This window comes from Trachinotus anak, unplaced genomic scaffold (genome assembly GCF_046630095.1).
Source record: "Trachinotus anak isolate AG129_WGS33_773 ecotype Australia unplaced genomic scaffold, CSIRO_AGI_Tana_v1 ptg000001l, whole genome shotgun sequence".
NCBI lineage: Eukaryota > Metazoa > Chordata > Actinopteri > Carangiformes > Carangidae > Trachinotus > Trachinotus anak.
In genome coordinates this window covers 4,230,517-4,347,663 of record NW_027273852.1, presented here as the reverse complement: position 1 = coordinate 4,347,663, position 117,147 = coordinate 4,230,517, and the positions used below count along the sequence as shown (strand labels likewise).

The window sequence follows — 117,147 nt, the reverse complement described above, 5'->3', positions numbered from 1 at the left end:
CAACTGGAGGTCATGGTAATAATCAGTCTGAACTGGTCTCTGTCGCTGCAGCAGACATCTGTGCTGTCGGTTGGTGAACATGTACGGTGGCCCAGAGAGCTCAGAGCACTGCAAAAATCATCTTTATCGATTTGACAACACGTGTGCTGCAAAAACTCACAACACAAGCAAATACAGAAAACTGAGCTGCAAGTAGCACAGACGACAACGTGAATGTTTTTAGGGGACAGAAAAAAGTGATGAACCCAGTTGGGATGGGATGCGCTTATTCAGTGCTTTTAACTTCAAACATCACAAAGCATTGAGCAACAAGTGCAGCCCAGCCAGGTTCATCACTTTTTTGTGTCCCCTGGAAACACGTCATCTGTGCTACTTGCAGCGTGTTTGTGTGTTTAAACTATTTAGACATGGTCAGATGACACTTTGAAGTAGTGACTCTAAAGAAGACAGCCAACAAAAGGTGACCTTCTACTTTAGAGAATTTCAACAATATCCCAGTTGTGTATAAACTTAAACACCTCAAGCTCAGAAGACTAAAATTGGTAAATAATGTATGTGGGCTAAATATTATGCTTTACAGTATACATCACTGTACAGTATAACTGAATCAGTGCAATAAAAAGATATTTTTCTTTCTCTTTTTGTGTAAAAACGTTGTTCTTTTCAAATCAAACTGTTTTGATGTTTAAATGTTGAGCAACAGTGTAGTGGAGATGAGCTGAGCCTTCGTCAGCAGCCACATCTGTAACAGTGGCACCTATGAGGTAATGTTTAGCTTCATTGCTTGTGTGTGTGTGTCAGTGTGTAGTTCGTGGTTAAATCAAACATTCCTCATCTGGATGTGAAAGAGGACCTCCGTGAATGGCACAGGCTTGGTGATGTGGGTTTTGTGATGTTTGAGGGGGTGGCACAGTTCAGGAATGTAAACCCCATCTCTTCTTACAGTGTTCGATTTCTGTGGATGTCGTGAGAAACAGTTTCCCATCAGGCCTCTGCACATCACAAAGAACAATGTAATTTATTAATGAGGGTTGGCCTGATGATTTACGTCTCCCTGGAAATGCTCGGCTCACGCTTTTCGTGGAAATGAAATTCACTGGCTGGATCCAAGATGGTGCTCCAAAAAAAGAGAGAAAGTGTTTTTCTAATATCTTTTATAAAGGCTATATTTCATCTTGACAGTATTATCTACCTCTACAGAACTACTACTCTACAGTGGATGTGTAGCACATCTTAGATCACCAACATTAAGACACACAAGCGTTCAAAGATCAGGGCTTCTTTTAATTAGTGATCGACAGTCAATGTATTTGTATTCTTGTTTTTTTATGGGTTTGACTTGGTTTTAGCAGGAATACTGCCTGTGGCTAGTGATCGCTGCCAAGTTTCCCTGTTGTCTCTAAGTTTTATTATTTAATGGGTTGAAAAAACGACACATTGGAAAGCATTGCATTTATCTTACATTAATTTTAATTTGCAATACTTTATTAGCACTTGCTAGCGCGCTCTTTCCACTTATTCAAAATGTCCTGCCAAGCATTAGCAGGTTAAAAGCAATGTGAGCCTCCATTTCTCAGAAAAAGTGACTAATCACCCACGGTGCTTACAGCGTGAACACCATGACACCTGTCATTACTGCAGTCACTGTAAATATGAAAAAATTTTCAGCCATGGCCTCCTTGCATTTCCTGGTATTTTCCATTGGCATCGTCCCAAAAGGTTTTAGCTGTTGGCTGGTTAAAGTGTCAGTCTTTAAAGGTACTAGAGATGTGAGGCAGAGAGGCAGAGACCAGATGTCTAATGGTGCATTCGAATGGAACGGGTAAGTTTACAGTTACAACACAACAGGTTGTCAGTTTGACTCTGTTATATTTTCACCTCCTGCAAACACATGAAACTTTTTACAGATACAGTAGGAAATCTGAGTTTGGAAATCTTTCTTTATTTTTCCTTTCCTGAATATGAGCTGTGGAACAGTGGAGTCAGATGTGATCCTGTCACCTTATGATGAACAAGCAACTTCATTTGTTGGTCGTCAGTCACTGTCCCTCTGAAAGAGCCTGTGACAAATGTCCGCAGGCTTTCACACCACTAATGCTGCAACTTCTGCAGCTTAGTTCTGACCCATGTTTCAACTAAAAACGAAACAAAAATTTCCTTCAGAAATATTTGCTCCTGTCGACAATTTTTTTCACACTTTATGTTGATCTGTTACGTACTCTCTGTAAAAAAGTTTTCACTTTTAATAATGTTTTTTTGTTTTGTTGTTTTGGTTAAGCTGAAACATGCTCCAGTTAGTCATTCTCTGTAATGTTTGTAATCTGATTTTACTGCACAGTTAAGATAAATTACACTGTGGGCCGCCTGAAGGGTGAGAAATTATTATTAAGATGTGTAGTGTGCTTTGGCAAATGCTCGGCAGGTAAGGGGGTGTCACCTTTGTAGTGACAAGATTTGTTCGAGAACAACAACATACGCCGGCCTACCTGCACATACACACACAGAGAAGCTGCGTGGGACACCTCAGGCTAAACTTATCTTCTGTGGGATGTTTAGCTGCTTTGGTTTCACTCGCACAGACAAAAACCTATTGTGGCCGCAGACTGAAGACGCTGCTCACAAAATGGCTCTTATCCAGTAGCTCATGAGGTGTGTGTGTGTATGCGTGTGTGAGCTTGTGTCCTTTGGGAGTGACACACAACACCGCAAGTGATCACTGAGAGATGCAGTAATGAGCACATGGCGTGGGAACAGCTAATTAACGCACAGCCACCAGCTGATGAAAGCTCCTCTCTCTCTCGCTCCTTTATTTTTGTTTACAAACGAGAAACAGGAAGAAAAGCGGCGCAAACACTGACACACTGCAATAAAAATAATTGACCTAACTAAACTGATAATCAGCAAAATAATTAGACACAGTATTACCCTTTAAAACCAAAACTCGCTCACTCGACACTCACACACGAACAGTTGTTTCAAATTTAATTATCTTGTGTAATTTATATTATTGAGCTCACATGGAAACATTCTGTATGTAAGCAATATGTCTCCAAATATTATGCAAGATAGACTTTATTTCATTTGGTTATAATTTTCCTCCCTCAGACTAACGGTGCATATGTCACACAGGTTGTCGTTATAAAAATGAGCCACATAAAATGATGCCTAATCTAAACCTGATTTGTGTTCACTGGCAGCATCCAGCAGGACGTAACAAGTACTTGTGCTGAGGTGAAGAGTCAAAGTGAGGACACTGAGTTAGACTGTCTGACGTCTGACGTACAGAGTGGATGACTTGATGACCTGATGCCTCAAATCAGGATCTACTTTGTTTCAATACATACCAAAGACTGTGATCCTGCCCTGACCATAACCAAATGTTTTGGTTGCATAAACGAAGATATTAAATATTTGTCAAGCTGTAACTGCCCAGAGTTGATTCTGCAGGGAAAACTCATTGCACTGTGTTGCATTTTACAAAACAATATCACTAAATTTCCTCTAAAACATTTTTATGCTGTTCTTTTTTGCTGTTGATGATGTATATTATTACATATTGTGACACAGGCCTGAGCCCACTGGTAAAATGATATAAAGATGAGTTTGGGCTTGTGCTGTATCTGACCTTTTCATTGTTACACAGCCCTGATTTCTTCTGCCTATAAAAACACTGATGTGTAAACAATAGCGAGACACAGTGTCCCTGTGTTGCCAGGTCACAGTGACACTGAGTGCAACTTTTTCACTTCATTATTGACTGTTATTCAGCACACAAATCTTACTGAAACACTGTTTGTTGTGTACTTATTAGACTTGAATTTGTAGTTTTAAAGTGAGAGCTCCTTGGTGAAGGAATTTCATAGCAACGTTTCATGATGGTTCCTTTACAGATGACACAATAGACTGGGTTGGGGTCTGACAGCGTGGGCCCCACCCCTGAGAAAATTGACGCAACTATGCCTCAACAATAAGATGATAACTTTTAATCTGACAAATTTCTAGGTCTGTTTGGAAAGTCACTTATATAGAAGTTACCAATATCTGATTTTCAGTAAAAGCTAAAAGTCTAAAAGCTAAGAGCCCACTGAGATTGAATTTTGAGAACGATGGTGCTGACACTTTGTATTTTGGCCGTTTGTATGTATGTATTGATGTGATACACATGTCATTTTGATGTTTGTATCGTTTTTAATGTGGAGCATCTGAAATGAACTGAATTAAACTGGCATCGAACACAAAATCACATCCAACACAGGCCAGACCAAACAAAACAGTTCAAATAAACACACAAACAGACACACAAACAGACTGTTTAGGATCTGTGTGCCTACACATTCCTCTAAACCTCTCACCAGCACCGACCCACATTCCTTAAGACCACTTTCAAATATACTGGCACATGTATAATGCACAGGATGTGTGTACACAGAAACACAAGATACACAAGCAGATTAATGGTGATGTTTCCGTAAGGATCGGGCTAAGGGAAGGAAAAAGCGAAGGCTTTCTGTGCACAGTGATGATTTCCCGACAGGATTATTGTGTGAAATTTGAGACAACATGAATTGAAAATCTTGTGTGAAGGTTGAGAGCTCAACTTTGCTGTGAGGATATGTCAGTTTTCATTTCAAACTTTGCCTGGAAGCACAGACAACAGACTGTTTCCACCCAGATGGAAAATGTTACAAGAGGTGTCCTCACAGCAGACATCCTCTCATCTGTGTGACCAAAACAAACTGAATGTATTTGTACATACAGGCCGGTTTAGGGCAAATTAAAGGAAAAAACAACATGAAGCGTCTTGGTAAAGTGTTGGGCGACCACATGCCGTCAGAACAGCTTCAATGCTCCGTGTTATTGATTCTACAAGTCCCTGAACTCTCTGAACACCATTCTTCCAAATGATCCTTCGGTGTTTTGGGGATGGTGGTGTAGAGCGCTGCAGAGGTGTTGGGATCTGGTGACTGTGAAGGTCACAGCATCATTTTCATACTCATCAAACTATTCAGTGACCCCACGTGCCCTGCGGATGGGGGCAGTGTCATCCTGTCATCATTTATTCAGGTTTTTCCACGAATTTGTCACCTGTCTGTTTATCAGTGTGACAACAGTAAATAACCAACTTATTAACCACAGAGGAGGCCGGAGGAACAACAGCAACCAATAACATATGGGCATATGGGCATTGAAATGGCTTGAATAATGTGACCCTATCCTTAAACTCCCACAAACTTTTTTTTTTAATGATATTCCTACTTTTCCACCTTAGTGGTGGAAAAGAGTTAAAAAAAACAAACTTTTTGCAATATTTGGGCTCATTTCTTACTTTTACATTTTTATATGCAAATTGAAAAACTGCAAAAAGGATCAAATATCTAGTGGAACATGGCTTCTGGTGAAATTTTACAATGTGTTTGGCCTCATTGATCTTTCACCGACAGCACTTCGCAAAGAGTAGTGAGGAGAGGAGGGTCTGGATGCTTGAAACAAACTACTGACTATGATTAGGTTTTGCGTCTGAGGCCAGAAGTTTATATCTCGGCCTCTCTTTTAAAAAATCCATGTGTTCAAAGAGCATGAAAAATGATGAAGTAGTTCTGCGAACAACAAAAGAGAATTTGACAGAGAAGGTCAAACCTGGGCTTATGTTTTAGATGTTTGCTCATCTGGTCGGTCACTGTGTAAGGTTGGAGTGATTTTCAGATTACCGGTTTGTTACAATAATAGTCTGCTGCATGGTCAACAGAAAACCAATATACAGTATATCTAAATATGATGGATGTCAAAATATCTTATGCAAAAGTTAGTTTATAATAAAATCATTATTCTCCCCAAACAGAGAGGACGTATTTCTGGTTTCTTCTCTCCTCCAATGCTTCATTGATGATGAAGATCATATGGTTTTCCTGAAGGATATCCTTGTATATTACAAATGCCTGTTTTATTAACCACTTACCCAAAATATTAATCCAGTTTGAACAGGGATACTGTATAAGCTTATTTGATCAGTTTCTGTTGTGACCCTCTCTGAAATTCATTTGTGATTAATTAGGTCCACTTCAGACCTTTAAAATAAACATTTATTTCTATTCCCGCTTAATGGCAAAATTGTTTTTAATGTTTTAAGCCCAGATGCACATATATGGACTTATTTAGCCTCACTGGCAGCTTCACTCCAAAACACACGCTGAGTAACCTCAAAGAAAATATTCTCACACGTGAGTTCAGTGGAAGGAAAATGTTCTTTTTGTTTTCTTTGCCTTGTAATTTATGCCCCTGGCACGTCATTCATCTGCACTTATTTCAGTAAGATGGAAAGTGTTTATGGGTGAATGAATGGCGATGGCAGAATTACTGTATGTGCTGGAGGCCGGATGGCTCGGCCAGCCCTGCGTGCCAGCCAGTTTAGTCACGGCAGGTAACTGGGTCATCAACCCACAGTCCCCTCCATTCCTTCCCTGTCACTGGATCTGTGGGACGGGGAAGGTACAGAGAAAAGCACAGAAACAGAGAGAGGGAGAGGATTCCTTTTCTGTGTTTAAGGTGAAGCTCAGCGCTTCAATTACAGACGTCTCTGTCTCTCTTTTTATGTCTAGTTTCCTTCCTAACTTGTTTGCTTTTCCCTGTACTGCTTAGCTTCATAAAAAATAAACCTTTCTCTCCTTCATTAAATGGTTTACTGGCTCATGATTATGTGTTCAAATGAACATTTTCCAGCATGTTAATAGCTAATGTGTGAATGTCTATGTTAGACTCAATACTTTTTCTTTTTTAACTTCTAGCTGAGTTGCCATCAATTGCTTTCTGTCTGATTCCAAGGATTAGCTACTGCTCCATCACAGTTACACTTTAGTTTTTAATACTGTTCCCCTCTTAGTGCTGGCAGTATTTTGCTAACAGGAAGATTTTCAGCTGCTCTGTATTCGCCCTGTCCTCTCACTGTCTGTCTCTCTTCCGCCGTACTTTCTCTCATCCTCTCTGCAGACAAACACAGCTGAGATATGGGCACACAACCAAAATGTGTGTGTGTGTGTGTGTTAGAAGCTCTGCCAACCTGAACCTGCTGACCTGCAGCTCCGTCAGACCCTCAGCTCACTCTCTCTGCAGATGAGCTGGACATCAACACTCACTGTACCATACAGACAGAAACACAAATAATTGTTCTCTTATTTAATTTATACCTAAAAACTTAAGATCCAGTCATTTCAGACTAGTGTAGTTTTACCTTTGGACTCTATGGATCTGTTTGTCCTGTTTGATGATTTAAGGGGTGTTCTAGGAGGAAAACTATTTTTGAGAGATTTGTCTTACTGAAACTGAACGACAGCTCAAATTAAATTGAAAAAGATATAACTCAATATCACAGTTACAGCATTCAGTTACATTTTGAAAACCAACCTTTTGATTTGAACAGTAGCAGTTAGCTAATATTTCATCTCAGTGCCAATTCAACTAAAAAAAACAAATCAGACTTAAAGCACATCCAGTGTGTTCAGTTTCCTTTTTTTCTTCCCGACTCTGCTTCACTTCAAGACATCCTGGAAAATACACCAATTTCATTGTAGAGTAACTTGTGTTAGCTCTGTGACTTTGTTAGGCTAAAAAAGCACAAACACACAGTAGCGGCAACAGCTGACCTACATTCAAAGGTGCTTTCCTGCAACTCCAAGACTCTTTTCATTTTACATCAATCTCTGGAATTTAACCTGAACATCATCTCCCAAATGCCCATGTGTCCTTGATATTGTGAGCAGATGATGGAGTAAAAACATGAAAGTACAATCAAGCCTATAACATCAGTAAATACTAACTCTGTTCTTTTAAGGGTGTTTTCTGGGGCATTTTTGTGCCTTTATTTGACAGTGAAAGTACGGTGACAGAGAGTGACATGCAGAAGAGACTCCAGCTGCCTGGACCCTGCTGTTCAGGGCTTTTTGAACCCATGTAGTAAGAGCCCTAACCACGGGGTCTCCATCGGGTCTCCCTTAAGGCTAAGTTTCTAATCTGCTTTCAGAGGCCATTCATTTTCCTCTAAGCCTGACTTTAAAGATGCTACCAACGTCATTTGTACCCTTTGTCCACTGGTGCAGATGAAATGTCTAAATCTGCAGCAGTCAGGGGCATGTTTCCACATCCACTAACAACAGCTTCAAGGTCTCCTCTGAGCAACAACCTCTGGCTTTGACATCAGGTTACAAGCCACTAATATGAAGAAATAATATTTGTTATATCACCATTCATCAAGTGTACTTCATTTTCCACCTGTCACAGACATAGACTGTTGCGTCTTTAGCCGCAGGTGTGTTTTTATAGAGCCCATGGTGTTAACTGAATGAAATTTCTCCTGATATCTTATATATATATGTATACCAAATACAAAACTGTACCTGCAGATGTTGTTATTTGTCTTTTCGCTACCAAAAAACAGTTGTTAGTGTGTGTTGGTGTCACAGGAACACCACGGGATTTTAATCATAAAATACATACATCTTAACCTACATCTAATACTCACTGTTGAGACACAGATTCACTCAGGGTCAGCTGCCTAAATCAAATTCAACTCTTATAATAATATAATGCCACTGTTTGCAGAGAGCGTTGAGTTGTGATTTTAGAGGGGAATAGAGCAGCAGTACCTAACTCAATGTTCCCTCATCAGTCCATTTTAATTAAATCAAACCACTAGCAAAGACCCAGAGACTCCTGACCTACAATGTAGAATATTAGATTAAGCTGATTTCATATTCTGCTCGGATCAATGCTAACCTGACATAAATACACTTCTAGTCTTGGATGTCGGAGGCTCAGCCCTGGAATAATGGTAACCCCCCATTATCTCTGTCACACACATGCAGGTGATGTCTTGAAGAGAGTAACACCAATATGAATTAATAATGAATACCTGCTCTTGTTACAACACAGGTGCTAATCTATGACCACACTCAGGCAGGTGTGTGTTTAGGCTGTTATGGTAACACACTGAAGGTTTTGGTGGCACCAACATCTGCGGTACGTGGAATAGACCTGAACCAGCATTCGATCACAGCTGCTGAAAGACTGACGCAAACGGCCGAATGTACTTTTAAACAAGGGCATAATCATGGCATGGACTCATGGCTACTGTTTGATTATGTGTTTATGTGTACTACAGTGAGCTACTTACAGTGGTGGCATTACTGTAACATAGTAGTTTTCCACTGTCCTGTGGGGAAAGACTAAGACAAATACTTCAGTCAAGGCCTCATGTCTTTCAGCTTGTTTCAGATCTTCTGCCCTAGTGACCAAAAGCCAATCAAAGCAGATGACAGGATTGTGATGATTGATTTATTCGTCTGTTTGTCTTATTGACAGGTTAGGTCGAGATTAAGATATCTCAGCAATTACTGAGAAATCGCTCTGGATGTTCATAGTCCAGCGGATATTTCAGTCATTCCTACTGACCCACTAAACTTATCAGGGGTCTCCAACCTCCAACCCTTCTCACCTGCCATGGACATTCTCCATCAATCCTGGTGTTGGTTACTTCATCTTCACCTTTGACACCCAGGCCACTGCTGTCCCACCATGTTCTCGTACCACCAGTGATGCCACACTAAGGAAAGCAAACAGCTCCCTCTTGTGTCTATTTTGTGCCATTACTCAACTCATAGCAACTATCCTGAGTTATGGTGTAGATGTGTCACTCAATGTCAAAATTACCTGTATGAGGATAAAGGCTCAGCCTTCACCACCTGCTCTCTTTACAAAGAGTTGGGTTGTTCACCTTTTTATGCCTGAATGATGGTGTGAAGCTGAAACATATCAGCTGTGGGATCTGCATGCTGTTAACAAAAAATAAACATCCATGAATGTTCATTATGTGAAAGACACAACATCAGCGGATCAATAATGAGCCCGTCAGAGGAAGTATTTGGTGTGGATGTAGCTTATTGATAGAGTTTGTGCACTGAATGTACAATGTTTTGGGTTCAATCCCCCCAAATCTCCATCATTACTGATGGTCTCCTTTCATTAATAAGCACAGAAAACTGAATACATAACTGTCAGACCGTTTTATTTAGTGCTTTCACACAGAGGAAAAAACTAGCACATAGTTGTGTTATAATTGTATATTGATATCCTGCAATTTTCTTTAACCAGTTACCTTTATGCCTCACTTTTTTGCATGAAGATTATAAACAATTCAATTGGCAAAGTTGTGGAGTCAAGTTTTTGGAGGCAGACAGACCAAAGCAGATAATGCACAGTTGTATGAGTTAAGACAAATGGTTATTTCTCTTCTCAGTTAGCACATTAGCAGTCAATACTGACTAAACTGTGGATAATGTGAAATTGCAAAATGCATTTAACAATCATATCTTTCAAGTTTTCTGCAGCATATCTCAGTGTTAGCTATGTAAATTTTGTTAAACCTGCAAGAGTTTTGAAAAAAAAAACAAACTCAGCATTAAGATATGCACGTGAAAAACTGATTTAATGATTTGGCCCTCATGTAAAAAGCTCTGGAACATGCCAGAGATCATACATCAGCTTTTCAGGAGGGCCAAAAATCTGCAAGAACCCTTTTGAAGGGAACTGTTCCCCATTCATACACTGGTCAATGCCACTTTGCTCTGTACTGATATATAAATTGTAAGTCTCAACCTACAACCTGCCTGCTTGAGTGTAGAGAAATAAAGGCTTCCTCAACATACACACAAAAAAATACAGCAAAACAGAGTGGTGGTTCTAGATTTTATTTTGAAACTCCAAGTTTTCCATTGTAGATGGAATCTTTCTTGCAGCCATAAACACAGAGGTATGAGGAGGACAACCTGTATGGGTCATTGCTAAAACAGTATGCAGACAGAAGAAAAATCATCTTCTTTCAGTTAGAATCAGAGCTTTGCTCACTGTCCTGCCTTTGACTTTAAATCACAAAAGGTGGGACAATCCTGAGACAAAACTCAGACACTGCAAAAGCCAAAAAGAAATACTTAAAAACTGTATTCAGTGACCTGTCATGTCTTCTTCCATCCAGTTTGGGGGGAGTTGTACTGTGGGCCATAATGTGAATATATAAGAAATTGTACAAGAATGTTTCTGTTCAGGCATGATGCAAAATAGTGCTCTTCAGTCTGCTAATGGGGTCATCTGGAAGGCAGCAGCCAGTTGAAAAAGTAGATGTAGTTCCAGGTAGTTACTGCAAGAAAGAAGAAAACATAAATAATAAATATACTCATCTATCAAGTAACTTTTCAGTCACTTACTATGCAGTCCAAAAATAACCACTATTTCATTGTTAGTACTGCTTAATACCTGAACACAGCTATAATGTAGAGTTTTCTACAGGATCACGGCTCCAAACAAACACCACAAATCATCTGAGCAACTAATAATGGCTACAAAATAATATTCAAGTGACCTGAGAATTGAGACATAACTCATAGTTTCATTTCAATTATTCTAAACAAGAAAAATGGTTATGAAACTACAATGCTTAAGAAATAAGGTGATCAAGTACATGCTTTGTTCACCAGGGGTTTAACTGTCACTGACAAATATTTTATTTTGTCAAATTTAAAAAAAAAAAAAAAAAAAAAAAAAAAACCCCTGCTCACCTGTATCTAGAAAACAGACCATTATGCTGAAGCTCATATTTAGTGATATAGCAATGTAGCTGTGAATATTAAAATACTTAATTATTATAATCATCACTTTCAAAAGTGGAATATTTAGTAGGAATACTGTGTGCCACTACCTTAATGCCAATTATGAACAAACTGCTGATTAGTTGACATCTGATAATTAAACCTGAAGCTATCAAATCATAAAACTGATTCTGTTGAAGCTCATTCTCCTCTTTAGCTGCTGATTTAATGTTATAAAATTGCACAGACTGGAGTGAGCAACAGCTTGTTCTGTCAGAGATCCAGATTAAAGTGATTAATCATCAAGACATCATGATATTCTTACATTATAACAGATGAATTGGGACCATTATTTTCTATCTGCTAGAATGAGTTGTTGATTTATATAGTTTGCCGACAACAGACTATATATCTATATATATATATATACAGTCTGTGGTCAGTATGCAACTGCCTTCAACTACAAGGCACTGAACTCGATTATGATGTGTAACTAAACTAAACTAAGTTTATATATTGTATTTCTGTTGGTTGTTTAACACCAAGTAGGTGCAGTTCTTCACAATGTTTAACAAGACTCATTCAAAATCTAGTATATGGCTGGACCATGTATGTTCAACCAAATTGAGGACATAGTTGAGAGTTGCTGAACCGCTATAAACTAATTTAAATGGAAGGTAGCTCAAGTCTGTTTGAAAATCTGCTACATGCCATTTCCAAGATGATGCGCTGTACTGCTAAAATCCAGATTTTATAACTGACATTGTCTGATTTAAAAAAAAAAAAAAAAAAGTAACAAATCGCTTCTCCGCCTCTCTGAACAGTAGAGGTATGCCTCTTGCTGTGCAATACTAGCGACTCTTCTATAGAAAGTAGCTCAAGTTTGTCCAAAAAGCCCCTGGATTTGTCGCTGGTGCTTTAAAAAAATAAATAAATAAAAATTCTGAAGGGGTCTGTCATGGAGCAGCTGTAAACAGTTTCTGGTGATGCAATAGAAAAGGTTGGTGCCAAATCATTTTGAAAGAGCAACAGACAGTTGGAAAAACCAATGATGTCACTTCATCACAAACTCAACTCTGGCCCAATCCCTATGTCCACACTCAGGGACTTCAAGCACATTCCTGCTAAGTTTACGGGGGCTTGGGGCTGTCAGATCATCAAGCGCGTGAGGGCTCTCTTATGGACACTGTCCACATTTCTGCAGGCCATGGAGCATGGCTGGTGCAACCAAAAAATATTAGCAGTACAGAGTGGGGCTCGCTCTCTGCCTTTTACCAGCTAAGGAGGGTCTGATGACGACTAGTAAGTTCTCCAGCTTGATTCATGAGATGCGTGTGTCTCTAGAGACTCTGCTGAGAACTTACACATTTCTCAATCTCCAGGCCATCTTTGAAGAAAATCATGTACGGTGTGACGCCATCCTCACGGAAATCCAGCAGTCCCACAATGCCGTCTGTGTTCATAGACTCTCCTGTGAAAAACTTCAAGGAGACAAAGACAATGCGTCAGAAACTACTGGGTACAATTATGAAGATAATGACAAGGGCTGTAATTGTGATAACACTCGGTATACAAGTGGACAAAAACACCTTGTACGATCTTGAACCCACCAATTGTCTGTGAAATTGTGTTTTCAGGCTGTCCATCTGTCCTGTCCTCGTGAACGATCTCAGCAAGGCGTTTTTGGCCATAACTCAACTCAGTTCATACACTAATTAGGACTAATTATGACCATATTTCCTGCAACTTGGCTGGTTAGTGGATGCATATAACTGAGGTGATCATTCTAGTTTTATTTGTTTAGCACCGTGGTATCTCATACCACTGAACGTCCTAAAAGGCATTAAAGTTTCTAAAAATTCTCAAAAGTCAATGAATGCAACTTAAACTTTACTACAGTAAAGAGCCAGCCTAACATTAGTTAGACATGCTGATACCTCGATGAGTTTCTCCCAACTCAGCAAACAGTTATTTTTAGCCTTAACAGCTTTTGTGAACATGGTGTGTGACTTGACTTTGAGCTACCTGGTAGTTCTTGATGTTTCCCAAAATCTTCTTCGTTTCTGTTGTGATGCCAGTCTTGAAGGCCTCAACTCTATCAGGATTGGTCTCTTCCAGCTTGGCCTTCAGTCTGGACATTAAAAAGAAGGATATTCTTTAGTATTTCTGGGTAGAATTCATCGTACCTCACAGTTACAGATGGGGAAGCACCGATTTGACTTTTTCTCCCGACACCTAAACTCGGGAGGAACCTGTTGATAACAAGTATTGATCGAATACCTGTGATTCATTCATTCAAAGCACTGAAACTTACGCCTTCGCGTACTCCTTAACGTATGCCGTGTACGACTTCTTGTCGAAGCTCGTCTCCTGTAGTTTGTGGTTGAGGACGATGTCCACACCACTAACGGCAGATGCATCAGTGCCCTCGCACACCTCTTCAGCAGAAGCGTTGCCCCCAATTAAAGAGTCATCAATGTCATCCGATGTCCTGGTGACGAGCTACACACGTTAAGCAGGGGAGAAGAGAGTTCAGGCATGAGGGGGGAGAATATCAATTTTATTGATAACAGGACAGATAATGAGGTCAATTCATTGTTGCCACTTTTGGGTTAAAGGTGTGGGGACCAGCTTCACTTAATTTGTTAAAGAAAGTAAAGTGTTCTGGTAATTATATCAAATTAACAGTGACATTTAATCTGTAATCTAAATGTGAACACCACAGTCGGAGGGAGCGGGAGGGGCAGGACAGAGGGAATACATTTTCACTTGTGTTCTAATTAAAAGCAAAAATATACTCTTATATATGCCGAGAAAGTCTGAGTGTGAAAGCATTTTGGGAAAAAAAAAAACCTTTCTGCATATACATGTTTCTCCTTTTAAGACTGGGTGCGAAGTCTATGCGCTTCGCCCTTTTAGACCCTTTAAGAGACGCACACGCATAGTGTCTTTGTTTAAGATGTGATTGATAAAATGCGCTGTGATTTGCTGAAATTCCTGGCAGGAAGGTGAAATACATCATGGAAAATGCATTTTGGGTTTTTTTCCCCCAGTGGTTTTAGCTGCAAAAACATTTTCGTTTCGTTGGCTAAAGGTAAGATTCACCTGATGCAAAGCTGTCAAAACCTTTATTTCTCAGCGTCTAAAGCAGATTAAAAACATGAAGTAAAAACCATTTGATGCCTTAAATCTTTAGCTTTTATCTAAAAGCATTGCCTTTACCCAAATGTTCATCTGAGAATGTTGACAAATGTACTTATTTTCCAGACATACAAATTTTCAAAAAGTCAAGGATTTAAGCTCTCAAATGTTTTTTTTTCTGCTTCACAAGCTGAGTAACAAAGGTTTTAGTGAATGCCAGGAAACTCAGGTTGTAGGAGTTTGTTTTCAAACAGTGCCTAGGGTTTTAGAAGGTTTTTTTTTCAGGTCTTAATGGGTTAACAGCAAAAATGCACAGTCCACATGTAATTGTGGACCAATGTCACAGAGCGATGCCTCTTAACCTAGTCGGAGTAGAGGCAGAGGACATTTACCAGAGCTTGGCAGAGCATCGTGTTAGACTAGAATCTGTCATCTGTGACAAATATTGTGTCAATAGCTGAAAACTACAGTTGGAGTCGATTAACAACGAGACGCCAATCAACAATACATGCATTTGTATCTTTACACTTTGTTACAATCTCTAAATTTTATTTGTTACTGTGTCTAAATTTTCTGTAAAACATTTAAAACAGGTAATTGCATAAACAAGCAAATGGCTTTCCACATGGGCATCCTAGCTGTATTAATGCATTCCCTTTCTCCCTTTGAATGGCTGGAATCACAATATTAGACTTTTTATCTCCATTTTGGCTTGAAAAACTACTGAAACAATTGACCAGTTATCAAAACTTATTATATTTTCCATTTGCTTGCTTCAAGAATCAGTTGACGATTAGTTTCATCTCTGCTGTGTACCGGTGACTCACCTTTCCTTCAACTTCGTAGATGTAGTCGTTTTCCTTTATTTTATAGATGTCTGAGAACATCTCATCACCTTGGGGAAGAAAAACACCTTTTTCAACACTTCACACATCTCCAGGTTATCCACTGGATGCGAAACAAACTACAAAGTACACGTACACTGGAAAATAGAAATTAAATTCACCCCCTGGGGCTCGTTTTCATGATTACACCCCCGAGAGGACGCCACGACACAATAACTATGCTAATGCTAGTTCTCGAAAGATCTGCTAGTCGGACATCTTTCCATAAATAAAACTACAGCTGGTGGCTACGTGATGCCGAAAGGCCACATACACCGCGTTTCTCTAACATGACTGACGGTACATTTATATCCTGAACCACCGTCCCGTATCACATCACCTCGCCCTGGTACGACTCGATACACGGCGGCCACACTTTCCCACTTTTAGCTAACTTACCGGTAGCTGAACCACGGCTAAAAACTACGACTCTGTTGGGCCTCAGCGCCGGCGGCTAGCCGACAGAGTGGCTAACACTTAGCAAACTCATTGGTTAACAATGTAAAGTTTTCCGTTTTGTTTTTTTAAAGAGGGTGGCTCTGTTAGCATACGGCTAGCGCTAGCTGCGGCATTACACGAGTTAGCTAGCCAGCTAACTAGCTAGCTAGCTAACTCTCCCTCTCTCTCTCTCACAAGGAAAATAATAACACAGCGAACATAACGGCCGCGATGAAGACGATACCCGACCGACACGAAACTGTAGCGAAAACATGATAACTCACCGGTGATTTTGCACTTGTAGATGATCATTTTTCCTGTTTCAGTGGTGAATCTTTCAGACGCTGGGCCCAGGCCGACCTCCCTACCAGCACGGAAGAGGTAAAAGACCGACGAGGCCTCGAGGCTGCGCTTTTACATCCTGCCTACGTCACCGAGGCTCTGCGCGTCAGAGCCGGAAGTGGAGCTGCATGAAGGCACTCTGTATTTATGTGTGTAGTGGTCGGTTTGCTGTATAGTAGTTATGAATATAAGAAGTTCAGACCTGAGACAGAGAGTTTGTGTGAACATGCTGGAGCACACACAGGTTAATAATATACTAATTCACACACACTTGTTTTGTGTTAGTTTTGAAGACACTCACTGGCATATTGCATTCCCTAGTCCCTTACCCTAAGCTTAACCATCACAAATAAATGTCTATCCTCTGATCCCAAACAAAGTATTAGCTCTAAACCAGCCCTTTGGTTGTGAGGACCGGTCAAAATGTCCCCACAATGATTTCAAACCAAAATTTGTCCACACAACCACAGAAAGACATGTACATGTACACACACAAACACACACACACACACTTGTACTTCCAACTTTATGAGCACACTCATTGACATAATGCTTTCCTTAACCCTGACCCTAACCTTAACCTTAACCTAATTCTAACCATAACTCTAAAACCAAGTCTTCATCCTCAAAATGTGATTTGAAGGTGTCTCAAAAAGTGAGGACCGGCCAAAATGTCCTCACTCTGTTAGTAAAATACTTTTTTTGGTCCTTACTGTGTAGCAAGTACAAGTACACACACAAACACACATACACACACACGCTCCAAAGCATGCAGGAACATACTTTTACAACAGAAATGAAAAACGTCCCTTTCCATTACCTACAGCTTTCTGACCTAGAGATTTTGATTTGTCTTCTGAAGAATTAATATCAAACCACAACTGAGACGTTAAGTGCATTTTTCTCCGTTTTCACTCAGAGAATATAACTCAGCCACTCTTAATTACACATTAATTTTAAAGTTAATTTTGAAGCCAAACCTCTCATCCAGTCTGCTCTTCAGCTGCTGATGAACCAAAGGTGTGACCTCTGCTCAGGAGGCCAGTTTCACTCAGCTACATTAAACTCCATCTGTGTCTCACGTAGACACTGTGAGACCAGCATGAAGGCACTATTTATTTATTTATGTTTTTTTTTTTTTTTATTTAATAGATTTTCAAGATTTTTTTTTTTTTTTTTTTACCAGAAAATAAAGTTGAAAACCCTAGCGCAATACTGTATTTGATTCAAGTATCTGCTGTGAGCCATTCTTAAATCTCACCTGCAATTCTGTGGGTCTGTCCTTTCATGGGCAACACAACTGGGGAGTTTTTCCTCCCCTTTGTCGCCTAGTGCTTGCTCTTTGTGGGAACTGTTGGATTTTTCTCTGTAATAAAGTAAGGTCTCGACCTTATCCTGTAAAGTGCCTTGAGATAATGTATATTATGATTTGGCGCTATACAAATAAAATTCAATTGAATTGAACTTAATCTCATCTTTAAATTATATTTTAAAACAATATTCTGAACTTGTCTTTCATTAGCACATAACAGCTCACCTGAGAACCTGCAGCTCACCTGTCTGCGTGTTTTGTGATCCACAGGCTGCTGCTGCTGACAGGATTTTTAGAAATAATCAAATAATATTCATTTTCATTGTCATTGATAATTGATCAAACATAGCCTATCTGACAGCAGCAGTTGGCGCCACGGGATGCGAATCTCTTCTAAGTAGCCAAGGTTTGCAAATTACAATGAAACATCCCTTTAATTTATTAGAAAAAAGGAATTTTAATTTCAGTTCTGAGATGAGCCAGTAATCCAATTTGAGTTTTCCTGATTACAACTGAATGCACCTTTAGTCGAGCTTCATATTGGTCATTGCAGACATGACAGAAAATTAATGTATGCAATGTACTGAGCACAGGTGTTTCCTTTCTCACAGAAGACATTTTGACATGTCACAGAGGCAAAACCACATCTATAAATTTAAAATAAAATTGAGTTTCACTATTGGATAGAACTGAGCCACTGTCCTACCATGAGAAGTCAAGATGTCTGCTGGGAGAAAGACCCCGGTAGTGGTCTGAGTAGTTTACATGGACATTTAGGTACTTTTTTTTCTCTTGTGAATACTGGTCACTGTTACAGCCTAGTCATGAATCCAAACATTGAGAAATAAAAGAAATATTTTTCATCAGGAGACATTTTTCTGAATGAAACCAAATTTATTGCCTTTTTTGAGTTAACACATTTATTCAGTTATTATCTTAATGAATTTATCCATCAAAACTAATTGACATTCTGCACCCAGTTCCCCTGATCATCACGTCACACAAATGTATGAAGTTACAAAAATAGATTAAGTTAGAAAAATTATACACTCAAGTCATGAATTCACTCAGCCTTAGTTTGAAATCTCCAAGAATTTTGTGAGTGACAATAAATACAGTGCACACACACACACACATTTCAGTAGGAGAGAAAAGATTTAGAATTCAACAGCTGTTTTTTTTGTCATTTTGGCAAATTGTTTGTTGCATCCTGCAGTTCAGCCTGAGTGTTTTACAGTCTGTTTTATTCCATTATTATTATTATTATTATTATTAATATTATTCCATTTATTACATTAACACAACAAGCTCAGTTCATCAACAGTCAGTAACATGACGGCAGTGCTGTGAATGCAACTATTCCAAAAGCTAATGTTGTTTTATGACACTGGGTCTGTATCTTAACAATATGCAATATGGCAGCGACTCCATGGGGGGAGACTTGTTTCTTTGATATGTTTCTAATAAATTTAAATTATAATCTTATGCAAAATAAATGAAATAACATAATTAATCAAATCTGATTTGATGGTCCTCCATGCCCTTAAAAAAATCAAACAAACAGGATGTACTCAAAACACACAACTTGGTTGTGTAAACTGGAATTTAAAAATGCACCTTCATTGCAAGTGAATTAAAAATACGAAATTATTCTGATGTCCATATAGACCTTTACGACACATATAGATTCAGAGGATCAATGCATCTGATATTTCAATTTTTGTAGGCTAGCTACAGAAAAAAAACAAAACAAAACAAAAAGATCTGCATTAAAACACACACAGTGGCATACACGTGGCACCTTCCACCACATTTAACTGAAATCTGTCGACACGTTTTCAAGTCTCATGTAAAAAACAAACAACACAGAACAAAGCATAACCTCCCAGATGGAAATAATCTGTATATACTCTATCTGACCAACATATTCCTTTTATACAGAAACTAACACTTTCCTGGTTCATTTACACTGGAAAATGCAAGTGCAACATTAAAAATGTTTTTTGTCAAATTTGTTAATAATATACTAATTCACACACACTTGTCTTGTGTTAGTTTTGAAGACACTCATTGGCATATTGCATTCCCTATGCAATTCCCTTAACCATCACAAATAAATGTCTATCTTCTGATCCTAAACAATGTATTAGCTCTAAAACAGCCCTTTGGTTGTGAGGACCGGTCAAAATGTCCCCACAACAATGATTGATGATCTGTGTTCCATCATAGTAGTCAAGTACAAATCATTTCCCACTGTAGTGACATGTTACTGTCCTAATGGTCAGTTTGCTGTATATTAGTTATGAATATAAGAAGTTCAGACCTGAGACAGAAAGTTTGTGTGAACATGCTGGAGCACACACACCGGTTGGATGTGTAGTACAGGAGTGTAGAAATCTTAAAAACAAATAAATAAATAAAAAATCATTTAAACAGTGTCAGAAAAATGGAGGTCTGTTTAGTGTGATGTTTTGAACTACTTCTCTTGCATTTAAAAGATATAACATCCTACAAGTGAGATGGGGATGTCACAGAAAAAGGAGGATTTTTTTTTATTTCTATGCACGCAAATTAAGTTATTTGTATATAATGAAAGTAACATACTTTTACAACAGAAATGAAAAATGTCCCTTCCCATTACCTACAGCTTTCTGACCTAGAGATTTTGATTTGTCTTCTGAGGAAGAAATATCAAACCACAACTGAGACGTTAAGTTTTCACTCAGAGAATATAACCTCTGCTCAGGAGGCCAGTTTGACTCACGTAGACACTGTGAGACCAGTGAAAAGTAATGAAAATGCAGCGACCTCCTTCTGTAAAATGCTGAGAGTGCTGAAAACATATTGAAATGCAAGAACATATTTTTGATTCTCAAAAGCCAAATTCCCACCAACAGTTTATGTTGACAACCAGAAATCTCAACTGTTCATTTTTAACCAAACAGTAGTTACCACATTCAGTGGATTACTGTACTCTGCTTTAACAGGTACCTATGGGTAGTTTTAATTAAATTTGGATATTTTCCACTGTGTATTTACTGTAGTAACGCACTGTAATCTACAACTCATGAGCCATTAGAAATGTATTTATATTATTATTTCAGTTATTAGCTGTTAATTTTCCCTTTAAAATGTGGTCATGTTTCAGACTTTAGAGGTCAATGTCCTTTGCCTGGAGTGTTTGAAAGTTCTCATAGAAAGCAGAAGAAACAGGAAAAATATACAGTACAACACCCAGCAGGGGCCTTACTGTGTATTCTCATGAATTACCCTTTGGGAAATATTATAAAATAAAATTATTATAAAGTAAACTGCAGGGCTGTTACAGCTTTCCCTTTACAAAATCTTTCATGAAATATTTTTGATGAATATTGCTCAACTCAGAAATGCAAACTGGGCTGAAAGTATTACTGAAAATCTACAGTAACAACATTGCAGCTGTCTAACACGTCCACAAGAGGGTGGTGTGTTACTTTCCTCTGAACACTGTTGTTAACAGGAGAGAATGAACTCTGAAGTGCTGTGACATACCGAAAGGATCAACACTGAACGGAGTGTCAGACATTATTTCCTGTGGGCTGACAGAAGGTGAAGGTGTTACACTCTCTGCTCCCTCTTCTCACTGTCTGTGCAACCTCAGTGCAGCTTCCCAGTGGCCCCCACTAGAATATCCGTGGTTTGACTGGTTTGTTCTGGCGGCTCCTCTATGTGCGGCACTGTCTCACCACCGCAGCTCCCACATCCTGCAGACTGTGGGGCATCATCCTGTCAACTCTTACGAAGTCGACTCGTGCTGGATCTGGATATAGCAGGCCTGCAGCAGAGACACATGGACATGTTTAAAGACTTGCATATAATCCAGAGTCCAGAATGTAGGTATTCTCTACATTTGTGTGGTACAAATATGGAAGCAGATTCATATTCACATTTTCTAAAATATACATTTGAATATATGTGTGTATACACAGACACATAGAGGTTCATGGGGACCAAATGTCTGGACCCCACAAGTTTAAAGGGCTGTTTGAGGGTTAAGACTTGGTGTCAGGGTTAGAGTTAGAATTCGGTTTAGGTAAGGGCAAGGGGCTAAGGAATGCATTATGTCAATGAAGGGTCCCCACAAAGATAGCTGTACAAATGTAGGAGTGTGTGTGGTTGTGGGGGGAGGGGGTTCCCACCTTCAGTGTTGTGAACATTAGTCCCATCTCTCCAAACTGAACGTTTGGGTCCATGAGATCTTCTATCAGACTGACCTCAGCTCCTAGGTTCCTGATCCTGAGGAGCAGAGCAGTTAAAACACAACATGTTCAGGCAGCAGCCTTTGCTCACCACTCTGTGTTAGCTGCACTGAGTTATACCTGAATGTCATTAAACAATAATTGGACAAAATAATATGTCCCTCTTCGAATTGGCCACTAATTTATAACTAAATAGTCATGAAACAGTAGGAGCAGGAACAAAAATGTGATAATACAACTGACAGCAGTTAGACATCAACTTCTACATCTACTAACAAAGTAAGAGTGTGTGTGTGTGTGTGTGTGTGTGTGTGTGTGTGTGTGTGTCTGTGTGTGTTTGAGGGTGAGGTAACACACCTAGCTCTGAGAACCACATATATGAAGAGGGGAAGCAGGTCATCCATGCACCACAGGAAATCATCATCCAGCAGAGGTTTTATTTCCTGGGTCAACTCCTCAAATGTTTTCTGGATGACCAGGAGTTTGTCTGATGGGGTGAAGGTGGTGCTGTATGTGCAGGAGGACAAATATTTTAATATTTAACTCATTAATTTACATAATAATGTATGAATTAATGTAAATGCTCTGAGTTGTGCTGTGTGATACGTGTTTGAATAATCTGCCACATAATATCCCATCAAATCAGGAGTTGGTTGGATTTTTCAAGTACTGATGGTAAAGTTTAAGATGAGACCTACGGCTAAATAGTGTCTCAACAGTCTTCAGCCCACCATGAATTTAATTTTGTGATTACAAGGATGAGTGCAAATTTAATCCCAATCCCAATGTGTGCATTATTTGCAAGTTTATCCAACACCAAAAGTCTGCTGTATTAAGTTGGGTATATTCTGAAACACGGAATATTAACGCAAGTTCCATGGATCGTGTGTGTGTTAATTTGGTGCGGTCATGCCGGCTGTACATTATGTGAGTTCAAATTGCAGCTACCTGATTTGTTGAAGAGTCTCAACAGCAGAAACAAAGCAGGCATCTTTACTGCTGGACACAATCTGACATAGAAGCAGAGAAACAGCGTGAAACATTACAGCAGATGTGACTGTAAACACATACAGCACATCTTAACCTTTTGTTGGAATTAGCAGTAATCTATAATATGTGATGTCAGTGTGTGACAGATGGAGTGAAAGTTACAAAATGACTGGACATGAGTACAGAAAAGGAGAAAAAGTTTATGAGGAGAAAGCAGTCTGTATCCGACCTGTTTTTTCTCTCCTAGAATTGACATCCACAACGGCCAGAACTTCCTACAAGAGGAAAAAAACATTATGACAGCAACACAAACAATAATAAAAAAAAAATTTTGCAATAAGGTAGTCTGACAAACTCGATAAAATGTTATGTTTCAATGTTATGAAAGGAAACTTCTTGTGTATCTGAGATAAAAGTTACCAAAACCTCAACAGTAAATTAGACACTACCTAGAAACAGCTGCTCTGTGGTGTGATGTTTGTTTGTGTATGTGTGTGTGTGTGTGTGTGTGTGTGTGTGTGTGTGTGTGTGTGTGTGTGTGTGTGTGTGTGAGACAGTGTTTCATGAACAAACTCACTCCTGCACTCCCAGGAAGCTGAGCAGTGACTGGTCGGGCTGTTTGTTGAGTCGGAGGATGCGGTCCCAGTACTGGGCCTCCTCCTGCTCCTCCTGCAGGCAGTACAGGGTAAAGAGAGGAGGGTAGAGTCGAGGGAGCAGCAGAGGGAGGAGCAGAGAGGAGCAGCACACCACTACAACACTGGAGAACAAAGGTGGAGGAAGCGGAGGGGAAGAGAGACAAAGGTTTAATGTAGAGCTTTTCTGTTTCAGTATCCACAGAGATGGATGAGCTGACCAGGAAATGCCATCTGGCTGGGTCTTGTTTGGATGATGTCATCTTGTAAGATAACCACCACTAACAAAAATGTGATAATACAACTGACAGTGGTTAGACATCAACTTCTACTAACATCTACTAACAAAGTAAGTGTGTGTGTGTGTGTGTGTGTGTGTGGACCCTCACCCTTCCTCTGCTGTGTCAGAGTTGCGCCTGCTTGTGGTTGGGGAGGCCGGGGGGTCTGGGATGATGCCTCCATCATCTGGTAACCCTGGAAACAGAAACCTGCAGGCAAAAATTAATGTTACTTAGCAATATGTATTTTTACACTGGCTTATACATATCAAGATAAATTGTGTGAAACATTTCTTATTTAATTTATTTTGAATTTCCTCCTCCCTGCCCCCTCCAGGGTCATTGTGAAGAGATGGCAACTACTGTACTCGCGCCTCTGAGAACCTCCTCTCTCCTCACACCTCATCTCTTCTGAGGAACATTGAAGGTAACATTGGAACACACTTGAGGATGGTGGGCCTCCGTCAGTTTCTGTGACACGGAGGAGTGAGGATGGGAAGAAGACTAAATTAGAAGAATGGTCTCATTTCTCCTCCTTTTTCTGCAAGAAGCCAACCTACATCACTGATTTTTAACCTAACCTTGATTTAAATTTAATACTTTAATAAATAATTTTTACTTTTGATTCAAACCACATGTGTGTTCTCTCACTCCTTTTTGTTTGAACCTTGGGCCAGTTCATGACAGGTACATTGAATCACTCTCGACTTCCCAACTCCTCTCTGTAAACATGACATAGCACGAAAAGAAGAAAAGAAGCTGGTGAGGAGACCACATCCCTCTGTTCACACCTGAGCCAGGTGAGTTTCTCCTTTATATTAGTGTCTCTGGCTTTACATCTGGATATCCTGCTGGAAACAAAGGGTCCAAATTAAGACAGAGGAGCAGTCAACAGAGAAAGCTCTGAAGATGAATCTACCTGACAATGCTGTAGTAATGTATGAGGTAAGCCTGGACCTCCTGGACAGCCTGCCTGAGGAGCCTGCGGTTGGATCCCACGCCGACGTAAGTCATCCTGTAGACTGTTACCAACGTCTCCACCAGCCAGCCCAGAGGGTGGAGGGGGGTCTCACATGCCTGACACACAACCACACAGAGACAAATACTTAAAAGTAGTATGTCAATATTAAGTATTATATGTCAAGTATTATACCAGTGACAAAAGCACTGATAAAATAACGCAGCTGTGTTTTTGCTGAGTCTAACCTCTAACAAACCTACGACAAACTGTTTCCAGTGACTGTCCTGCAGCTGTTTGACAGAAAAAGCCATAATCAGCTCTCCTCACTCACTGGAAGGTTTTCAGTGTACAGTAGCTGCAGCTCTTCAGCATTGCTGTGTCCCAGTAAGATATTGTACACACAAGAAAAACACTAGAGTATTTAAGATTTAGGATTTATTTGTGTATTCTTCACTCTGGAATCATTACTACACTGATAAAACACCAAACAGAATAATTTTCGATAGCTTCAACTTAAATAGAGTCGTTCTGAAGGTCCTCATAAAATCACTCCTCGGGAAACATCAGGAAACAACATATGTTTGCACAAAACAGAGACACTGAAAGTTCACTTGTACCTTGATGAGATATCTTCGTATGTTGTCATAGTTTGCAGTGGTGACAGGCTCTTCATGCTGGGGAATAAACTCCAAACACTCCAGTACTTTACTCTGAGACCTGCTGAGGTTTGGGCTACACACACAAAAACACACATTCACCTATCTTAATATGCAACAGCGTATTTTAGAAACATACAGCATAGTAACTTTGACAATTTTAATCAGTTTGCGCGTGTGTTTGATGTATCTACCTCTGTCGCCGTGAAGTTGTTATGGTAACAGCAATGTTCTCCCAGGCTGTAGTCCTCTCTCCTCTCCCAGGTGCATCACAGCCCAGTCGACTCCAACATTCATTAAACACACAGCCCCACCTCTCACCTGCAGGCACCACATACTGACCCAACCTGCTGCACATGCACACATTTTTTAAAATATTTTTAAAATACAAAAAAGAACAGTATTAAGTTCTAGATGACACAAACTCTGTCTCATACTTTAATATCTTGTCAGTTTCATTTTGATCCTCACGTTCACAGATAAACAAACAATATTCTACAAACTTAAAACAGGGTGTTCAACAGAAGTATGTTCTGCTGAAATCAATTCAGTTCATTCCTGGTTTAAAATGGTGTAAGGTAAAACTCACAACAGGCTGTTTCTCTCTTTGTTTTCAGGTTCTTCGATGGCTGGTTTGGTGTATGTTCCAACCACCTTCAGCCCTGTGCTCCACTCTCCACTGAACTGGCCGTCTAGACAATCACCGTTAGCCAGGGACAAAACACCCTGAAGAAGAAGGGAGGAGGAGTAGTCAGTGTGTATGAAATTATTTGCAGTATCTTGCAGTTGAGTTTTGACCATAGGGTTTTGACTTTCATGCTAGTGATGTAATTATTTAGTGATAAAGTCATTAACAACTGTCATTTTTTTTTGTTGGAATTAAGTACAGTCGTAGCCCGAAACATGGCTGTGAATACTTTTATATTTTTGTTTTTTATTTTTAATAAAATTTGCAAAAGTTTCAAGCAAACTTTTTTCACTTTGTCATTATGGGGGATTGTGTGTAGAATTCTGAGGTAAAAAATGAATTTAATCCATTTTGGAATAAGGCTGTAACATAAGAAAATGTGGAAAAAGTGAAGCACTGTGAATACTTTCCGGATGCACTGTAAAAGGAGACAGACATTCCTTCTACCTTGCCGTTGATAGTCCAGTCATCAGAAAAATCCCCATGGAAAGCTGTGTCGTCATCTGACACCAGCAGCCCTGCACCCTGAGAGAAGATCCACGCTGCATCAAACTTTATACAGTCATATTACAAATGTACAATGACAAGGGTTCTGTCCATAGGTTATATCTTTTTAGTTTTTTTTTACATTTTGTAATCTAATCTTCTTGTACTTGTTCATATTTGTTTGGAAGAAGTTGGATCTATGTACATGCATTCATGTATATGTGAGTACTACTTGAGGACATACTTAAGGGTGAACTTACGCTCATCTTGTTCTCTTTGAAGGTCCCTTCATAGTACACTCCGTACTGGGTGACAACCACAGCGCTACCGTGCCTCTGGTCATCCAGCCACAGCCCCATGTACTTCTCACCTCTGGGAAAAACGCATCAGATTAGGGACTAATGGCAGAAGCGTGACTTTCCTGATGAAATCTTTATTCGTTCACTGCACATTTTCAGTACAGTCAGAATAACAAATTACTATTTGGGAAATTTGCAGAAGTGATTTCAAGTGAGATTCCACTGAAATACTTTGGACTGACAACTAAAACTACAGCTGACCATTAAAACAAAGTCCACTAATTATTTATCTGTCAACAAATACATTTTTCAAGGGCAGTTGTTTTTAAATTGTCAAGACATTCTCAAGACCAATTGATAGAACCATAGACAATTGGCCTGTTTCTTCTTACTATTATTAAAGGAAAACAAGGAGACAATTCAGTCTCCAGGGTTTTCAGGCTCTTCATAAAGGATTGTGGACCACACATAGTAAATATGGATTTCCAACTTTAAATGCTAAATTAGAAGTTTTCTGGGGCTTGAAGCAGAGGAATTAATCAGACCTGGTGATGTCATCGTAGACTCCATATCCTGTCTTCCTATCCTGGACCCACTGGCCAATGAAAACGCTGGAGGAAGTCCTCACCTGTTTACCGGAGCTCATCATACCGTAACCGTGCCGCTGCCCATCACAGAAACAGCCCTCGTACACCTCACCACTGGCATACCTAGGTAGAACACACAGAGGCATGAACATAACCTCATAGAGAGTCGTCGTCCATGTGCTCAAGTCAAACACAGGCCACTGATTCAAAACAAAATGCCATGAATAGATGACACAGTAGATTATGATGATGTAGATGATGTACTCCAGCCCCAGTTTTGGTGACTTGGGACCAAAGTCATTGCTGAGACAGATTGATGATTGAAGACAGGATAAGACTGAATATCATCCTTGACATTTGTGATCTGGTGTCAAGTGCTGCTACTTAACACTTAACTTAGAAATGACTTGAAGACACGACCCCTGTGACTTGAGTAGATACAATTAACATACAATTCAGCTGTCATATACTACTCTCTACCGTACTAAAAGGTCAAAAGAAAACAGTGTACTGACTTGTACTTTCCAAAACCATGGATCTTGCCATCTCTCCAGTGTCCTTGGTAGCTGTCTGGTTTATTCAGCACTTTGTTAGGTATTATACACTCCCCATAGCTGGAAACAAAAATAACAATTTGTTGCAACAGTTTAATCTTTGCCATTTGACCACACAGTTGTTAACAGAAAAATAACACAATAATCACTAATTATTAATAACATAACAGGAATGTAAAATTTAGGCTGGCTACAAACATTATTTTCTGTTTCTGCAAGTTTATCACAAATCTCCTCGGGGCTTGAGATAAGAGATATGAAATGAATAACATTTGAACCAGCTCTTTAGTACTACACCGGGTTAATGCACTCACCCATCCTCCTGTCCATTCTTAAAGTTCCCAGTGTACGTCCGCCCATCTGGCCACTTCATGGTTCCTCTGTAAAAGCAATTATATTTTACAGTTTGTATATACAATTTGCACACAGCCAATTTTACACTCTGGCTCCATTTAATTAGCTACTATCAGGTCGAGTCAACTTAAGCCTTCATTCTGACAAAGTCTAGACTGAACAAGGTTGGAAATGGTCTGTTTAGATCTCAGTCCACTCTGAACTCATCCCCTACGGATACATTAACTTCTCACTCATTCACATTCATTATCTCCCCGCCCCAGAAGTCTCTACTGATGTGAGGCTTGAGGGCTGGACTAGAGTCCCTGAATCCGTCCTGGAACTCTTACCACCAGTGGTTCTGCGTGTTTTAATTGATTAACATTGATGTTATTGTTGCTGTTACACTGTAGATGTGTTGCAAACATTTTCAATACTCCCTTAATGGTGCATTTGAAGATACTTTTGGACATGAATAGGCGCGCGCACACACACACACACACACACAAAGAGACAAACAAACATGCTCTCTAACCTGCCATGAACTCGTCCTGCCAGCCAGGCCCCATTGTAGTGAGCGTCTTTAAACCGTCCCTCTCCAGTGAATGTGTAGGAAGCTGTACGAGACATTGCCGCCACTCCTGGTGATGACCCCTGACCTCCACCACCCAGCACCTGATCCACCGCTTGGTTAAGAGAACGTACCCACTTGTTCTACATCAAGAAAGAAAATTTGAAACCTTGGATGAAAACCCAACTACCATATGTGTGAGTATAATAAGTGCATAGACCATGAACATACCTTCTCCTGTGGTGTTGAGGCCACCAGAGTGAAACTCTCCTCTGGACAAGTAATTTTGATGGCATAGCTGAAGACACACAAGACAAGGATGATAATTACTTCTGTGGATAAGTGTTCATCATATATGCTAAACCAAGTGTTTAACACGATGAGAAAAAAAGAAATTCAGTGTAAAAACAACTACATAACTTAAATCAGGGTTGATCGCTCACACAACAAAAGGATGGAAGATGTTTTTATAATTTGGACAAGTGCTTTAGGGAATATTTGAAAAAATCTGGCATAATCTGAGGACAATTTAGTTTCAAGCAGGTTATTATGGTTGCTCCTTTAACGCTATATGTCATGGAGTAGTAGTCTGCAAATGGGCAAGCAACCACTGAGGCTGCATGTTCACCAGTGCTGATGTACCTGAAGTGCATTTAATCTGTTTGCCACTACATGCTGGCTCAGAAAAAAGTGAGTCAATAAAAAGTCAATGAAGAGAAGCATTTGGGCTTTTAAGAGCTAATTCTACTTCCTCTCAAACGTGTCTCTGGAAAAAATGGTTCCATTGTTTATTTATTAAGGTTTAAAGAGTGGTATGTTTCATGCCAAGTTCACTTAAAATGACAGGTTTCTCAGCCTATCACACTCAGCTGTGGTATTTGCTGCTTATTTGACCAGCTTCAGTTTCAGTAAACTCAAAATCCAGGATTCAGAAAGATCCATTCAGGCCTACAGGTGGTTGTGGTATCAGCAAACAAAGCTGGTATTGTAGCATTACATGACTTTGCATGGGGGGTGAGTGACATGTCTTATGTTCATTATTTGACTTTTTATTTGCATTAGCCATGTTAGGTTTGACAGTCACAGTTTGGATTTTTAAAAACAACAAACTCACTGTCCACTGCTGTCTTCAGTAACTGGTTTCACCCACAGGCAGGTCAGAGGATAGATGTGATGTGTGGAGAACTGGAGAGAGGGACAGACAGAGGGGGAGCACTGGTTAATACATTTTATTACCATCTGTCTACATATGTGGGTCTTGATAATTCTGAGATGACAAAACTATGTCTTTAGAAATTATATGCAAGTTGTACAAACCACTACAATTGTACTCTCAGTTTTTACTGTATGTGCATATGATGAGCTGCCACTGTGCACCACGTCCTGATTCTGTTTCCTCCATGGAATTTTCACCTTCATGATACGTTATTTATGTTTCAACACCACTTTTGTTTTACCACTAAAACTAAATTAAACTAAACTAGAACAGACTAGACAAAACTAAAACAAACAAAACTGATTCTTATTATTTTCCACAGCATACATTCAGTTTTTCAACTGACTGACTTCAAGTCTGTTCAAGTTGATTTTCACTACAATATAACTTGAAATTAACTAAAAACAAGGCTGTTATGAAGTAAGGACCCCTAAAAGTTACAGTTTGTGAAAGAATAGAATAAAAAACACAGGACATGAACCCAAAACCACAAAAGGGAGAGGTTTCACCACTGTCTATTGTCTATTAACACACCATGCCACACCAAACAGAAAGGCAGGAAAACTATTAGATCTCAGTTAGGGTTCAGCAGGAAACGGTTTCATATTGAAATGAGCACAAAGTAGAGAGGAAGAGACACCCAGGCAGCAGTGAATATGTTATCCCCCAATAATAAAGAAGTTGTCATCTGGGCTAATCAGTGACCGTAATGTCTTCTTGTTTAGAGCCGGTGATGTGGTTGTCTCTTGGATTAGATGCTTTTGAAAGCTAGAACACAGCAGTGAGTGAGCTATCATGACTACGTATATTTTCACCAGTAACTGACTAAATCCGAAAATACACACACACACACACACACACACACACACACACACACACACACACACACACACACACACACACACACACACTCAGAGCAGCCTGTTTTGGCAGCAGCTACAGGTCAGTCTGGACAGAATCAGCCATCAGAACAACATGCATAAAATAAATAAATTTTAACACAGGACATCTGCAATGCTGAGGGATATGAAGCCTGATATTTATTCAGTTGGTTTACCTTCACTCATATTAGAAACAGCTCAGACTAACACACTACAGAGAGTTTTAACAAAACCAGAATATTATAACCTTCATGAAGATTGGATTTATTGCTTCACTAGTTTTAGCTAGGTGTAGCTGGGTGTATCAAATAATCTGACATCTGAGTGGATAACTAGTAGCTGCAGACCTCTGTAAGTCAAACTGAAACCGTTTGGATGGGAGTAAAATGTATTGGGTTTGGGCCAAACAGCTGCTTCAACATTACACAAGGTTCTGTGTTAATATTTATTCATTTGCTTACTAATTCCACGTGAACCTCCCAAGAGCGTGAGCACTGAACAGAGGCCAGCCCACCTATGCTGCTGCAGCACAAAGCTCAGGGTGGCTAAACTGGTTGGTTGGAGTTGAAGTTGGGTAAACTGGAGTCAGAAATACTTACAAAGCTCTGAGAGGGAATGGCACCCTGAGTGAATGAAAGACACATTGTAGACATTTAAACTTCATATGCAAAACACGGTAGGTGTCCAGAAGCAACAGGAAGACAGAGACAAACACACAGATCCAGAGGAACTTTTGTCTGATCTGAGCAAAGCTGACAAAGATGCTGTGGATGTTCTCTGATGTTTAAGCAGTGGGTGCTGTTGTTCACAGTGAGAAAACTTTAACTTAAACTTAATTTAAAAAGTTGGACAGAGGGGTCCATTGTACCAGCTGTAGTCATTGCTAGCAAAATCATATTTACTACCTACAAGCAGAAGAAAAATACCATAATTTGGCTGGATATTTTTTTTCTGTTTGCATGTGTGTGTGTTTACCTGTGTGTGCACCAGTGCATCGTTGAACAGTATGAACCAGTGGTTGGAGAACCGCCCGGCGTTCTGCAAAGTCAGAGATCTGTTGCTGCTTTCACACACTACGCGACGCTGCGGGAGACGCAGAACCTCCTGAAGAACAAACAAACATATATAACTTCGTTGAAACTGTTGAAAACAAATGTGTATGACATTTTACCAGAAAATCTGCCTTCATTAGGTGGCCACTCAATAGACAACCTGCAAACTGTTTTCTACTTTGGAAAGCCAGTCAGTGATGACAAAGAACACCTTCACATTTGTAATTTAATAGGGAAATTGATTCGTTTTTTGAGCGATTAGCTGTCAGCCGCAATTCTCCCATTTAGGTGACATTTTGTTTATGTTTCATAAAAGTTGTCATTTGTGGGATACATGGTTTCCATAATTGGTGAAACAAACTTTTGCTTTATCATGTGAACAGAAACACTTTTATCCCCGAGTCGTGAAATAAATGTCACAAGCACAGTTGCTGATGTGGTTTAACAGTTCAGGGTAGAGAGTACTGTCTTATGTGCATTATTTAGGGAATTTAAAGATTTTCTCACCAAAACAGTACAGACAAGAAGAGTTTGCAGGTTGTAATAACAAAACACAGAGTTGTGCTCACTGTGTTTTTTCCAGAGTGAGTCTTCCAGAAGAGGAATGTGGTTTCAGCCTCCTTCTTCCTCCTCAACAGGGACAAAGACAGGGACTCATACTGACTACAGGCCTGATGGAGAGACTGATACTCTATAGTTAACTGGGGGAGAGAAACAGACAGTTTATTTTTTTAACTACCTACAATTTCCACTTAACACACAGACGAGTAGCAGTGAGGGCATCAGCCAATACAGTGACAGTAATAACTTACATAACTTTCAGTAACTTACAATTTATCCAATGTTACTTAATCATGGGAAATACAGAAAGATGGAAAACAATGAAAGTGAAAGAGATGAAAAAAGGAAGATCAAAAAGAGTTGAAGTGAAAAAACAGTAAAAGACCATATAAAAAGAAGAAGCATGAAGTGAGAGCACAGGGTTTCATCCTCACCACATCATAGCAGGCTGCCAGTTTGAGCAGGGCTCGACTGTATTGGTGGAGCTGCTGCAGAGGCCAGTACAATAGCGAAACCAGATCAACATCACCACTGACAGACTGATCTGAAACACACAGCTGAGCGAGCACGGTCTGCTGAGAGCCTAAACACTCACTGGACAGAAACACAGAGAGAGACGCAAAGAGGAACAGGATGTTCTTAGGACTTACTTACTGTCAGTATTTCCATCTACTAATATATGTCTGTTTTTCAGTTAATGGAAGCCAATCAACTTGCTTCATTAAAACCGTGCTGTCTGGCAACTCTTTCCTGCTGCACATGATGTGATATGATTCATACTTATGGTTTGATTTGGGGGAAGAAAATTCAGAGGAACTTTAATTCAACATGGTCAAAATCATCAGCACCAACAGTGAATCTTTTCCTGCTAATGTTAAGGCAGAGTTTACACAAAAAACACTTGCTGATGATGTAGCTCTCTGCAGTGTCACTTGCAGGTCAACTTAATGAAAATGAGGAGTCTGTGTTTTTGAAGCCAGCAGGACTCCTCAAGTGAAAACATAAAGAAAGAATAAAGGAGCTTACAGTGAGAGTTTATGGAGTGACTTGAATCCACCCATCACCTGGAAGTTACCAAGTGCAGAGCAGTACCTGTAGAGAGACAAAGACATTTTATCAGGGATTTTCATTTTAATACACATACTACATAATATAGAAGAATATCAACTAAACTCCTTGGTGAAAACAACTCGTACCCTCTTGTTCATAACAAAGGTATTCTTACTTTTGTTGACATGTTAAAAGTATTTTTACACACTTCTTTCTTGCACTATCTAGTGTCAATAGAAACTCTGTAAGATTTACCTTTATTTGCTCTGGAAGCCACCTTCCTGGTTTGTATCTTAAACCTATGTGACAGATTTCCCTAATTCTACAAGAGTGTTCAGTTTGCCTACTGTGTGGACAAGAATGGTTGACTTCAATAACCAAAGCTTTGTATTCAAACAGATGTATGCAGTCAAATACAGTATAGATATAGTGTGTGGGATCTGTTACTGAAGAGGACTCAAAGCTACAGTATTTGCATTTGAAGTGTGTGTAGCACAAGAGAATGACACATTTTATGTAAAAGAAATTGGAAGTTATTCAAGTCAAGTTGTTCTTGATGAATCAAGTGGAATGCATCACAGAGTAAATCAGAGGAATAATATAGTACAACAAAAGAGTGAAAGTGGGAAAAAAAAGCATACAAAAAACTAAAAGAGCAAGAGACTGAAAACAAAAACACTTTTTTTGCCCCAAAAAACTGCATGAAAAAAAATGGTGCATGAATAATAAAAATGGAATAACTGTGACCAGTGATAAATAAAAATTAAACATTGAAGCAGCAAATACTGAGGCATGAAAAAACAGGAAAAAAACATTTTAGCAATAGCCACTAGCAATTTAAAAAAGTTATCATCTGGACTACACTAGATGAAGCAAGCATCCCATAGAGGCCCTGCATGCAGAATTCTGTAGGTCCATATTAAACATCTGAACACCCAAATTAAGCCCCCAAGACACACTGAGATTTCAGGCACTACAAACCCAAGACCTGAACCCCCAAAAGAGTCCCCTCTGTCAGCTGCTCCTGAGACTTACTGATCAGATAACACCCAGCACTGCTCAACCTCAGACCAGCACTGCTCTCCAACCACTGATCAGAGTAAACCAAATTGCTAAATTAAAAAAAGATGCCTATCTGGCACAATGGATGAATCAAACCAAAATTCTGCCCCTAAAGCATAAATATAAATTAGCAAAGTATATTTTAACTGTCAGAGATATAAAGCAGAGACAGATCCTGACCCAAGTGGGGACATGGTTTTTGTCCCCAGTTGGACAAGCCATCCATAATTAACTTAGCATATGACAGAAAACAAATGCAAAACACATTTACTTTTTTTTTTTTTTTTTTTGCCCTTTTCTGGTTCTTTTTACCCATTTACCGTATTTTACTTGATGAATTATATTCTTTTTTCTCATTTCATTAATAAACTGTATTAAATTAATCAGACATAAGAGCTGATTTCATTTGTCTGATGTCTGCACTGAACTCGCTGTATTCTGGGAGAAAAATGCAGTGTGGATTTTTTATGCTGAGACAAAAAGATGAACCTTACTCTTTATAAATGTCCAGGAAGTGCTCGGTGTGCGTCAGTAGTGGAAGGGAAGTGACATCACGACCCTGCACAATATGCAGGAAGTAGCTGAGCGACGTGGAGTGTTGACCAATCAGGGCGCTCAGACGAACAAAACTCTCAGAGAGAGAGAAGAACAGATGAGTGCACGGCTCACCTAAAGATGGGCACACACCCTCTGAGGAGGAGAGCACACAAACACATGATGCATGCCTTCTTTCACAGATAATTTATTGTATTTTGTGCTCAGTCCTTCACATTTGCCATCATTTCATCTGTTTTCATTTACATTTAACATATTCAAATTCCCCATATTCAAAACCTCCAACAGTAAGAGTATCAGAGGTGGAGATGCAGAGTAGATGGACCACAGAAAATTGTGCTAATCAACAAAAGAGGATTCAGCGCAGAGACAGCCCCACCTCTGTTACGCAGCGGGCCGAGGAGGAGCTTCCTCATGCTACTCAACCAGCAGTAGAAGTGTCTCTCTCTGGAGGCCAGCTCGTGGATAGCTGAGATAAAGCCCATGATGTTCTGGTCTGCCAACACCGCAGAGCTCTGACCGCCACTGCACACAGTGCTAATATAACCCATCTACACACACACAGGAAACTAGGGTCATTAACGCATGATGATGTTCTTGTTAAGATCACATTGAGTTTACAGACAGGATGAGTTTGGTGAGGCTATTGCCGCAGATAACAGTCCTGTTTGCACCTTAACCATAGTGAACTATTTCCAACATGTAAAATAAAAATAAATACTTGTATAATATTTGTATAAAGGCCCATTTAGGGATAGGCAATGCAAATTAGCTTAGGCTATTAAATGCTGTGGTACATGGCACATGGTCCATGCTATATAATTATTCCTCTAAAAACAAACATCATTTCTGTGCGTTTTTGACATACAAACCTCCATGCAGAAAGGCAGCAAGGTGGGTCTGACTGTATAACTCTCCGCCCTGTTGGGTGACCTCTGGCATGACCTTTGACTCTGGTGTGATCTCTCACTCTGCGTTGACATTGGCTCTTGATGCTGGCCACAGTACAACAGGATCGGCTGGACACAGTCTCCGTCAGCTATGAGGAGGGAGTGGCTCTGGCCGGCTGACACGTCCCAAACCCGTAGACCTTCAGACAGCTACGGTGTCCCACCAGAGACAAACACAGTGAGCTATAAAGACTTTTACCTACTTGTTGCATTCATATTTGTATGTTGTTAAGTTTTAGAGTATCATCAACAACTCCTAAATGTTGGCACTGATGATTCAGTCATACATCACTGCATAACATACTATGAGGATTCGATTTGCTTGAGAGTAAAAATGACTAAACTAATGTAAATACTGAATGTAGAAATAAGCATTTGAGTGAATATGTGACAGACTGTTGTACCTTCGCCTGTTGAGGAACAGTGACAGGGCTGTTGACATGACCGAGCTGTCCACACATGTTGCTGCCCCATGAATACACCTGCAACACACAGGGGCAGTAATATTGTGTGTGTCAGTGTGAGTTTTCTCCTATACAAGTACAATTGTGTGTGTGCACACACTGTGTGTCTGTTACCTGGCATTGAGCGCTCAGGGCCAGTGAATGGTGTGACCCTGCAGCAACTTTGATCACTTCCTCGCCTGTCAGAGACTTGATACACAGAGGCTGGAGTCTGCGCACACACACAAACACACACAAACACACAAACACACACACACAACAAGGTTAAGTCTAATCTTGTGGATGTAATTTCTTTTTCTTTGACTTTGCAAGTCAAAGTACATTTCACGGACAGAATCATGATACTTAACATCTGATTAATACAAATGTATTGTGTAATAATGCTTATGAGACATTTACAAACACAAAGTCTATATCCTTACAATACCTATGAATACGTTTTTGGATCAGGTAAAAGCTTTTTTAAATAAATAAATATGTCACCAACAGACTATTACATTGCTAATCTCATTATAAAATGAGGAGTGTTTAGCCAAAGTACATTCACCATTAGAAAAATACAATTAACTTACATTTAAAATTAAATCAGTGACTTTTATGAAGTGATTTATCTCAGGTACTTAACATGGCTATAAATACATGGATTTTTACATTGAGTACACAGTAGTAACTGATACCAACTTTTATTATGTTTTCATCTGTTTTAGTGTATGAGAACATTATACAAGTCAGGATATGTTTTATTATATTTTTAGTGTCTGTTTGCATGTTCAGACCTTGCAAGCTGATCTCCATGGCCGAGCTGCCCCTCAGACCCACGGCCCCAGCTCCACACTTCTGTTTCCAGAGATGGCAAACCATCTCCTGCCTCCTCTGGTGCTGCAGCCTGGGTCCGACCAGCAGAGGATGGCCTGCAGCCACAAGGTCGTCGCCGCCGTGGAGACCCTGAAAAAAAAAAAAAAAAAAAAAAACCATGATCCAATGGTAAAATCCTGGTAAAAGTGTTGTTTCAAATAACTGAACCATTTCATACTAGTTACATGAAAACATCTGTCCAGACTTCAAATGCTCTTCATCTATGTAATGTAACTCTGTAGCTGGAAAGTGTTGCATTCTCACCACAAACTGCAGAGTTTATACTACAATATTTTCATCAGCCTAAATAAACTGTACCACATGGGCAAACACATGTAAGCCGCACCCAAAAGGTTTGGTATGAACACACCCTAATGACTCCTCTGGAAACAACTCGTAAATCCTTGTATCTCCAAAATAGCCAGCAGTGAGCTAGCTGAAGCAGTCGAGGTGAGGCCAGTAGGAACAAAGCAGGAAATCAATTCAACAACAACAGAGGAAAGGGGGAGATCCCCTCTGTCACAGTTGTTATAAACACTTGTGCTCAGCTATAGAGGTAAACAAAGGTTATAATATTTTTACTGATATCTATTTCTAATAAATACAAAAAGATTTGCTGAAAAAAATGCTGGATGGTTTTGAGGTCTGTGTTGACTCATCACAGACTTTCATTCTGACACTCCTGAAACTCCAGGCAAGCCAGAAAATGAGAAGTCAGTCTCATCAGTCAAGCTCAAACCGCATGTCAGCGTGTCTTTTGTTTCCCTCTACCAATAAATGTCGTACATTTTCTAACAGATGTTATGAGAATGGTCCATACGTCACATTATTACTCTCACTTGGCTTAGGCAAACCAAGCTATATTGTAGAGAAAGGATTTTTCATTTTTAACCATTTTCATTTTCTCCTGATAACAGGTTAGTTATCGTGTTATCTCAAGAAAGCAGATAGTGTTATCTCTAGATAACAACAATAATTTTATCATGTGACCACGCCCAAGCTGTGAACTTGACTTACTTATCAGTGGCTCTAAGCTGATAACAGATCCAGGAGAACCCATTGTTATTCAGTGCAACAAAGTGAAAGACAAACACAGGTGAATGTGTTGTGTATTTCTGCTTAGATAACATTTATATTCTTCTTCCTGTGGCTGCAGCCACAACTTAAAGAAATATTTAAATATCTTAGAAATATGCTTATTTGCTTTCTTTTTCCTTTCTGAAAAATACTACCAGCACCTTTAAAGCTAGTTAGAATATTTTAACTTGCTTACTAATTAGCATGTTATAACAGAAATGTAAAAGCTACAAGTTATGGTTTTACAGGGAAAAACATGCTTTAAATGTTTTAGTGAACAGCTTCTTCCGGTCTTTATGCTAAGCTAACAGTCTCTCTGAGTATCAACCTTCTTATCTAACTCTCAGCAAGGAAGTTAATAAGCGTATTTCCCCAAAGTATAGTCAAGCTGTTCACACCCAACCGCTCCTACCATAGGTGGGTGTTCCAGGCAGTGAGCGTCTCCTGTTTGCTGCTGCATTTGCCTTCTGGTTTATATTTGTAAGACTGGAGCTCTTCTGCCCCTGCAGTTCCTTCTTCTCTGCCTCCAGACAAAGCCGAACTTCTTCCAAACACACAGGGGAGGAAGAGCACGACCCAGACACTCCACTGTTACTGATGGAAAGAAGATAAGTTGCAAATACATAGTAGGTGAGAGTCTTTTGGTATGTAGATAAAGCACCAAAATTCAGGGTGTATATCTGCACTGCTAAAAATTCCTCTATTGCCTCATTCCCTTGACTCATTCTCCTCCCTTTTTCATTGTGTGCATAGAAGTGAAGTGGAATCACCTGAATTCAAAGAAGATCCACAAAAATGTTGTCTCAGTGGCTTTGAGTGGTGACATCATTGAAATATTAAGTGCACTATCTAAATTCTTCAAATGGTATTTTTTGTAATTATACTTCTAGGATGTATTTTCTTACAAGAAATTATCACCACAAAGACTGACAGTGCTCTTAAACAATCTTAACCAAACAAAGTGCTTCACTGTCAACAAAACTTGGTCATACTTGGTGGTTTGACTCTTAATTGGTGATTCATAACTGGAAGTGAGCAGATCCACAGATGGAGTTGAGGAAACACAGCTGTCGTCTGCAGAGAAAGATGGAGCGAGAGGAAGACAAAGTTACAAAGATCAGAGAAAAATACAAACAATGAAATGCAAGAATGAATAAATGAAGAATCAAAAAAGGAAAACTGTGACAAACTAAGACGTGTAAGGAAATAAATGGTCTCAGCAAAGTCATGAACAAAGGAGATAGAGACAGATACATAACAAACCTGAGGTGTGACTGCTCAGTGAATCAGTATCCCCTGGCCCAGTGGTGTGTTGTGTTTCTAATGAGTGACCAGAGAGTTTCTGGAGGAGGCTCTGGAGCTCCATCTCATCATGGAAAGCTGAGCTCTTATTGGCCCTCCAGCCTGACAGTGAGTGGGACTTTGGGCTGCCATCTGTCTGAGTCAGATGGTCAGCGTTGAGCCCATCGGGCTCAAGACTGGCACCAACTGTGAGATTCTTCCTAAAGTTTTGTAATGGAGGGAAAGGAAAGAAAGAGAGCAGAGAAAACCGAGACAAAAACATTAAATGCAAAGAGATAAAGATTGAGGGATAAAAAAGTGACTCATATGTTATATAATACTGTACTGTTTAGTGGTAGACTTGCTGTCTTCAGAAAATGGGCATGAACCAGAGCCAGAGCCAGGGCTGCTGCCAGCTGACCTTCCCCCAGGTTGAAACCTTCGTCTGGGGCCTCGTCTCCTGGGAGAGGTCTGGGAATGTAAACCACACAGGGGCATTAACCAATGCTGAAACAGCTGCACTTCTAAAAAGAGAGTAGATACTAGCAGAGGGTAACAGTATGATACAGTGTTATAGCTGCTGGCAAATCTCTGTACATCAAAGATCCCATGATACCAGACACAAGAATGGCTGGTTTAAAATTCAATCTACAACATTTTATCATCCTCTAGATTCTGTAATTGCTGGCTCTCTGTTTGTTGACTGTATTTAATGTGTAGTAACAATTTCTGCACTCTTTTCAACACCATTTCCATTTTTGAATCTATTATTTATCACCAGAGTTATAATATTTACCTCACTTGTTAAGGCTTCAGTCAGCTCCACCCCCAGTGGACAGTAGTGAGCATCATCAACTGTTGACAGCTCCTCCCTCTCTGTCACTGAGTAGTGAGGTGACTGCCCCCGCTCCCTCTTCTCAGGGCAGTTCTGGGTATTGAAGTTCTGAGGAGGTAAACTGCGAACCAGGGCTAGACTGTGGTATGCACCACAGGCCACCTGCAGAAAATAAATAGAACTGGTATGTCTGGTATTAGAACTTAGTATTTTTGTCATTTAAATACGGTAATGAAGATATTAGGAAAGGAAACTACCTGAATTACATGTCGACCAGCCAAGTGCTCCACCTGGGCCACATATGTAAAATAACACAAATTTGTTGACATGGCTGACAGATACTATTTTGTCAAGTGCTCACACACACAAAAACATCATCAATTCACCATCAAACAGTACACACTGGAGTTGACAGCATGCATGTTCAACCAAACAACAAACTGTATAAATAGGGTTCAAACAAGGTAAAATGAACTAAACTGAATAAATAAATAAATTCAGTACTCATGACAGAGTTGAGTTTTGAGGTTTTGAAGCTGAGTGAGTCCTCAATGCTGAAATACATTGATCTTACACAAACTTACCTTCTGCGGCCTGAACACAGGGAAAGAGTTTGTGACCAGGCCAAGCTGACAGCCACTGCCCCAGGCCCACAGCTCATTCTGGGATGACAGAGCCAGGCTGTGCTCACGTCCACAGGCCAGATCCATAATCCGAACCACTGCTGGAGGAACAACCTCACTGTCCACGACACTGACCAGGCATGGCTCTGAAACTGACACAAGGCATGTGACACATACACAAACAGGGTGTAAATGTTTGTTGGGGGAGGGGGGGGGGGGGGGGGGGGGGGGGGGGGGCTGTTATTGGTGCAACGAATAAGGTGAAAGGAAAGGTTTTAGCACAGAAAAATAAAAAAAAACTAGAAGTGAGGTGTTAATAAGGTGTTGACCAACCTGTGATGTTTGTGACTTTGCCCCTGTCAGTCAGGCCACACTGTCCTGCAGTGTTCTCCCCCCACATGAAGATGTTGCCCTGCTCACTCAGCGCTCCGCAGTGGAAGCCGCCGGCAGCGACACGGACCACTGTCTTCCCCAGGAGAGACACCTCCAGCAGTGGAGCAGATACCGGGATGCTCAGATCCCTCCATAACAGCTCCCCAAACGAATACACCTGACCACCTGCAAGTGTGTAGAAATGACAAATTTTTTCATTTGTGTTTCTAATGCAGTTAAAACTGCTCGCTCTAAGTAGAAAAGTGTGTGTTGTTTAGAGGATTATGGTACGACTTTTATTGTTGAAGATACAATGACATAACCACCACAACTCCACAGCAGCAACTTGTTTTAAAAAATACTGACACTGAAGAAAAGTTACCCTTTCCAATACAGATGGCATAATATGGACAAAATATCATGATAATTATTAACATTACTGTATCTTAATGTCACCGCGTTTCAGAAGATTTTAGTTTAAAAAATATACCCCATTCAAGATCTCATGCTGCCTAAGTAGTATATTTAGAAATGTGAATGATGAAACAGTGTGAGCCTTCAAGTTATCGAACTGAACTATCACCCGGTCCTACTTCACTACAAATACACACTCACCCTGTGTCAGCAGGACTCCATGGTGTTCTCCAAGGGCGGCCTGCAGAACGGGCCTGGAAAGCAGCACTCTCTCTGGACAGAGCTGCTCACTGGGGCCCGCCGACTGCCAGATGTGGAGAAGTCCTCGCTCTGGAGGAGTGGGGCCCTGCTCACATGCAGGGCTGCAATACAGCAGAGAGATGTATCACTATTATAGCCTGAATTGGGTGTAGAATTTAGACTAGACTAGATGTCAGCCTACACACACTCGGTCCAAACCCAAACCAGCTGAACACAAGCACCTAATTCTGAACATGGCTAGATCCAGAAAGGCCCAGAAACCACCTGTAATTCCTAGTACTGAGATTTGGTCTCATACTTTTGTTGAGCTCCCAGACAGTTAGATTAAATTCCAGTCCAACATCTGCAGGCCCTGACATGAAGTTATGTTTTGAGGGAGGAGAACTATAAATACTGAACGGTGTAACACAGTGATCATACTGAACCAAACACAAACGCAAATATACTGCAGAACAGCAACACAGAGATGCTATACTGGCCAGACACTCTTCTGATATGGGTCTGACTTTTCTGCAGGTCAAAGCAACAGCCCAACATGGAGCTAAGCCTACGTATAGTAAACCAAGTTAGCAAAGATGACATATCCAGAGAATTAATTTTACTTGTTTAGTTTAAATTTTGAGACAAAGATTAAATTCCAAATATTTCAGTAATTGATAAAATATATTTAGTAAAGCCTGACTGAGACTGATCCTTTTAAAATGTACATGTAAAACTAACAAACATTAATAAACAACTCTAATTAGTTAATTAATTAACTCATAAAGCACTTTCAACAATTCTAACAATATTAAAGTTGCTATTTCCAATAATTTCATTTTAACTGACTGTTAGATTGAGGAACTGATTTATCTAATCTCACAATGAGTCTGGATCATATCTAACAGACATGCAATGTTATGGCCATATTGGTTTCGTATTCAACGCGCTTACAGTGGAAATAGGTTACTCAGCAGATACATATACAGGACAGGAACAGCTCAAAAGTGTGTGTGTGTGTTTACCTCTCCTCTGTGTTCTCCATTACTTCAGACTCTCCATTCCACTGGACAGTGAAGGCATCTTTGTTGACATTTTTTCAATGCTCTTTGTCTTCTGTTCACTCAGAACAATATATCAGTCTGCAGGAAACAAGTGAATCCACTGTCCTGTTTTGATGCCTCTTTGTTTCATCTGGATTCAGGTGCTTGTTATAATACCTGGTTGCCGAAACATCACAGTAAATATACACCTTATCACTTCACTTGGCATTAAGTTAGGCATGTCCAATAAAGACTGAAAATTTTTGTAAGCTGGCTCTCCTCTGGGTCAGGGTCAGAATAAAGTCCATCATCATGTTTGTGTATATAAATGCAATTTTGGATGACCATAGTGCAGACCAGTTTCCAAAGCATATGATCAAACTGATCTCCAGTCATACAGGAAAGATCAGTTCTCACTTCATTTTAGTGTTCTGCAAAAATGAAGACTGAACTTAATTGAAACTGGTAACCAATTAAAGAGAATATTCAATCACTTTATTATTACCTCTGCTAAGGAAGTTATGTTTTTATGTTTGTTTGTTTGTTTGTCAGTACTGAAAGTACTGAAGAACTTTGGAGGGAAGGGAAGATGGGGCATCGGCCTGGGAAGAACCGATTAAATCTCGGTGCCAATCCGGTTGAATTTAAATTACATTCCTTAACATTGGGAGACAAAGCATTTTTCGATATTAAAAAAAAAAAAAAAATTCGCAGAAAATAATGCATGGATCTTGACATGAATAAACAAAGCTATGTTTGAGAACAAAGGACGTGTGGAGGTATGCGCTCCACAGAGTCATTCTAGTTTCCAGTGGTTTCTCTTCATCATTACTGGATGTTTTTATGATCTGTATTGGCACTGCTGACAAGTCCCAGCGACTCAATACCCAACAAAACTGTTAGAGAGTTTTCCAATTGTTTCGTGCCGGCCTTATCTAAAAAGCTTTGCCATACATTGCAGATCTATTTCTGTATCTGTGGAAACCCTGTAAGTTAATCACTATAAAGCTTTTAACGTTCACAGACTGACAGATTAGCTAACATGACAGACATACGTGCTCTGCCACCGAGGGATACATAGACAACTTTCTTGTTGTGTATGCCATTGTCAACATATTTACATATAGCACCTTTACTTTTTAAAAAAAAGTAAAACAGAGAAGTCTTGTATTGTCGCTATATATGATGGTAAAGCTCGTATACAGACGTTGGCTAGCACCATGCTACCGCTGCTAAAGAAGCTAACTAAACTTACCAACTGCCAGTTTCAACTCGGGAGAAAGTCGTGGAGTTGAGGGATGCGGCAGCTCTGAATGAATCCTGACAACTGTGTGTCACTGTCACGGCAAAAAAAAAAAAAAAAAACACCGAGCTACCTCATTTTTATAAATTCAAATCTGTGCAGCGCAGTGAAAGCAGAAGTTGTGTCTGACAGTTGAGTGTTGTTGGGGGAGGCAGTTCTGTGACGGCGTCCGTTCAGGGACAAACAGCGCGGCTTCGCCACACCTGTTGCTGTGGCAGTGACTGAGATGGGAGATGGTGAGGGAAAGAGGTTCCACTCTGTCGGCATTTCCAGTGCAGGAGCGCTTTAGCTTGTTTTTCATGTAGCCTACTTACTACAGTATAAATGTAATAAAAATGTTGCGATACTGACTTTAACACAGCTCTCAAAATGAAATGGCTCATGTATAGTTTTAAGTGGTAACTTCTGCAAGATGCTTGGGACAACCTGAAAACTGCACACAGGTGTAGCCTATACTGAAAAGGCAGTTACTCCACTTTGTATTATTTTTGAAAGCTTTCCCACTTTACTTTCAGTGCCGGAAACGTTTGCACAGCACTGAATGTGTTAGATAATTGCAAGAGGATTTGTTTATTAGCCTACTTCCATGTGTGCTGTTATTAATGAATACTGTGTCTGCATGTGGGTGTGTGGGAGCGCAGGTTCCTCAGCTTGGTGTTGGAACAGCAGAGGTCTCTCTCCTCAGAGCTGCATTGACTGCAGCTACACGTCCTGTTTGGGCTCACGTTGCCTCAGACGCTGAGCACCAGGACCTCCAAGAGGTGCAACGTCACTGCAAGTGACCAAGACATACACACTCAGTGAGGCTTCAAATGTAGGATGGTTTTGCTTAAGATGTCAACACCAAGTATACATTTTGTGTTAATAGTGCAGTTGTGTTTCAAAATCTGTCAAGCAGAATGCTTTGTTATGAGGTCTGTTTGAATTAAACTGATGCTTTATTGTGTGAATGTATGTATGTAGTCCTGAAGAGAGGACTACATCAACTTCTCCCCAAACCTGATACCTGGAGGCACAATGAGACAGTCACTGGAGAAACAATAATGCTGAAGGTTAGAGGAGTTTTCGCTTCAGATTGATTGACTGATCTGATGTGACGCTCCGTGTGAGATACTCTTAGGCATTTTAGTGTGATTGTAATCATCCACACTTGAGGAGTAACCATGCTATATAAATACCAATGTAAGTATTTATTCTAAAACATGCTTTTTGATGCAGCAGGCCTCGCTCCATTTTTCCAGTTGTCACTGAAATTTACCACTCTGAAACTGACTCTCTCTGAAATTAGAGTATAAAACAAATACATAAAAAAGATTTATTTGAAAAAAAGATTTTTAAAAAAAATCATAGAATCTGAAATCCTAAATTTCATCAAAAATTCTGACTCATTCAGCAGATTAAAACACTCGTAGCGTTGTTTCTACAATGAAACATTGTATGGAAAGTTTGTCCCAACACTGTTGCAGAAGTTCCCAAAAATGATGCACTCAATGGGGTTTAGGTAGCACAGTATTTTCCTAATAATGCATCAGAGGGTGAAGTAACACAGTTGCTCATCAACAGATGTTGTGATACCTGTAGGAATTGTTGTTTGCATTAACTTTCAAGGTTTCATTTACTTCCATTGCTGCAGAAAAGCTGATAAAGGCCTGTATTCTATGATTCTGTGATTTTTCATCTTTCCTTTCCTTTCCTTTCCTTTCCTTTCCTTTCCTTTCCTTTCCTTTCACCCATGTTCGTGATCAGCGCTTGTTTGCCGTTTTAGTGTTTTCTATATAAAAGTGTCCAGCAGGTTTTGGCTCCGACTTTTACTGCCTGCAGTAAAACAGGAAAATAAAATGAAAAAAGGAAAAAGGGCAGGGAATGCAGCGAGAGAAAGAGAGTCTAATATTTTTGCCCTCTTGGAGCTGAACATGAGACATTAAAGGATCACAGCTGCTGGCAGAAGCTTCTGGGGTCTTGTGTGTGCATGTGCTCATTTTCCCTGCTAATCTAATATTCAGTTTTCATCACACAAACATCTCAGAGTTGTTAAATTCAGCTCATTGTCTACATAAAGACACATGATGTCATGTTTTCATATTTTATCCTCAAACCACCAATGTCAAATTAGATTACTGTAAATTAATTTATAGTTGAGAGACCATAGTAATAACTTTTTCACCTGTGCGGTTTAAAAATCTAATGTGTGTGTTTCTCAGTTAGAAGGTCCAGTGACTTTATTACTAAACAACAGTAATGTAATTATGTCAAAACTTAGCATTTTTTTCACATTAGTTTAAGTTTCAATAATTCTGAACATGTATAGAAAAGAGAGGAAACTGTGGTGCACAGAGAAAACACATGGCCGGTTTTTCAAAAAAGGGCTGGAAATAATGTAACATACAGCATATAGCATTGGTAGTAAAAGGCTTTAAGTTAGGAAAACCCTGGTGTAGTTCTTTAAATAAAGATGGGGGCTACGTCCTGCAGCAAGCTACTGAGTGGAAGCTGCGCGGCAACATAATGTTCGGTGCAGTTCAATCAAAATTGTAAAGCACACTTACCCATGCACACTCATGTGCACACCCACTTGGTAACCCCATGTCGTGACCTGTGCAGCCAGTATTTCCCTCTTCAAACCCTTATAAAGCTCTACTGCTGCTGGAAACAACACAACCTGGATTTACAAGTCCACAGAGGCAGTGTATGTGTATGTGTGTGCGTATGTGTGTGTGTGGGTAAAACAGGGTTACAGCCAGGCCGCAAAGACACAGTAAGTCTAAGAGGCTGGTTTGATTGACCACAGTGTCGTGAGCAGTAAGTCATGCACACACAAAAACAAACACACCTACACGCATGCACACGCAGACACACACACACACACACACACACACACACACACACACACACACACAGAGTGAGAGCTATATATGCAACTATACAGAACAATGAGTTTAAAACATTCATGTCATCACTTGCTATTGATTTTTGTTTGTTTCTGCATCTTTACACATTCCCTGCCAATGTTTTTCTTCCAAAGCATATTACTTTCTCCAAAAAAGACTTAGCATCTTGTATTGATAAAGATTTTGAACTTGTGAACTTGTCGAACCCAGAACCTTCTCGCTTCAGTGTGCAAAAAAAAAAAAAAAAAAGTTTTAGGGCAAACAAACATCACTTGTGCACTGGTGTGTTCCCGACAGGTGATTCTTCTAAAGTTAACTTGTGTGACGTGTAAGATCCAACTTACGGTTCATGGCGTTGATAGTCGGCTTTGCATTACTGTTTTTATCAGTTTATCCATTTTTAATTACATGTAGTCTGATTTCAAAAGAAGAAAAACTGAACTTTGTCTCCAAGAGAACAAGGGAGGGGTTTAATTTTAACTATCTGGCACTGGAAGTACTGTGCTAAGACTGTGTGTGTGTCTGTACGTGTATGTGTGTGTGTGTGTGTGTGTGTGTGTGCAGGCAGTGTATTTAAAGAATATTGAAAACACATGTCTGAAGCTTGATAAAAAAATACTTTAGGCAATGGATAATTTGGTCTGATCTTTGCACACACACACACACAAACACACAAGCAAACCTCTGATGTAAATTTGACCTTATGAAAACCAACATACACATGTACTGAATATCAGAATCAGGGACAGTGAAGAACTTCAGAATAAATTAGGTAAATAACGGTGGATGTTTAGAGATTAATTTAGGCCTTTACTGATCTGAGCACAAATGTTCAGATGACTCATTGGTGGGGTTTGATGAATAAAACTAACTGTGTCATCCTAGATGTAACAATAACTCAAGCTTGATTCAACAAAATTATAACTATGGTATAATTATGTAAACTTGACTAAACTGTGTGTCGCATGGATGACTGATTATGTAGAAAAAAACTTTTCTCTTTCCCTCTCTGCACTTTCAGTAATAAAATCATTAAAATACATGCAGACTGTAAAATGTTCTATGCATTCAGTGTATAATGTCTGTGTACTATGGAGCACTCACAAAATTAGATGGTGCAGTTAGGTACAGTTGCAGGAAAAAGCAATTTATGTTCAATGGAAAGTAGAAACGTAATCCACGTTAAATATTGCCGGCTCCTATACATTTAATGAGGGGATGTGTCGACCATTAAGGTCTTCATCAGGCCTGCCAGGAAACACATCCACACAGGAAATGACAGCTACAATTAGGAGATCACATGATACCAAACAATTTAGATTCTTCTCACTGTGAGTGTAAAACTACAATGCACATAGAGAAAGTATGAGAGGTTACATTTATCCATTTATTTTACATGTGAAAACACATCATATTACGTTTGGGTATTTTGGTTTTACATTATTTTCATCAAAACAGGCAAGCAGTTGCACATGAGAGATCAACAGTGAGGATTAAGAGTCAGTGCCTTGATGTGGACCTTGGATCATGAAGAAGAGAGAAAAAGATGAAATAGTATTGTTTTATTCAGGCCAGAGCCACAGGGCACGTGCAGGGGCAGGCAGGGAGACAGTAGAGGGAGACAGCGTCAGCCAGCGTGGAAGCCTGCATGGAGCAGCCTGAGGAGATGAGACCTTAAACTTTTTCTTCTAGTGCACCCAGTTTATGCAGCTCTGCAGCGATCACTATTTTTGCAAAAGGTCTTTAAAAGATGAGTTTTGTGCTTCGCACTTAACAAGTGTTGCGTCTTCAAAATTTTCTAGATGTTGTTGCCTTATCTGTTATTCTTTTTGGAAATGGTCTACTGCTGAGCTATTTATGTTTTTTGTTTTACAGTATAAACGTAGAGGCGGGTTAATCACAAACCTACATTGTGTGATCTCCATTGCTCAGAATGAGCGATCACAAAGAGGCAAAAGCAATTTCCCTTCTTAATACACATCTCCCTGTAAAGGCATGTTATTGATACATCATTTATTTGGCATTGTCTGCCTCATTCACACTACAATGCAAGACTGGTGTTTTGAAATGTATCCATTCTGGAGAGAAAAGCAGTGTTTCCTAGGTGTGAAAAACACTGGCTTAGTGCGGACATGAGAGAAAAAGACAGTCATAAAAAGAGAGAGCAGTGACCATCTGGCTCAGGTCAAGCTCCTACAGAGAGTGATGATCACAGTAGTGTGTGTGTGTGAGAGAGAGAGAGAGAGAGAGAGAGAGAGAGTCCCCTGCAGTGAAAGGTGATGACCACAGCTGTGTGTCTGACCTGAAACCCATGGGGAACCTCCCCCCTCCTAATCCTCTTCCTTCTCCAATTTTCCTTCCTCCTCCTTCTGTTCCTATACTTCATTTTATTTTTTTCTTTCTTTTCCTTCTCCTCTGTTTTCTTTACGAAACCATATGAGCAAAAAAGCTCTGTGTAAAGCTTAGCGGGGCAGCCATTGTGGCCCCACCTCCTCCACTATTTTGCATCAATTAGCACATCACCCCCAAGACTTTTGTGTGTTTGTGTGTGCGTGTGTGTGTGTGTGTGTGTGTGTGTGTGTGTGCACTGTGGGGGGAAGGGAAATAAAGGACTATTGTGTGTTGTCAAGGAAAACAGAGACCGCCACGGAGATTTACCGTGTCCCTTGACTGAATCTGTTACTCAGTCTGAATGATTATGCACAAACATCAATATTGTTACTATGGTTACTTGCACTCTAATGATAAGTCATGATAAATTTCCACAAAAGTCCTCTGACAAACTTTCCCAAATTGATTGCATGTTTTGTGCACATTTTTATAGGCTATCATGTTTGTCTGCGTTAGCTGATGCTGATACAATGACAAATCACTTTACACAACATGCACCAGCACAAATTCCCATTCCTTTACACCTCTATGCAGAGCAGAGGAAATTTACTTTTACCCCCTCTTCCAAAGTGTTTCAGGTTAAGGCTCAGTCCTTAGAAAGGTTTGACAAACTGAGCACTTGGATTAATTACCAACACGATAAAACTTTGCTTAATTCAACATATCTGCTGTTCAGACAACTGGGTTCCATGTTTACAGCCAAAACACAATTCTGTTAGATATTTAACTCAAGCTGGGGTCCAGATGGGGTTCTTATGTAGCAAAATTAGCACCACACTGCTAAGTGGCGGTATATGGGTCTTCAATAGCTCATAATTTCAAAGGTAGGAGTCTTCTACCTCCCTCAAGAGTTCATCTCTAACTGTAGTTTACATTCCACCACGTGCAGACAAAGCTAACGCCATGGATGAACTGTATGATAGTATCTATGACTTGGAGAATGCCCATGTTGAGGCAGCTCTCTGTTTCAACAGGGCTGGCTTTTTCACATAGCTACTAGGACCGAATGCACATTGGACCACTGCTATACAGCCTTCCCCCACCTTGCCTTTGGGAAAGCAGATCATATCTCCATTCTGCTGCTCCAAGCCTACAAACAAAGACTCAAACAGGTCAAACCACTGCTACATACAGTAACTGTCTAGTGTTGAGTGACGAGCCTGAGTCTCCACAACTGTTTTGAAACTTCAGACCGGCAGATGTTTAGGGATTCATCTGAGGGCAACATCAGCATTTTACAGTGACTCTGTAATATGCTACATCACAAAGTACATTAATGACACTATGCCAAAATAAATGTACAGTCACTCCCCAGGCAAATACCACGGACTGGTAAATGGTGAAGTCTGATGTAAAAACTGAGAGCACTAGCCTCGGGGTTGGCACCTCCCTTTTCAGCTGGGTCTTTGACTTCCTGAAAAAAAGGCCTAGGGTAGTGACAACTGGTGACCCCCCCCCCCACCTCAGTGACATCATCACTGACAGTGAGTGACTTGGACAAGGACCCTTGACACAAAAGACCTAGTGAGCAAGTGTGACAACAGCCTGTACCTTGACGTCAACAAGAACTAAGAGATGAGAGCAGACTATAGGAAGCTGCAGGAAGCAACAACATCCCCACTGAGAGGGTCAGCAGATTCAAGTGTCTTGGTGTGCAGTGCACATTATTGGCTGACCTCTACTGGACTGTTCACACAGAAATGATGGTTCAGACTGCTCTCTTCCTCTTTCACATAAGACTGAAGAAGTTTGGCTTGGACCCGGCTATCCCTCCAAACTTTTATAGACACACTGTTGAAGAACATCTGACTGGTTGCATTTCTGGTTTGGCAGCTCTCTGCTCACAACCACAAGTCCCTCCAGAGATTGGTGAGAACAGCAGAGTAGACCATTGGCATAGAGTTCCCTGCCATTTAGGACACTTACCACACATGTTGTCTGTGTGGAAAGCCTGCATGATGATCTTGCCACCCAATGCACAAACTATTTCCCCCCCTGCCATCTGGCTAACAGTATCAGTAACAGATCACAGACCTGCAGACTGGGCGACAGTTGCATACCCTCAGGTCTCAGCTAGGTGTACCTAATAAACTGGCATTTGAGTGTATATGCATGTCTAAATTTTCATACTCTCTGTTCTTCTGTATTTTACATTTAATCATCTTAATTTTTCATTTTTATCTTATATTATTTTACATTTTTACCATTTTATTGCTTCATAGAGCCTAACTGATAAATCAGCCTGACCATCATTAGCTTTTCACTGATATAGTGATATTGCCATATATATTGACTCATAAGTAACAAGAAATTGCAGACCAGAAAAGGTAAATGAAGATAATTTAAAGCTGAAAAAAGCACCATAGCCACTGATTCAATTTAAATCCAATGTGCTGGAGCACAGAGAACGCAACAATGAAAAATACTGCAACTGTCAGTATTTATATATGTCATAATAATTAGTTTCATAATTCTGAGAAATCCACTGTGTCAACAGCATGAATACAACAAGCGCTACCCAGTCCCTCCTTACTCTGACTGCATTTGGTATGACTGCGTTTCATTTCTATTCAATCCAACATTTTGTTGTGATGTGGTGCATTGATTTTTTTTTTCCTTTTCTGGTAACACACTCACATATAGCGTTTTTGTCCAAGTAGTTGAGACATCAGCCAGTGAGCTTCCTGCTGCCTGCCACCGGACCGAACACATACTCTGTTGGTCCAAATAAATCGTTCTTTCATCACTGTGCTGTGTGTGTGTGGGTGTGTGTGGTGTGTGTGTGTGCGTGCGTGTATGAGTAGTCCAATACTGTAGGCTCTCTGTGTTGCACTGACAGACACAAACCAGCTGCCTGCATTCCTCTCTCTCTCTCTCTCTCTCTCTCTCTCTCTCTCTCTCTCCCCCTCTCTCTCTCTCCCTCTCCCTCCCTCCCTGACTTCTTAAGGTTGATCTCCCCTCCCCCCATTCAGGTCAGTCTCTCACACATACTTCTGTAATGCTATATGTATATATTTGTATACCAACCTAAAACACACACACACACACACACACACACACACACACACACACACACACACGTACAAGAAAGCTAAACAAGAGACGGTTCAATAAAATAATGTGTAGTAAATAGAATTTGTCTTTTTGAAGCTGGTGTAAAGCCGCACTGATCAACATCAGCCTCTCATCATTATCTAATCTCACGTAGCCAGAGTTAAAGCAGAAGAGATCAAAGTAAGTATTCAAAATGTCCAGTATGTGCAGCTGACAACACGGTAAACTGTTTCCGAGTTACTGTAACAGGCTCAGTGGTTTTATAAGGATGTTGTGGGGATAATCCACACTTGTTATTTCACAAGAATACACATAACTTTACATTACATTAAACCAGACCTGATGTCTATTGTGATGAATCCCTTGACCACCAGGACACCTACTCACAAGCTTATTATGTTGACTTTCAACACATAAGTCTAAAACATTATGGTACATCTTTGGGAAATTATCAGTACTAATGTAAAGTATATGTTATCAGTGGATGGATATATGTAGATGGATGATGATGAAGTTTTATAGTGGGTTCAGGTGAATATGGCCAGGGCTTGCTAACAACATAAACTACTTTTCAAATGCATCTACAAAAAGTCCAAATATAATGATCCTACATTCACATAACTCACATAATCACATATAGAAAAGGGTTAAAGCAGAGAAAAAACACCAGCATGGTGTATTAACCTTTAGCCCACTCCTCAAAAACACTTAACATGCTGGTTAGACCAACTTGGTAAGCCAACATGTCCTGTAAGCCATCCTCAAATTGGAAAACGTCCTCAGACTAAACTAAGAGGCTTGTGTTTTTCCACCTCGGCTCCACATCTAAATAGTTGTTCAGCATTGGGTTTCACACGGTTGCTCAAATACTTTGCACGGTGGTCACACTTCTGGCTATCCTCACACTGAGCAAGCACAGTCCAAACCATCAAAATCTTTTTTGTTGTGTTTATTTCACATAAGTCTACTGTAAATCTAGTTGTTGTTTGTGTAACTTTTTTTTTTCTCTCCAGCAGATGTCCAGCTGCAGCAGACCGCAGACCAAACACTGACTGACTGTCTGGAAACCTGCTGGACTGCCCCCATCTGCTTGACCACTGCAGACACTATCCACAAACACAGTCACACACACACACAAACAAACAGTTACAGTCAAACATGATGAAGTGCGTCCATTTGACCTGGTGTGCCTACGAACTGCTGCGTTTTACACCACAGACAGGAGCGAGGAGTGAGTGAGTGAGAGAGAGAGAGAGAGAGAGAGAGAGAGATAGAGAGATCATCTTGCTGCAACTTTGTACAAAGTCTATGCTTTTACACGCTTGTATCTTTGTGTGTGAATCGTGGTGGAACAGCCTTCATGACAGTTATGGTCAGTCTGGTTTAAGAGGTTTTACCATCAAACTCCAACAAACTACCATGTGTGACAGATTCAAATTAGCATCACTTATCCTTTAAGTCGGCGGTCTGTGGCCTTCAACCAAAATCGTTAGGCTCCCAAGTGAAATCAGTTTTTCTACAGTTAAACTTTTAGGTATTTCTCAAATCTATAAATCATGTAAAACACACATTTTCACACACATCCCAGTTAGAATTTATTGAAATTTTATGTCCCAGGTTAAACTGTTGTTTGTGTTAGGTAAACATCTCATATGATGAGATGAGTGTTTAACATGTTGGCATCCGTAGGGTCTTTTAGCAGAATGAAATTATTTTATTTATATTTTGTCACATTTTTTTCTATACATTTTGTACAAATTTAAACTGAAATTTCAAACTAAGAAAATAAAAAATATTTGTTGAAAAATTTGGTCTCAAATAAAGCATAGCAGACAAACAAAGATCATTGTATTGTTCATTTAAATATCTATATATAAGTTGATCTGTGTTTTATATGAAATGCTGCATATATTTACCAAATAGTTTGATGTGTGTAGATTTTGGAAAATCAGTACCTTCTTCATAACAATGAAAAATGTAAAAATGTGACAGGGAAACCTGTGCTTCCATCCATCCATTCATTCTAGTGTGTAACACTGTGGTGTCTGTGAGCTGTGACACTGATCAGATGGTGTTTGACCAATACTCCCCAGGGAAATCACAGTACACTAACAACACTCTCAATCAATAACTTTAATAGCTGGAGTCCTTAATTATTGCACAGCTGTCCATCAGATCTGTGTACCAAAGCTCAAGCAGTGAAACCAATTATCCAATGACCACAATGAACAGCATTGACCAGTGAAATTTATTCATCCCTCAGACTAACAATTGAGTTGTCTGAAGCTCCCTGTCATTTAGCTCATATTTTCATGTAATAATAATGCCTTTCCTTAGCATACTTTAAAACAGAGGCTATAGATTTGACGCCCACACCAGCCCTTTTAGCTGAATAACTCCAAGCCCTGATGAGGTCTGGTCCTTTAGCATCCTGGAAAAGCTTGTCTAAAAAGAGAACAAACTGTTCACAACCATGAATCACACCAAACATGTTGGACCAACCTCCTCCTCTTCTGCTCATCAATACAATCTGCTTTTCAGTAATTAGTGTATTGCTGGGTGTAATGAAACTGAGGTCAGAGTGCATTGACTTTATTAAAAACACAGGTTGAGTTGACAGGTGAAAACAGCAGAGTTACCAATGAAGTTATCCTGTTGCAACTTGCTCGTAAGATTCTAGACTGATTTTATCACAAAATCATTCAAGAAAAAAGCCTGTCTGTATCTGTCTGCATTTTTTTAACTTGAAACTTAACAATGTTAAATGCAGTTTTATTGAACACACTTCCAGGAAACATTAAAATGTTCCTTGTAAATTATTTTCACTTTCAAAATTTTTGTTTTGGCATAGGACGATAATGTGCAACAAATGTCTTGAGGTGGACTCAAACTGCAGACATCAATGGATGTCCTGGGTGACCAAGATGGATACCACCAAATGTGTGGACTCTCAGGGCACCTGTAAATCCTCTTCTGATTTCCCTTATTTACAATTTGCTATCCAGCCAACCCCATATAGTGTTGTTGGAGACGTTGCATCCTATCCCAGATGTGGGCTACACCCCGATCAACCACTTTGTATTTTCAGCTATGGAGCAAAATGCAAAGCAGCAGATACAATACATTTTATATACAAAAGGCAATTAAAAGTGCTTAACATGATGCATAAGAAATGCAAAACAAGTAAAATAATATAAAACAATTTTAAGTGGGTAATAAGCTGCTATTTAAGCTTCAGCTATGGGCAGTGGAGAACAGAAGATTTTTAAACGGTTCTGAAGTTGGAGCCTGGCTTAAGTCTTCTGCAGGCTTGTTCCAGCTGTGGAGCACAGTAACTCATTGCTGCTTCTTCTTGCTTAGTTTAATAGATGAGCAGTGACATTTTCAGGTCTGTGACCTGAGAATTGTTATGATGTGTTTAGTTTTCTTTCCTTTTAATTTTTTGCATAATTTGGCTCAGTGGGAGCATGCACAGGTTTAGAAATGAACATGTCGTGTTGACAGGTTAAGTTACTGAATGAGACAAAGTAGTTCCCGCCCTAGACAATGGTCGGCCAAAGTCCCACTGACTTTCCCAGTTTTTTAGTAGTACTATTGTTATCTGTGTCACAGGCAACACAAAGATCCTTGAGGACATAGGATGACATTTTCCCTGCAGCGTCTAGATGAATATCTTTCTGTGTTTGTTCAGAGATCTACACTGGCCTGAAGGCCTATTTCAGTCTAATTTATAGTCTATCTTATAGCGGGGAATTCTCCTCCTTTTGGTTCAGCTTCTCTTGCTGCTCTGTCTCCTTCTCTCTTTCCCCCTGCCCTCTTTGACCTTCTCTCTTCTTCCTGTCCCTTCCCCCACGCCCAAACTACCCCCACCCTTTTTATCCCACTCAGGGTAGAAACACACCAAATGCAGCAAGACCACCAGGAACCGCCTACACCTCCCACACTCAGCGGCCTGCGTGAATTACTGCTGCTTTGACTGTTGTCGCTCTTTATTCCCACGATTATGCAGATCAATTCAGGAGCTGCATCTGATTGTTTGCAGTGAAACCCTTTGAACGGCAACAGGTACTTGCTGTGACTGAGTGGTTAAGATGCTGGAATTCATCTGGCTTTCATCACATTTTCGTCACGGTTTGCTCGCTGTGCTGCAGTGTGTTTACCTGTCCAACATACAGTGAGTGGCTGTTTGTGTGGAAAGTCTGTGAGGAGTTGGAGAGAGCTCAACTTCACAGCTGCACACTAAAATAGTGTAGATGGCTAAAAGCTTAAAACAGCTTAAACACACGTTTTTGTTGTAAACAGAGGACACGTCCTATACAGGGTGTGACTCCTGATGTAGAAGTTGAAACATGGCAAGATAGGGAGGGAAAAATTAAGTGGAAATTAAGAGGAAAAGTGTGCTTTATCCTTCTGTTCTATTACAGCAAACACATTTCTACAGGCATTAGAAACACTTAGTTTGCAAAGATGGGTAATCTGACTTCACTGTGTTTATAGCCTAAAGTAAATTTTCATTTCATTTCACCTCATTAAATATTTAAATTGCTGAAAAGAATGAAATGTGGGCAGTAATTCAGAGGAGACTGTGTTTATGCACTTTAAATGTAATTGTTTCCTATAAGAATCTACTGTAGAGGCTGTTCTTGATAAGAGCAACACAGCCAATTTTTCATTAAGTACATTTTACAGAAGTAAATTTGTCACTGTCAACACATTACAACACTATAATTTAAGTTGTTTAAAAAAAATGTTTACCCTCCTTCATAAATAGTACGATACAAAAGAGAAATGTATAAAAATGAAAGAAATAAAAAGAAGATTTGATAATTCATAAATGTGTTATCCTGTTGTTTGGGATTTACATGCGTATTTTAATTTTCATGAATGCAAGAAAAGATAGCTTATACAATTTGTTACCCGCGAACTTTAAATCTAAACTATAGGCAAATGGTTCTTAAAAGCTGGACTGAAAAATAATTGTTTGTAAAATCTCTGGTGTAACGTAATTACTGTAACATATTTTCCTTCGATGGGGAGTAAAAGCCAATCAAGGGCGAATCCTATAGGAAAACAAACGCCAGGATTGGCTGAGACGCGGCATCGGTTTCAAGGCGCCCTGCGTTCTGTCCGTGGGGAGGTGGGGTGTCTTCTGAATGGAGGGGGCGCCTGGAAACCGGTGGAATCCGCACGGAGTGAGGAGAGCGAGCCTCTGGACTTCCAACCGCTCAGCATGTGAGCCGAGGCGCCGCTTGAAGTCAGGCCGAAAAACCATGGAAATATAAGCGTTTTTATGCTTTAAAGGTTTTTTGTTCGGCGCCGAAGTAGCAAGGCTTGAGCGCTAAACGCGCTGGGATAATTTGGGTTTGCATTATTTCGAGAAAAACGGGACTTTTTAAGTGTTGTTTCCACCGGATCGGGAGTGAGAGTGGACTGCTTGGAGTCACTTACAAAGACCATCAAGAAGTCATGACACGACGAACGTTTTACTTGGATTTATCTTCGTAAAAGACAAGAAAAGGTCGATTACAGGTACTTCAACTCGAATTAATTGGACTACAAGCTAAGTATCGGGACAGTTGCTGTTGATTTTCTTCGCTTTTCAGCTGTTTTTAAGTCGTCCTACTTGGATCAAAGTTTTTCCTTCCCTCCCCCTCCTCCTCCTCCTCCTCCTCCTCAACTATGGCGGCGGCCAGGTCCACCACTGGCTCCGTTTTTCTGCGGATCATGTGGCTGGTGTGCGGGGTGGCCTTCTCACCTACTTCTGCTCAACATTACAACAGTGAAAGTGGAATATCCGTCCCAGAGCACGGGTTTTGCCAACCCATCTCCATCCCGCTGTGCACCGACATCGCCTACAACCAGACCATCATGCCGAACCTCCTGGGCCACACGAACCAGGAGGACGCCGGGCTGGAGGTGCACCAGTTCTACCCGCTGGTTAAGGTCCAGTGCTCCGCCGACCTTAAGTTCTTCCTCTGCTCCATGTATGCGCCGGTCTGCACCGTGCTGGAACAGGCCATCCCCCCTTGTCGGTCCCTGTGTGAGCGTGCCCGGCAGGGATGTGAAGCCCTGATGAATAAATTTGGTTTCCAGTGGCCGGAGCGGCTCCGCTGCGAGGCTTTCCCCGTCCACGGAGCCGGTGAGATCTGCGTCGGCCAGAACACATCCGAACCCGGCAGCCCGCCCTCCTCGTCTTCCCCCCATGCACCGGACCCGACCCTCCCCCCAAACATCGGCCGGCCGAACCCACGCCCGCCCCAGCACAACCAGTACCAGCAGTTCTCCTGCCCTCTGCAGCTGGAGGTGCCTTCCTACTTGAGTTACCGCTTCATGGGGGTCAAAGACTGCGGGGCCCCGTGTGAGCCCACTAAACCAACCGGGATTATGTATTTCCGGGAGGATGAGGTGAAATTCGGCCGGCTGTGGGTTGGCATCTGGTCCATCTTGTGCTGTGTGAGCACCTTATTCACAGTGCTCACCTACTTAGTGGACATGAGGCGGTTCAGATACCCGGAGAGGCCCATCATCTTCTTATCCGGCTGTTATTTTATGGTGGCAGTAGCCTACGCTGCTGGGTTTTTCTTGGAGGATAAGGTAGTTTGTGTGGATAAATTCAAGGACGACGGCTACAGGACCGTGGCCCAAGGGACTAAAAAGGAGGGCTGCACCATCCTCTTCATGGTGCTGTACTTCTTTGGCATGGCCAGCTCCATCTGGTGGGTGATTTTGTCTCTGACTTGGTTCCTCTCGGCCGGAATGAAATGGGGTCATGAAGCAATAGAAGCCAACTCCCAGTACTTCCACCTGGCCGCATGGGCTGTCCCGGCCATCAAAACCATCACCATCCTCGCCATGGGCCAGGTGGACGGTGATGTCCTGACCGGGGTGTGTTTCGTCGGGATCTTCAACGTGGATGCCCTCCGCGGCTTCGTCCTGGCCCCGCTTTTCGTCTACCTGTTCATCGGCACGTCCTTCCTACTGGCCGGGTTCGTGTCCCTGTTCCGGATCCGCACGATCATGAAGCACGACGGCACCAAGACCGAGAAGCTGGAGAAGCTGATGGTGCGGATCGGTGTCTTCAGTGTGCTCTACACGGTACCGGCCACCATAGTGATCGCCTGTTACTTCTACGAGCAGGCCTTCAGGGAGCACTGGGAGCGGACCTGGCACATGCAGACCTGCAAACGCTTCGCCGTGCCGTGTCCGGTTCACAACTTCGCCCCAATGACCCCGGACTTCACCGTGTTCATGATCAAATACCTGATGACCATGATCGTCGGGATCACCTCGGGTTTCTGGGTCTGGTCCGGGAAGACGCTTCAATCATGGCGGCGGTTCTACAAGCGCCTTAGCAACGGTAACCACGGAGAGACGACGGTGTGAAGCTGGAGGACGAGGAGACACAAAGCCACAGAGTTTTGGATTTTACAACCACGAAAAAGAGGTCAAATAGCTTTCTGTTTTTGAAAATGGTGTTTTGGACATGTTTTTGATCGGATTTTTGTGTTTTCGTGTTTTTGGACACAACCAAACTTTGATCTATATTTGGTAGAAGTTGAATGAATTTTCAATATATTTCTTTTTTTGTACACTTTTTTGTCATCAGCAGACAGCCCACACTCCTGACTTTTGCATCGTTTGGATTATAACCTGGTGAAAATGGACATACTAGTCCCTGAACTGTATTGCCAGACTGGTGAAGTTACTTTTAATATGAAATTCCCCTCTTATTATTCCTTATATTCTTGATATTACAATTTGAATGTACTTCCTGTCTACTCTGTTGAGAGCTTCGCAGTGGAAAACACCATAACAGAAAGGACTGATGGGTCATGCAGTGTGGCATTCTGTCCATGTTGCAGCAAAATGGTCATAGGTTTGATCCCTACAGCAGCCACACCATCTGACTGGGATTTCGTTCATTAGGGAAGCTCGGACCATACTTGTTGTACTAATTTTAAGTTACTCTGCGTTTAGCTAAAGACTGAAATGCTTTAATACTGTGTTAAATATTGCAGAGTACAATCTCGCCTGTTATAATCTGAGGAATGATGCATCAACTCTGCCAAGTGGCTGCCCAGAAATCAACACTCTTCTTTTCTTTTTTTTTTACTTTTTTCATTTTTCAGACTGATGAATATTTGCTCCTGCATTGAATGTTCACTCCGAAGGTGAATGAAGTTACATATTGGTTTGCACAGCTATATAAAGGTTACAAGTGTTAAAAATGACTGATCCACTAAAGGACAACCTGGATCTGACAGTTTGAGAGACCACACACACTCACACACACACACACATATAATTATACACACACGGGCCTCTACTCTCTGTAATGGAGACACAACAGTTCATTGTTTGTCACTGTGTGTGGTCTCTCAGCTGTTGGATCTCCCATCAAAAAGACTTTTTAAGCTTTTAAGACATCCAAAGCACCATTTCAAGGATCCAGATTTAATCCGTGGCAGGGGAAATGGTTGCTCAGGATTTTCAATGTTATTTTATTGTGGATAAAGATGACTGTACACATTCACACCTGGTTTTTTTGTTTTTTTTGGCCTACTGTTACTGAATCTGCCTTACTCTCGTATCATTTCACTCAGTGTTAAATGGTTTTCACAAACAAACTAAGAATTTTAGTGTTTTTAACGAATCATTATTTTAGTGTCTACCTTACACAAACCTTCAAAAATGCAGAGAGATGGCATATATTTTCTCTCCATCCAGAAACCAGACTTATGTTTCATGTACTGCATCATGGAAACACTAAAAAGGAAGTCCAAGGTCCCCAACATGTGGGAATATTTTTTTATTTGGATGGAGTACAGTGGAGACTGTGTGGCAGAGGTGGGGTGTTTATCTGGGACAGAATCCGGGCCAATGATATCAGGTTATTAGAACTAAATTGATTATGTGTGTTGGTGAAACTGAACATTCACATGACCTCAACTAGTTATCCAGCTCATAGAAACTATTTTCAAAAGGTACTGGAAACATTTAATACAATAGCATGAAAAGTGTCAACTAAATGCTCTTGCCATTAAAAACACAGCCAAAAACAGTATGTCAGGACTGAGGACCTTCATTTATTTTTCGGAACCTGATAAATTTTTGAATGATACTCAAGACTTTTAATTCAAGCGAGGACAAAAGTAACCAGCAATGATTTAGTCCTATTGATAATCCACTGTTAAATGCAGCACACCAGTCATTTGAGTTGAATCAGAAGTAGTCATAGTTTATTGTGTCTGGAAATCTGAGCAGAAGAACGTGTTTTGATCTTGACTGAGTCAGCTGCAAGGCAGGATATGATGTGCCAGAGCCTTTTGTTTCTTGTCGTTTAGCACATTTTCTCTGCATACATCACATGATGGTGTAAATGATAAATGAAAACTCCCCCAACAGTTTGACCCTACAGACCTGGTGCTCTGGTCATTCTTAATCTCTAAAGCCGTGTCCCAAATCCAGACATACTGATACTAGAAACAAACACTATGTACCAGTCTTCATACTGTTCAAGTCGTTTGTATACAAGAAATGTCACATTTCATGTGATTGTACTACATACCTCAAACCCTGGTTAAAATTAGCATGTAGGATTGAGCACGCCACATGAATCATCTCTCATCCATCGTGCTTTTACCTAACAAGGCAGAAATATTTTTGTGAGCTGAGATCTTCCACTGTCAATGATACCAGACTGATCTGTTTGTGTTGTACTAAGTTTTCAGAAGGAATATGAGTGTGTGTGTATTTTTATCAGAGCATATGCAACCTACCAAGAAATCACACTCTGTTTTTTTTTTTTTTTTTTTTTAAAGGCATATTGTATTTATGGGGATACTCATTTCTGTCTTTTTTACTTGTTTTTTTTTTATCGAGATAAGCCTGTTGTACGTGTACAGTTTGAATAAAACAGATAAGGTTTGTAATGTTTTGTCAGTGTATGTGTGGTATTTGTTGTTAAATAATTCAGCTGTGTTTTCTGACCACCTAAACCAAGTTTGGCCTTCATTACTTTCACTTGCCACCTAAACGTTAAGGCACGCCAGTAAAAATACTTTTCATGCATGGGCAGGGCACATGATTGTTAAGACTTCAGCAATCGCACACAGGCAATATTGTGAGGCAGTGAAGCAGGGAATGTGGCCAGTGAGGGAGTAACACAATTCTGACCATCCATTTTGTTTTGTGTTATTACCTAAATGCCACAGTGAGTATAGTGTTACGGCTTTAGTCACACAGGTTATTGTAGGTAAATGTGACCACTGTAAACTTTAACTTTGATGCTTATGTTTCACTTTACTCGGTCACTCTGTCTGTGTCGTTCCCCAAAACTGCCTTGCTCTCGGAGCAAGGCAACTTTGTGACAACAGCCCTTGATGTTTGAATACCGCTGTAATGTCTGAACATACTGAATTAGTTTGTGAGACTGCAGCGTCCTCTACAGACAGACACAAGTACACAAATGGAAATGAGGAGAAATCTCTGGTGATGCCGACCAGAGGGAGCAAAGGACTTTTAACAATCTTTCCCGCTTAAATTTTACAGAAGCAGAACAGCACTGATGTACCAATCTGATGAGATAGCACCACCTCTTTGAAAAATATACACTGTAAAAATAAGTACAGTGTTTCTATTTGGTTAAAAAAACTGCACCTTGTTAAAACTAATTAGTTATGCTAATTGCCAGTGCTAATACACCACTCCCTATGGACCATACAGATACATAGCTTTCACAGTTTTGTTTAATTAAAATGCTACTTCACCACCTGCTGTTGTAATTAAGTACTGCAGTGACAATCACTCTCCAGCTGTTTCTCAACTAATCCAGCAAGCAACGTGTTGGAAGCTCATGACTGCAACACTCTGCATTTAGACAAATGTGATTTTTTTTTTTTAAAGTAAATGTTTGTGAGACTGACCTCCATGTGCTGCAGCAACTACATGCTGCACATTATTAGATAATCTCAACTTTTCTTTTACATTTACTTTATATTACAGATTTCTCCATGATTTGAATATATGGTTAGAATCAATTGGTTCACATAATGGTGTTTATATAAGAGGAAAGTGATGCAGGTCAACAATACAACTCCTCATTTAAGACAGCAAAAACGACAAATGCTTTTTAATGCAGTACATCAAATGCAAAGTTCACAGCTGTAATCAGTTAGTGGTGACAAACAGTGAAAATAAAATATACACATCACACCAGCTGTAATATTAACTCTGAACCCAGTGTGTCTTTTTGCATGAGGGTTTTTACAGAACTAAAAGTCTTGTCCCTCTGCTTATTTTCACACAGTGAATGAACTGACGGTATAAATACATTTCTTTCCATTAGGAACATGATTAGAAAGAAGATTTACAGGAGAAATCTGTCAGTGTGCTTCCTTTGCAGCTGCTATGTGAAAAGAAGCAGAAATCCTTAAAAGTTAAAGTTGAAGTTGTGATCACTGCATCACTGCATTAGCAGTTCTAGACTCACATGGCAGCTGCGTAACAATACAATGGAGAAAAATTGACCTCTGGTGGCCACAAGTCGAAATACTGGCCTGTTAAGCTGCTATCAACTGGCCCTCTCTGACTTTATATTAGATCATATGAACTATAAATTATTCAATCTGTTACACTTATTTTGTCAAACTCTTTTTTTGTTCTGTGTGTGTGTGTGTGTGTGTGTTTGGGGGTTACAGTCTCTCCCTTTTAAACAGATGCTCTTAAGTGCAATAGTGTGGTGTATGGTACTATCCTATTGAAAGCACTTTGTCACGACACTAGTGAGAATATTTTGTCATCACAACATTTTTAGATTCACAGATATCACAGGTGAAATGCCGTGTTTCAGATTATCAAGGCAGAAGGCCATTCAGTGTTTTTTGGAAAATTAAGATCTATGATCAAACCTTCAGACCTTTATAAAAACATGCTTAGTGATTTTGATTCTCGCATATATCATTGTGGTTGTCATTGATCTATTCTTTTGAGGAAAGCTGAACTACACCTATGAACATGTTGGCTATGGATCTGTTTCAGTACAATATTCTGGGTGCTGCTTTGTCATGACTGTCATTTCTGTTCTATTTCTTTATTTGTACAAGTAAATTAATCTACTTTCTGACCGCTACTCTGTGATTGTAGGCCTCAGTGTGTCAGTATTTGTGTGGATTGAAATGTACTTGTGGTGAGAAAGCATTGCAATAGACATACTATAATGATAATAGTAAGCATTTTGAAGGTACCCTGTGGAGATTATTAGCACTAGTATAACAATATCAAGTTACCAAATTATTTCTTCATTAGCATTTCATCCTACGTCTGAAGTCTGATGTGGTGTTTCCGACTCTGATGAGATTGTTAATAGTTGAGAAGAGAATTATCAGAGGATTACTCTGATCTGTTACTCTGACAATACAAAGAGGTGGGTTGGATGCGCTAGTGGGTCCAACTAATATGAGCTGAAAAACTATCCTTTCAAACATTACATTTTTATATATTGGTTACATTATGAGTGTCCTTGTGGTGAAGTTTGGTTTTATCCATTAGCCTATTTTTGAGTATGCAGAGTTTCCTCAAGAGAAGGCAATAGAAGTTATAAATAAAACAAAATGGCATCAAACAAAGAAACAAAACAGAGACAAAAAGAAATGCAAGAAACATATACCTATATACCTGTATACCTATTAGCGAGGTCCCAAAATAAATGTTTTAGTCAGTTTTTAGTGGCCTGCACTGACCTCCAACTTCAACCTCAAAATGATACTCTTAGGAAGAATTGGAGAAATGACTATGAGCCAGGCCTTATTACCCAGCCTTTTGTATTCTGCACTTTTGAGCCACAGTATAGTATATGTTGTATGTACTGTAAATCATTGGCCTACTACAAGGAACAATGTGTTACATTACTTTAACAAAACTGTACACCTCATGTAGGGCCAATCACATCATGATACCTTGTAAGTTAAGCAAAGGATTTTTAGTGTTGACACAATCTCAGATCTCATCAGTCAATTTGGAAAATAGAATTGTATTAATATGAACTGGAATGGTGGCCAAAGTGACAAAACTAAGATCGAAGTATCTTGTGCTTGTAGCACTTATTGAACTTGTATTGATTTCCCAAAAAATAATGAGAGATGGATTAAAAAGTCAATTGCCAAATGAAAGCAGCAGAGACATTCTGACTTTTAGTCTCTATAATGGGTTAAGCTCCAAAACACTTAATCTTGATTTCCCATAACACAATATGCTCACTGTCTTTTGCCTGGTAATTGCCCCCAGTTTGTAACACCCCAAGCCCATGTACCCTGATGTCATGACAGGGTTATTTTCTCACATTTTGGAGAGCTCCCTTCATAACCATGGATGACAATATACAACTGCTTTCACAGGCTGAGTACACCTGACTGATATAATAACTGATATAATAACCATATAACTAGTGAGGTGCTTAAATACAGTACGTAAGAAAATGTACTTAGTTCCCTCCAACCCAATGCCATTCCAATGCAAGATGTAGAAACAAAAAAGTACTATAAAGTATGATAGTGACTATTTGGCTTCATTGTTTGGATTTAGTCATGGACAAATTACATACATAGATATAGTCTGAAAAACTTGACTTAAATAACACAATTACTAGATGCTAAAGTGTAAATAATAACATGATGCATACAGGTTACACTGTAATCCTTTATTGTGTTTATGTGACACACAAACACATTCGTGAAAGTTTAACTTGGCTAACCAGTGGCCGGAGACACGGAGGGGCATCAACCAACACATTTCCTGTGAGACGCTCTGATGTGTTCAGTCCATACACATGAGATTTCCATGTTATTGATGAGATAATAAAGGTTAGCTGATGTAACTCTCATCTATCATGATGCAACGTTACAGAGACACAGAAATACTGAGTAAACATGATGATTAAGCCTCAGGGTCATTAGTCCACTATATCTTTGTATCCCCAGGACATCAATTTATTGTTGATGTTATGCTCTGAGACCAGTGGTCTCCATGCAGATGTAATTGTGCAAACTCCCTTTCCACTGAGAGAAGGTCACTGATGTTAGATACTGGATCACAAAGGCCCACAAAAATGTTTCATGTGGAGGTTAACAATTTAGCATTGGATATCTGGTATGTTCAAAACACTTCATAAAATAAAAAAGGCAGGCCAAAACAAAGTGTTTGCCCAATGAGAATCAGCTTTGTTGAAATAAAGGCCCCAGGAGTTTGGCTTTTGGCTAGTCAAAAATATACCAAGTATTAGTAAAACAGTAACCTGATCTAAGAGGAAGAAAAAAAAGTTTAAATTTCGTTTTTGTGTGAAAGAAATCATGTTTTCAGTGTGAGCAGCACTGCATCTGTGCTCAATCAGCTTAGAGAGTCAGCGGAGGTGCAGTCACAACACTTATTAAATCCTTGATCAGTACTGATGATGAAACAACCAAAATTTATATTTTGGTTCTATCATACCAGCAGTAAACAGTAAAAGTACAAAATAGTAAAAAAAACAAACAACCAAACATTCATTTTAATGAAGTTGACACAATCACTGGATACAGAGGAGGCAAAATATTATTAAGATTTATGAGAGCTCAGCTTTGGTGAACTTTGACACACAAAAGCCATTGTGACAGTGCATAGAGTCCATAATGGGGGAGTTTCACCTTACAATCTCATGTTTGTTGTCTATCCATTCATGGGATCTGTGAATTAACTGTGTTAACTTAATGTCTGACAGGCAGGCTGTGAGGGACCGAGTTGTAAGGCAATGAGGAGTCACAGGTTCAGGTTCTTTTCAAAAATAGGGTTTATTTACTCCAAATTAACAAACTTCAAATTACATGAACCAAAACAGTCTGGGCCCATAAAAGAGGTCAAAGTAATAAACTAACTGAGGCAAAATAACCTACAGCCAAGCTCAACCTAACTCAACTGACCTACAGACAAAGAACACAAGGGAACATATATACTGGCTGATCAGACCAGCTAAGACACACAGGTGGATAACATAAAAACTAACAATTTAAATAACAAATAAACAAACAAGACAGTTGGTTTCAAGCTTAAAACAATATCTAATAATCCTGCACAACAAAAAGAAATACCCTACTATCAAACTAAGGTTGAAATAAGTAAATAATCAAAAAATAATGACAGATACTTAGTTCAGTCCTAATTAACACATCCCCTATAAAAGTCTCCAGCTTCCTCAGGAGCATCCTTTGCTCGACCCCAGCCAGATGACCCAGGCAGCAGAGGTAAGGAAACCCCGAGCACCGGCAAAACACAAAGAAGAATAAACATATCTTAAGGCAACTTATATGAATAAACACAAATGTTAAATGTAGAGAAAATTAAAATAATAAAATATGAAATAAACCATAAGTATGTCATGAAATAAAGAACTATGTGTCCTTCTTTATGTGTTTACATGTATGTGAAATATAGGTGTAAAGTGTAAAGAAAACCTAAAATAACTGAAGAGATGTCAGTGCATGGGGTTACCGACTTTTACTGTGTGGCTGCAAGTGTGGCCGTCACACAGGCTAATGATAAGCTAAAAGCTTGCCCTTGGTTCATTTCCGTCATGCACATCACCCTTCAGTGTTTCTTAATTCGCAGTGCAAACTGACTAATGGCAGCTGACCTACTTTATTTCATTCCCCAACGTAGATTTTTCCTCGCATTAGGCCAGTGGCCAAAAAAAGCTAACTTGGCCGACTTTAACCTCTTAACAGTATGACAGGAGGGCCCAACTATGCCACAACCATGGGCGGTCTGTCAGACTGTTAACAGTACTACAAAATTACATTATGCGCACAACTCCAATGTGTGTATACATTGTGTAGATGTGTACATCTGAAGTTAAGAGGTTAATTAACAATGACAGGCTGTCAGTTCACAGAGAAGGCTACAAACACAAATTCCTGGTCTAACACAGAAACACGCCGACTACAGATCTTGTGACAGATCTTACCATTAAATAAATGAATGCCTTCATTCATGATATGATACACAGCAACACTTTAAACAAAAATCTTACAAGCAGCTCAGACAGTCCCCAGTCCAGAAACTAATGACCCTGGCCTGACCCCTGAACAATGACACACATAATATTTTGGGGTGAATTATATTTTTTTAGGTTGCAGTTGTTATTGTTAACAAATAGGTAGCATATGTAGAATTTAACCATTACACTTCACTTGCTGGCTAATATACTTAATCAAAATTGAAGTGATTTTCATGGATTGTATTTACCACCCTCCAAAATCCTTTCTTTCCAGGCCTTTACATCTTAAGCCTTGTCTAGGTGATCATTCCTATCCAGTAGGGGCTCCTCGGAAACACTATGGTAGCTGGATTTCTCAAACTCCTCTTTTGATTGTCTTAAAGATGTCACACAATACCTGTTTGTCCACTACACTGGACCACTGCCCATCTCCCCCAGATTTGGCTGGACACCCTTGGGCCCTGCTGACTTTACTGACAAGAATTCAAACAATCATGTAGTTACAATTATCTGCCCTGCAGTGGTGTGCTGGTGAATTGGAAGTTGTTAGTAGCGGGGTGTGGTCATGTGGTGGTGTGCATGTTTTTTGGCAAATCAAAAACTGTAAAGGGCCTTTTCAGGCAGCGTAGTAGCTGTTGTGGATGAAAGAGAATAACACATGAATCTTTGCTCTGCTTCACTTTGTCCTAATCCCAATGAAACTGTATTCATTCGGTATATCGTTAAATTTACATGTCCGCTGGTTGAAGGCTGTATGACAGAAGAGAAACAAACAAATAAAAGATGAATAAGAGTGTGATTTGGAGTGGTTTGTGTGGGGTTGCCGCAACCAATTAAAGTGGCAAAGATATCGAAGTGATGTGCACACTGCGCTGTAGACTTAGTGTACATGGACGCTGGTGGACATTCAAAGTGCATACAGTCTTGATGCCAAGATTGGGATCTACTGTATTAGCAATGGCCATGAATGGATTAGTGAAAAGGCCTACTGAGACCATGAAAAACAATAATGAATAGTACTGCTTTATCAATATTAACATAAAAAAACAGAATTACTTGCCTTGTGTTTATATGCCACCGCCATTCACAGTATTTTCAGATTACATCCCTGTTTATCCAGAAATTTTGTTGGGTTAGGATTGGGTGGGGGCAACTATGAGCATATGACTAAACATATGTCACATGCTCATAGCTGATAGCTGATTGGAGTTTGTCAGTGCTCAGCAAACTGTAAAAGAACTTGCATTGTTCGCAGGACCATTTGTGAATTACTCCAACCATCATGTTTCATTATATCAATATACTGCTCTTCTCATATCGCCAACTGAGAAAACGATAACCAAGGACAAGACAGGGATAAAATAGCGAGTGTTCTGACAAATAGGGAAACAATGGTCAATGCAACAATTTTAAGTGCATTTTCCTTATCAGGATTGAATGACACAACAGCAAAGCACAGAGTTACTCTTTTTTCTTTTACTTTATTATGTTACTGTGTGATTTTGCTGATAAATAGTGCTCTTATTGTTACTATCATATTGGAGGAAAAACTTCATGAACCCATGTACATTTTCCTGTGTAATCTGTGCATTAATAGTCTTTATGGGACAGCAGCCTTTTACCCCAAATTCCTGATTGATCTATTGTCCAACTCTTATGTTATATCTTATACTGGTTGCCTGTTGCAGGTCTTTGTTATATACTCCTATGTAGCAACTGATTTTTCTATTCTGGCTTTAATGGCCTATGACCGATATGTGGCTATATGTCAACCACTGGAGTATCACTCTGTGATGACTAAGCATAGGGTTATTTTGTTGGTGTGTTTCTCCAGACTTGTTCCTTTGCTCTGCCAGGGTATTGTCATGATAATGACCTCTAAACTCAAATTATGTGGTTCTCATATAGAAAAACTTTACTGTGAGAACTGGGCAATCCTCAAACTTTCCTGCAATTCAATAAGAATGAATAACATTATTGGATTCATCATTATATTTTTCTATTTCGGCCATGACCTTTTCATTGTGTGTTCATATGTGCATTTGGTGAAATCAGCTTTAAAATCCAGAGAGTGCAGGAGGAAGTTTATGCAGACATGTGTGCCGCATTTATTGTGTTTGTTTAATGTCACAATTGCTCTGCTTTTTGACCTCATGTACGCTAGATATGGATCAGTGTCTGTGCCCCAGAGTTTAAAGAATTTCATGGCCATACAGTTTCTCATGATCCCACCTATTGTCAACCCTGTTATTTATGGGCTCAAACTGACTCAAGTTCGCAACAGTTTTTTAAGTTTGTGTTCGTACAATAAACGGGTCAAAGGATTAGGCTGATACATCAAGACTATCTGTTTTCAGGTCAGTCATTCTATTTTATAAACAGGAAAGAGTTAAGCATCGGGTTCCCATACTGTAATATGAGAAACTGATGGTAAAACATGTGGTCTGATCTTTCTTTCAAAGCACAGGAGTATACACAGCTACATGAATGCCCTATTTCTATGTCTGCTTCCTGTTGATGATTGATGGCTTGAACTGCTGTCAGATATTTGTCACATCATAATCTTTAAAACATCTCAAAAACTCTCATGTTAATGTCATTAGATGTGGCAGCTGATGCAAATTCCATGCACACTAACTGTAACAACCAAAGAAGCACAAATATTGATACATAATGTACTTTGAGTCAATTACACTTTAAGTTTTTCATTCATTCTGTTTCAGAGATGTGTTAATTAAACATGACCATTTTGGAGGCTGTATTTTGTCATGCTGTTGATTTGTATTATTGAAAGGTGTTTCTTATATTTGACTGTTATTCTTAGTAATAAAACAATTCATATAATTTAACAGGATTTTCACAATTATCATATTAAAAAAAGATATCAGTGGTAATGAATTAGAGGCCAAAGGAGTAATTGATTGATTCAATTTTTTTTTTATTTTATTTTTTTTTTTAGTAGAAAATGTTGTGTAAAAAACCTGCTAATACCTGGTAACATCTGGCTACTGTTATCTTCTTCTGTTAAGTCTGTGCTCTCTTTGTGCCAGCCAAGTAGTGAACAGTAGGTTTATTAGAGATTTTCACTGAACAGCTGCCTGCTGTGACCTTGAAATGACAAGAGAGAACCAAAACGCTAAAGTTGAGCAGAAAGATGCTATTAAACTTGTGAGGCTAAGGGAGACTAGAGAGCTGGATCATAATTTCCTGTCGCAACAAATGGGCCCTTTCCCAGACTGTGCAGATGGCTATCTGACCCAGTGTTATGATAAAATTATTGACTGGAACAATGACGTCTATATGACAGAGGTGCAGGACTAAATATAAGGCATCAAGGACATTTGAGCAAAACTGACAGAGGTGCTGAAAGACACTCACTGCATATAATCATGACATACAAAATTCCTTTCACATTATATGTAGTAGTATGTTGTTGTTTGACCCACTGTTGATATAAAATAAAGTTTATTCATTTATTTTCAACTTTTAACTGCCAGCTGATGGCACATACAGAAAGAATGAAGAACAGAGAGAAGGAGTCATCTAAGATCCAGCTTTAGAAATTCAAAAGAAGTGTACACGACAAATGGCGTGTTTGGAGACCTTAAGTGTTTAAATCGTTGGTGAAGATCGAATGAGTTGGAAAATAAAAATATAACTTACCCAGAGCTCGTCTATGGATAAATAAATTATCAGACATCTTCATAATTGCACGTCAGACATGCTAACGTTAGCTTCTGGTTCAGACAGACTGATGGTTATGTGTTGTCAAGCAAAAGAAAACCGTTCTGAAGTGCAAAATAATAGAATTTTAATCATGTGATAAAATATGCAATTAATCACGATTAACTGTTGAAATTCAGTGATTAATCGCACTTAAGAAAAAACTTGTTGTTTGACAGCCCCAGTTGCCTTGAAATTACTTTGGTGATTTTTAATTGGTTGATTTTCCTTAAGGTCCACCATGAGGTTAATATTTGTGCTTCAGATTTAAAATATCACACAACTACTGAAGCGATAAATTACATTCTAATGACTTTGGTGATCCTCTGTCCAAAATGATGCCCATATTTATTTTGGTGATCCTATAATTTTCTACAACATTAAGAAATTAAAAGTTTATGACATTTGCTATAGTACCAGCAAGAGGGTGACATTTTAGTTTTTTGTCCAATATTACTAGATTTATAACCAAATGACTGCAAAACTCATGACATTTCCATCAGATCCAAATGTAGTTTGTGTTATTGTGTTCATTTACATTTCATTTTCACATTTAAATTCCAACTAAAAAGTTGAAAAAATCACATTAATAGATCACTTAAGTACCCGCTCTGCTGCACTGGTGCATTTTCATGGGAACTATAGTTCTGAAATGCTTATTAAGACACTGGATTGGGTCAAACATGCTGGACGTGACATCACCTTAACTCTCCATCAGACATGCATTTAAGGGGGGTATCTTCCCTTATATCTGAATGCATGTTTCAGCTGTGTGCAACACAGCTGCAATTAGACATATACTAACAAACAATGAGCATTTTAACATTTTCAATGCATTACATCTTGTCTGCTAAACAGGTTTCATCACTTTGACACTTTTGCTTTGAGGGAATACTTCAAAAATGAGTAACACATCTAGTATAGTTGTGTTTTCACTGTCTGGCTTCAACGCAACAGTCAACTACAGAGTCACACTTTTCTCTCTCACTTTACTATGTTACTGTCTAATTTTGGTGGTAAATGTGTCTCTGATTTTAACTATAATCTTGGATGAAAACCTACATGAACCCATGTATATTTGTTTGTGTAACTTGTGTATTAATGGACTTTATGGGACTGCAGGCTTTTACCCTAAATTTTTTTCTGATCTTCTGTCTGATATTCATATAATATCATATACAGGATGTTTTTTGCAAATCTATGTTATATACTCTTATGCATTGGTTGACTACTCTGTTTTAGTTCTTATGGCTTATGACAGATATGTGGCCATATGTCGACCACTGGAGTATCACTCTGTTATGTCTGCACGAAGGACTGCTGTGTTAGTTAGTTTGTCATGGCTTGTACCTCTCTGCTGTGAGGTAGTGGTCTTATCTTTGACATCCAGACTGAAATTATGTGGCTCCCGAATACAGAAACTCTACTGTGAGAACTGGTCAGTTGTTAAACTTGCTTGTAGCACAACAACAGCAAATGACATTATTGGACTGATTTTTATATCCTTCTATATAGGGCATGTTCTCTTCATTGTGTGTTCATATATTCAGTTGGTAAAATCAGCTTTAAAATCAAGAGAAGGCAGGAAGAAGTTTACCCAGACATGTGTCCCACATTTATTGTGTTTGCTTAATGTTACAGCTGCTCTGCTTTTTGACCACATGTATTCAAGATATGGATCAGCATCTGTGCTACAAAGTGTGAGGAACTTCATGGCCATACAGTTTCTCATCATCCCACCTATTTTCAACCCTGTTATTTATGGGCTGATCCTGACTAAAATTCGAAATAGAATGATTTATTTGTTCATGATGGCAAGTCAAAGGGTTCAAATGAGACTGAAGCACTGACTTATGTAACCACTCATATTGACAGTTTGACTAAAGAGAGGGTTGTTTAGTTTGTGGGATTCTCCTGTTGTCTTTTCTCTTTCAGGCTTTTGTAATGTTAATGACCTCAAAGATAGAACTATGGGGTTCCCACACAGAAAAAGATCTATGTTAGAATTGCATTTTCTTTTAACTTTTGTTTTTACTTTTCCACAACTCATTGGTAATGGTACTCTTGAATCCATTATTCTATTTGTTGTTTTGGTTTTTGCTATCACATTTTGTGTTTGTATCTGTAAAATCAGCTCTAACATCCAAATAGGATGTAAAAGGCAATGGATTTATAATTTGATTCAGTGACAGAGAGTTATTATAGTGTTTAAAAGGTAGATTTGAACATCAATCAAAGCTAAGGCAATAAAGGACAGTGCTGTTTGTACAAGAACTGCCTTTTGGTGACTCAGGAGCCCGTGTGTGTTGCCTTAGGCCACTATAAGTGACACGAAATTTGTTCAGTAATAGTGTATCAGTAAAAGTTACAAGACATTACAGCAATTAATTCATTGATAAACTACCATTGTTGCAGTTGGTCCAATGATCACTTTCATCATAATATCAATAAATGTAAGAAATAGTTGCCTATTCTTATATTTTGAAACAGACCTGTGCCGTTTAAAGACAAGCCAGTGGTGTTAGGCCTACATGTTCAATAGTTTTGTGTAGTGGGAATGAGCAAAGTTGCAAAGATAATATTTATACAGCAAGAAAACTCCACCACCAACAATATTTATTGACTGCGTTTAAAAATGATATTTTTGATTCTTAATAATATTAATGACATAATGTTTTTACTGGTTTGTGGAAATCTAATGATATTCAACAAAGGCCCCTGAGTCCTTAAAATATAAACAGAAAGTTAAAGCTGATTGTCCCGACTACACCATTTTTCTGTGTTTATGTAATCAGGTATAATGAACACAGGCCCAGTGGACCGGGAACAGGTTCCATCTTTGTTCACCTTTGAAGAGCCAGCCAATTAGACACCAGAAGTAAAAAAGACCTTGTCTGCAACATCCAGCCATACATTCCCCATTAAGCTCTGTGCACCTCAACAACATTAGGTCGTTGTTACAATGAGCATTTTAACCTTTTCAATGCATGAGATCTTATCTGCTAAATACATCTCATCACTTTGACACTTTTGCTTTGAAGTCATATGAATATGAGTAACACATCTAGTATAGTTGTGTTTTCACTGTCTGGCTTCAACGCAACAGTCAACTACAGAGTCACACTTTTCTCTCTCACTTTACTATGTTACTGTCTAATTTTGGTGGTAAATGTGTCTCTGATTTTAACTATAATCTTGGATGAAAACCTACATGAACCCATGTATATTTGTTTGTGTAACTTGTGTATTAATGGACTTTATGGGACTGCAGGCTTTTACCCTAAATTTTTTTCTGATCTTCTGTCTGATTTTCATATAATATCATATACAGGATGTTTTTTGCAAATCTATGTTATATACTCTTATGCATTGACTGACTACTCTGTTTTAGTTCTTATGGCTTATGACAGATATGTGGCCATATGTCGACCACTGGAGTATCACTCTGTTATGTCTGCACGAAGGACTGCTGTGTTAGTTAGTTTGTCATGGCTTGTACCTCTCTGCTGTGAGGTAGTGGTCTTATCTTTGACATCCAGACTGAAATTATGTGGCTCCCGAATACAGAAACTCTACTGTGAGAACTGGTCAGTTGTTAAACTTGCTTGTAGCACAACAACAGCAAATGACATTATTGGACTGATTTTTATATCCTTCTATATAGGGCATGTTCTCTTCATTGTGTGTTCATATATTCAGTTGGTAAAATCAGCTTTAAAATCAAGAGAAGGCAGGAAGAAGTTTATCCAGACATGTGTCCCACATTTATTGTGTTTGCTTAATGTTACAGCTGCTCTGCTTTTTGACCTCATGTATTCAAGATATGGATCAGCATCTGTGCTACAAAGTGTGAGGAACTTCATGGCCATACAGTTTCTCATCATCCCACCTATTTTCAACCCTGTTATTTATGGGCTGATCCTGACTAAAATTCGAAATAGAATGATCTATTTGTTCATGATGGCAAGTCAAAGGGTTAAAATGAGACTGAAGCACTGACTTATGTAACCACTCATATTGACAGTTTGACTAAAGAGAGGGTTGTTTAGTTTGTGGGATTCTCCTGTTGTCTTTTCTCTTTCAGGCTTTTGTAATGTTAATGACCTCAAAGATAGAACTATGGGGTTCCCACACAGAAAAAGATCTATGTTAGAATTGCATTTTCTTTTAACTTTTGTTTTTACTTTTCCACAACTCATTGGTAATGGTACTCTTGAATCCATTATTCTATTTGTTGTTTTGGTTTTTGCTATCACATTTTGTGTTTGTATCTGTAAAATCAGCTCTAACATCCAAATAGGATGTAAAAGGCAGTGGATTTATCATTTGATTCAGTGACAGAGAGTTATTATAGTGTTTAAAAGGTAGATTTGAACATCAATCAAAGCTAAGGCAATAAAGGACAGTGCTGTTTGTACAAGAACTGCCTTTTGGTGACTCAGGAGCCCGTGTGTGTTGCCTTAGGCCACTATAAGTGACACGAAATTTGTTCAGTAATAGTGTATCAGTAAAAGTTACAAGACATTACAGCAATTAATTCATTGATAAACTACCATTGTTGCAGTTGGTCCAATGATCACTTTCATCATAATATCAATAAATGTAAGAAATAGTTGCCTATTCTTATATTTTGAAACCAAACTGTGTTGTTTAAAGACAGGCCAGTGGTGTTAGGCCTACATGTTCAATAGTTTTGTGTAGTGGGAATGAGCAAAGTTGCAAAGATATTATATTTTTTAGATATTAGATATTAATATTTATACAGCAAGAAAACTCCACCACCAACAATATTTATTGACTGCGTTTAAAAATGATATTTTTGATGCTTAATAATATTAATGACATAATGTTTTTACTGGTTTGTGGAAATCTAATGATATTCAACAAAGGCCCCTGAGTCCTTAAAATATAAACAGAAAGTTAAAGCTGATTGTCCCGACTACACCATTTTTCTGTGTTTATGTAATCAGGTATAATGAACACAGGCCCAGTGGACCGGGAACAGGTTCCATCTTTGTTCACCTTTGAAGAGCCAGCCAATTAGACACCAGAAATAAAAAAGACCTTGTCTGCAACATCCAGCCATACATTCCCCATTAAGCTCTGTGCACCTCAACAACATTAGGTCGTTGTTACAATGAGCATTTTAACCTTTTCAATGCATGAGATCTTATCTGCTAAATACATCTCATCACTTTGACACTTTTGCTTTGAAGTCATATGAATATGAGTAACACATCTAGTATAGTTGTGTTTTCACTGTCTGGCTTCAACGCAACAGTCAACTACAGAGTCACACTTTTCTCTCTCACTTTACTATGTTACTGTCTAATTTTGGTGGTAAATGTGTCTCTGATTTTAACTATAATCTTGGATGAAAACCTACATGAACCCATGTATATTTGTTTGTGTAACTTGTGTATTAATGGACTTTATGGGACTGCAGGCTTTTACCCTAAATTTTTTTCTGATCTTCTGTCTGATTTTCATATAATATCATATACAGGATGTTTTTTGCAAATCTATGTTATATACTCTTATGCATTGACTGACTACTCTGTTTTAGTTCTTATGGCTTATGACAGATATGTGGCCATATGTCGACCACTGGAGTATCACTCTGTTATGTCTGCACGAAGGACTGCTGTGTTAGTTAGTTTGTCATGGCTTGTACCTCTCTGCTGTGAGGTAGTGGTCTTATCTTTGACATCCAGACTGAAATTATGTGGCTCCCGAATACAGAAACTCTACTGTGAGAACTGGTCAGTTGTTAAACTTGCTTGTAGCACAACAACAGCAAATGACATTATTGGACTGATTTTTATATCCTTCTATATAGGGCATGTTCTCTTCATTGTGTGTTCATATATTCAGTTGGTAAAATCAGCTTTAAAATCAAGAGAAGGCAGGAAGAAGTTTATCCAGACATGTGTCCCACATTTATTGTGTTTGCTTAATGTTACAGCTGCTCTGCTTTTTGACCTCATGTATTCAAGATATGGATCAGCATCTGTGCTACAAAGTGTGAGGAACTTCATGGCCATACAGTTTCTCATCATCCCACCTATTTTCAACCCTGTTATTTATGGGCTGATCCTGACTAAAATTCGAAATAGAATGATCTATTTGTTCATGATGGCAAGTCAAAGGGTTAAAATGAGACTGAAGCACTGACTTATGTAACCACTCATATTGACAGTTTGACTAAAGAGAGGGTTGTTTAGTTTGTGGGATTCTCCTGTTGTCTTTTCTCTTTCAGGCTTTTGTAATGTTAATGACCTCAAAGATAGAACTATGGGGTTCCCACACAGAAAAAGATCTATGTTAGAATTGCATTTTCTTTTAACTTTTGTTTTTACTTTTCCACAACTCATTGGTAATGGTACTCTTGAATCCATTATTCTATTTGTTGTTTTGGTTTTTGCTATCACATTTTGTGTTTGTATCTGTAAAATCAGCTCTAACATCCAAATAGGATGTAAAAGGCAGTGGATTTATCATTTGATTCAGTGACAGAGAGTTATTATAGTGTTTAAAAGGTAGATTTGAACATCAATCAAAGCTAAGGCAATAAAGGACAGTGCTGTTTGTACAAGAACTGCCTTTTGGTGACTCAGGAGCCCGTGTGTGTTGCCTTAGGCCACTATAAGTGACACGAAATTTGTTCAGTAATAGTGTATCAGTAAAAGTTACAAGACATTACAGCAATTAATTCATTGATAAACTACCATTGTTGCAGTTGGTCCAATGATCACTTTCATCATAATATCAATAAATGTAAGAAATAGTTGCCTATTCTTATATTTTGAAACCAAACTGTGTTGTTTAAAGACAGGCCAGTGGTGTTAGGCCTACATGTTCAATAGTTTTGTGTAGTGGGAATGAGCAAAGTTGCAAAGATAATATTTATACAGCAAGAAAACTCCACCACCAACAATATTTATTGACTGCGTTTAAAAATGATATTTTTGATGCTTAATAATATTAATGACATAATGTTTTTACTGGTTTGTGGAAATCTAATGATATTCAACAAAGGCCCCTGAGTCCTTAAAATATAAACAGAAAGTTAAAGCTGATTGTCCCGACTACACCATTTTTCTGTGTTTATGTAATCAGGTATAATGAACACAGGCCCAGTGGACCGGGAACAGGTTCCATCTTTGTTTACCTTTGAAGAGCCAGCCAATTAGACACCAGAAGTAAAAAAGACCTTGTCTGCAACATCCAGCCATACATTCCCCATTAAGCTCTGTGCACCTCAACAACATTAGGTCGTTGTTACAATGAGCATTTTAACCTTTTCAGTGCATGAGATCTTATCTGCTAAATACATCTCATCACTTTGACACTTTTGCTTTGAAGTCATATGAATATGAGTAACACATCTAGTATAGTTGTGTTTTCACTGTCTGGCTTCAACGCAACAGTCAACTACAGAGTCACACTTTTCTCTCTCACTTTACTATGTTACTGTCTAATTTTGGTGGTAAATGTGTCTCTGATTTTAACTATAATCTTGGATGAAAACCTACATGAACCCATGTATATTTGTTTGTGTAACTTGTGTATTAATGGACTTTATGGGACTGCAGGCTTTTACCCTAAATTTTTTTCTGATCTTCTGTCTGATATTCATATAATATCATATGCAGGATGTTTTTTGCAAATCTATGTTATATACTCCTATGTAAAAGTTGACTACTCTGTTTTAGTTCTTATGGCTTATGACAGATATGTGGCCATATGTCGACCACTGGAGTATCACTCTGTTATGTCTGCGCGAAGGACTGCTGTGTTAGTTAGTTTGTCATGGCTTGTACCTCTCTGCTGTGAGGTAGTGGTCTTATCTTTGACATCCAGACTGAAATTATGTGGCTCCCGAATACAGAAACTCTACTGTGAGAACTGGTCAGTTGTTAAACTTGCTTGTAGCACAACAACAGCAAATGATGTAGTTGGACTGCTTGTTATTTCCTTCTATATAGGGCATGTTCTCCTTATTGGGTGTTCATATGTTCAGTTGGTAAAATCAGCGTTAAAATCCAGAGAAGGCAGGAAGAAGTTTACCCAGACATGTGTCCCACATTTACTGTGTTTGCTTAATGTTACAGCTGCTCTGCTTTTTGACCTCATGTATTCAAGATATGGATCAGCATCTGTGCTACAAAGTGTAAAGAACTTCATGGCCATACAGTTTCTCATCATCCCACCTATTTTCAACCCTGTTATTTATGGGCTGATCCTGACTAAAATTCGAAATAGAATGATTTATTTGTTCACGATGGCAAGTCAAAGGGTTCAAATAAGACTGAAGCACTGATTTAAAGAAAGGGTTTTTTAGTTAATGTTACAGCTGCCTTGCTTTTTGATGTCTTGTCAGAAACACAACCCCGGTACGAGGTCAGTGTGAGGAGAAGTAAGCACTTTCTACCACCCAGCCTATACATTTTCTTATCAGTCAGCTTCCAGGCATTAGATTGCATAATGTGATACATGAAGCTTACGGTATATGAGCAAGTATAATTCTTGTAGGAATTCCCAACAGGGAAACCACAATTTGTGTTAATCTCTGGTCCCAGACCATATTGTCCTATGACCAGACTGAAAACTTTGTTGAGTCAGACTCTGCTGTGTGATCTGTCTATACAATGTGTGAATACTCTGTTATTAGAGGAGGAGGACAGGACTGTCTACTCACATGTACAAACAGAAAAAATATAGAAAAGCATAAATCCAGAAGTCTTTGAAGTCAATGTTCTTTTCTTGGCCTATTTTTTGAAAAATAATGATAATTATGGTATGATAAAGGAGTCAGTACCTGGACTCATACCACTCTCAGTTAGTACATAAATCAAGCAGTGCCATGGGAGATTTTTATGCCTCCATGCTGTCGATGGCTGTGGCCCGAGGCATTATGTCTGTGGGTTGTCTGTCCATCTGTCCCATCCTTGTGAATGTGATATCTTAGTAATGCCTTGTTGGAATTTCTTCAAATTTGGTTCAAATGTTCGCTTGGAGTCAAAGACAAACTGATTAGATTTTGCTGGTTAAAGGTCAAAGGTTTATGTATTTGATGCTTCCGTATGTGCTACTAATATGATCCAGGTGAAGCAGATTTACTCTGCACTTACTGTCCAGCATATTCTTCCCAGCATCTGGCTGGTGTTTTGAGTTTTAATCATCCCCTTAACACTCTTAATAACCCCCCTGACCTTGAACAGAATGAGTGTGTGTAAAAGCTAGTCTAACCTTTTAATATTGTCATGATACTTTGATGATATTAAGTATAGTTTAAGGAGTTTCTGTACATGCAGACCTTGGATTTTTATTTCCTTGCTCAGCATTAGCTGTTGCAGACAGCAAATACTCTCAACAAATTAATAAAAAATTTGCAATTTACAAATGTTAATAATGTGTAGTTGTACATTTTCATTTGCAGAACACAAAATAACTGAAACACCTTACTGTATCTTGCAACCCAATAGAACATAACCTCACAAATGACTGAGGCAATACCTCAACAGTAATTGCACAGTTACACATCATTGCCTTTGCTTTGGATTGCATAGTACTGGGCTAGATTTCTTAAAGTTCACCTACAGTGGCAAATGATGGGTTCAGACAACATGATATTTTTGTCTGATAAGCTGGTAATAAGATAGGATAGTGAACCTGGTGTAAGATATGTTACACATATGTGTTATTTTGCGATCTTATAGTTTGTTGCATTAAATTATGCAGCAAAACTGATGAAAAATATTGTTTTGTGTGTATGTAAGCTTGTTTTACTTTATTCCTGGGGTCTAAAAACTGGGTGCCCACCAGACTTGTGGGGTCCGTGGAGCTTTGTTGGGAACAACATCACAATGATGAACTACAAGTGATATGATAAATTAAGTCTCCAGACTGATTCCAGATCTTCATTATACTCATAAGCAAGGAGCTGATGAAAGGCCGCTGTTATGGGTATAATGACTGTGATCTCTCCGGTTTACCTCTGAGGGAACAGGGTTGGCTACAGCTAGCTGGTTATAGTCCAGTGGTCAATGTACACATGGGATCGCCTGGTGAACAAAAGCTTTGACACTTTGTATAATTAGAAAAGAGACAATATAAACGATTCACAATGTCATGTTTTTACAATCTAACAGTGCTGTTATTCTCATTTGACACTGAATTTACTTCTTGAGACCAAAGATGTCAAAGAGCTTCACTTCAATAATGAATGCCTCAGAGGGGATACTGTAATTGATGTTTTGAGGGACTTACATAGAGAAGTATGGTAGAGGAGGACAGATCACTAACTCCACTCTCCTCTGAGAGCAATTAATAGAACAACACTACTCTGGAGAGCCAATCTGGGCAACACATGCACAAACAGACCCTTTAGCCAGTATGCCTTCATTCTTACTTACCGACAGACACCAGAAATAACTACATTCAGCTACATTAAGTTTTATTTTCCTTTAATACTGTTCAGTAAATTTAACTGGTGAATCAATCTTCCCTTGTCTGGCTGGTTACTCAGTGAAAACCACAAAATGCCTATAATGCAGTCAGCACGATGCCACCAAAGCCTCACAATGTCTGTGCTGCCCTGGGGCGTTTATATTATTTAATTATGTATAATTGTAATTAAGTTATAGTCTTATAGTCTAAGTAAAAAGGTTATGTTGATTGTCTGTTAGAAACACATGATGGAGTTGTGTCTGGTCCGGTTATTTCCAGTTTAGTTACGTCCTGTTCTGAGGAAAAACATGGCAGACATGTTCTGAATATAGTTCACATGCATCCATAATAAATTATCATAAAGGAAATGGCGTAAATTTATTTCTTTTACACAAGATGTCTTAAAAGATAATACATTGGTAATTATCTTGTTAAAAAGTGATCTTTAATAAGTTAATTAATAATTAAATTTTTGTATTGTTTATTCTCAGTTTTCATGCACTGTGCATATATTTATTTTGAAAATGATTTTGTTTGTTTATTTAGCCAAATGACGGAATCCATTGGCTGCTTAATGCTGACTTTTGCCAGCATTTCTTTCAAAATGCAGATACACACTCTTTCATGTGCTGCATGGTTTTATGTGCAGAGGGCAACAAAACATATATTTTCTCACAGCACACAGAGCTTGTCAGTCTACTGCTCGTTGATACACTTCTCCAATCCATCAGGCCATAACTAGTTTGGTTTTACTTAACATTACATGATTCACAGCACGGGATAAGGGACAAATGGTGTCCCATATTGATTTAATACAGGAAGCACCATTTTGTCCTCAAATATGGGACAGTCCTGAATTATACAGGACGGATGGCCGTCCTAGTAGGTGGCAACCCAAGTGGACAGGCGGTTCTTGTGTATACCATGAAATAAAGTGAAAGTGACAGCCTGAGTCATGCATTTAATTCATTATTAGACTCAATTGGCTTCTCTCAGCATGTTAATGAACCCACTCACTCTTTTAACCATACCCTTGATCTGGTTCTGACTTATGGGATTGACATCGAATATTTAACAGTTTCTCCCAGAAACCCTCTTTTATCTGACCATTCTCTGTTAACATTTGAGTTTTCAGTCATGGACTACACAGCATCTGGGGAAAAAATCTATTACAGCAGGTGTCTCTCTGACAATACCATTAGCAAATTTAAAGAAAGGATCCCATCAGTACTTAGCCCACTGCCATGTATCAATGCAGTAGGGAACAGCTCTCTTAACTTCACATCCACACAGGTTGATGATTTTGTTGATAGTACTGTAGCCTCACTGCGTGCAACTCTAGATACTGTGGCCCCTCTGAGGAGGAAGGTAGTGAGTCAGAGAAGGCTAGCTCCATGGTACAACTCAGAAACACGAGCTTTAAAGCAAAATTCAAGGAAGCTAGAAAGGAAGTGGCGTTCTACTAACCTGGAAGAATCTCTAAAGGCTTGGAAAGACAGCCTATTGGCGTATAAAAAAAGCCTCCGTAAAGCCAGAACATCCTATTATTCATCATTGATAGAAGAAAACAAGAACAATCCCAGGTTTCTGTTCAGCACTGTAGCCAGGCTGACAGACAGCCACAGCTCTGTTGACCCATCTATACCTTTAGCCCTCAGTTGTAATGACTTCATGAGCTTCTTTACAGATAAAATTGTCTCTGTTAGAGAAAAAATTCACCATCTCCTCCCCACAGCTGGCTCAGATGTACTGTCCAGTTCAGCAGCCTCAGAGTCCACTGTAACTGGCTTATATTTTGACTGTTTCTCTCCTGTACATCTCCCTGAGCTCACTTCAACAGTTTCTTTATCTAAACCATCAACTTGTCTTCTTGACCCCGTTCCAACAAGGTTGTTCAAAGAGGTTTTTCCTTTACTTGACACCTCTATATTAAGTCTGATTAACTTATCTTTATCAACTGGTTATGTACCGCAGGCTTTTAAAGTTGCAGTAATTAAACCTCTACTTAAAAAGCCTACTCTTGATCCTCATGTTTTAGCCAATTATAGACCTATATCCAACCTCCCCTTTATCTCCAAAATCCTTGAGAGGGTCGTTGCAAGCCAGTTATGTGATTACTTGCACAGGAATGGTTTGTTTGAAGATTTTCAGTCAGGTTTTAGAGTCCATCATAGCACAGAAACTGCTCTGGTTAAGGTTACCAATGATCTCCTCATAGCTTCAGACAATGGACTTGTCTCTGTACTTGTCCTACTAGATCTTAGTGCCGCATTTGACACCATCGATCATAAGATTTTATTACAGAGACTAGAACATATGGTCGGCATCAAAGGAACCGCACTAAGCTGGTTTAAGTCATATCTGTCAGATAGACTCCAGTTTGTTCATGTTAATAATGACTCCTCTATCATAACTAAAGTCAGTCATGGAGTTCCACAAGGTTCTGTGCTAGGACCAATGCTCTTCAGTCTATATATGCTTCCTCTGGGAAACATTATTAGGAGGCACCAGATGAATTTTCATTGTTACGCAGATGACACCCAGCTGTACTTATCCATGAAGCCAGGTGAGACTAACCAGGGAGCCAAGCTTCAGGTCTGTCTTAAGGACATAAAAATCTGGATGACCAGTAATTTCTTACTCTTAAATTCAGACAAAACTGAAATTATTGTAATTGGCCCAAAACACCTCAGAGATACACTATGTGATAATATACTGACTCTGGATGACATCACCTTGGCCTCCAGTGCTACAGTCAGAAACCTTGGTGTCATTTTTGACCAGGACTTGTCCTTTACTTCACATATAAAGCAAGTCTCTAGGACAGCCTTCTTCCACCTGCGCAATATTGCTAAAATCAGACCCATTCTATGTCTAAAGGATGCTGAAAAACTAGTTCATGCATTTGTTACCTCAAGACTGGACTACTGTAATTCTTTATTGTCAGGATGTCCCAAAAATTCAGTAAAAAGCCTCCAATTGATCCAGAATGCGGCAGCACGAGTACTGACAGGAACGAGGAAACGAGATCACGTCTCTCCTGTGTTAGCCTCTCTGCATTGGCTCCCTGTAAACTCCAGGATAGAATTTAAAATCCTCCTCCTCACCTACAAAGCCATTAATGGTCAGGCACCATCATACCTTGGAGAGCTTATAGTTCCCTATTTTCCCAATAGGACACTTCGCTCTCTAAATGCAGGTCAACTTGTGGTTCCCAGAGTTAGTAAGAGTAGAATGGGGGGCAGAGCCTTCAGCTATCAGGCTCCTCTCCTGTGGAACCAGCTCCCAGTGTGGGTTCGGGAGGCAGACACCCTCTCTACCTTTAAGATCAGGCTTAAAACTGTCTTGTTTAGTAAAGCTTATAGTTAGGGCTGGCTCGGGTATGTCCTGACCCATCCCTTAGTTATGCTGCTATAGAGCTAGACTGCTGGGGGATTCCCATGATTCACTGGGCGCTCTCTCCCTATTTCTGTCTCTCTCCCCCTCTCTCTCTCGATGACCTCATGCCATTAACTTTGTTTCCTAGTCTCTCCCGTAGTTTGTGCTTCTCCTCTCTCTCCCTCTCTCTGTCCTCATTCTGCAGGTATCTCTGCCTCGGGAGCAGCAGGATCCAGATCCACCACTACTCATCATTACTATTAACCACTGTTACCTGTCATCATTATTATTGATAACACCATTACCTACACAGCTGTTCCTGGTCTCTCTCTCTCTCTCTCTCTCTTCTCTCCCCTCTCCTCCCCCTCCCCCTCTTTCTATCTTCTCCTAAACCCAACCGGTCGAGGCAGACGGCCCCCCCCCCCACCCTGAGCCCGGTTCTGTTGGAGGTTTCTTCCTGTTAAAAGGGAGTTTTTCCTCCCCCCTGTCGCCAAGCGCTTGCTCGTTGTGGGAACTGTTGGGTTTTTCTCTGTAACAAAGTAAGGTCTTGACCTTACCCTGTAAAGTGCCTTGAGATAATGTATATTATGATTTGGCGCTATACAAATAAAATTGAATTGAATTGAATATATGCTGGCGCTACGGTCAGACACAACGTCAACTTAACATTACAAGCTTCTGTATTTCATGAGCTTTATATATCAGCCATTAATTGCTTGTCAAATAGATCTTGACACATCTTCATCCCATGACCAGGCTCCTAGCAGAGGCAATTGGGCCTCTCTCATCACTGGATGCTGAACTATGCAATACCATCAAAACTATTAAACCAGCTTCAATTTGTCCACAGTTTGGGATGTTCTGACAGCTTCTACATCACCGAGGATGACATATTGTGATAATTTCCTGTCTTTACATAAAGCTGCCCACTCTGAAATATAAGGTATATACATTTATATACGGTACTTGTATAAAATATACACCAAAATCATATAAAAGCACAAGACAAAGAGTCCACAGACAAGTTAGCAGCTGTGGCTGTACAGTGTTTGAGTTAAGTGCTAACATCAGAATGCTAACATGCCTACAATGACAATATTAACATGCTGATGCTAAGAAACCATGGTGTTTACCAGATTTAGTTTAGTCTTACCATGAAAACGTTTTATAATTAGGAAATGTTATCATGTCTCTAGCATTGTTAAAGCTCACATGGATGAAATTGCTCCCTGTTGCATGATCTCAAACCTTAACATGCACTGTGGAAAGTTTTCTAAATTCTCCAGAGGTGAAACGTTGCGTAAACATCAACCAATCTGGACAAGCTAAAAGTTGCTGAACACCTCCCCGAACCCAGTTTTAGTTTATGTGTGCATAGATATCACAAATGCAGAGAGACATATTTGAATTAGAGAATGGAAAATAAGACTACAGTTTCCTTTTACTTTAACCTCACCATGTTCATGAAAATTGGGTACTACCACTATGCTGCATTTGTCTTTTGCCTCCTGCTCTACAGCTTTATTGTCTTTGCTAATCTTGTCATAATACTGGTGATACTGCAGGAAAAAACCCTGCACGAGCCCATGTATGTGTTTATTGCATTTTTGTCTTTCAACTCTCTGTACGGTTCTACTGGTTTCTTCCCCAGGTTCCTCATGGACCTTCTGTCTGATACTCATTTAATCTCACGTCCTGCTTGTTTCACTCAGATCTACGTTATATACACATATGCTTCCTTTGAAGTGACCGTTCTTGGCATTATGGCTTATGACAGATATGTGGCTGTTTGTCATCCTTTGCACTATCACAGAAAGATGACTCGTAAAACTGTCTGTGCATTGACATTCCTCGCTTGGGTATGTCCAACCTGTAACCTCACAGTAACCATTACAACAGTTGTCAGGCTTCCTCTATGTGATAACAATATACAAAAGGTTTATTGTGCCAGCTGGAATATTGTAAAGATATCATGTCCTACAACTTCTGTCAGCAATGCTGCCGCTATGCTGGGGGCCATAATTATGGCCTTCCTTCCCTTTAGTTTTATCTTGTATACTTACCTGAGAATTGTTGTTGCTTGTTGGAAAAACTCATTAGAAACCAGGGGGAAAGTAGTACAGAGCTGTCTTCCACATGTTGTTTCATTTGTGACTTATTCCATCACGTCATTTATTGATACTGCCTTGAGTCGACAAAATCTTGAAGAGATAAATCCGTTTGTAGCTGTAATTTTGTCAATAGAATTTATTATTATTCCTCCGGTCTTGAATCCGCTTGTCTATGGCCTTAAACTACCAGAAATTAGAAGACACATTTTCAAGACGTTATATGGGAAACTGCAAACTAAGAAGCATTCCTCTAGATAATTATCAGAATCTACACTGATCTAAACCATCTTCATGGGCATAATGTTCCATGATATTTACACATATGTACCTTATTAAGTGACCATTGTCATCGTTTACACTGTGAGAGAAAGATAATCTCTAAAGCAGTTTACTGTTGGCAGCTATGACACGGTTTTGTTCTACTTTTTCTTTTTCTTCCTCTAGTGGTAATGAGATACAAAAAGTGTTTTAAGCTGACAGGAATGTTGTTAAATTATCATGTGTCACCACTGATGTCAACAATATTTTTGATTTTCTTTAACTACAGCTCTCATCCCTTTTTTGTTAGGTTCTGTTCACCTATCTGCAAATTGTACTGTTGGAAAACAAAATCAGCCCAATTCAAAGGGAAATTATTACACAGTTGTCTGCCACAAGGTTTAATTTGTGATCAACTCCATCACAGGAGTTTGTGATATTGCCTTAAGATGGTATAATCTTGAGGAGATAAACCCATTTGTGGCTTTAATTTTATCACTGGAGTTTGTTATAATTTCTGCAGCTCTGAATCCTCTCATATATGGCCTTAAGCTACCCACAGATGATAGACTAATTTCAATAATGTTAAACTCAAAAACAATAGTTCAAAACATTTAGAAAAAACATAACTGTTAACTTTATCTGTGACTGTTACCATAACAGAAATAAGAATACTGTAGGATGGATGTACAAGTCCCATGTGCTTGGCTTGCTGTTTTTTAAATGTATGATTAATAATGACATTGTTTTACCAGGAACAGCTTCACTCAGGTTGTCAAGACAAAAGATGCACAAAGAAAAAGCTCTTTTTGGTACATTTTTTTGAACTAATTCCCTTATACTTTGGTGGGGAGCCAGGAAATAAAACATAAAGGAGACTGTAAATGTTCACTCCATACTTATATACATGCATATGGTCTCAAAATTAGATACGAAATTTGTCAACATCTCTGCAGGATATATTTACAAAAGTCTTACTCTCAAAGTTTTTCACCAGTTGCTTAATATGTGAGTCATGACTCTGCCATAGTTTTCATGTAGTGACATGGATAAGGTTAAATAGCCCTTTTTTCCCTTAGTTTTTAAACTAAAAACTATACATGGGCATTTTGTCTTTAGTGAAAAAAATGTTTTATGAATGAAAAAAAAGCATCTACAATTAAATTATTCCATCCTACATGTATTGTCAAAAGAAAATAAAGAAGGGTGACACAACAAATTGTTCAATTTTTTGTGCCTTATTGATTTTATTTATCTTATTTACTGTGTAATCTGGGAAATATCATTTGAACCAAGTAGAAAATACATGCCAATGTCTGATCACAGACACAATATGCTATATGAAATAGGATGTGTCAGTTGTCATCTATTTAAATATTTAGGTTATATTGTATTTTTCCATTAGGCTGTTAACTTTATGGTAGAAATTCTCCTACTCCATTCTGCCAAAAAGAGAATCAGGTGGGGAAATGTAAAAAAATCAAGATATATAAAAACTTAAAGATATATTCTTAAAGTAGGATATAAAAAAATCCAGATAACTATAACACAAAAATAATTAACAGTACACCCATGCACAGGCGACAGCAATATTACATATATTTGCTTGTTAACTGACAGATATCTTGTTTAATTATGGAAGTTTTAATGATAAAAATGTTTAATAAACTCATTTTTTTAACTGTAAAAAATCTATAAGACCAAGGTGAACTGTCAAAATAAATTTTGTATCATTGAAAACAACCATAATTACTGTAATTTAATAGATGGTGACTTTATTATAGTTCTGAACCTTAACAATGTTTTTTGATAATTACCAACAGACTGTGCCTCTTTCTAAAATAAATAAATAAATAAATAATTCAACCACATGTAGAGGCTTATGTGAGGATTTGCAAACAACTTGAAATATTTTATTATCAAACAGCATTAAAGAACTGAAAGGATTAAATCAGAACCATTCAGCAGCCAATGTAGAATTTGTATCAGAGTTTATACCAAGTGGATACTGGTGCACTCATTGGTGCTACTTCAAAGGCAACAAACTTTCATGTCTGCAAAGATGCAGTCATGAAACTGCCATTACGAATTTAAACCATTGTAGATTTTGGGACACTTCAGAAGTGACTCTGAATCTATACTCTGAACATGTGATCCTTCCAGTGATTTTGAACAACAATGGCAATGTTCATGGGGGAGGGGTTATTGAAAGAAAGTGCAGTGGATGTGATGAGGCCACAGCAGCAGGCAAAACAGTTGCAAGTGCAAAGCGGTTACACCAAACTCAAGCTTTGTTCAGACAGAAAGGTTCAGACAAAAATCTGTGGGTGTAAAATGCAGATCCACAAGCGCAGAACTGAGATCGACAAATGCTTTTTCACTTCACCAATTGAAAATAGATTCACAAATGCCTGTTTGATTGTTGATTTGTCTCATTTGCCAGTTGAAGCAGACCTCTATCTGCTCCACTCAATAGTCTGCCTTGGCCTCCTGATCCCCTGCATGCCCGGCTGCTCCAAGTAAAACCCCCTTCACAACATTTCAACAATAAACTGCCTCTGTGAACTGCTAAAATGTCTCAGAGTCTAATTACTGCTTTTTAATTTCATGTAAAATTAAAGCCTTAAAATGTATTTTAATTTAGGGAAATGACTGTATTTTCAAGAGTTTGTCACTTTTGGTTATTTTACAATATTTTTTCTGGCACCCAACCTGCTAGAAGACAAAACTACATAATAAGTTAGAACAAATTTTTGAACCGAATAAAATGATAAAATAAAAAGTGATTTGTAATTTCTGCCTTTACACACTTCACATTTCATCCCGTCTTCTACCAATAGTTGCATGTGAACAAACTGTGAAGACTTCAGCCAATGGCTGCTGGTTGCATGAGCAGAAATAACTAGTAAGCTGTCCCCAGTGTTTCAAGGTCAATCACAGATACACAAAAACAAAAAAACCCAACAAAAAGCTGCAGCTGGCAGTGTAAAGTTTTGTTTCTCTTTGCACTGGTTTTGTCATCACATGGACTATATTGCTTATGGAAGAGAAAGAGATGGAAAATGTACAAAAACTGGGTGATTTTCCATTTATCCAGTTTCATGGCAATTCTTCCAATAGTCGCAAAGACATTTCACTCGAACCCACAAATCAACCTCATTGTGAGAGTAGAGGTCAGTAGAATTCATTGTCTGTTGTTACAACTTTGTCATTGTAAGTCAATGTTGGACTTGAGGAAAACAGCAACACCTACAGGGATGACCAATATATGTTACCCCCTTGTGCATCTCCTCATAGTTATTTGGATTTATAAGCAAGAAATGACATTGATCCCAGATATTGAAAGAAACTAAACTTTTCACAGAGAAGTATAACTCAAAAAATGCATTATGGTAGGTAATAAGCCATCATACTAAAAAAATAATAAGAATTCTCCAGAGCAAAAAGACACAAGTCAGCTGAGATAAAATACTCTTGACCCCTCCTTATTACTTAACTTGTGGTGTGTCTACAGATCTAACCACAGCAAAATGTAGAGCAGACCTCAAGGTAACCAACCCATTGTTCAGTAAGTAGAGTGAAACTACTCTGGATGTGGCCAACATTATATGGCATTATGTTTAATTTCCTATATTTAAGTTGGTTTGCACTTTATCACAGACCTGCTTAAATCTTCCTTCTTGCAGATGCTGTCAGGAACGAAAGAAAGACCAAATTACTGACGTCTTTGCCACTGGTTTAGAGTGAGTGGAATGGAAAACACTACAGTTTCCTTCTACTTTAACCTCACCATGTTCATGAAAATTGGGTACTACCACTATGCTGCATTTGTCTTTTGCCTCCTGCTCTACAGCTTTATTGTCTTTGCTAATCTTGTCATAATACTGGTGATACTGCAGGAAAAAACCCTGCACGAGCCCATGTATGTGTTTATTGCATTTTTGTCTTTCAACTCTCTGTACGGTTCTACTGGTTTCTTCCCCAGGTTCCTCATGGACCTTCTGTCTGATACTCATTTAATCTCACGTCCTGCTTGTTTCACTCAGATCTACGTTATATACACATATGCTTCCTATGAACTGACCATTCTTGGCATTATGGCTTATGACAGATATGTGGCTGTTTGCCATCCTTTGCACTATCACAGAAAGATGACCCATAAAACTGTTTTCAGCTTGGCAGCAGTGGCTTGGGTTTTTCCAGGCTTTGTTCTTACAGCATGCATTTCTTTGTCTGCCAGACTTCCTTTATGTGGTAATGAGATACAGAAAGTATTTTGTGCCAACTGGAATGTTGTAAAATTATCATGTGTCACCACTGCTGTGAACAACATAGTAGGTATGCTTTTGAGCACAGCCACAGTTTTTCTTCCTCTTTTTTATGTCCTGTACACCTATTTACGAATTGTAGTTGTTTGCTGGAAGAAATCAGCAGAATTCAAAAGGAAAGTATTACAGAGCTGTCTGCCACACATTGTTTCATTTGTGATTTACTCCATCACAGGATTTTGTGATATTGCCCTGAGCCGGTATAATCTTGAAGAGATAAACCCATTTGTGGCTATAATTTTATCACTGGAGTTTGTTGTCATTCCTCCAGTTCTGAATCCTCTTGTGTATGGACTTAAGTTACCAGAAATCAGAAAACACAGCTTAAGGATATTATCAAGGCATAAGAAATAATCATCTAGAACTGCACAACAGCATATTGTATGACTATGATTCTATAAACACAAACTATGGGAACACACGTGTGCAGAACCTACGAGTAGTGTGGGAACACTTAGGAAAAACCAAATGTTATCTTCATTAACTCTCAGTCATTACAACAAACAAGATGTCACATGTTCCACAGTTAAGCTGATCATGAGAGTGTCAGAATATGGACTTAAATTAATTCTATATACTCAAATGTAGATTATTTGACGTGGACGTCCATTGACTAGAAATGTTACCAATCCTTCGCCAGTGTAAACATAATTGTCTACTGTTGTGCAACAGAAAGACATGTATGCATGAATAAATAATATTACAAATTATTTTCCAGTACCACTACTATTTTGACGACAGATGACATCTTTCTAGACCTTTTTCTTCTTTGTTAGTAACACTGCACACTTGCTTATTCAAAACATTACAATCCAGTGAGCAGCAGGAGGGGAAAGTTTTACAAATATAAAACCTACATGGATTAAAAATGTATAATAAAAAGAATAATAACAGAATTTGTGTGCAGGTCCTGTTAACAGATTTACAGACATGTCTTTCATAAATATGTTCAATGGGAAAAATGCATTTTGGAATGCAGGGGATGTTTTTGTTTAGCCCTATAATTGTGAATGTCCCCGACTGACTGGCGGACTGACAGGGTATAAAACTAGTATATGATCGGACCATGTATGGGAGCCAACCGTGGCCTTAGGGCTACACCTCTTTGTATGAGCAATCACTCAACTGCTCTGGTTTCCTGGCTGCTCTGAAAGCTGCATTTAATTTACTGAGTCTCACCTCCACTATGGCAAAGGGAAATAACTCAACATAAGATAGAAACTGGCATTATCTAAATAACATGTAAACAACAATAACACCAGAACCTGGAGATGAGACATTACAGCACAGCAATAAAAGCCCTGTTAAGAAATAAAGGGTTTCTGTCCACTGAAACACTAAAGGGTTTTTAATTTGAAACAGTTACTGGAAGTGTTGAGTTTGTATTGACACATAATGCAGTAACTTTAAAACACCAGACCAATTATACATATGAAACAGAGGGAATTAGAAATAAAGGTCTGCCTCAGATAAAGGTTTTGTCACCTTGTGCAGTTGAGGTAAAATAAATGTCCCGGTCACTTTTTGAGGAAAAACAGTAGCTGAAAACTACTGTGGATCCCAGATGGAGGCTGTGTGCTGTGTGAGAGAGAAAATAAAAAATATATTCTGTTGATTCTAACTTTCTCTCTGACACTCATGGTACAAATGAATAAAGCTCTGTATAATGATTTTGTCAAATGACATTATAAAATCAGGATTTTAGGAGTGTGGAGCAGCAGCTTGGAAATGGCTTTAGAAGGGATAGCTGGTTAACATGCAGTCCTAATGGGCTGCATTTCAGTCACTATTTTTTTCTATTATCTGACAACAGAAACAGAAAATTATGTAAATGAGAACGGCTTTTCGGCTATATTAAAATACTGTATATATATGAGTGCAGAAAGTAGGAGAGAAGCAAATAGATGAAGGGCTGAAGCTGGCTTACACTAGGCAGAGTATATAAGTATAAAGTAGCCCCATCAGACTTGTTATTGTTATATCCCAGCAATTATCAGCAATTATGGTACTTTGTAATAAAAATGGACAAATGCACCACGTTTAAAAAGAAATTTTATACATTTAAATATAATGTGACTGCTTGTCGATAAAAGCAAAAGCCACATCACTGATTGAAAGTTTGAATTCCCATGTTAACAGCGTCATTGAATGTTGACACCATGAGGGAATATAAACTCATCATGTGAGGGATGGGTAGCAGGAGGACACAGAGCAGGATGCCCATTTTTTTTCTTCCCACAAATTAGGTTTGCAGGTATACAAATAACACTTATTTCTAAAGTGTAATATTTTATGATGGATAATATTTCAATAATTACAATGTTTACTCTGTCAGGGTTAAGTAGCACAACAAACTTCAGAGTCACGCTCTTTGCTCTCACTTTATTGTGTTACTGTATGATTTGGATGGTAAATCTAACCATTATTGTGACAGTCATTGTGGATAGAAAACTTCATGAACCCATGTACATCTTCCTCTGTAATCTGTGCATCAATGGACTCTATGGAACAGCAGGTTTTTATCCAAAATTCCTCATTGATCTATTGTCTCCCACTCATGTCATCTCTTATGCTGGTTGTCTTCTGCAGGGTTTTGTGTTGCACTCATCACTTTGTGCTGATTTCTCTTTTCTAGTGCTAATGGCCTATGACAGATATGTGGCTATATGTCGACCTCTGGTGTACCAATCTGTGATGAGTAAGGAGAAAATTGGGATGTTTGTGGTTTTTGCTTGGCTTATACCCCTTTACTTGGTGCTGGTGGGCACAATAACAACATCAATATCAAGGTTATGTGGCTCACATATACCAAAAATCTACTGTGTTAATTTTTTGATTGGTAAACTCGCTTGTTCTGCATCTATAGCAAACACTATCATTCCAGCTTTTAATTATACTTTTTATTTTTTGCATTTTCTTTTTATTGTATGGTCTTACATATGTTTGATAAAAACATGCATTTTTTCCAGTGAGAACAGAAGTAAGTTCATGCAAACATGTGTGCCACATTTATTATGTTTAATTGTTCTTGCCGTATGTTCACTTTTTGATTTGTTGTACATGCGATTTGGCTCAAGACACTTGTCACAAAATGTCCAGAATTTTATGGCGATAGTATTTCTCCTTATTCCTCCAATCGTCAATCCCCTCATATATGGTTTTAAATTGACACAAATAAGAAACACAGTTGTGCAATTTTTGTGTGGTATATATAAAACTAAGCTTTTCTGTGGGGAGAACTAACGTGTAATCAGGAAAGAGAAAGTTGATGTCGTACATTATCATTCGCTCAAGTTGTTCAGTACATCAGAGCAAACAACACTGCTAAAATCAAAGAAACAGCACATAAGAAATGTTTTGTTACATAGTTACTAGAATCATAAATCATGTCTTATCTTACATTACTGTGTGATTTGGCTTGTAAATGTAACCATTGTTGTGACAGTCATTGTGGATAAAAAAACTTCATGAACCCATGTACATCTTCCTCTGTAATCTCTGCATCAGTGGACTCTATGGGACAGCAGGATTTTATCCACAGTTCCTCAATGATCTTTTGACTCCCACTCATGTCATCTCAGCATTAGTACTTCAGCTTTTAATAATACTTTTTATATATTAATATACACACACATATATAAATGTATGTATGGATGCATATATGTATCATTAATTGCTCCATATGGTTTAAAATGGACACAAACAAAACAAAAAAACCTAAAAAACAAAAGACAGAATTATAAAAAACATATCTAGACTAGAACATAATAATCTATTGTGTGTTTTTCATAGTAATATCCATTAATGCAATGTGTATCATAATCTTTAATACATGTATGTCATTATCAATAAATCATTATCTTATCCGAAATAATTGTGATTTCAATTTGTATCTTCAATTATCTAAAACAGAAACCTTGAAAGCACCATTGATTAAGGGTTCAGTGTGGTTCTGTGAATAAATCTATAAGCAGTTATTAGAGAAAGAGTAATTTCTTCCAGTATTATTAGTATATAGTCTGATAGTGGCTCAGAGAACTGGCTGCAGCACTTGTGCTTGGTTATGTTATTAATGGAAGGGTGCATTCAGAAATTGGTCTAACCATCCAATAGGGCAACTCCTTTATGTGGTAATGAGATACAGAAAGTTGTAAAATTATCATGTGTCACCACTGCTGTGAACAACATAGTAGGTATGCTTTTGAGCACAGCCACAGTTTTTCTTCCTCTTTTTTATGTCCTGTACACCTATTTACGAATTGTAGTTGTTTGCTGGAAGAAATCAGCAGAATTCAAAAGGAAAGTATTACAGAGCTGTCTGCCACACATTGTTTCATTTGTGATTTACTCCATCACAGGATTTTGTGATATTGCCCTGAGCCAGTATAATCTTGAAGAGATAAACCCATTTGTGGCTATAATTTTATCACTGGAGTTTGTTGTCATTCCTCCAGTTCTAAATCTTTCACCAGAAATCAGAAAACACAGCTTAACCCTCCTGTTATGTTCCGGGTCAAGTTGACCCGTTTTAAAGTTTGAAGATCTAGGAAAAATAGTTAAAAGTATTTTTTCAGTATGAAACTTCTTCTGCTTGCCTTAATTAGTGTAATCAACATATAATATGAAAATGGTTCATCTCACATATTTGCAACCACCCCCTGCATGTTTATATCACATAGATACTGTTCGGGTCAATTTGACCCAGCAGTCAAACCGGAGGTAAAAGGGTGTCAGAAATGTCACAACTGTGAGACATATTTCATCCCAATCACTCACACACACACACACACACACACACACACACACACACACTCAATGCACACACAGAGCACACGCACACACGCACACACAGGTGCAGGTGTTATGATATTTGACGAGAACCATTTATGTTCTCGCAGGAAAACTCCACCCACATTCAGTGGACACTCAACAGGGGAGGGGCAAAACATATAAAAGATTCTCTGCATGGGAGTCCTACCAACATTACACTCTGCCAGGCAAACCTTTACAAAATGAGCAGCAGAAGCAAAAGGATGACAGTCCAGGAGGCTCTGGAAGTCATCATTGATCATGACAGTGAAATGGAGGAGGATGTGTCTGAAGATGAAGACCATCTTGAGCTAAATTCTGATTCTAATGATTCTGATTTTGAACCAGATGAGGGAATTGCTATTCCTATTCCTCCAAGCAAGACATTCATGTCAAAAAATGGTCAATACAGTGGTCTTCATCCCCATATATGCGTCAGGCAAAACTGTCTGCAGAAAACATAATCAAGACAGTGCCAGGGCCCACTAGGATGGCAGTGACTCGTGTGACTGACATCAAGTCAACTTTTGAGCTGGTCATAACAGATTCAATACAGAAAATCATTCTGGAAATGACTAATCTGGAAGGGAGGCGTGTTTTTGGGGAGAACTGGAAGGAGCTTGACAAAACACATTTAGATGCATATTTGGGGCTCCTCATCCTTGCTGGGGTCTATAAGTCGAAGGATGAATCGACAGCCAGTCTGTGGGATGCAGAGACAGGCAGGGCCATATTTCGAGCCACAATGTCTCTGGAGACTTTTCACATTTTCTCCAGAGTAATCTTATTTGATAATCGAGAGACAAGGGCTGGTAGACGGGAGAGAGACAAGCTGGCAGCTATTAGGACTGTGTGGGACAAGTGGGTAGAGCAACTACTACTCTATAACCCAGGCCCTAATATCACAATGGATGAAAGGCTGGTGGCAATCAGAGGTCACTGCCCATTTAGGCAATACATGCCTTCCAAACCAGCTAAATATGGAATAAAAATCTGGGCAGCATGTGATGCTAACACCAGCTATGCATTGAACATGCAGGTTTACACTGGAAAGCCGGTTGGAGGAGCCCCGGAGAAGAATCAGGGCACAAGGGTCGTGCTCGACATGGCACAGGGTTATTACAATGTTATGTAAAACTATTGTGCTTCATATGTTGGTCTTTCAAAAGCAATAAAGTGGTGAAACATTTAAAAAATGAATAGTTAGTAATGGAGTTAGTAATGAAATATTCACAGTGCTTGTTAGGATTTTTTTGGTTTCGGACATCTTTTGGTTAATTAAACATGCACTGGGTCAAATTGACCCAGGAACACCACAGCTATTCCTGACAAATGAACATAACAGGAGGGTTAAGGATGTTGGTCTACAATGTTTACTTTGTCAGGGTTAAATGGCACAACAAACTTCAGAGTCACGCTCTTTGCTCTCACTTTATTGTGTTACTGTGTGATTTGGCTCGTAAATCTAACCATTATTGTGACAGTCATTGTGGATAGAAAACTTCATGAACCCATGTACATCTTCCTCTGTACTCATGGTACAAATGAATAAAGCTGAAATCACAGAACAGTTTTGTCTTTAATTTCTCTGTATAATGATTTTGCCAAATGACATTGCAATTATAAAATCAGGATTTTAGGAGTGTGGAGCAGCAGCTTGGAAATGGCTTTAGAAGGGATAGCTGGTTAACATGCAGTCCTAATGGGCTGCATTTCAGTCACTATTTTTTTCTATTATCTGACAACAGAAACAGAAAATTATGTAAATGAGAACGGCTTTTCGGCTATATTAAAATACTGTATATATATGAGTGCAGAAAGTAGGAGAGAAGCAAATAGATGAAGGGCTGAAGCTGGCTTACACTAGGCAGAGTATATAAGTATAAAGTAGCCCCATCAGACTTGTTATTGTTATATCCCAGCAATTATCAGCAATTATGGTACTTTGTAATAAAAATGGACAAATGCACCACGTTTAAAAAGAAATTTTATACATTTAAATATAATGTGACTGCTTGTCGATAAAAGCAAAAGCCACATCACTGATTGAAAGTTTGAATTCCCATGTTAACAGCGTCATTGAGTGTTGACACAATGAGGGAATATAAACTCATCATGTGAGGGATGGGTAGCAGGAGGACACAGAGCAGGATGCCCATTTTTTTTCTTCCCACAAATTAGGTTTGCAGGTATACAAATAACACTTATTTCTAAAGTGTAATATTTTATGATGGATAATGTTTCAGTAATTACAACGTTTACTCTGTCAGGGTTAAATGGCACAACAAACTTCAGAGTCACGCTCTTTGCTCTCACTTTATTGTGTTACTGTGTGATTTGGCTCATAAATTTAACCATTATAGTGACAGTCATTGTGGATAGAAAACTTCATGAACCCATGTACATCTTCCTCTGTAATCTGTGCATCAATGGACTCTATGGAACAGCAGGTTTTTATCCAAAATTCCTCATTGATCTTTTGTCCTCCACTCATGTCATCTCTTATGCTGGTTGTCTTCTGCAGGGTTTTGTGTTGCACTCATCAGCTTGTGCTGATTTCTCTCTTCTAGCTGTAATGGCCTATGACAGATATGTGGCTATATGTCGACCTCTGGTGTACCACTCTGTGATGACTACGCAAAGAGTTTGTGTGTTTGTGTTTTTTGCTTGGCTTGTTCCCTTTTATCTGTTGTTCATGAGCACAATAACAACATCAAAATCAAGGTTATGCGGCTCACATATACCCAAGATCTACTGTGTTAACTGGTTGATTTCTAATCTTGCTTGTTCTGCCTCTATTGCAAAAATTATTATTCCAGCTTTTAATTATACCTTTTATTTTGGCCACATCATTTTTGTTGTTTGGTCTTATGTATGCCTGATCAAAACATGCCTAAGATCCAAAGAAAATAGGACTAAATTTATGCAGACATGTGTTCCACATTTATTCTCTTTAATTGTTGTTGTTGTAAGTTTGCTTTTTGATTTGTTGTACATGCGATTTGGCTCAAAACAGATATCACAGAGTGTCCAGAATTTTATGGGGATAGTATTTGTCTTTATTCCTCCAGTCATCAATCCCCTCATTTATGGGTTCAAACTGACACAAATAAGAAACAGAATTCAAAATTTTCTTTGCTGTAAAATGTCAGTTTTTAGACTGAAGTCATGAGTTGTCTGCACAAAGAAAAAAAATATGTTTCTGATTTGGGAGAAATACCTAATACTAAATAACAATAATAATAAACAATCTAAAAATATTTTTTAATCATTAGACAGTGTGACATTTATACATAACCACCATTCAAAGTTGTACGGTACTGAAGTGCCACTTACAGAATGAAAGAAAGGAAATTGGAGGGAAGGTTCTGTGGCTTGGAAACAAGTCCAACTAAACTGTGCTTTAAATGTTTTCTGATTACATCATATTTAATGTATTTTAAAACATGTGGGACTTTCAATAAATCTGCCCCTGATCATCACCTATCTTGTTTCATATAGCTATGCCTTAAAACCTACATCGCATAAGTTGCTGACTTTTTTTTATTTTTTAATTTGTGTTTGACAACTGATCTATTTCCTGTTGTAACTGGCATTTATTTAAAACATTGAATTATCGTACAGGAAAAAAAGAAAAGCACAAACAAACAGCATGTGTAGAAAAGACAGACTGTTTTAGGGACCATACATCAATTATTATTGATTAGTCGTGTCGCTGTTGTGCACACACCACAAAATAATCAAATGCACTCTGGAGAGATTCTGAAGTAACTGCCTGAAAATCTGAGGCAGTGAGTTATTTACCTTCTATAATATTGTTATTTCTCATTTACAGTCGATAAGTGTTTGAACTTGTCTCTTACTAATTATGTTTATATTCAACTATTTTGTACTCATTTACAAATTCAGGCCTTTGACACAAGAAACCACTGTTCTTTTCCCATGTGAAAACCAGTGATCGGTGTTGTTTGTAAGGGCTCAAATGAGGATCAACCACATTTTGAGCTTGTAAAGTGATGTTTAAAAATAATTCTAAATGTAAATCAACCATCCCTGCAGGCACGAAGCTGGCCACCTACTTCATTAGATGTTGGTATTTGGTTGAATGTAGGTTGTGACGTCCGGTGACCAAAATTCAATGTCAGGACAACGTCTCATGCCAACGTTAATTTAATGTAGAATACTGACGACAGCTGACATTGATATTTTGTTGGTTTTAAGTTGTGTTGTTAAGTAACCAAAATCCAAATGCTTCCAAATGTCTTACGTCAAGGTAATCTTGACACAAAAATATCGACGTTCTATTCGTGAGCAAAACCCAACCTTTGCTAAACATCAGCTAAACAACACAATGTCAGTTAGCGAATGTTAGGTTTTGATGTCAACCCGATTTTCATTTCAAACCAAAATTTAATGTCAGTCCGACGTTAGAGTGGTTAGAGTCAAACGTCTTTCTGTCGTCATATTGACATCCAGTGCCAGGAGGGATTGTCTCATGATTTTTCACTGCTGTTGTCTATAAAAATCAATATAAATTTATATTTGTATATATTTTGGTCTTGTTGTTGTTAATGTTAGTTTTACTGCTTTTCAGTGACAATTGCTGCAATCTTTTCTGTGTAATGATTTACAGATTGTGTTCTCTTGCGTATTCCAGCTCACTGATTGGATTGTTTGAATTTCCATGTTCACCAGCTGGTTATCTGTTCCTGCCATTAAAGCATGTAAACTCAAATACAAATGACAGTTCAGGTTGTTAGGGATGGACAGATGCAGAACTGGTTGTCTTCTTTTTAATAATGTCAGAAAAGCTTGTACAATTTTCAATATGATGGATAATATTTCAATAATTACAAAGTTTACTTTGTCAGGGTTAAATGGCACAACAAACTTCAGAGTCACGCTCTTTGCTCTCACTTTATTGTGTTACTGTATGATTTGGATGGTAAATTTAACCATTATAGTGACAGTCATTGTGGATAGAAAACTTCATGAACCCATGTACATCTTCCTCTGTAATCTGTGCATCAATGGACTCTATGGAACAGCAGGTTTTTATCCAAAATTCCTCATTGATCTATTGTCTCCCACTCATGTCATCTCTTATGCTGGTTGTCTTCTGCAGGGTTTTGTGTTGCACTCATCACTTTGTGCTGATTTCTCTTTTCTAGTGCTAATGGCCTATGACAGATATGTGGCTATATGTCGACCTCTGGTGTACCACTCTGTGATGAGTAAGGAGAAAATTGGGATGTTTGTGGTTTTTGCTTGGCTTATACCCCTTTACTTGGTGCTGGTGAGCACAATAACAACATCAATATCAAGGTTATGTGGCTCACATATACCAAAAATCTACTGTGTTAATTTTTTGATTGGTAAACTCGCTTGTTCTGCATCTATAGCAAACACTATCATTCCAGCTTTTAATTATACTTTTTATTTTTTGCATTTTCTTTTTATTGTATGGTCTTACATATGTTTGATAAAAACATGCATTTTTTCCAGTGAGAACAGAAGTAAGTTCATGCAAACATGTGTGCCACATTTATTATGTTTAATTGTTCTTGCCGTATGTTCACTTTTTGATTTGTTGTACATGCGATTTGGCTCAAGACACTTGTCACAAAATGTCCAGAATTTTATGGCGATAGTATTTCTCCTTATTCCTCCAATCGTCAATCCCCTCATATATGGTTTTAAATTGACACAAATAAGAAACACAGTTGTGCAATTTTTGTGTGGTATATATAAAACTAAGCTTTTCTGTGGGGAGAACTAACGTGTAATCAGGAAAAAGAAAGTTGATGTCGTACATTATCATTCGCTCAAGTTGTTCAGTACATCAGAGCAAACAACACTGCTAAAATCAAAGAAACAGCACATAAGAAATGTTTTGTTACATAGTTACTAGGATCATATATCCTATTTCTGTACATTTTTATGTCAGCATCTTTGTCCTTGTCTTATCTTACATTACTGGGTGATTTGGCTGGTAAATCTAACCATTATTGTGACAGTCATTGTGGATAGAAAACTTCATGAACCCATGTACATCTTCCTCTGTAATCTCTGCATCAGTGGACTCTATGGGACAGCAGGATTTTATCCACAGTTCCTCAATGATCCCACTTATGTCATCTCTTATGCTGGATGTTTTCTGTAGGGTTTTATGTTGCATTCATCAGTTTGTGCTTTGCTTATACTATTTATTTGGTTGTCATTTGGTACCAATATAGCTTGTTCTGCCCTCAAAGCAAGCATTGGTACTTCAGCTTTTAATAATACTTTTTATATATTAATATACACACACATATATAAATGTATGTATGGATGCATATATGTATCACTTTTATTGCTCCATATGGTTTAAAACTGACACAAACAAAAAAAAAAACCTAAAAAACAAAAGACAGAATTATAAAAAACATTTCTAGACTAGAACATAATAATCTATTGTGTGTTTTTCATAGTAATGTCCATTAATGCAATTTGAATCATAATCTTTAATACATGTGTGTCATTATCAATAAATCATTATCTTATCCGAAATAATTGTGATTTCAATTTGTATCTTCAATTATCTAAAACAGAAACCTTGAAAGCACCATTGATTAAGGGTTCAGTGTGGTTCTGTGAATAAATCTATAAGCAGTTATTAGAGAAAGAGTAATTTCTTCCAGTATTATTAGTATATAGTCTGATAGTGGCTCAGAGAACTGGCTGCAGCACTTGTGCTCGGTTATGTTATTAATGGAAGGGTGCATTCAGAAATTGGTCTAACCATCCAATAGGGCAACTGCACCAATGAGTTACAGTACAATAAAATGTGTTTTCATTATCACTAAGCTTACTTTTGTTACTTTAACTTTTAGAGCAACTGTGTTCATTATATGGATCCATTAATAATGGCAGCTTCAAATATTGCAGTAAAACATCAAAACTGTAAATAAGTAATAATAACCTTGACAGGACGGGAAAAAGATGAAAAAGCATATGGAGTGCATTGGGAAAATGTTCAGACCCTTTCACTTTTTCACATTGTTGATATTTGGAACAACCAGGTCTCTTCCTAGAGCTTGCCCTGGCCTTGGTGAGGGAGGTGACCAAGAACCTGGTGGTCACTCAGGCTGAACTCCAGAGATCATGTGTGGAGATGGGAGAAACTTCCAGAAGTGCAACCATCACTGCAGCACTCCACCGATCTGGGCTTGAGTGGTCAGACAGAAGCCTCAACTCAGTGAAAGTTTACCAAAAAAAGGCATCTAAAGGACTCAGACTGTGAGAAACAAGATTCTGGTTTGCTGAAACAAAGAATGAACTATTAAGCCTCAATTCTAGGCGTCATGTTCGGAGGAAATGCTTAGAACTGGTTGTCCTGTTCATTCTGGGAGAGGATCAGGCTGTTGAAGACAGTCAGGGTGTTGGTTAAACCAGGTGGTTTAGACAATATGAAATTACTTTGGTAGGTAATAGTACTGATGACCTTCACTTTGTTTTTATGAGTCTGTTTAAAATCTGCTTGACAGTTCAGGTCCTTGTATTTCTTGCCCTGTTACACCTATTTTAAGTGATGTTGCCATATCCTCAGTTCTCTGTAATTACAGAAACTTGTTGACTCCAACTTCAGTGTTATCCATAAGAATGAGGCCAAAACCATGAAAACAAGGTCTTAGTGGATATCAGTTGGTATTTGCATTAAATCAAACGTATGAAAGTTATTCAAAATAAAACATTTCACTGATGCCAAATGTTCACATCTCACACTGTATTTGACTACTGTGTACATGTTGAAATATTTTCTAATCCACCAACTATGAACTCAAACTATATCTTAATTACTTCTCACTACACTTCAGCTTGAATTCCCAGGTTGTGCTGAGTCAACGGAGAGAGATGATTTAAACAGAGGAACCAACACTGTCAGGGTCAGAGGCACAGGGTGTTCACTGCTGCACCGGTGACTCAGGAACATGCATTTCAACGTTGCCTCTCTGAAGTGACACTTTATGATCGACACATGTTGACGTTACAAAGGTTGGGTATGAAACAAGATTTAAATGAATGAAATTGTGCCAGCTGATCTAGAGTGTAATGGATAATGTTTCTGTACTAACATTTTTTATACTTTCAGGATTGAATTACACAGTGCAACACAGAATCACTGTCTTTGCTCTCACTTTACTGTGTTACTTAGTAATTTGGATAGTAAATGTTGTTCTCATCATAACCATCATTGTGGACCGAAAACTTCACGAGCCTATGTATATCTTCCTCTGCAGCCTTTGTATTAATGGACTTTATGGGACAGCAGGCTTTTACCCAAAATTCCTCACTGATCTTCTGTCTCCCTCTCATGTCATCTCTTATGCTGGATGCCTCCTGCAGAGTTTTGTGATACACTCATCATCTGGAAGTGAGTTATCAATTCTGGCTGTTATGGCTTACGACAGATATGTGGCTATATGTCAACCACTAATGTATCACTCTGTTATGACTGCACAAAGAATATCTCTGCTAGTTGCCTTCTCTTGGCTGCTACCTCTTTTTTGCATGTTCAGTAACACAATGACAATTTTTCAGACAAAGTTATGTGGCTCACACATACCTAAACTTTACTGTTCGAATGCACTGATTGATAAATTGGCTTGCTCTACATCTGTAGTAAATGCCAGTATTGTATATTTCAACATTGCTATTTACTCTGTCCATTTTCTCTGTCTTATTTGGTCATATATGTATCTGGTCAAAACATGCCTAAGATCCAAAGAGAGCAGGAAGAAGTTTACGCAAACATGTGTGCCACATTTAGTCTCTCTGTTTAACTTTGGCTTTGCTGTGTTGTTTGATTTAATGTACACACGGTTTGGATTGGGAAGGTCATCACAGAGCCTTCAGAACTTCATGGCAATAGAGTTTCTTTTAATTCCTCCAATTATGAATCCTCTGATATATGGGTTAAAACTGACCAAAATTCGTAACAATTTTGTTTTCAAGAACAGAAAGAAAGTGTCTGACAGCATAGATCAATTGAGGTGAGAGAATTTTCTAATTCATTCAGAATATATTCATGTTGAATAGAAAAAGGAGACTATTATTATGACTATCCTGACACCCTGCAATCCATGGTCATATCTGGTTTTACTGTTACATGAACTGTGTCATGTACAGTCACACACACACACACACACACATTATCAGCTGCATAACCTTATCTAGACAGGTGTGTGCCTTTTCAAATCTTGTACAATTATATGAATTTACCACAGGTGGACTTCAGAAAAATTGCAGAAACATCTCAAAGACAATAAAAAAAGTGACACACCTGAGCTTAAGCGTCATAGCAAAGGGTCTAAATATACATGTCAATGTGATATTTCAGTTTTTCAGTAAGTGACATTTGGCATTCCTCAAGGCTCCACTCTCAGGCCTCGATCCAAATATGCTCCTATTGGCTCAAATAATGCAAAAACAACAAAATATATTATTGTATCTATGGGGACAACACACAGTAACACAAAGTTACAGTCGGTGCTCCTGTCAGTGTTGGAGCCTCCATTTGAGAGTTAGTAATTGTGTGTTACTTTTAAAACTCAGCTCGGAAAAGGGCGGAAATTTGAGTGTTCACCCAGGTATTGTGCTCACATCAATGAATGTAGCTGCATCACTAGCCCTGGTTTTTGGAAGTGATTCAAAAGAAACTCTATGTCAATATGGCATTAATATTGTCATGATCTGCCCCAGTGTGACTTTCTGAACTCCTTATTTCCCGTTTGAAATTTCTCACCTGTTGTGTTTATGGTTTATTTTACTTTCTGATCCAGTATATTTCCTGCCTTTTGTCAATGGCTGCAGTTGAAAAGTCTTTTTTCTTAGGAAGGTTCCAAACTCAGGGAAGTGTTTAGGAAAGGAGATTATTTTGACTTTTCAACCGCAGCCAGCCTCTGCTCGGCCCCAGTTAGTCGCACCTGTGTCTTGTCACCTGCTTTGTTGGTGGACTTTCATTCCTTGCTGCCACAGATTGGATTTTGTTTCTACATCAAAGTGAGACTTCTGTTTTTTTGTCTGTTGAATAAATCTTTGAACAGAGTGTGCATTTGGGTCCTAAAATCCTTAAACCTGTAATAAACACAGCAAAGAAACATAACACTGTAAAATCCCAAATGTCAGAGGAGATGTGCTGACACTGAGTAGAGAAGGTAACAGAAAGAGAAACAGAAAGTCAAGATCAATTATGTTGTTGTTATTGAAACTGTTTTCTCCAGCAGTGTCAATATGCCAAGCACTAATTCAACACTGATTCAACAGGGATGACTTTGTTTTGTAAAAGATATACCCTGACATATTTGTAAATGTAAATTTGGGGAGTTTTTAAACTTATTGCACTCATTCAGGTGAAAGATATTCTATGTATAATGTCAGTATGTTATGAAGTTCAGGATTCATCACATTGAGATGCCCTGATAGGAGCTGAGGTTGGCAATATTTAGCTCACTGTGAGGGAAACAAAGCAAAACAGCCCTAATAAAGACCATCTTGCCATATTCTGGGTTACACCAGACCCATGTTGACTTTACAGAGAAATTTGGCAGGTTCAGTACCTTCCTAATGGAGCTTGGTTATTATATTGTCTTTTAATATTGTCACTGTAGAGCAGGTAAAATCAGGTGGAACATTTTTCAATTTTCATTTGAATATGGTCATAGAACATGAGTATGTGAAAATGAAAATGCAAATTGGATTCTATCTGGATTCTATTTCATTTTTACTTAAATAACACATAGTGTGGGAAGCGGGGTCACATGACGAATAGGCTGAAGATCGACAGGACTGCAGGTGTGCTGACTGGGCAGCTCACACAGGTGCCTTGAGTTTTCTTTGTTCTGTGCCCTGAGCTCATATATGTTTGACCTTCAGTTGAGCTGGTTTCCTTCATTTCACCTTTATTCCTGAGTGTGTCGAGTGAGTATAGTTTATTTCAACATATTTCCTCAAGTCATGTTTATTTTGTTGTTAAGTAGTACATCTAATCTACTTGGTTTGTTCTCACATGATTATATGTTTAAGTGAGACTGTATTTATGTACCAATTTTGATTTTTAAATTGTTTGTTGCTTTATTCAAGATAATATTAATTAGAATTTGACCTGTATGTGCGCTTTCTTTCATTTGTAGAAATATAATCACTCACACCTGACTGACTGCAATCAAAACATTAAATGCATTGAAATGGAACCTGTTGACTGTTTCTCCTGCTTTGCTCATATTCATTAAGTCCAGTGTAATCCTAGAACTCATTCATTATCAGAGTCTAAGCAGCTTGTGAGGATTCAATTACCACATCGAACAAGTGCCATTCAAGTTTTGCTGAAGCAGGACTGAGGCCGTCTGGGATTTTGAACCCCTGACTCATTCATGACTGAAAATCATGGAATAGTCCTCTATAGGCTTCTATAATGACTTAAACATTTGCAATTTTACTGTTATTTTTCTGCACTAGATGCTGTGAGGATGATACATTTATAATCGTGGATTGTACATTTAAAGGAAAACCCAACACTTTAAGAATTAACATTTCTTTTTCCTGTGTCCCAGAACAGTTGGGTCAATATTTGTGAACATGCAGCTCTCTCCCCTAAAGTTAGAGATCAGAGGGAGAACCTTTAACAGTGAAGAGGCTCTGATGTTTTGAGGCCATAAAATGTTTGTGTAATTTCTTACAACAAAATGGGTTCTTCAAATCTTTAGCTTTATATCCAATTTAAAATCTGAATGAGACCTCTAGCTGCTGTAGAATAAGGGGTTAGTGAGGTAGCTCTGGTGGCTCATAGTAATTTCAGCAATATAACTACAGCAGCCTGACTTATAAAAGCAAGCCTTTGATGTTTTTAGACTATGACATTTGAGTAGGTTTTTCTGCCATATTAGTTATTTGTCCTCATTAGCCTTAATGTGGGGGATTCAACAATAAAAGCAAAGTTCCTGCCTTCCACATTTCATTTGTTACTTACAACATTTAATGGGTACTTTAATTGAATACACAAGTCAGTGCCGCTTGTATTGTATTGTATGTTATCCTGACCTGAGGATTCTCTGTGATTTTTAGCTTTAGCACAGATAATCCAGACTTAACTGTCCTTGGACACAGGAATAAGATGTGACATGAAACTCTTTATATTCAGTCAAACTTGCTTTCAAATGAATGAATTGTATAATTATGAATGTTGGGATTATTATTATTATTATTATTATTATTATTAGTGACTGGTGCACATTTGCAGTTGGTCTTTTACCTTAACTTACACTACACTTTATGGATTTTTATGCTCCAGCCTCTGAACTTTGAACATTCCTTCACTTCCAGATGGAAATTTGTAGATTTTAAAACAAGAGAAATGCAAAAAAATAAACATTAATTGCTATTCCATATACCGTATGTTGTCTGCCTCTTCACCTGTCCTTGTGGCCACTTTTACGTTTGGTGCACAAAGAGGAACTTTAAAGAACTGCAGACCACAAATATACTATAGAAACTAATAATGAGGATTCCCTCGTGGGAACGCCACTACGTTATTTTTCATTACGGCAACTACAGCTTCTTGAAAATGGAGGGTATTGAGGTTGTGAAGCAGTCCATCAGAGGAGGTGATGGTCTCAAATTAATTCAGAGAGACCTTTTGGATTTTTAAATTTGATGCTTTGGTGTATCCAGGTCTTAATGACCTTTCTCATGAACTGGCTTAACCCTTTTTTGTATTGTTTAAAAATGATTGGTATACTTTTATTTCTAATTTTATTGATCATAATTATGATGGTAATTGATCATCTTCACATCCTTCACTTCTTATAATATATAATAATATGGTGGTGAGATCTGTTTATGTAGGGAATCATGACGCCCCACTCTAGTTTACTTCTCTTTCCGACCACGCTCTGTGTAAGACCCTGTGCTGCTCAAAAGTGGTTGGCTTTTTGTTTTCCATCCTTTTTTCGTTTGCTTTATATTTTACTCTGATATGCCTTAACATAAAGGAATTTTAACTATATCCTTGGCTCCATGTGATTGTACCTGAAGTAACTGCAGTAAATAATGCTTGAATTAGAAGTCAAATATGAGACCCTAATATACTAATTGGCACTATTTTATAAAATCATAGTCTAATGAGAAATAAAGTGTCATATCAGATCCAAAGCACACTACAGTTCGACACTAGTCTACAAATTATGCTGTAATACATCTGATCAATACTTCCATCATGGACCTATGATAGTTTCATTAGATAACGCAGTCTATAATTATACTGTCATTATTTCAGGCATATATTATTTGGTCCTTATTTAACAGTTTCACTTTCTTAGTTTCATTTGTTGCTCAGAATTTTTTTTTTTTTAATCTAAAGTTATCAGGTCACATCTGGTTGCTCCTTCACCTGTCCATTGTAGTCTCATTTTTAAACATGGATCTGCGTGGAAAGGTGATTACACAAAATATAAACTGCTTTCATGGAGGAAAAAAAAAGTATTCGCATATTTACAAAACATTGTAGACAAACAATACACTAACTTTACAATGATGTTCGTCACACTGAAAGTTACCTTGACTCATCCAAAAGCATATTTCTCCTAATAGATTTGTCATGTGTGTTGATGGACATAACTGTGACATTACAGTCACAGGTTGCTTTAGATTGAAAACTGTTGAACCGACACAGATGAGTCAGTTAGCGTTAACAAGTTAACTTTCAGTCTGACAAACATCGATATAAAGCCAATATACTGTTGCTCTACAAGTACAATTCATTTTCAAGCTGTTATTTTTGTTAGGCCTTGGAGTGTTTTTTTTTTTTATTTAAAGGATTTGTATTTTGTGTATTCACCTTTTCACGCAGATCCATGGTTAAAACTTTAAGAGGAATCCTTAGAATTCTTCAAAACAATTTCATAGTCAAAAGAAGAGCTGCTTAAAATGTTTTTGTTTGCTCAAAAATGGAAATATAATTACATTATGTCTTTTCATAGGGATGCTAGGATCGACCTCTGGACAGTACTACACCTTATGGTGCCCCTCAACCAGCAAAAAATAAGTCATGCACATGGCTACCCCTTATAACTGTATGGGGTCAAATTAGGGTCAAAATGGTCTTGAACTTGCAAAGTGAAGTTCACAAATAATTCCAGTGTTTGTATTTATAAGTCAATGAAACCTGTAAAATAGATTTGCAGGAGTAATTGAAGTTTCTGCATGTGAAAAAATTGTTTGCTTGTGTAGAAGAGAATTGTATGTGAATCAAAACTGAGAAGAAATGAACAGAGTTAAGGTTAAACAAAGACTTGGTAAACTCATACAGACCTGAAAACTGCAAATGTCTGTACTCATGAGTTCCCACACGCTGTGTGACACTGGACTTAAAAGGATTAAAATTTGTACAGATAATTGTCTCACACAGGGAATGTTTTCTGCTCTGTATCTTAAACACCACTAATCATTTATTCAGTTTTGAGTCACGTCGTCTTTTTTTAACTCTCTTTGACACAACCACACCTTTATTCATACGCACGTACTTGAATTTCTCATGTAGATTTATTTTACAGCTTGAAAAAGGTTGATTTACAACTACAAACTTTGGAATTATTCGTAAACATTACTATTTTTATTTTTTTTATCTCAGTGTCCTTTTCAGTTTTACACTTGCTTACCGGATGAACAAACAGTTTTTATTCCCACGTGTCTCTTGTTTTTGTAGTTGAAGTTGTTACTAATATATGGTACAAAGGGCGGGCAGACTCTGGTAAGGTTGTGAGGACAGCACACTCTAACTCATTTACCCTTTTACCACTGATTCTGTGACAATGGAAAAATAGAATTTATTTTGGGTCTGACCATGGATAATGTTTCTATTGTAAGAATTTTCATTCTTTCAGGGTTAAATGAGACAATGAATTACAGACTTACGATTTTCTCACTCACTTTACTATATTATTGTTTGATTTTGGTTTTCAATATCTCTCTGGTCACTATCATAATCCAAGATGAAAACCTGCACGAACCTATGTACATCTTATTGTGCAGTTTTTGCATTAATGCACTTTATGGAACCCCAGGTTTCTACCCCAAATTCCTTTTAGATTTACTGTCATCTTCTCAAGAAATCTCATATGAAGGATGCCTTTTACAGGCATTCATCATGTACTCATCTGCTTGCTGTGAATTGTCCGTTCTAGCAGTTATGGCCTATGACAGGTATCTGGCTATATGTCGACCACTGCACTACCACTCTCTTATGTCTAAGAGGAGGCTTTCTCAGCTGGTATGTTTCTCCTGGCTAACACCTTTCTGTATTTTATCAATCAGTATTATACTAACATCCAGACTAAAGTTATGTGGTCGAAAAATTCAGAAACTCTTTTGTGTGAACTGGATAATTGTTAAACTTGCTTGCTCTGAAGCTGACACCTTTTCAAACAGTGTCTTTGCATATATGACAATTTTTATTTATGTGTTTCATGGCTTTTTCATTGTTTGGACTTATATGCATCTTACAAGAACTTGTGTGAGGTCCAAAGATGACAGGGTGAAGTTTATGCAAACATGTGTGCCCCATTTAATTTCTTTAATTACATTTCTTGTCGCTATAGTTTTTGATTTGATGTACATGCGATTTGGCTCCACAGATTTACCTCAAAGCCTTCAAAACTTCATCTCTATAGAATTTCTCCTTATTCCTCCACTTATGAATCCTCTAATATATGGATTTAAACTGACCAAGATACGGAACAGAATTCTGTATATAGTTCACGTTGGAAGAAAGTGACTTCCTCCATTGATTGAATAATTCTCTAATTTCATTTAATGTGACAAAGAAAAATAAACAGTTTTTGCTTTGAAACATATCATGATCTCTGGTTTAGGGTTTTCCTGAAAATGTGTGCAGAATGTCTACAGGCCTGATAAATACAGAGTTCAATATATGTCGATTAACAAAACATTTAATCTAATTTGATAAACATCAACCAACAATGTACAATGTTGAAAACAGATCTTTATAGTGAGCAACTTACTGGAACATGTGCAGATATTTGCCTTACATGGATCTGTTCAAAACAATCTTTTTTTTGTCACTTTAATAAAGGTTGGTAGCTTTAATCCAGTGTGTGCATAAATAAGTACAAACATACATATGCATTTAGATACTTGTGTATAACTAAATATTTTTCTGACCATCGTTTGGTGGGAGAAGTGTGCAGTACTGGGGAGGTGGGGACCCTTGAGAGGAGGCTGACCACCAGGTGCCGAGGCCCTAACTTCCTACCTGAACTGTTCCTACACCCTCATGTAGGGAGCTGATTCTTTGTGGGGTGTTTCTGTACCTTCATTAAATAAATAAATACATTTAATTACTTAATCAAGTAATTAATGAGTGATATAGCAGGATTTTGTAGATTTCCAGTTTTGAAAGATTATTTTCTTAGAGATAGTTAGAGAGATGAGTAATGGGTTGATGTGTTTTGATGGGAGGGGAACTTCTGTAATATCACCCAGCAAAATACATATTGGGCTTGATATAAATGTGTTTTATTCACAACAATACTATAGCACTCTACTGTTATTAAAAAAAGTAATGTTTTTCAACAGTTGGTGTGACTTCTACATTTTACATTATAATTAAAACTTAGCAGTTATGAGTGCAGTGTCTTATAAAGTTTGCTGCTAGGGATCTCTCAATCAAAACAATAACAAAAGACCTAGTTTGGTGATGAACAACTGATAAAATAACTTGTTGCAAAATAAGATAAATCAATATTAAAATATGTCGATGAATCATCTCTCTACTGAATGACTGTGTAATGCTGTTATTGTGCAAATGAAAAAATTGAAAAATCACATTGGCTTTTTGTTGAGGGAACAAGGGTGATGCTTCAGTCCACGCTTCAGACAGTTGAGTGCTGTATTTTAATGTCAGGGACTGAAAGAGATGTTGCCCCATAGCTTGGGGGTGGAGTGTCGCGGGGTATATCATAGCTTTTTTTACAAATTTTTTCTTAGGGTGTAGAGGACAGAGTTACTGTGTTTTCTCTTGAAAGAGAAAAATAACTTCTGTTGTAATAAACACTATATGAATGGTAATTTACTATATCAAAAAGGTGGATTTAATGTTGGGGTCAATGTCAAAATGAGTTATTTCAAAGCATTTGAACAAACAACTAATGGTGCCAGTTTTCTTCTGATAATCCTTTTCTCATAATTAATTATGTGATAAGTCAATAGTTTTATGAGAACTATGAGCAACTATGAATTTTACAGAATATATAATACTGATGTAACAATATTTAGACAGTTCACTCATAATTATGAGTGACTATTGCAAAACAATTTAGATACAGAATTTTATGGTAAGGGATCAAAAGTACATGGACAGTTTCATTGACTGGTTGTTTTACTTAGTTTTTTCAGAAGTGTTACTTGAGATTGAATTCCCAGTTGTGCTGTCTTAGTCAAAGCTGTTATTAATGGTTGGTGTGGAAGGAGAAGAGTCAGAAGAGACAGCACAGCGTGAGCTCTCAGCCTGTAACCTCTTACTGTTGGTTGAAACATTAGAGAATTATGATCAATCAAATGTAGAAATTTAAGATTTCATATCTTTAAAACTTTTCTCTCTGATCATGGATAATGTTTCTACTGTAAAAATTTTCACTCTCTCAGGGATAAATGAGACAATGAATTATAGATTTACTATTTTCTCACTCACTCTACTGTATTATTGTTTGATTTTGTTTTTCAATATCTCTCTGGTCACTATCATAATCCAAGATGAAAACCTGCATGAACCTATGTACATCTTATTGTGCAGTTTTTGCATTAATGGACTTTATGGAACCACAGGTTTCTACCCCAAATTCCTTTTAGATTTACTGTCATCTTCTCAAGAAATCTCATATGAAGGATGCCTTTTACAGGTATTCATCATGTACTCATCTGCTTGCTGTGAATTGTCCGTTCTAGCAGTTATGGCCTATGACAGGTATCTGGCTATATGTCGACCACTGCACTACCACTCTCTTATGTCTAAGAGGAGGCTTTCTCAGCTGGTATGTTTCTCCTGGCTAACACCGTTCTGTATTTTATCAATCAATGTTCTGCTAACATCCAGACTAAAGTTATGTGGTTCAAACTTGCAGAAGCTCTTTTGTGTGAACTGGATAATTGTTAAACTTGCTTGCTCTGAAGCTGACACCTTTTCAAACAGTGTAGTTGCATATGTGACAATTTTTATTTATGTGTTTCATGGCTTTTTCATTGTTTGGACTTATATGCATCTTACAAGAACTTGTGTGAGGTCCAAAGATGACAGGGTGAAGTTTATGCAAACATGTGTGCCCCATTTAATTTCTTTAATTACATTTCTTGTCGCAATACTTTTTGATGTGATGTACATGCGACTTGGCTCCACAGATTTACCTCAAAGCCTTCAAAATTTCATCTCTATAGAATTTCTCCTTATTCCTCCACTTATGAATCCTCTAATATATGGATTTAAACTGACCAAGATACGGAACAGAATTCTGTATATAGTTCATGTTGGAAGAAAGTGACTTCCTCCATTGATTGAATAATTCTCTAATTTCATTTAATGTGAGGAAGAAAAATAAACAGTTTTTGCTTTAAAACATATCATGATCTCTGGTTTAGGATTTTCCTGAAAATGTGTGCAGAATGTCTACAGGCCTGATAAATACAGAGTTCAATATATGTCGATTAACAAAACATTTAATCTAATTTGATAAACATCAACCAACAATGTACAATGTTGAAAACAGATCTTTATAGTGAGCAACTTACTGGAACGTGTGCAGATATTTGCCTTACATGGATCTGTTCAAAA

The 117,147-nt window shown here is 38.6% G+C and overlaps 15 protein-coding genes and 1 pseudogene across 19 annotated transcripts; 14 read left to right on the top strand and 2 right to left on the bottom strand.

Moving 5' to 3' along the window:
* Positions 1 to 10,720: 10,720 nt before the first annotated feature.
* Positions 10,721 to 16,533, bottom strand: tpt1 (tumor protein, translationally-controlled 1). The gene is made up of 6 exons (XM_071500458.1): positions 16,378 to 16,533; positions 15,599 to 15,666; positions 13,945 to 14,132; positions 13,656 to 13,761; positions 12,995 to 13,111; positions 10,721 to 11,182 (listed from the first exon to the last, which is right to left on the bottom strand). The coding sequence occupies exons 1-6, from the start codon at positions 16,403 to 16,405 to the stop codon at positions 11,180 to 11,182; spliced, it is 510 nt and encodes a 169-aa protein (XP_071356559.1). The 5' UTR covers positions 16,406 to 16,533; the 3' UTR covers positions 10,721 to 11,179.
* Positions 16,534 to 19,965: 3,432 nt separating this feature from the next.
* Positions 19,966 to 45,028, bottom strand: LOC139633919 (alsin-like). 5 transcript variants are annotated; one of them, XM_071500045.1, is made up of 41 exons: positions 44,807 to 45,028; positions 43,534 to 43,728; positions 42,470 to 42,630; positions 41,816 to 42,040; positions 41,444 to 41,634; positions 41,117 to 41,149; positions 40,821 to 41,021; positions 40,371 to 40,495; positions 40,007 to 40,245; positions 39,736 to 39,817; positions 39,156 to 39,337; positions 37,588 to 37,756; positions 36,926 to 37,022; positions 36,752 to 36,829; positions 36,270 to 36,497; positions 35,777 to 35,948; positions 35,337 to 35,532; positions 33,757 to 33,822; positions 33,165 to 33,324; positions 32,739 to 32,870; positions 32,093 to 32,221; positions 31,717 to 31,740; positions 30,135 to 30,205; positions 29,252 to 29,318; positions 28,985 to 29,163; positions 28,431 to 28,496; positions 28,078 to 28,176; positions 27,521 to 27,685; positions 26,937 to 27,048; positions 26,638 to 26,715; positions 26,092 to 26,228; positions 25,697 to 25,852; positions 25,464 to 25,578; positions 24,805 to 24,962; positions 23,997 to 24,095; positions 23,553 to 23,732; positions 23,205 to 23,250; positions 22,934 to 22,995; positions 22,343 to 22,492; positions 21,926 to 22,022; positions 19,966 to 21,561 (listed from the first exon to the last, which is right to left on the bottom strand). In XM_071500045.1, exons 2-41 carry the CDS (start codon positions 43,551 to 43,553, stop codon positions 21,523 to 21,525), a joined length of 4,986 nt encoding a protein of 1,661 aa, XP_071356146.1. In that variant the 5' UTR covers positions 43,554 to 43,728; positions 44,807 to 45,028; the 3' UTR covers positions 19,966 to 21,522. The 5 variants fall into 5 exon arrangements, 4 of the variants coding, with proteins under 4 accessions (XP_071356146.1, XP_071356242.1, XP_071356324.1 ...); XM_071500141.1 differs by having other exon boundaries at positions 25,697 to 25,849; XM_071500223.1 differs by lacking the exon at positions 31,717 to 31,740.
* Positions 45,029 to 58,382: 13,354 nt separating this feature from the next.
* LOC139633861 (frizzled-7-A-like) lies at positions 58,383 to 63,124 on the top strand. Its single transcript, XM_071499907.1, has one exon. It carries the CDS (start codon positions 58,867 to 58,869, stop codon positions 60,568 to 60,570), a length of 1,704 nt encoding a protein of 567 aa, XP_071356008.1. The 5' UTR covers positions 58,383 to 58,866; the 3' UTR covers positions 60,571 to 63,124.
* Positions 63,125 to 70,578: 7,454 nt separating this feature from the next.
* On the top strand, positions 70,579 to 71,727 carry LOC139623415 (olfactory receptor 52D1-like). The gene has a single exon (XM_071482022.1). The coding sequence runs from the start codon at positions 70,603 to 70,605 to the stop codon at positions 71,542 to 71,544; it is 942 nt and encodes a 313-aa protein (XP_071338123.1). The 5' UTR covers positions 70,579 to 70,602; the 3' UTR covers positions 71,545 to 71,727.
* A 2,109-nt stretch (positions 71,728 to 73,836) lies between these two features.
* Positions 73,837 to 75,586, top strand: LOC139622783 (olfactory receptor 6N1-like). The gene has a single exon (XM_071480793.1). It carries the CDS (start codon positions 73,837 to 73,839, stop codon positions 74,782 to 74,784), a length of 948 nt encoding a protein of 315 aa, XP_071336894.1. The 3' UTR covers positions 74,785 to 75,586.
* Positions 75,587 to 75,904: 318 nt separating this feature from the next.
* Positions 75,905 to 77,587, top strand: LOC139622096 (olfactory receptor 6N1-like). Its single transcript, XM_071479590.1, has one exon. It carries the CDS (start codon positions 75,980 to 75,982, stop codon positions 76,931 to 76,933), a length of 954 nt encoding a protein of 317 aa, XP_071335691.1. The 5' UTR covers positions 75,905 to 75,979; the 3' UTR covers positions 76,934 to 77,587.
* A 165-nt stretch (positions 77,588 to 77,752) lies between these two features.
* On the top strand, positions 77,753 to 80,189 carry LOC139621449 (olfactory receptor 6N1-like). The gene has a single exon (XM_071478393.1). The coding sequence runs from the start codon at positions 78,155 to 78,157 to the stop codon at positions 79,106 to 79,108; it is 954 nt and encodes a 317-aa protein (XP_071334494.1). The 5' UTR covers positions 77,753 to 78,154; the 3' UTR covers positions 79,109 to 80,189.
* Positions 80,190 to 80,294: 105 nt separating this feature from the next.
* Positions 80,295 to 82,093, top strand: LOC139620814 (olfactory receptor 6N1-like). Its single transcript, XM_071477159.1, has one exon. The coding sequence runs from the start codon at positions 80,304 to 80,306 to the stop codon at positions 81,255 to 81,257; it is 954 nt and encodes a 317-aa protein (XP_071333260.1). The 5' UTR covers positions 80,295 to 80,303; the 3' UTR covers positions 81,258 to 82,093.
* A 6,086-nt stretch (positions 82,094 to 88,179) lies between these two features.
* On the top strand, positions 88,180 to 90,232 carry LOC139620185 (olfactory receptor 10T2-like). Its single transcript, XM_071475876.1, has one exon. The coding sequence runs from the start codon at positions 88,180 to 88,182 to the stop codon at positions 89,131 to 89,133; it is 954 nt and encodes a 317-aa protein (XP_071331977.1). The 3' UTR covers positions 89,134 to 90,232.
* A 2,653-nt stretch (positions 90,233 to 92,885) lies between these two features.
* LOC139614434 (olfactory receptor 6N1-like) lies at positions 92,886 to 93,815 on the top strand. The gene has a single exon (XM_071472100.1). The coding sequence runs from the start codon at positions 92,886 to 92,888 to the stop codon at positions 93,813 to 93,815; it is 930 nt and encodes a 309-aa protein (XP_071328201.1).
* Positions 93,816 to 95,735: 1,920 nt separating this feature from the next.
* On the top strand, positions 95,736 to 96,704 carry LOC139613721 (olfactory receptor 4P4-like). The gene has a single exon (XM_071470970.1). It carries the CDS (start codon positions 95,754 to 95,756, stop codon positions 96,702 to 96,704), a length of 951 nt encoding a protein of 316 aa, XP_071327071.1. The 5' UTR covers positions 95,736 to 95,753.
* A 3,699-nt stretch (positions 96,705 to 100,403) lies between these two features.
* LOC139613028 (olfactory receptor-like protein COR6) lies at positions 100,404 to 101,434 on the top strand (annotated as a pseudogene).
* A 38-nt stretch (positions 101,435 to 101,472) lies between these two features.
* LOC139633801 (olfactory receptor 2A7-like) lies at positions 101,473 to 104,346 on the top strand. Its single transcript, XM_071499790.1, has one exon. The coding sequence runs from the start codon at positions 103,033 to 103,035 to the stop codon at positions 104,047 to 104,049; it is 1,017 nt and encodes a 338-aa protein (XP_071355891.1). The 5' UTR covers positions 101,473 to 103,032; the 3' UTR covers positions 104,050 to 104,346.
* A 1,775-nt stretch (positions 104,347 to 106,121) lies between these two features.
* LOC139619000 (olfactory receptor 4B13-like) lies at positions 106,122 to 107,536 on the top strand. Its single transcript, XM_071474921.1, has one exon. The coding sequence runs from the start codon at positions 106,362 to 106,364 to the stop codon at positions 107,304 to 107,306; it is 945 nt and encodes a 314-aa protein (XP_071331022.1). The 5' UTR covers positions 106,122 to 106,361; the 3' UTR covers positions 107,307 to 107,536.
* A 4,475-nt stretch (positions 107,537 to 112,011) lies between these two features.
* Positions 112,012 to 114,314, top strand: LOC139633739 (olfactory receptor 6B2-like). The gene has a single exon (XM_071499665.1). The coding sequence runs from the start codon at positions 113,149 to 113,151 to the stop codon at positions 114,076 to 114,078; it is 930 nt and encodes a 309-aa protein (XP_071355766.1). The 5' UTR covers positions 112,012 to 113,148; the 3' UTR covers positions 114,079 to 114,314.
* A 4-nt stretch (positions 114,315 to 114,318) lies between these two features.
* On the top strand, positions 114,319 to 116,910 carry LOC139633608 (olfactory receptor 6B2-like). Its single transcript, XM_071499416.1, has one exon. The coding sequence runs from the start codon at positions 115,928 to 115,930 to the stop codon at positions 116,855 to 116,857; it is 930 nt and encodes a 309-aa protein (XP_071355517.1). The 5' UTR covers positions 114,319 to 115,927; the 3' UTR covers positions 116,858 to 116,910.
* Positions 116,911 to 117,147: the final 237 nt, after the last annotated feature.

What these genes read in the sequence shown, in the direction of transcription:
- LOC139620185 (XM_071475876.1), top strand. Translation starts at nt 88,180, where the DNA reads ATGGAAAATAAGACTACAGTTTCCTTTTACTTTAACCTCACCATGTTC.
- LOC139633861 (XM_071499907.1), top strand. Translation starts at nt 58,867, where the DNA reads ATGGCGGCGGCCAGGTCCACCACTGGCTCCGTTTTTCTGCGGATCATG.
- LOC139613721 (XM_071470970.1), top strand. Translation starts at nt 95,754, where the DNA reads ATGATGGATAATATTTCAATAATTACAATGTTTACTCTGTCAGGGTTA.
- LOC139623415 (XM_071482022.1), top strand. Translation starts at nt 70,603, where the DNA reads ATGGTCAATGCAACAATTTTAAGTGCATTTTCCTTATCAGGATTGAAT.
- LOC139633801 (XM_071499790.1), top strand. Translation starts at nt 103,033, where the DNA reads ATGGACAGATGCAGAACTGGTTGTCTTCTTTTTAATAATGTCAGAAAA.
- LOC139633608 (XM_071499416.1), top strand. Translation starts at nt 115,928, where the DNA reads ATGGATAATGTTTCTACTGTAAAAATTTTCACTCTCTCAGGGATAAAT.
- LOC139621449 (XM_071478393.1), top strand. Translation starts at nt 78,155, where the DNA reads ATGAATATGAGTAACACATCTAGTATAGTTGTGTTTTCACTGTCTGGC.
- LOC139622096 (XM_071479590.1), top strand. Translation starts at nt 75,980, where the DNA reads ATGAATATGAGTAACACATCTAGTATAGTTGTGTTTTCACTGTCTGGC.
- LOC139619000 (XM_071474921.1), top strand. Translation starts at nt 106,362, where the DNA reads ATGGATAATGTTTCTGTACTAACATTTTTTATACTTTCAGGATTGAAT.
- LOC139614434 (XM_071472100.1), top strand. Translation starts at nt 92,886, where the DNA reads ATGGAAAACACTACAGTTTCCTTCTACTTTAACCTCACCATGTTCATG.
- LOC139622783 (XM_071480793.1), top strand. Translation starts at nt 73,837, where the DNA reads ATGAGTAACACATCTAGTATAGTTGTGTTTTCACTGTCTGGCTTCAAC.
- LOC139620814 (XM_071477159.1), top strand. Translation starts at nt 80,304, where the DNA reads ATGAATATGAGTAACACATCTAGTATAGTTGTGTTTTCACTGTCTGGC.
- tpt1 (XM_071500458.1), bottom strand. Translation starts at nt 16,405, where the DNA reads ATGATCATCTACAAGTGCAAAATCACCG. An exon ending in CTACAAGTGCAAAATCACCG is followed by an intron (nt 15,667 to 16,377) that starts GTGAGTTATCAT and finishes TTCTTCCCCAAG; the next exon opens with GTGATGAGATGTTCTCAGAC. An exon ending in GTTAAGGAGTACGCGAAGGC is followed by an intron (nt 13,762 to 13,944) that starts GTAAGTTTCAGT and finishes TTTAATGTCCAG; the next exon opens with ACTGAAGGCCAAGCTGGAAG.
- LOC139633739 (XM_071499665.1), top strand. Translation starts at nt 113,149, where the DNA reads ATGGATAATGTTTCTATTGTAAGAATTTTCATTCTTTCAGGGTTAAAT.
- LOC139633919 (XM_071500045.1), bottom strand. Translation starts at nt 43,553, where the DNA reads ATGGAGAACACAGAGGAGAG. An exon ending in CTGAAGCCTTAACAAGTGAG is followed by an intron (nt 40,496 to 40,820) that starts GTAAATATTATA and finishes TTACATTCCCAG; the next exon opens with ACCTCTCCCAGGAGACGAGG. An exon ending in CATGGAGATCAGCTTGCAAG is followed by an intron (nt 37,023 to 37,587) that starts GTCTGAACATGC and finishes GTGTGTGCGCAG; the next exon opens with ACTCCAGCCTCTGTGTATCA.